The following is a 112,293-nucleotide window of genomic DNA, read 5'->3' as shown; positions in this document are numbered from 1 at the left end:
AATCTATACTTGTTGATTGGTGGTAAAAAATAATAATAAAACCAAATAAATAAAAAAAACAACATGCCAACATTTTACTGTAAAATTGCATTTTTTTAATTTACAGTAAAAAAAACTAATGTAAACAGTAAACAGTAAAATTCTGGCAACTGATCAGAATTTTTTTTTTTAACCATAAAAACAGCAGTAGAGTTTTTCCATTTACAGTAATATACACTACATTCTGAGGTGAAATTATTGCAACTTATCATATTTTTTTTTACATTTTAAAAAGGTATTTAGATTTCATGGTCCAGATTTAGATTTAGCTATGGATTGCACGGTCAAATTGTGAAATTTACTGTGGTTTTTACAGCATTTTTCTCTGAATGGAAAAAAAAAACAGTACTTCTTTTTTTACTGTAATAAACTGTGGTGTCGTTTTGGCCTTTACAGTAATAGACCCAAAATGTACACCTGTTGATTGGTGGTAAAAAAAATTAAAAAAAACAAAAAAAAAAACAGGCAGCTGAGGTGCCAACATTTTACTGTAAAATTACTTTTTTTTTAATTATTACTTTTTACTGTAATAAACTGTGTTGCCGTTTTGGCATTTACAGTAATATACCCAAAAATCTACACTTGTTATCCATCCATCCATCCATTTTCTACCGCTTATTCCCTTTCGGGGTCGCGGGGGGTGCTGGCGCCTATCCCAGCTACAATCGGGCGGAAGGCAGGGTACACCCTGGACAAGTCGCCCCCTCATCGCAGGGCCAACACAGATAACAGATACTCTCTCTCAAAAGATACACACACAGACAAAGACACACACACACACATGCAGATACATCCAAAAAGACACACACACACACACGCAAGTACATCCAAAAGGACACAAACATAACACACAGGTGGTAAAAAACAAACAAAAAAAACTGGCAGCTCAGGTGGCACAATTTTACTGTAAAATTGCAGTTTGTTTTAACTCACACTGAAAAAAATGTATGTACATTTTACAGAAAATTTTTGGCAACAGAGCTGCTTTTTTTTTTTTTTTTTTTTTTTTTTACCATGAAAACAGCAGTACTGTTTTCCCATTTACAGTAATATTACTGTAAAAAAAAAAAAAGCTAAAATTTCAACTCACCATGTAGTGTATATCACTACATGTTGAGTTGAAATTTTAGCGTTTTTTTTTTTTTTTTTTACACATTTTAGTTTTAAAAAAAATCTACTAATAAAATGCATAAACAAATGGTGTAATAATAGTAATCACTGTTAGAAGCGGCCCCCTGGGGCCAAACATAACTGTGATATGGCCCTCAGGGAAAACCACTTCGACACCTCTATTATAAGTGATCACTTCTATATATATATATATATATATATATATATATATATATATATATATATATATATATACATATATATATGTATATTTGTGTTGCATTTCCTTCAGGTTTCCCAGCATGCACTCTCATATTTGCAGATGTCATCTCGGGGCGTGCTCTCTTGCAACATCAAACCTGCACTGATTTTGTGCCTCTCACTTCCTCCTCCTGATGTCTGCAAATGGCAGGTTAATAATTGCACCAGAGTCAGTGTTGGCGTGGAAGGTAAGGGTTGGTAGTCCCGTGTTGTAATGTCAGACAACATTTGGGTGACAGTATTCCACTGTGAGGCTTGACAGTGCACATACTTGTCTTTCTCCCTTTTCTTTCCTTCGTCCCCCAATCCACCATTTATTTGATTGCGTGTTTCTGTTGATAATTGTAGTCGTTAATAATGAACGTATCGTTAAAAATATCAACCTGTGTGAAATTGGCCCCCTGCAAAACTCTGTTGAAATAGTCTCATTGTGCTGTGTTTGTGCTGCTTGCCAAGTAATTAAAGATTCTCTTACAGGTCAATCAAAGGTCACCCCCAACTTAATGAATACTTAGGTCAACTAAACTACTGTATTTAATGTTGTCATTATGGTGGTACTTAATGAATACTTAGGTCTACTACACTACTGTATTTAATGTTGTCATTATGGTGGTACTTAATGAATACTTAGGTCTAATACACTACTGTATTTTAATGTTGTCATTATGTGGTACTTAATGAATACTTAGGTCTACTACACTACTGTATTTAATGTTGTCATTATGGTGGTACTTAATGAATACTTAGGTCTACTACGCTACTGTATTTAATTTTGTCATCATGGTGGTACTTAATGAATACTTAGGTATACTACACTACTGTATTTAATGTTGTCATTGTGGTGGTACTTAATGAATACTTAGGTCTACTACACTACTGTATTTAATGTTGTCATTATGGTGGTACTTAATGAATACTTAGGTCTACTACACTACTGTATTTAATGTTGTCATTACGGTGGTACTTAATGAATACTTAGGTCTACTACACTACTGTATTTAATGTTGTCGTTATGGTGGTACTTAATGAATACTTAGGTCTACTACACTACTGTATTTAATGTTGTAATTATTGTGGTACTTAATGAATACTTAGGTCTACTACACTACTGTATTTAATGTTGTCATTATGGTGGTACTCAATGAATACTTAGGTCTACGACACTACTGTATTTTAATGTTGTCATTATGTGGTACTTAATGAATACCTAGGTCTACTAAACTACTGTATTTAATGTTGTCATTATGGTGTTACTTAATGAATACTTAGGTCTCCTACACTACTGTATTTTAATGTTGTCATTGTGTGGTACTTAATGAATACTTAGGTCTACTACACTACTGTATTTAATGTTGTCATTATTGTGGTACTTAATGAATACTTAGGTCTACTACACTACTGTATTTAATGTTGTCATTATGGTGGTACTTAATAAATACTTAGGTCTACTACACTACTGTATTTTAATGTTGTCATTATGGTGGTACTTAATGAATAGTTAGGTCTACTACACTACTGTATTTAATGTTGTCATTATGGTGGTACTTAAAGAATACTTAGGTCTACTACACTACTGTATTTAATGTTGTCATTATGGTGGTACTTAATAAATACTTAGGTCTACTACACTACTGTATTTTAATGTTGTCATTATGTGGTACTTAATGAATACTTAGGTCTACTACACTACTGTATTTAATGTTGTCATTATGGTGGTTCTTAATGAATACTTAGGTCTACTACAATACTGTATTTTAATGTTGTCATTATGTGGTACTTAACGAATACTTAGGTCTACTACACTACTGTATTTTAATGTTGTCATTATGGTGGTACTTAATGAATACTTAGGTCTACTACACTACTGTATTTAATGTTGTCATTATTGTGGTACTTAATGAATACTTAGGTCTACTACACTACTGTATTTAATGTTGTCATTATGGTGGTACTTAATGAATACTTAGGTCTACTACACTACTGTATTTTAATGTTATTATGGTGGTACTTAAAGAATACTTAGGTCTACTACACTACTGTATTTAATGTTGTCATTATGGTGGTACTTAATAAATACTTAGGTCTACTACACTACTGTATTTTAATGTTGTCATTATGGTGGTACTTAATGAATAGTTAGGTCTACTACACTACTGTATTTAATGTTGTCATTATGTGGTACTTAAAGAATACTTAGGTCTACTACACTACTGTATTTAATGTTGTCATTATGGTGGTACTTAATAAATACTTAGGTCTACTACACTACTGTATTTTAATGTTGTCATTATGGTGGTACTTAATGAATACTTAGGTCTACTACACTACTGTATTTAATGTTGTCATTATGGTGGTACTTAATGAATACTTAGGTCTACTACACTACTGTATTTAATGTTGTCATTATGGTGGTACTTAATGAATACTTAGGTCTACTACACTACTGTATTTTAATGTTATTATGGTGGTACTTAATGAATACATAGGTCTACTACACTACTGTATTTCATGTTGTCATTATGGTGGTACTTAATGAATACTTAGTTCTACTACACTACTCTATTTAATGTTGTCATGATGGTGGTACTTAATGAATACTTAGGTATACTACACTACTGTATTTAATGGTGTCATGATGGTGGTACTTAATGAATACTTAGGTCTACTACACTACTGTATTTAATGTTGTCATTATGGTGGTACTTAATGAATACTTAGGTCTACTACACTACTGCATTTAATATTGTCACTATGGTGGTACTTAATGAATACTTAGGTCTACTACACTACTGTTTTTTAATGTTGTCATTATGTGGTACTTAATGAATACTTAGGTCTACTACACTACTGTATTTAATGTTGTCATTATGGTGGTTCTTAATGAATACTTAGGTCTACTACACTACTGTATTTAATGTTGTCATTATGGTGGTACTTAATGAATACTTAGGTCTACTACACTACTGTATTTTAATGTTGTCATTATGTGGTACTTAATGAATACTTAGGTCTACTACGCTACTGTATTTAATTTTGTCATTATGGTGGTACTTAACGAATACTTAGGTCTACTACGCTACTGTATTTAATTTTGTCATTATGGTGGTACTTAATGAATACCTAGGTATACTACACTACTGTATTTAATGTTGTCATTGTGGTGGTACTTAATGAATACTTAGGTCTACTACACTACTGTATTTAATGTTGTCATTATGGTGGTACTTAAGGAATACTTAGGTCTACTACACTACTGTATTTTAATGTTATTATGGTGGTACTTAATGAATACTTAGGTCTACTACACTACTGTATTTCATGTTGTCATTATGGTGGTACTTAATGAATACTTAGGTCTACTACACTACTGTATTTAATGTTGTCACTATGGTGGTACTTAATGAATACTTAGGTCTACTACACTACTGTATTTAATGTTGTCATTATGGTGGTACTTAACGAATACTTAGGTCTACTACACTACTGTATTTAATGTTGTCATTATGGTGGTACTTAACGAATACTTAGGTCTACTACACTACTGTATTTAATGTTGTCATTATGGTGGTACTTAATGAATACTTAGGTCTACTAAACTACTGTATTTAATGTTGTCATTATGGTGGTACTTAATGAATACTTAGGTCTACTACACTACTGTATTTTAATGTTGTCATTATGGTGGTAAATCCTCAAAGATTTTGTTATTGTTATTTTCGTCATTCATTTTTTTTTCTCCATCTCTTTGCCATCACCAAGTGTTGTCATCGCATGCTGTTGCCATGGCTACCGCATCAAGACAAGAGCGTCTGCACACAAAAAGCCCTCTTTGGAGGCGCCGCATTGATCTCACAATATGCCCTTCATTGCCGCAATTGGACGTTCAAAAGGTTTCCACGTCCTCCAGGCTGGTGATGGAGGGCTTGAAAAACCCTTTTTTTAAATGCGAGTTACATAAAAAAAAAATGATGGAAGAAACATACTAAATATTGTCAAGCAATAACTCCACAAATTATCCTTGAGATATGCTAAAAGGGACGGAGTTGAACCTGCGATAAAAGGGGTGGAGTCTCTGTGGGCAGCGGAGTGGATGCCAGGTCCAGACACGTATAATGAAGCACTGACACTGTAGAGTCGTGCAGGGATATATTTCCAACACAGCAGGATGTGACATTAAAAGTAGGCGCACACACACACACACACACACACACGCAAACACACGCACACACACACACATTTTTGTTTTGTTTTACCTTCTTGAGACCTTTCGAAAAATGCCTTCCTCTTTAGGACCACTCTTTCTAGATATATCAAGATTTGTATTTACAACATTAATAATACATACATACTATGCAAATATAAAATAGGTAAGCTTTTAGTCATTTTTGTTGTTTTTTTGTAATTGTTTTTTAATCTTCATTATTTACTTCAAGTTATTACAGTATATCTCTATGTACATATTTTTTTTTATACATTTTGGCCAAAGGGGGCACATTTCAATTTCTTACACACACACACCTGTTATTACATATGTTGGCCAGAGGGGGGAGCACTTAATTTTTTTTACACACACTTGTTATTTCATATGTTGGCCAGAGGGGGGAACACTTAATTTTTTTTTACTCACATTTGTTATTTCATATGTTGGCCAGAGGGGGGAGCACTTAATTGTTTTTACACACACTTGTTATTTCATATGTTGGCCAGAGGGGGGAAACATCCATCCATCCATTTCCTACCGCTTATTCCCTTTTGCGGTCGCGGGGGGTGCTGGCGCCTATCTCAGCTACAATTGGGCGGAAGGCGGGTTACACCCTGGACAAGTCGCCACCTCATCACAGGGCCAACACAGATAGACAGACAACATTCAGACTCACATTCAAACACTAGGGCCAAATTTAGTGTTGCCAATCAACCTATCCCCAGGTGCATGTCTTTGGAAGTGGGAGGAAGCCGAACCCACGCATTCACGGGGAGAACATGCAAACTCCACACAGAAAGTTCCCGAGCCTGGATTTGAACCCAGGACTGCAGGAACTTCGTATTATGAGGCAGACGCACTAACCCCTCTGCCACAAGGGGGGAAACACTTAATTTTTTTTACACACACTTGTTATTTCATATGTTGGCCAGAGGGGGGAAACACTTAATTTTTTTAAACTCACATATGTTATTTCATATGTTGGCCAGAGGGGGAGCACTTAATTTTTTTTACACACACTTGTTATTTCATATGTTGGCCAGAGGGGGGAAACACTTAACTTTTTTTTAACTCACATTTGTTATTTCATATGTTGGCCAGAGGGGGGAGCACTTAATTTTTTTTTTACACACACTTGTTATTTCATATGTTGGCCAGAGGGGGGAACACTTAATTTTTTTTACACACTTTTGTTATTTCATATGTTGGCTAGAGGGGAGAGCACTTAATTTTTTTTACACACACTTGTTATTTCATATGTTGGCAATAGGGGGAGCACTTAATTTCTTTTTTACACACACTTGTCATTTCATATGTTGGCCAGAGGGGGGAACACTTAATTTTTTTTATACACACTTGTTATTTCATATGTTGGCCATAGGGGGTCGCACTTAAATTTTTCTTTACACACACTTGTCATTTCATATGATGGCCAGAGGGGGAGCACTTAATTTTTTTTACACACACTTGTTATTTCATATGTTGACCAGAAGGGGGAGTACTTTGCAAACCGACACACGATGCGGCTGAGATCGGCTCTAGCACAACCCGCGAAACACACACACATACACAATTTGCCATCCCACAGATACACTTTTGCATTTTGGATGAACATTAATTGAATTTTTTATCTTGAAAAATAAAAATCCATAAAAGGAAAACAGCACAAAATCAAATTGAATGGCAGTATTTGAATGAAAATCAACCCTTTTTTGTTTGTTTTCAAATCTGCCTAATAAAGCAAAAATGGAAAAACTAGCCTAACTTTGTCAGGACTGGAACCTGCAGTGCCTCAGACTGGAAGTCTCTCCAGAGAGTGTGGTGCAGACGGCAGACAAGATTATCAGGACTCCTCTTCCGCCTATCCAGGAGATGGCAAAAAGCCGCTGCCTGACCAGGGCTCAGAAAATCTGCAGAGACTCCTCCCACTCCCACCAAGGACTGTTTTCACTGCTGGACTCTAGAAAGAAGTTCCGCAGCCTCCGTAGCAGAACCTCCAGGTTCTGTAATAGCTTCTTCCCTCAGGCCATAAGACTCTTGAACGCATCATAATAATCCCCTCAATTCCCCCCAAATTTGTATGAAGTGGCTGGAACAGAAAGACAATATAACATACATCCATAAACCTGGATGCATTTGCAAAAGTGCAATATATTTATCTGTGAATGACATTAAACTAAAGTCTAAGTCTTTTCGATCTGCCTTTCAAAATTGGAAATAGAATGAACGGAATGTACAGTAAGTATGTCGTGTCATTGTTGTACCTTCTCGCCGAGCACTGCGCCTTTTTCAGATTTATTTTTTTAATGAATTTTTTGTATATATTACATTGTTTTATTCATTTTAGAAACCTTTATTTATGAATTGCAACATTTACAAACGATTGAGAGCTTCACGGTGGCAGAGGGGTTAGTGTGTCTGCCTCACAATACGAAGGTCCTGCAGTCGTGGGTTCCATCCCAGGCTCGGGATCTTTCTGTGTGGAGTTTGCATGTTCTCCCCGTGAATGCGTGGGTTCCCTCCGGGTACTCCGGCTTCCTCCCACTTCCAAAGACATGCACCTGGGGATAGGTTGATTGGCAACACTAAATGGTCCCTAGTGTGTGAATGTGAGTGTGAATGTTGTCTGTCTATCTGTGTTGGCCCTGCGATGAGGTGGCGACTTGTCCAGGGTGTACCCCGCTTTCCGCCCAACTGTAGCTGAGATAGGCGCCAGCGCCCCCCGCGATCCCAAAAGGGAATAAGTGGTAGGAAATGGATGGATGGACAAACAATTGAGAAATAATGATAATCAAAAATAAGTACAAAAACAGAAGAAAACAACACCAGGGGGTTGTACACTCAATAAAATAACTAAAATAGAATTACATATATATATATATATATATATATAATTATATTATATATATATACTTAGATTATATATATATAATATATATATATATATGTATATATATATATATATATATATATGTATATATATATATATATACATATATATACATATGGTTGTGCGTATATATGTGTGTGTATGTTATATATGTGTGTGTGTATTTATATAGATGTGTGTGTATGTATATATATATGTATATATATGTGTGTGTGTATATATATCTATATATATATATATATATATATATATATATATATATACATATATAAAGTGCAAATAATTCAAATTTAGAACACAGCATATTTTTGGGAATTTTATAAACCTTTATTTATAAATTGCAACATTTACAAACAATTGAGAAATGATAATAATCAAAATAAGTACAAAAACAGCGCCAGGGGGTTATAAATTCAAGAAAGTAACTAAAATAGAATTATATATATATATATATATATATATATATATATATATATATGTATATATATATATATATATATATATATATATATATCTGTGTATATATATATATATATACACATATATATCTATATGCATTTATATATACATATCTGTGTGTATATATATATATACACATATATATATGGACGGCGTGGCGCAGTGAGAGAGTGGCCGTGCGCAACCCGAGTGTCCCTGGTTCAAATCCCACCTCGTCATGTCTGTTGTGTCCTGAGCAAGACACTTCACCCTTGCTCCTGATGGGTGCTGGTTAGCGCCTTGCATGGCAGCTCCCTCCATCAGTGTGTGAATTTGCGTGCGAATGGGTAAATGTGGAAGTAGTGTCAAAGCGCTTTGAGTACCTTGAAGGTAGAAAAGCGCTATACAAGTACAACCCATTTATCATTTATATATATCTATATACATATATATATACATATATGTATATATATATACGTATGTGTGTATGTATACAGTATATATGTGTTTTGTGTATGTATATATATATATATATATATATATATATATATATATATATATATATATATATATATATATATGTATATATATATATATACATAAATATATGAACGTGAATGTTGTCCATCTGTGTTGGCCATGTGATGAGGTAGCGACTTGTCCAGAGTGTAACCCTCCTTCCGCCCGATTGTAGCTGAGAAAGGCACCAGTGCTCCCTGCGACCCCAAAGGGAATAAGCAGTAGAAAATGGTTGGATGGATATATATATATATATATATATATATATATATATATATATATATATATATATATATATATATATATATATATATATATATATATATATATATATATATACACACAGCTTGTTGGTTGTTAGAGGTAGAGAGTGTTTCAACGTAGAGTTCTAATTATTTTTTTAATGGCACAAAAAAACAGGTCGGGTATTGAGAAACTTACATTACCTCCCTACTTGGCACTACCTAGTACCAACCTCGTCACGTCCGTTGTGTCCTGAGCAAGACACTTCACCCTTGCTCCTGATGGGGGCTGGTTGGCGCCTTGCATGGCAGCTCCCTCCATCAGTGTGTGAATGTGTGTGTGAATGGGTAAATGTGGAAGTAGTGTCAAAGCGCTTTGAGTACCTTGAAGGTAGAAAAGCGCTATACAAGTACAACCCATTTATTTATTTATCACTCAGCATCAAGAGTTGGAATTGGGGGTTGAATCACCAAAAATGATTTCCGGGCTCGGCCACCGCTGTTGCTCACTGCTCCCCTCACCTCCCAGGGGGTGATCAAGCCAAGGATGGTGGGTCAAATGCAGAGAATAATTTCGCCACACCTAGTGTGTGTGTGTGTGTGTGTGTGTGTGTGTGTGTGTGTGTGAAAAAACATCACTTTTACTTAATTCATGAATATAAAACTTAGCCGAAGGCAAAATTGATTTTTACTTCTTATTTTTTTCCCCCAAGCACTGCGCCTTTAAGAAGTCTTCAGCGCTGGATGACGTCAGCGGAAGTGTGAGCACAAAAAGGAGGGGAACGAGGGGGGGTTGGTTTTGGCGCCAAATGCGAGCCTTCTAACAAGACAAGAAGACGAGCTGACGTCACTTTTCTCTTTTCAACGCAGCCGCCCTTTGTCAGGAGCACGTAGTATCGAGGTGGCAGCTTTGTCTTCATGTTTGAACACACGGCCGAACACTGTTTAACGGCGTGTTTCTTTTCAGCCGACATGGACGAGGCCAACCAGCTAATCGGCGCCGGGAAGAAGCACCTGGCGGCGGGGAAGGTGGTGGAGGCGGTCGGCGCCCTGCAGGAGGCCTGTGCCGTGTTGTGAGTGCCTCAACAACACACATTTATTCATATTTATGCACACAACAACACACACATAAATTCATATTTATGCACACAACAACACACATTTGCTAACATGTATGCACACACCGCTAATAGGAGCATGCTTAAGGCCCAAGCTGTTTGTTTACACGCGTTTTTAGGGACCGAATATCTCTTTGGGACAGAGGACCCTATTGTATTTCTAAAGTTTTATTATTATTATTATACCGCCGCCTCTTAGAGCTGTAATTTGACTGCCTTAACATGCTTCACCAATTTTTACACACACATCAGGACTGGCGAAAATTGCCATCTAATCAAAAAAACAACAACCCAGAACTCAAAATTGTGCTCTAGCGCCCCCTAGGAGAGAAACAGACAAAACTGTTTGTAACTTCCGTTAGGAATGTCGTAGAGACATGAAACAAAAACCTCTATATAAGTCTGACTTATAACTACATTTCATAAAATGACATCATTCAGCAAAAATCAACAGGAAGTTGGCAAACACCCCTTCAAAACAAAAGTTTCCTCACAAATGTCATTTTTTCCTCTTTAAGCTGTAATTTGACCCCCTTAACATGCTTCAAAACCCACCAAACTGGACACACACATCAGGACTGGTGAAAATTGCGATGTAAAAAAAAAAAAAAAATTAAAATTGCGCTCTAGCGCCACCTACGAATAAAACACAGACAAAACTGATTGTAACTTCTAGTAGGAATGTCATAGAGACATGAAACAAAAAACCTCTATGTAGGTCTGACTTAGACCTACATTTCATAAACTGACATCCTTCAGCAAAAATCAACAGGAAGTTGGCGAAACAACCCTTCAAAACAAAAGTTTCCTAAAAAATGTAATTTTTACCCCTTTGAGCTGTAATTTGACCCCCTTTAAAATGCTTCAAAACTCACCAAACTGGACACAAACATCAGGACTGGCAAAAATTGCGATCTAATGAAGAAAAAAAAAAACCTCAAAATTTCGCTCTAGCGCCCCCTATGAATAAAACACAGACAAAACTGCTCCTAGGATGAAAACACAGACAAAACTGATTGTAACTTCCGTTAGGAATGTCGTAGAGACATGAAACACAAACCTCTATGTAAGTCTGACTTATACCTACATTTCATAAAATGACATTAAGCAAAATCAACAGGAAGTTGGCAAACACCCCTTCAAAACAAAAGTTTCCTTACAAACGTAATTTTTTCCTCTTTAAGCTGTAATTTGACCCCATTAACATGCTTCAAAACTCACCAAACTGGACACACACATCAGGACTGGCGAACATTGCGATGTAATAAAAAAAAAAGAAATATCCCAAAACTTAAAATTGCGCTCTAGCGCCCCCTAGGAATAAAACTCAGACAAAACTGATTGTAACTTCTAGTAGGAATGTCATAGAGACATGAAACAAAAACCTCTATGTAGGTCTGGCTTAGACCTACATTTCATAAACTGACATCCTTCTGCAAAATCAACAGGAAGTAGGCAAACACCCCCTTCAAAACAAAAGTTTCCTAAAAAATGTAATTTTTGCCCTTTTGAGCTGTAATTTGACCCCCTTTAAAATGCTTCAAAACTCACCAAACTGGACACACACATCAGGACTGGCAAAAATTGCGATCTAAAAAAAAGCACAAAAAACTTAAAATTGCGCTCTAGCGCCCCCTAGGAATAAAACAGACAAAACTGCTCCTAGGAAGAAAACACAGACAAAACTGATTGTAACTTCTGGTAGGAATGTCGTAGAGACATGAAACAAAAACCTCTATATAAGTCTGACTTATACCTACATTTCATAAAATGACATCATTCAGAAGAAATCAACAGGAAGTTGGCAAACACCCCTTCAAAACAAAAGTTTCCTAAAAAAATGTAATTTTTTTCCTCTTTAAGCTGTAATTTGACCCCATTAACATGCTTCAAAACTCACCAAACTGGACACACACATCAGGACTGGCGAAAATTGCGATCTAATGAAAAAAAAAAAAAAAACTCAAAATTTCGCTCTAGCGCCCCCTATGAATAAAACACAGACAAAACTGCTCCTAGGAAGAAAACACAGACAAAACTGATTGTAACTTTCCGTTTGGAATGTCAGAGACATGAAACAAAAACATCTATATAAGTCTGACTTATACCTACATTTCATAAAATGACATCATTCAGCAAAAATCAACAGGAAGTTGGCAAACACCCCTTCAAAACAAAAGTTTCCTAAAAAAATTAATTTTTGCCCCTTTGAGCTGTAATTTGACCCCCTTTTAAAATGCTTCAAAACTCACCATTCTGGACACAAACATCAGGACTGGCAAAAATTGCGATCTAATGAAAAAAAAAAAACGCAAAATTTCACTCTATGAATAAAACAGACAAAACTGCTCCTAGGAAGAAAACACAGACAAAACTGATTGTAACTTCCGTTAGGAATGTCGTAGAGACATGAAACAAAAACCTCTATGTAAGTCTGACTTATACCTACATTTCATAAAATGACATCATTCAGCAAAAATCAACAGGAAGTTGGCAAACACCCCTTCAAAACAAAAGTTTCCTTACAAATGTCATTTTTTCCTCTTTAAGCTGTAATTCGACCCCCTTAACATGCTTCAAAACCCACCAAACTGGACACACACATCAGGACTGGCGAAAATTGCAATCTTATAAAAAAAACAAAAAAAAAACCCAAAACTTAAAATTGCGCTCTAGCGCCACCTAGGAATAAAACAGACAAAACTGTTTGTAACTTCTAGTAGGAATGTCACAGAGACATGAAACAAAAACCTCTATGTAGGTCTGACTTAGACCTACATTTCATAAATTGACATCCTTCAGCAGAATCAACAGGAAGTTGGCAAAAACCCCTTCAAAACAAAAGTTTCCTAAAAAATGTAATTTCTGCCCCTTTGAGCTGTAATTTGACCGCCTTTAAAATGCTTCAAAACTCACCAAACTGGACACACACATCAGGACTGGCGAAAATTGCGATCTAAAAAAAAAAGCACAAAAAACTTAAAATTGCGCTCTAGCGCCCCCCAGGAATAAAACAGACAAAACTGCTCCTAGGAAGAAAACACAGACAAAACTGATTGTAACTTTCCGGTAGGAATGTCGTAGAGACATGAAACAAAAACCTCTACTCAAACCTACATTTCATTAACTGACATCCTTCAGCAAAAATCAACAAGAAGTTTGCAATTACCCCTTCAAAACAAAAGCTTTGTAAAAACCAGTTACCTTTTTTCAAACTATCTCCTCTGAGCGCGTTTGTTGTGTCTGCTTCAAACTCGCACAGGAGAGAGATTGAACCCTTCTGATTAAAATTTGCGAAAAGAGTTTTTCTAACTGCTCCGGTTTTGATTTTACGAGCCTTCAAAGATCCGCTGCGCTGCTGCCGTCTCAAGATGGCCGCTTAAAAGCATGAAGCACCAGCGTGACCACACAATGCAGAGAAGGTAGGTACTGTACGGATAAAGATATGTTGACTGGGTGAAAGGAGGCACCAGTTTGACTCCAGGATACAGAGAAGGTAGGTAATGTGCAGGTAAAGATATGTTGACTGGGTGAAAGGAGGAGGCACCAGTTTGACTCCAGGATACGGAGAAGGTAGGTAATGTGCAGGTAAAGATATGTTGTCTGGGTGAAAGGAGGCACCAGTTTGACTCCAGGATACAGAGAAGGTAGGTAATGTGCAGGTAAAGATATGTTGTCTGGGTGATGGCAGGAAGCACCAGCATGTATGGGTGAAAGAAAGAAGCACCAGTGTGACCCCAGGATACAGGGAAGGTAGGTAATGTGCAGTTAAAGATATGTTGAATGGGTAAAGGCAGGAAATACCAGCAAAAGTCGGTCCCGTCCATCGCTGCTTGCCGCTTTAATTTGTATTTCTCTTTGCTATTTGGGCTTATTGGACCCTAATTAGAATGAAAACTAAGAATCATCTTTTGATGTGATGTACTTAGTCCAAGAGTACACAAATGTGTACTTCATGTTTAGCGACATGCAAATTATTTTTACACTTTTTTCCCCCCCCCCAAATTTCCATTGTATGTTATACTCTTCCGACACCACCAGATGGCAGTACAAGTATCCAGATAGGTCAGGGGTGTCCAAACTTTTTCCACTAAGGGCTGCACACTGAAAAATCAAAGCAAGCGGGGGCTATTTTCAGATTCTTTATTTTAAAAACCACTACAATATATGTATAAAAAATATACATTAAGGCCTCCACTCAGTTATGATCCCGGGGACCCCAAAGGGTTTTGGTAAAAAAAAAATATTAATTTGTCATTATTCGGTATTATTATTTTCATTTTTATTCAAGTTTTAAATTTCTAGATCAACATTAGGGGGAAAAAAAATGGAAAAAACACAAACTATGCAATATTTTCACCCAATAACTTTTTTAGGTAGATATATCTGTCAATTTTAAGTTTTATTGTTTGTTTTGTTTGTTTTAGGCCCTTCTTTAAAAAAAAAAACTCAGTTTTTTATATGGCAAAACACAAAATATGCAACATTTTCCCTAAAAAAATATCTCCAAGTGGAATATTTAATGTGAAGTAATTGAAGCCTTGAATGGGTCAATAATTCAAAATGACATTGATTTTGATTCATTATTATTTTTGTAAAGAAACACCCTGCATGGCAGCTTTATTAAAGCATTGCAACATTTTCTTGTTACATTTCACCCGTTTGCTCTTTTATATCACTTTTTATGTTTTAATTTTTTTCAATTGTATTCCTAAAATGTAATTTGGGGCCCTTTTAAAAATGACCTGCGGGCCGCACTTTGGACACCCCTGACATAGGTGGCCATATGACCCCAATTCAGTAGTGTACACAATTTTGGAAATAAGAGCTAAAAGGTGCTGTCCACACATGTGGCCACTTTAGAGCAGACCTGGGCAAATGAAGGCCCGGTTTAATCCCAACCTTCTGCCATCCTAGTCACGTCTGTTGTGTCCTGGAGCAAGACACTTCACCCTTGTTCCTGATTAGTGCTGGTTAGCGCCTTGCATGACAGCTCCCGCCATCAGTGTGTGAATGTGGAAATAGTGTCAAAGCGCTTGGAGTTCTTTGATTTAAAAAAAAAAAAAAAAAAAAAAAATATCATTGCTGCTCCCCCACATGCAGAGGAGCCAGATGAGGTGGTTCTGGCATCTGGTCAGGATGCCACCCGAACGTCTCCTTAGGGAGGGGTCTCAGGCACGTCCGACCGGTAGGAGGCCACGGAGAAGACCCAGGACACGTTGGGAAGACTATGTATCCCAGCTGGTCTGGGAACGCATCGGGATCCCCTGGGAAGAGCTGGACCAAGTGGCTGGAGAGAGGGAGGTCTGGGCTTCCCTGCTTAGGCTGCTGCCCCCGCAACCCCACCTCGGATAAGCAGAAAAAGCTGGATGGATGGATGGATGGAAGTTGACGTGTCAATCATAGTGCCCACCTTATTGACTGTGTGAGCAACTTTGATTGCTCCATTGACAATCATAAAAAAGTGTTGGTGTACCTGATTTTCTAGTACACTAATGTATTTGGAAAATCTGGAAATGTGTTTTTAGGGCAGTCAAAAGTTCCTGCGTTAACTCGTGTGATTAATCACAAAACCTTTTTGCATTTATGCAGGTGTGTCAAAGTGGTTTTCATTAGGGCCACATGGCAATTCTGGCCACAATCAGATTGGAACAGTGAATAATGTAGGAATTTGCTGTTGGAATTCATTATTCATTATATAAATTGTTTCACGTAGAGGGTCCATTTTACAGTAAAAACTTTACATTTAGGGTAAATGGAAAAACGGTACCACTGTTTTTTGTGTGTGTGTGGGGGGGGTGTTACGGAAAAATCTGGTAGCTTAGTTGCCAGAATTGTTGTTAAATTTACATTATTTTATTCATTCATTATATTGTTCATGGAAAAGCGGTAAAAGTTCTTTTTTTATTCCGGCAACTTGGCTGTCAGTTTTTCTACCGTAAAAACAAATGTACCGTCTTTCCATTTACAATAATACACCGTTAAAAATAACATTTAAAGGTTTAGCTCGGTTGGTAGAGTGGCCGTGCCAGCAACTTGAGGGTTGCAGGTTCGATTCCCGCTTCCGCCATCCTAGTCACTGCTGTTGTGTCCTTGGGCAAGACACTTTACCCACCTGCTCCCAGTGCCACCGACACTGGTTTGAATGTAACTTAGATATTGGGTTTCACTATGTAAAGCGCTTTGAGTCACTAGAGAAAAAGCGCTATATAAATAGAATTCACTTCACAATTCACATTTTATGGTCAAAAACTGGCAGCTCAGTCAACGCTATTTTAACACACTAAACGGTAGTGTTTTTTTTTTTTTTTTCAATTGCCAGTAATATGCTGTAAAGAGCAATGTAAAATGTATTGTCATTTTATTATTTGATGCTGTAAAGTTAAATATTTAGACAAACATGTTTGCAAAGTATGATACTGTAATATTTGTTGCAATATTGGATACTATTAACGTTTAAAAGGTGTCCAATTTCAAACTACATATATTTCAAAATGGCAAAAATCAATGATATTTAGTGAAAAATTATTAAGTACTTTATGGATATATATCATTTCCGGGTGTTTGCGGGCCAGATAAAATGATCTGGCCCCGGGGCCTTGAGTTTGACACCTGTGTGTTAATCAATGATCACAAAAAAATCAAATGCAAAAAATATTGTTGCAAATACCAAGGAAAAAAAACTTTCCAATGGTAATTGAAGCATTGTGATAAGCTAAATTATAGCTACAAAGTTTTGAAGTTAAAAAAATCAATCATTTTTTTGTTGTGGGTTGTTCAAAAACCATTTTAAAGAAAATTAAAGGCTTTCAATGCAGTTTAATTCGCGGTCCTGAGGCAGTTAAAAAAAATCATGCAGTTCCAGGCGTGAGCTGATAGTTAATGGAAGGATAAATGAAAAGCACCAACTTGGCGAGTCTGAATGAAAGAAATCAATTGTGAGCAAAACCTAAAATAAGTTTTTACTGAAGAGAACAATCACAAATCATTCTTTCAGCACATACCCGATGTTGACATCTATAGTTATATTTTGATAAACAATCATAATTAATCTTTCAGCACGTACACAATGTTTACATCTATAGTTATAATTTGATAAATACATGAATCTTTCCGCACATACACAATATTGACATCTATAGTTATATTTTGATAAACAATCATAAATGAATCTTTCAGCGCACACACAATGTTGACATCTAGTTATATTTTGATAAACAATCATAAATGGATCTTTCTGCACGTACACAATGTTGACATCTATAGTTATGTTTTGACCATAAATTAATCTTCCAGCACGTACACAATATTGACATCTATAGTTATATTTTGATAAACAATCATAAATTAATCTTTCAGCGCACACAGAATGTTGACATCTAGTTATATGTTGATAAACAATCATAAATGGATCTTTCAGCACGTACACAATGTTGACATCTATAGTTATATTTTGATAAACAATTATTATTAATCTTTCAGCACGTACACAATGTCGACATCTATAGTTATATTTTGATAAATCATACATGAATCTTTTAGCACATACACAATGTTGACATTTATACTTATATTTTGATAAACAATCATAAATGAATCTTTCTGCACGTACACAATGTTGACAACTATAGTTATATTTTGACAAATAATCAAAAATGAATGTTTCAGCACATATACAATGTTGACATATATAGTTATATTTTGATAAACAATCATAATTAGTCTTTCAGCACGTACACAATATTGACATCTATAGTTATATTTTCATAAACAATCATAAATTAATCTTTCAGCGCACACAGAATGTTGACATCTAGTTATATTTTGATAATCATAAATGGATCTTTCTGCACGTACACAATGTTGACATCTATAATTATATTTTGACCATAAATTAATCTTCCAGCACGTACACAATGTTGACATCTAGTTATATTTTGATAAAAAATAATTAATTAATCTTTCAGCGCACACAGAATGTTGACATCTAGTTATATTTTGATAAACAATCATAAATGGATCTTTCTGCACGTACACAATGTGGACATCTATAGTTATACTTTGATAAACAATTATTATTCATCTTTCAGCACGTACACAATGTGGACATCTATAGTTATATTTTGATAAATCATACATGAATCTTTCAGCACATACACAATGTCGACATTTATACTTATATTTTGATAAACAATCATAAATGGATCTTTCTGCACGTACACAATGTTGACATCTATAGTTATTTTTGACAAATAATCAAAAATGAATGTTTCAGCACATACACAATGTTGACATATAGTTATATTTTGATAAACAATCATACATGAATCTTTCAGCACATACACGATGTTGACATCCAGAGTTATATTTTGATAAACAAGACTGATTGTCCTGCTGCTTAAATAAAATGGCTAATATGTTGAAACTAATGTTTTCAGAGCTAAGAAATATGGAGATACAGCAGATGAGTGTGCAGAAGCGTTCTTCTGGTGTGGTAAAGCACTTTTGGATTTGGCAAGGTATATTCAAATCACATTTTTGAAATGAAAGATTATCCTGAAACCAAGCATATGAGCTGACTTGTCCGTGTTGCCACGCAGGATGGAGAACTCCGTACTCGGTAACGCTTTAGAAGGAGTCCCAGAGAACGACGACGAGGAAAACCCCAAGGACTCCAACGTTGAGGGCACAGAAAATGTTGACGGTGAGTGAGAAATAAGGAGATGAAGGGTTAGTAGGAAGTGCTGATGGTCTTCTTGCGTCATAACAGAGAAGACCAGGGATGAGCTGAGGGTTCAGGTGTATGAAGCCATGGCGGAGAAGTCTGCGGACGTGCAGAAGAACGAGGAAGGTGAGGGAAAAGGAAACTCATCGGAGGTAGGCGAGGGCAACAAGAAGGAAGCAGCAGACAAGATGGAAGAGGAGCCGTCTGACAAGGTGGAAGAAAAACCCGCAGAGAAGACTGTAGAAGAAGCTGATGAGGATGTACAAACACAAGACCAGAAGGAAGAACCACAAGACAAGCGGGTAGAAGATGATGAAGCAGACAAGATGGAGGAGGACGAAGCTAAAGTACAACCACAAGACAAACAGGCAGTAGAGAAGGTAGACAAGAAGGAAGAACCAGAGGACAAAGTAGACGATGCAGCAGACAAGATGGAGGAGGATGAAGCTAAAGTACAACCACAAGACCAGAAAGAGGAAGAGCCAGCTGACCGGAAGGAAGAACCAGAAGACAAGAAGGTAGAAGATCATGCCGCGGAAAAGAAGGAGCAGGAAGAAGCTAAAGTACAATCAGAAGATAAAAATGCAGATGAGAAGGTAGACAAGAAGGAAGAACCAGAAGACAAGGAGCAGGAAGAAGCTAAAGTACAATCAGAAGATAAAAATGCAGCAGAGAAGGAAGAACCAGAAGACAAGAAGGTAGAAGATGATGCCGCAGACAAAATGGAGCAGGAAGAAGCTAAAGTACAATCAGAAGATAAAAATGCAGCAGAGAAGGTAGACAAGAAGGAAGGACCAGAAGACAAGGAGCAGGAAGAAGCTAGAGTACAATCAGAAGATAAAAATGCAGCAGAGAAGGTAGACAAGAAGGAAGGACCAGTAGACAAGGAGCAGGAAGAATCTAAAATACAATCAGAAGATAAAAATGCAACAGAGAAGGAAGAACCAGAAGACAAGAAGGTAGAAGATGATGCCGCAGACAAGATGGAGCAGGAAGAAGCTAAAGTAAAATCAGAAGACAAAAAGGGAGCAGAGAAGGTAGACAAGAAGGAAGAACCAGAAGACAAAAAGGAGCAGGAAGAAGCTAAAGTACAATCAGAAGACAAAAATGCAGCAGAGAAGGTAGACAAGAAGGAAGAACCAGAAGACAAGAAGGTAGAAGATGACGCCGCAGACAAGATGGAGCAGGAAGAAGCTAAAGTACAATCACAAGACAAAAAGGCAGCAGAGAAGGTAGACAAGAAGGAACAACCAGAAGACAAGATGGAGGAGGAAGAAGCTGAGGAGGACATAGCGGAAGAAGCTGAAGGTAAGAGTCTTAGTCTTTGGCTTTCTGTCATCTAGAAGAGGGATGGGCAAGCTTAAACCAGCGGGCCATATATTACAAGAGAATTGAGCAAAGATCTGTTTTGAGTTTCAACACATATGATATGCTTAGTTTCAACACATATGATATGCTTAGTTTCAACACATATGATATGCTTTAATTTAGTTCCAACTAGGGATGTCCCGATTCAGAGTTTTGAACTTCCGATCCGATACTGATATTGTTTTTGCACTTCCGATTTGATACCGATACTGGCCTATCTGAGCATGTATTAAAGTTTAGTTATTTAGCCTACTTAGTTGTCAGATTCATGCTGAAAAGGATTTTAGTACTCTTGATAACAACTAGCCAGCTGATTTAGGTGAGTTTGAATAATACACAATAGTTTGTATTCAAGGATAAACACAAAATATCAAAAATTATACATGACAAACAGAAATGGCATCATTAAACAGTAAAAAAGTGAAGAGTATAAAGTGCAAATAATGCTGTAAACATTATTTTAAAAAAAGCAAAACACACAAACATGAGTGGGATAAAATGTGTATAACTCAGCATCAATACTTGCTCTTGAACAAATGTAAACTTAAAAAAAAAATAATAAATATATATATATATATATATATATATTTATTATTTTTTTTTAAGTTTATATATATATATATATATATATATATATATATACATACATACATACATACATACATACATACATACACACACACACTCCCTTCAATTGTTTGGCCCAGTCAGGGGGGGGGGGGGGGGGGGGAACAATTGAAGTCCCAAGCATAATGGGGAGATTCTTTCTAACAAAGACGAGCACTTCAAGATGCTCAGGTGTCAGCCTGCTCCTGTGTTCGTCTATGATGAGTGCAAAAAAGCCTCTCACTCGCAAGAGTCATTAAAATGTCTTACAACTTTACCACCACGCTTGACTTTATTGTGGCATGTTTTACACTCCACCTCTTCATCTTTTTCGTTTTGTAGGATAAAATAATCCCACACAGCTGACATTTTTACCGTAACTTTTAATTCACACGGCCGTCTGAACGGTTAGAACGCAGCCCTGTGGATGTTTTGAAGGTGTTCTGGAAAAGGCGGAACGGAGTTTAGGGAGCAGCAGAAGAGTGGAATGTATTATTTAAATCGGGGTGTTGGAAAACACGGACTGGAGTTTTTTTTTTTTAAACTGGATCTGGATCGGCGTTTTCCCATGCCTTGCTGATATGCATTTTTTGGCAAATATCGGCGGCCGATCCAATCCAAATATCAGATCGGGACAACCCTAGTTCCAACACATATATGCTTTGACTTTTTGGTCCAATACATATATGCTTTGACTCTTTAGTTCCAACACATATGATATGCTGTGACTCTTAGTTCCAACACATAATATGCTTTGACTATTGATGATGCAAGTTTATTTACAGCCTTTCTAGGATTTGGCTACAGTGTGCACATGTTTGGTGATAACTCCGCCCACTTGGTTGTGACTCTTCCCGTCTTCCAAATGTTGTTAGATGGTGGTGAAGAAGAAGAAACGCTGGATCTGGCTGAACACAGCAATGTTGCAGAAAAGGTAGAGGACAACTCTGGCGTTGGAGTCTGGGTCAGGTTTGATGTTTTTTCTGCTTTTACAGGAAAGTGAGGATGAAGAAGTGGGGAACCTTCAGCTGGCCTGGGAGATGCTGGAAATGGCTAAAGTCATCTACAACAGGTGAGTGCGCACAATGGCTGCCATCTGTATGTTGGCTTTGGAACTTTGTAAAAAATGACTTTTTTTTTTTTTTTTTTTTTTTTTTAATTCCTTCTTGACTTAGAAAAGAGACCAAAGAGGACCAGCTGATGGTAGCACAGACTTACTTGAAGCTGGGGGAAGTTTCTGCTGAGTCAGGTAGGTTGGAGGGAGTCGGGCGGGTTTGAGGGATGGGTTGAGTCGGGCGGGGGGGTTTGGAATGAGTCGGGGGGGTTTGAATGTGTTAGTGTTGTCACTGGCAAGTCGCAAGTAGAGAGACCTTCTGTACTTTGGGTGTGTGTGTCAGTCAGCGGTGAGACAGACTGTGAAGGAGTGAAAAGAGGGCTCACTGTGTTCAGTTATGGGGGGGACATCCTCCTGGAGGTTATTTAGCAGCAGTAATAGTCTTTTTAATGAGTTGTCACTATTCGTCATGTATTTATGATGATGTCACTCCACTATGAACTAGTCGTCATGTATTTATGGTGATGTCACTCCACTATGAACTAGTCATGTATTTATGATGATGTCACTCAACTATGAACTCGTCATGTATTTATGGTGATGTCATTTGTATATGAACTAGTCGTCATGAATTTGTGGTGATGTCACTCCACTATGAACTAGTCATGAATTTTTGGTGATGTCACTCAACTATTAACAAATCGTCATGTATTTGTAGTGATGTCACTCCACTATGGACTAGTTGTCATGTATTTATGGTGATGTCATTCGTATATGAACTAGTCGTCATGTATTTATGGTGATGTCACTCAACTTTGAACTAGTCGTCATGTATTTATGGTGATGTCACTCCACTATGAACTAGTTGTCATGAATTTGTGGTGATGTCACTCAACTATTAACAAATTGTCATGTATTTGTGGTGATGTCACTCCACTATGGACTAGTTGTCATGTAATTATGGTGATGTCACTCCACTATGAAATAGTCGTCATGTATTTATGGTGATGTCACTCAACTTTGAACTAGTCGTCATGTATTTATGGTGATGTCACTCAACTATGAACTAGTCATGAATTTGTGGTGATGTCACTGAACTATGAAGTAGCCATGAATTTTTGGTGATGTCACTCCACTATTAACAAATTGTCATGTATTTGTGGTGATGTCACTCCACTATGAACTAGTCATGAATTTTTGGTGATGTCACTCAACTATTAACAAATCGTCATGCATTTATGGTGATGTCAATCCACTATGAACTAGTTGTCATGTATTTATGGTGATGTCATTCGCATATGAACTAGTCGTCATGAATTTGTGGTGATGTCACTCAACTATTCACAAATCGTCATGTATTTGTGCTGATGTCACTCCACTATGGACTAGTCGTCATGTATTTATGGTGATGTCACTCAACTATGAACTAGTCATGTATTTGTGGTGATGTCACTCACCTATAAACTAGTCATGTATTTGTGGTGATGTCACTCACCTATAAACTAGTCATGTATTTGTTGTGAGGTCACTCAACTGAAAACTAGTCATGTATTTGTGGTGATGTGACTTTCCTTATTGAGTAGCAAAAAGCGTGTCACTGCCCACAGGGAACTACACACAAGCACTGGAGGACTTTGGGAAGTGTCTGAGCCTGCAGCTGAAGCACCTGGACCCTGACAGTCGCCTGCTGGCTGAGACCCACTACCAGATGGGTCTGAGCCTCACTTTCAACCTGCAGTACAAGGAAGCCGTGGAAGAACTCAAGCGCTCTGTGGCCGTCATCAAGAGCAGGCTGGGTGAGAGCTTCTTCTCGGCTTGTCGTCTTCAGGTGTGTTCTTACCAGTTGTCCTGCAGGGAACCTGGCGCAGGTGCTCCTCAAGGCTTCTGGCCCAGATCAGCTTGCCGAGGAGAGGAAGGAGATGGAGGAGCTGGAGGCTCTGCTGCCAGAGATCCAGGAGAAGGTGGAGGACGCCACCGATGGCATGAAGTCCATAGCGGCTGATGCTGAGGTGCAGGTAGGTTGGATCTCAATTGTTCAAAGCAGTGGGGGACTACTTTATTTTGGACCTTGCCTACAACCAGGAAGTAGTAAAACTACAACTGGACCAGACACAAATACTGTCCCAATCGCTCCAAACTTGGCAGTTTGTTTTCCAGAAGATGGACTTCTGCTTTTCATAACCAAAGTGGTATTTTCTTTTAGACTTCCATATAAAAATGCTAACTCGGCCTCCAACTGACCATGCTAGTAGTCCTTGTGCAGTTTGCGCTAACATGCGTGTCCACACCGTCTAACAGTACCTTCTCATTCTCTTCCAACCTACATACCCAAACTAATCAGTCATATTCACTGCTATATCGCCTGTCCCCCGTCTAAATCACGTGGTGACTTTGCTACTTTTATCAGCAGAGGAGCATGTTGGGCAGCGCACACACACAGAGTACTTACAAACAGACACAGTGAAAAAATAGAATGGACGCATTTTGGTGTAAAAAGTCAAGATAAAGGTGAGGTTATAACACTGAAACACCCTCAGGAAGAGCTGCTTTAAGACATGGCTGGCTAGCTAGTGTTTTTGCTACTTGTAAATCCCTAATCCTGGTCTCCATGGCAACAAAGTAAGTTTTTTTTACAAGTTCCATTATCACTGTATGGCGAGGAATAGCTAAACATGGCGTCACAACTGGCATCACAATGTAAACAAACGCCATGGGTGGCTCTACACCTGACATCCACTATAATAATACCAAGTACAAGTGCCTATCTAGTCGATACTACTATGATTACATTGATATTTTTTATCGTCACAAAATTTGTTTTTTCTTTTTTGAAAATGTATTCTGTTTATAAAGTCGGTAAATATGTCCCTGGACACATGAGGACTTTGAATATGACCAATGTATGATCCTGTAACTACTTGGTATCGGATCGATACCTAAATGTGTGGTATCATCCAAAACTGTCAGGTATCAAGGAGGAGATAAATAGGTGATTATTACATTTGAACAGAAGTGTAGATAGAACATGTTGCCACAGAAAACAGCGTGACACCTACCCTTTACATCAGTATTTCTTAACCACATTATTGATTTATCTGGTATTATATTTTATTGTATGATCCTGTAACTACTTGGTATCGGATCCATACCTAAATGAGTGGTATCATGCAAAACTGTCAAGTATCAAAGAAGAGTATAATAAGTGATTATTACATTTGAACAGAAGTGTAGATGGAACATGTTAAGACAGAAAATAAGCAGATATTAACAGTAAATGAACAAGTAGATGAATGATGCATTTTTTACAGTTTGTCCCTCATGATGTGTAGAAAATAGGTGTATAAATGACACAATATGTTACTGCAGACTAATTAGGAGTCTTAAGACAAGTTGTCCAATATGTTCAACATTTTATTGAAGGACTAAATGACAATAATAAACACATGTTTCATGTACACTAACATTGTTACAATAGAGACTAACGACATTTTTTGTGGTCCCCTTTATTTAGACAAGTATGGAAATACTTTTTTGGTAGCGGTACTAAAATATTGGTACGGGGACAACAGTAGTCCCAACAGGTGGACAGGTGCTCTCTAAAAAGCAAATGTTACATGACTTCATGTAACACTTGTTTAAATGTTACCTGACTTCATGTAACACTTGTTTAAATGTTACCTGACGTCATGTAACACTTGTTTAAATGTTACCTGACGTCATGTAACACTTGTTTAAATGTTACCTGACGTCATGTAACACTTGTTAAAATGTTACCTGACGTCATGTAACACTTGCTTAAATGTTACCTGACGTCATATAACACTTGTTTAAATGTTACCTGACGTCATGTAACACTTGTTTAAATGTTACCTGACGTCATGTAACACTTGTTTAAATGTTACCTGACGTCATGTAACACTTGTTTAAATGTTACCTGACGTCATGTAACACTTGTTTAAATGTTACCTGACGTCATGTAACACTTGTTAAAATGTTACCTGACGTCATGTAACACTTGCTTAAATGTTACCTGACGTCATATAACACTTGTTTAAATGTTACCTGACGTCATGTAACATTTGCTTAAATGTTACCTGACGTCATGTAACACTTGTTTAAATGTTACCTGACGTCATGTAACACTTGTTTAAATGTTACCTGACGTCATGTAACACTTGTTTAAATGTTACCTGACGTCATGCCCACCTTTTGTGCCCGTAAAAATCCAAGTTTGGCGTCGGAGGACCTTGGTGTCAGCGAGGGTTGATCCGGTAAAAGCGGGTGGGATCAATAAAGCACACGTCCGTGCAGACATTTCAAAACTAATAACACGACTTGACAGCGAATTTAAAACTGCTGTAATGTGTGCCTGGTCCTCCTTGGGTCAGTTTCTTGAAGAAGTAGTCCAAGTCTACACATGCAGGGTTTAAGGATGACACACCAGACCCACTTAAAGTATCTTCTCTCATAATTAGTGTAGAACTGTACTGAGCTGGTCAACATGTGTGAAAAGGAGCAGGAGGAAGCCCATCTGACTACAATGTTCTGTTAGATTGGCAATGTGGACTTTAAGACCACATCTGTACCTGATTTTGATGTTGTGTGATGTCAGGATGGAACCACCTCTTCCTCTTCCTCCGCACCTGCCGGCAGCACTCCTACCCCCTCACACGTGAGTATCATCATGCTGGCTGATACTGATATTGATGAGTCTCATACCATGTACGCACCAATAATTGTACCCCCTCACACGTGAGTATCATCAGTCTGATACTGATATTGATATTGATGAGTCTCATACCATGTACGCACCAATAATTGTACCCCCTCACACGTGAGTATCATCAGTCTGATACTGATATTGATATTGATGAGTCTCATACCATGTACGCACCAATAATTGTACCCCCTCACACGTGAGTATCATCATGCTGGCTGATACTGATATTGATGAGTCTGATACCATGTACGCACCAATAATTGTACCCCCTCACACGTGAGTATCATCAGTCTGATACTGATATTGATATTGATGAGTCTCATACCATGTACGCACCAATAATTGTACCCCCTCACACGTGAGTATCATCATGCTGGCTGATACTGATATTGATGAGTCTGATACCATGTACGCACCAATAATTGTACCCCCTCACACGTGAGGATCATCGTGCTGGCTGATACTGATATTGATGAGTCTCATACCATGTACGCACCAATAGTTGTACCCCCTCACATGTGAGTATCATCATGCTGGCTGATACTGATATTGATGAGTCTCATACCATGTCCACACCAATAATTGTACCCCCTCACACGTGAGTATCATCAGTCTGATACTGATATTGATATTGATGAGTCTCATACCATGTACGCACCAATAATTGTACCCCCTCACACGTGAGTATCATCATGCTGGCTGATACTGATATTGATGAGTCTGATACCATGTACGCACCAATTATTGTACCCCCTCACACGTGAGGATCATCGTGCTGGCTGATACTGATATTGATGAGTCTCATACCATGTACGCACCAATAGTTGTACCCCCTCACATGTTGGTATCATACTAGCTGATACTGATATTGAGTCTGATACCATGTAAGCAACAGTTATTGTACCCCCCTCACACGTGAGTATCATCATGCTGGCTGATACTGATATTGATGAGTCTCATACCATGTACGCACCAATAATTGTACCCCCTCACATTTGTGTATCATCATGCTGGCTGATACTGATATTGATGAGTCTCATACCATGTACGCACCAATAGTTGTACCCCCTCACATGTTGGTATCATACTGGCTGATACTGATATTGAGTCTGATACCATGTAAGCAACAGTTATTGTACCCCCCCTCACACGTGAGTATCATCATGCTGGCTGATACTGATATTGATGAGTCTCATACCATGTACGCAGCAATAATTGTACCCCCTCACATTTGTGTATCATCATGCTGGCTGATACTGATATTGATGAGTCTCATACCATGTACGCACCAATAATTGTACCCCCTCACACGTGAGTATCATCAGTCTGATACTGATATTGATATTGATGAGTCTCATACCATGTACGCACCAATAATTGTACCCCCTCACACGAGAGTATCATGCTGGCTGATACTGATATTGATGAGTCTGATACCATGTACGCACCAATAATTGTACCCCCTCACACGTGAGGATCATCGTGCTGGCTGATACTGATATTGATGAGTCTCATACCATGTACGCACCAATAGTTGTACCCCCTCACATGTTGGTATCATACTGGCTGATACTGATATTGAGTCTGATACCATGTAAGCAACAGTTATTGTACCCCCCCTCACACGTATCATCATGCTGGCTGATACTGATATTGATGAGTCTCATACCATGTACGCACCAATAATTGTACCCCCTCACATTTGTGTATCATCATGCTGGCTGATACTGAAATTGATGAATCTCATACCATGTATGCACCAATTATTGTACCTCCTCACACGTGAGTATCATCATGCCGGCTGATACTGATATTGATGAGTCTCATACCATGTATGCACCAATAATTGTACACCCTCACACGTGAGTATCATGCTGGCTGATACTGAATATGATGAGTCTCATACCATGTATGCACCAATAATTGTACCCCCTCACACGTGAGTATCATCATGCTGGCTGATACTGATATTGATGAGTCTCATACCATGTACGCACCAATAATTGTACCCCCTCACACGTGAGTATCATCATGCTGGCTGATACTGATATTGATGAGTCTGATACCATGTCCACACCAATAATTGTACCCCCTCACACGTTGGTATCATCATGCTGGCTGATACTGATATTGATGAGTCTGATACCATGTCCACACCAATAATTGTACCCCCTCACACGTTGGTATCATCATGCTGGCTGATACTGATATTGATGAGTCTGATACCATGTCCACACAGTGATTATGTTGGAATGTTGTCTCAGAACATAGTGACACATTTATGCTGGTCCAGGAGATGATTTGCTAGTTGGATGATGATGCGGACACCTTTGTTACTCAATACTTTTTCATACGCTTCTGTCTTGGAGACTTCATGTCTTCTATTTTAGTGGTCCCCAACCTTTTTGTATCCGCGGACCGGCGGAATCCTTTTATTTTTTTTTATTTATTTATTTTTTTTCTTTGTCATGAAAAAGGGAGGTTTTTGTGGTTGGTGCACTAATTGTAAGTGTATATTGTGTTTTTTTTAAAAAAATAAAAATTAATAAAAAATTCTTCTGCGGCCCGGTGGTTGGGGACCACTGTTCTATTTGATACTTGGTTGTATTGACAAATGTTACATTTCACTCTTCAATCATTACTACCTGTGTGCTAAGCTGTTGTGTAGCCGCAATATCTTTTTCTTAGCATTTGTCACCTTCTTGATCAAAGTGCTGGCAACTTTCTAGTGTTCCTCACCTTTTTCTTTGTGTTTCTCACCTTCTTTATCAAAGTGTTTCTCACCTTTTTCTTAGTGTTTCTCACCTTCTTTATCAAACTGCTGGCAACTTTCTAGTGTTTCTCACCTTCTTTTTCTTAATGTTGCTCACCTTTTTCTTAGTGTTTCTCACCTTCTTTATCAAAGTGCTGGCAACTTTTCTTAATGTTTCACTTTTATCAAAGTGCTGGCAGCTTTCTTAGTGTTTCTCACCTTTTTCTTAGTGTTTCTCACCTTCTTTTTCTTAATGTTTCTCACCTTTTTCTTAGTGTTTCTCACCTTCTTTATCAAAGTGCTGGCAACTTTTTCTTAGTGTTTCTCACCTTCTTTATCAAAGTGCTGGCAACTTTTTCTTAGTGTTTTTCACTTTTATCAAAGTGTTGGCAACTTCCTAGTGTTTCTCACCTTCTTTATCAAAGTGCTGGCAACTTCTTAGTGATTCTCACTTTGATTAAAGTGCTGGCAGATTCTTAGTGTTTCTCACCTTCTTTATCAAAGTGCTTTCAACTTTTTCTTAGTGTTTCTCACCTTCTTTATCAAAGTGTTGGCAACTTCTTAGTGGTTCTCACCTTCTTAATCAAAGTGCTTTCAACTTTTTCTTAGTGTTTCTCACCTTTATCAAAGTGTTGGCAACTTCTTAGTGGTTCTCACCTTCTTTATCAAAGTGCTTTCAACTTCTTAGTGGTTCTCACCTTCTTTATCAAAGTGCTTTCAACTTTTTCTTAGTGTTTCTCACCTTCTTGATTAAAGTGCGGGCAGATTCTTAGTGTTTCTTACCTTCTTTATCAAAGTGCTGGCGGCTTCTTAGTGGTTCTCACCTTCTTTATCAAAGTGCTTTCAACTTCTTAGTGGTTCTCACCTTCTTTATCAAAGTGCTTTCAACTTTTTCTTAGTGTTTTTCACCTTTATCAAAGTGCGGGCAACTTCTTAGTGATTCTCACCTTTTTGATTAAAGTGCTGGCAGCTTCTTAGTGTTTCTCACCTTCTTTATCAAAGTGCTGGCAACTTCTTAGTGTTTCTCACCTTCTTGATTAAAGTGCTGGCAGATTCTTAGTGTTTCTTACCTTCTTTATCAAAGTGCTGGTGGCTTCTTAGTGGTTCTCACCTTCTTTATCAAAGTGCTTTCAACTTTTTCTTAGTGTTTTTCACCTTTATCAAAGTGCGGGCAACTTCTTAGTGATTCTCACCTTCTTGATTAAAGTGCTGGCAGATTCTTAGTGTTTCTTACCTTCTTTATCAAAGTGCTGGTGGCTTCTTAGTGGTTCTCACCTTCTTTATCAAAGTGCTTTCAACTTTTTCTTAGTGTTTTTCACCTTTATCAAAGTGCGGGCAACTTCTTAGTGATTCTCACCTTCTTGATTAAAGTGCTGGCAGCTTCTTAGTGTTTCTCACCTTCTTTATCAAAGTGCTGGCAACTTCTTAGTGATTCTCACCTTCTTGATTAAAGTGCTGGCAGATTCTTAGTGTTTCTTACCTTCTTTATCAAAGTGCTGGCAGCTTCTTGGTGGTTCTCACCTTCTTTATCAAAGTGCTTTCAACTTTTTCTTAGTGTTTCTCACCTTCTTTATCAAAGTGCGGGCCGCTTCTTTGTGTTTCTCACCTTCTTTATCAAAGTGCTTTCAACTTTTTCTTAGTGTTTGTCACCTTCTTTATCAAAGTGTTGGGAACTTCCTAGTGTTTTTCACCTTCTTTATCAAAGTGCGGGCAACTTCTTAGTGATTCTCACCTTCTTGATTAAAGTGCTGGCAGATTCTTAGTGTTTCTTACCTTCTTTATCAAAGTGCTGGCAGCTTCTTGGTGGTTCTCACCTTCTTTATCAAAGTGCTTTCAACTTTTTCTTAGTGTTTCTCACCTTCTTTATCAAAGTGCTTTCAACTTTTTCTTAGTGTTTCTCACCTTCTTTATCAAAGTGATTTCAACTTTTTCTTAGTGTTTCTCACCTTCTTTATCAAAGTGCGGGCCGCTTCTTTGTGTTTCTCACCTTCTTTATCAAAGTGCTTTCAACTTTTTCTTAGTGTTTCTCACCTTCTTTATCAAAGTGCTTTCAACTTTTTCTTAGTGTTTCTCACCTTCTTTATCAAAGTGCTTTCAACTTTTTCTTAGTGTTTCTCACCTTCTTTATCAAAGTGCGGGCCGCTTCTTTGTGTTTCTCACCTTCTTTATCAAAGTGCTTTCAACTTTTTCTTAGTGTTTCTCACCTTCTTTATCAAAGTGCTTTCAACTTTTTCTTAGTGTTTCTCACCTTCTTTATCAAAGTGCGGGCCGCTTCTTTGTTTCTCACCTTCTTTATCAAAGTGCTGGCAACTTTCTTCATGTTTTATTTTGCAGCGAGATTCAATTAAAGGGAAACATATCACAATTTCAAAAGGGTTAAAAACAATAAAAATCAGTTCCCAGTAGCTTGTTGTATTTTTTTAAGTTTTTTTTCAAAATTTTACCCCTAAATAAAGCTTTAAAGTGCTTGATTTTCGCTATTTGCAATGTGATTGTCCATTTCCCTGTGACGTCATACAGGGCTGCTAATACAAACATGGCTGTTACCACAGCAAGATATAGCGACATTAGCTCGGATTCAGACTCGTATTTCAGCGATTCAACAGATTACGCATGTATTGAAACAGATGGTCGGAGTATGGAGGCAGATAGGGGAGAAGAAATTGAAGCTATTGACGCTATTCGGCCATAGCATGGGTGTACCTAATGAAGTGGCCCATAGCATGGCTGCCTTATTAGCATGTGCGGACCAAACGATCAGGACTTTCGCATCTTGTGACACTGGAGCAACTTAAATCCGTCGATTGGTAAGTGTTTGTTTCGCATTAAATGTGGGTATCTAGTTTCAAATGTACATACAGCTAGCGTAAATAGCATGTTAGTATTGATTAGCGTAGCATGTTAGCATCGATGAGCTGGCAGTCATGCCGTGACCAAATATGTCTGATTAGCACATAAGTCAACAACATCAACAAAACTCACCTTTCAATCAATCAATCAATCAATGTTTATTTATATAGCCCCAAATCACAAATGTCTCAAAGGACTGCACAAATCATTACGACTACAACATCCTCGGAAGAACCCACAAAAGGGCAAGGAAAACTCACACCCAGTGGGCAGGGAGAATTCACATCCAGTGGGACGCCAGTGACAATGCTGACTATGAGAAACCTTGGAGAGGACCTCAGATGTGGGCAACCCCCCCTCTCTAGGGGGCCGAAAGCAATGGAGGTCGAGCGGGTCTAACATGATACTGTGAAAGTATCCAACACAGCCGCGAGAGTTCAGTTCAAGCGGATCCAAGACAGCAGCGAGAGTCCCGTCCACAGGAAACCATCTCAAGCGGATCAGCAGCGTAGAGATGTCCCCAACCGATACAGGCGAGCGGTCCATCCTGGGTCCCGACGAGCGGTCCATCCTGGGTCTCGACTCTGGACAGCCAGTACTTCATCCATGGTCATCGGACCGGACCCCCTCCACAAGGGAGGGGGGGACATAGGAGAAAGAAAAGAAGCGGCAGATCAACTGGTCTAAAAAGGTCTATTTAAAGGCTAGAGTATACAGATGAGTTTTAAGGTGAGACTTAAATGCTTCTACTGAGGTAGCATCTCGAACTGTTACCGGGAGGGCATTCCAGAGTATTAGAGTCCGCACTTTGTGATTTAGTTGACTTAATGGTTGCAAATGCACCTGCAAGTTATCCATACATCTCTGTGCCATGTCTGTCTTAGCATCGCCGGTCAAATGTGGAGACACTCTGGTACATCCAATGGGGGTCTGGCGGCAGATTTCTTGCCAGTGGTGCAACTTGAATCCCTCCCTGTTAGTGTTGTTACACCCTCCGACAACACATGATGTCTCCAAGGTTCCAAAAAAACGGAAAATAACAGAGCTGAGACCCGGTGTTTGTAATGTGAAAATGAAAATGGCGGCTGTGTTACCGCGGTGACGTCATCGCTAAAAGAGCGATAAACGGAAAGGCGTTTAATTTGCCCAAATTCACCCATTTAGAGTTCGGAAATCGGTTAAAAAAACACATGGTCTTTTTTTCTGCAACATCAAGGTATATATTGACGCTTACATAGGTCTGGTGATAATGTTCCCCTTTAAAGCGCAGTCACTATCTGAACACCATTTGGCAAACACTGTGTTATCCTAGTGCACTTGAACGTAGCACGGACCTAATGATCTGACTCCGTGTGCACTCTGTGAACAATTCAAACATCCAGGATTGTGTGTGTAGACAAATAACTGGTGTGAAAACCGTGGTTGACTGTAAAGGTAAGACAAGGTTGTGATGCTAGCTGGGTCACATGACTTGTCTGGGCTAACGAGGTGCTAACAGAGGATTGTTGTTGATGTCCAAGCAGTCCAGCAGCGTGAGCGTCACTCCCGTGTCTGACATCAGCCACCTGGTCAGGAAGAAGGTGAGGGAACGCCAACCCGACTCGCCCGTATGGCGGGTGACCCCGTCTGACCCCGCTTGTGTGTTGCAGAGGAAGCCAGAGGAGAGTCCCGTGAAAGAAGGCGTGAAAAAGCTGAAGCAGGACAGCGCTCAGGAGACGCACGCTACCGGAGACGCTAACGGCGAGCACGCAGCTACCGGAGACGCTAAAGGCGAGCACGCAGCTAACGGCGAGCACGCAGCTAACGGTCACAGCAGCATGGAGGTGGAGAGGTGAGGCTGGACTTTGCATCTTTGAACACTCACAACTTGTTGACATTCTGAACATTGACTTTTTCCTCCTTACTTGCAGTCATTGAAGGCATCTTCAAGTCCAGCCATGACCTTCTGTCCAATGTTGTGATGTCATGTTCACTTTTATTGCACGTTTGACAGCTTTGAATATTACTTGAATACAGGTTTGAATACTGCTTGCATTGTACTTGAATACTACTTGAATACTGCTTTGAATACAACTTTACATACTACTTGCATTGTACTTTAATACAACTTTGTATACTACTTGAATACTGCTTGGAATACAACTTTGTATACTACTTGAATACAACTTTGAATACTGCTTGGAATACAACTTTGTATACTTTTTGGAATACAACTTTGAATACTGCTTGGAATACAACTTTGAATACTACTTGAATACAACTTTGTATACTGCTTGGAATACAACTTTGTATACTACTTGCATTGTACTTTAATACAACTTTGAATACTGCTTGGAATACAACTTTGTATACTATTTGCATTGTACTTGAATACTGCTTGGAATACAACTTTGTATACTACTTGAATACAACTTTGAATACTGCTTGGAATACAACTTTGTATACTTTTTGGAATACTACTTGAATACTACTCAAATACAACTTTGAATACTGCTTGGAATACAACTTTGAATACTACTTGAATACAACTTTGTATACTGCTTGGAATACAACTTTGTATACTACTTGCATTGTACTTTAATACAACTTTGAATACTGCTTGGAATACAACTTTGTATACTATTTGCATTGTACTTGAATACTGCTTGGAATACAACTTTGTATACTACTTGGAATACAACTTTGTATACTATTTGCATTGTACTTGAATACTGCTTGGAATACAACTTTGTATACTACTTGAATACAACTTTGTATACTACTTGAATACAACTTTGTATACTACTTGCATTGTACTTTAATACAACTTGGAATACAACTTTGAATACTGCTTGGAATACAACTTTGAATACTGCTTGGAATACAAATTTGAATACTGCTTGGAATACAACTTTGTATACTACTTGCATTGTACTTTAATGCAACTTTGAATACTACTTGGAATACAACTTTGAAAACTGCTTGGAATACAACTTTGTATACTACTTGCATTGTACTTTAATACAACTTTGAATACTACTTGGAATAGAACTTTGAATACTGCTTGGAATACAACTTTGTATACTACTTGCATTGTACTTTAATACAACCTTGAATACTGCTTGGAATACAACTTTGTATACTGCTTGGAATACAACTTTGTATGCTGTTTGCATTGTACTTGAATACTGCTTGGAATACAACTTTGAATACTGCTTGGAATACAACTTTGTATACTACTTGCATTGTACTTTAATACAACTTTGAATACTGCTTGGAATACAACTTTGTATACTACTTGCATTGTACTTTAATACAACTTTGAATACTACTTGGAATAGAACTTTGAATACTGCTTGGAATACAACTTTGTATACTACTTGCATTGTACTTTAATACAACCTTGAATACTGCTTGGAATACAACTTTGTATACTGCTTGGAATACAACTTTGTATGCTGTTTGCATTGTACTTGAATACTGCTTGGAATACAACTTTGAATACTGCTTGGAATACAACTTTGTATACTACTTGCATTGTACTTTAATACAACTTTGAATACTGCTTGGAATACAACTTTGTATACTACTTGCATTGTACTTTAATACAACTTTGAATACTACTTGGAATAGAACTTTGAATACTGCTTGGAATACAACTTTGTATACTACTTGCATTGTACTTTAATACAACCTTGAATACTGCTTGGAATACAACTTTGTATACTGCTTGGAATACAACTTTGTATGCTGTTTGCATTGTACTTGAATACAACTTTGAATACTACTTGCATTGTACTTTAATACTACTTGAATACTGCTTGGAATACAACTTTCTATACTACTTGAATACTGCTTGGAATACAACTTTCTATACTACTTGCATTGTACTTGAATACTTGAGTTATGTTGGCATTGTTCCTCCCCGCCATGATTGCAGTTTTTCCTCATCTTTGTTTTACATTCAACTTTGACCTAATAAAGATCATTTTTGCAAACTTTTTCTCCTCCTCCAACATTTGTGACAAAAATCATTATTGAATATACAATCCATAAACCAAGTGGCTTTTTTTCACTGAATGAATCATTTTTGATATTTCAGTTTAACATTGATAAATTGTCTTCACTTTTTTTTTTTTTTTTAACTTTTAAAACCCTTTTTATGTATTTCAACATCTACAAACTGTGAAGAAATAAAGTACAAAACAGTGCCGGGGGTTGTAAATTCAAAGTAACTAAAATACAATGCGGCAGCACGGTGGAAGAGGGGTTAGTGATACTAGGTCCTGGGTTCAATCCAGGCTCGGGGTCTTTCTGTGTAGAGTTTGCATGTTCTCCCCGTGACTCCGTGGGTTCCCTCTGAAACGATTTAGTAGAGAACATCCATGATAAAGTTCGCAACTTTTGGTCTCTAATAAAAAAAAAGCCTTGGCTGTACCAGAAGTAGCAGACGATGTGTGCGTGATGTCACGGGTTGTGGAGCTCCTCACATCTGAACATTGTTTACAATCATGGCCACCAGCAGCAAGAGCGATACGGACCGAGAAAGCGACAATTTCACAATTAATTTGAGCAAGGATGAAAGATTCATGGATGAGGAAAGTGAGAGTGAAGGACTAGAAGATAAAAAAGGCGAGGGCAGTGGGAGTGATTCAGATATTAGATACATATACTAGGATAATTCTGGAAAATTGCTTATATATGATAAATGGGTTGTACTTGTATAGCGCTTTTCTACCTTCAAGGTACTCAAAGCGCTTTGACACTACTTCCACATTCACACACTGATGGAGGGAGCTGCCATGCAAGGCACCAACCAGCACCCATGAGGAGCAAGGGTGAAGTGTCTAGCTCAGGACACAACGGACGTGACGAGGTTGGTTCTAGGTGGGATTTGAACCAGTGACCCTCGGGTTGCGCACGGCCACTGCGCCACGCCGTCCCGTTATCTGCTTATTGTGTTACTAGTGTTTTAGTAAGATTATAAAGTCATACCTGAAAGTCGGAGGGGTGTGTTGACCACCAGTATCTCTGATGGAAGCCATATGGAGGAGCCAAGAAAGTCACAGCTGCTGCAGGAGGACGCAACCTCCGCTCATGTCTCGGGTAAGAGCCGACTTATTACCACAATTTTCTCACCGAAACCTGCCGGTTGGCATGTGGTCGGGAAACATGTTCGCTTGACCGCTCTGTTCCATATTAAAGCTTCACAACAAACAAAAAAAACTCTGGTTGTGTTTGTGTTGCTAAAGGCAGCTGCAATCCACCAATGGCATTCTTCTTTGACGTCTCCATTATTAATTGAACAAATTGCAAAAGATTCAGCAACACAGATGTCCACAATACTGTGTAATTATGCCAGGAAAAGAGACGAACTTTAGCTGTAAGTGATGCTGGGCTATGTCCCCTCCAACCAATAACCTCACAGACACGTGTCAACATAAGCGTCATCATTCTGCCATGTTTTCCACAGGATACTTTGTGGGAAATTTAAAATTGTAAGGCCACGCCCCCTCCAGCTCCATGTGGATCGAGTGACGTGTCGACAGCCTGTTTTCACGTCCGCTTTTCCCACATTTTAAACAGAGCGTCTGCCCAATGATGTTATAACTGTAGAATGATCGAGGGCGAGTTCTTGGTTTCTTATGTGGTTTTGTTGTAAGGCAGTTTCATAAACGTCCTCCCAGTGCGGCAACAACACACAACAACAGCAGTCACGTTTCCGTCTACCGTAAAGCAATTTGTCTGCCGTAAACAGCAATGTTGTGACACTTTTAAACAGGACAATACTGCCATCTACTGTACATGCATATGTGACAATAACATCTATGGCTTTTATAGCAGTGGTTCTCAACCTTTTTTCAGTGATGTACTCCCTGTGAAAAATTTTTTTTAACCAGAGCAAAGCATTTTTGGTTAAAAAAAAAAAAAAAGCAGCACTATGTCATCAGTTTCTGATTTATTGAATTGTATAACAGTGCAAAATATTGCTCATTTGTAGAGGTCTTTCTTGAACTATTTGGAAAAAAATATATAAAAATTACTAAAAACTTGTTGAAAAATAAACAAGTGATTCAATTATAAAGATTTCTACACATACTGCGAAGAAGTGGCGACTTGTCCAGGGTGTACACCGCCTTCCGCCCAATTGTAGCTCCCGAAATCGGAGGTCTCAAGGTTGGTCAAGTAGGACCTTTGATGACATTTTCACCTTCAGGACTCTCACTTCCTGCACTCAGCAGGTGTTCTCATCAACATTCACTTCCCCTCAGCGGCCGATGGGGGCAAAAGTGGCGCACTAACACTGCATGAGAAATCAGCGCGAGCAACAGAAGAAGAAGAAGACATTGCAGCGACCAATCAAATGAGCTCCAGCGAGAAAAGGGCGTGGCCATAAACTCGCCAGTAGTATGACTTCTCAAATAGCAAACACGGTCTGATTAAGTTAAAGTTAAGGTGCTTCCATGGCCTGTAAGAGGAACTCTGAAGGAACGTCTATGCTTTTCGCGATTTTAAAGATTCATACAGCCGTAAACAACACAAGAATAAGGCATTTTTGCTTCGAGAAAGGCTGAATGGCGCTACTGGCCAATGGGAAGGGAGCATGCTTGAATCAATGGGCGGGGCATGAGGCGGATGTGACGTCATGCAGATCGCAGCAATTGTTGCCTGTCCTGAACGAGGTCGATGGAGAAGAAAATTATAACTCCTGTAGTTTAATAGCCGGAGTATTAAAATATTGTTTACGACCTGAATACATCACAAAAGACATTCTTTAATTTTATCAACTGCAACGTAAGGGACAAGCGGTAGAAAAATGGATGGATGGAACATTTACAAACCATCGAGAAATTATAATAATAATCAAAATAAGGACAAAAATAGTACAAAAACAGTACAAATCAGCGCCAGGGGGTTTTAAACTCAATAAAATAATTAAATATAATTTTATATATACACACACACACACATATATATATATATATATATATATATATATATATATATATATATATATATATATATATATATATATTCCATCCATCCATCCATCCATTTTCTACCGCTTATTCCCTTTCGGGGTTGCGGGGGGCGCTGGCGCCTATCTCAGCTACAATCGGGCGGAAGGCAGGGTACACCCTGGACAAGTCGCCACCTCATCGCAGGGCCAACACAGATAGACAGACAACATTCACACTCACATTCACACACTAGGGACCATTTAGTGTTGCCAATCAACCTATCCCCAGGTGCATGTCTTTGGAAGTGGGAGGAAGCCGGAGTACCCGGAGGGAACCCACGCATTCACGGGGAGAACATGCATACATACATATATATATATGTATATCCATCCATCCATTTTCTACCACTTATTCCCTTTTGGGGGCGCCTATCTCAGCTACAATCGGGCGTAAGGCGGGGTACACCCTGGACAAGTCGCCACCTCCTCACAGGGCCAACACAGATAGACAGACAACATTCACACACACACATACATATATATATATATAAACAAAGTGCAAAGCCATAGGGCAGGGGTCGGGAACCTTTTTGGCTGAGAGAGCCAAGAAGCCAAATATTTTAATATGTATTTACGTAAGAGCCATATAATATATTTTTAACACTGAACACAACTAAAAGTGTGCATTTTTAATTAAGACCAACATTTTTGGAGCATCATAGGTCTCTTATTCTTTGTAATAACGTTGTTATTCTGAAGCTAATTGAGGAGGGGGCGTGGCCCGCGGGTCTGCAGCGAAGCGGGGTGTTGCCAGGACCGGCCTCGAAATCAGCGACAGGTGTGTAAATGGCCCACCTGGGCCTTGTTGAACAACCCCCGAGAGGGCTAGCCCTACACTAACCAATAATAAATAAATCATTTCTTACCTTTAAGGCAACTTCTTGAACAGGTGCGGTAGAAAAAAAAGGATGGATGGATTCAAATGCATGAGCATTTTTATATCTTTAACGTTATTTTTAACACTGTGATTACAAGTGGAATTATTCATTACTTATTGTGTTTTGGAACACAGCATCATCGTTTTCACAGCTTTCTGCTTGTTAAAGGTAGAGAGTGTTTTAACGTAGAGTTCTAATTCTTTTTTAAAGGCACAAAAAAAACAGTTCGGGTATTGAGAAACTTACGTTTAGGCATAGAAAACTTAGCCAATAGTATAATGAGGATGCAAAGGTTAAAATTCCTTTTCATACAGTGTAAAATAACATTTTAGCACTCTTAAACCAATAAAGTCATGCAGCTTGAGGCTCAGCCAATCAGCGCTCACGATACTGCGGGGCGTTCATGATGGATCTGGTCTCATTTAATGGCCAAAACTACTGCGGCGTTTCGACTTTAACTGACAGCCGTGGTGGTGACAAATCGCGGTTGGTATTGGAGCAAAAGTGGCTTCCATGCTCTTGGTACCAGTTTTACTCAGTCGGTTCAAATCCATTACTTGGAATAGCTAGTTTTTTTGTTCCACCTATCATAGTTAAATGATTATATTTTTATATCAAGTAAAACCTTCAATCAATCAATCAATCAATGGTTAAGACTGCTGCCGCTCACCCTGTACTACTAGGTTCAAATCCATACCTTGTAATGTCTATTTTTTTGTTTCACCTCCATCATAGTTTAATGATTGCATTTGTATATGAGCCAAAATCATGTACATGGAGCCCAGGATACCTCAATGGTCAACACTGTGGGCTGCCAATACAGGGGTACTTGGTTTGATATGTAACTTAGGTTGAAAATTTTGCTCCACCTCAATCGTAGTTTACTGTGACGGATGTCATGATTCCATTAATGTATGAGCCGAACTACTCTTACAAATACACTCGGAATAGCTCTGTCAGTAAAACTGGGTTCTAATCCATAACTTGGAATACCTATTTTCTTTTTTCACCTATTAAAGTTTGTAGATTGCATTTGTCATGAGCGAAAATCTTGCAAAGATGGCACTCAAGATAGCTCAATTGTTCAGACTGCTGCCTTTCACTCTGTATTACTGGGTTCAAATCCATAACCTGATTTCACTCTTTCTTTGTTTCACCTATCATAATTCAATGATTGCATTTGTATATTATTAAAAATCATATCTCAACAAGTCCCAGGATAGCTCGGTGGTTAAGACTGCAGTCTGCCACACAGAACAACTGGGTTCAAATCCATAAGCAGGAAGACCTTGTTTTTTGTTTCGCCTCAATCATAGTTCACTGATTACATTTGTATACGACCGAAAACCAAACATTAATGGGACCCAGGATAGCTCAATGGTCAACACTGTGGGCTCTAAAACAGGGATACTGAGTTCAAATCCCATTCGGGGACTCAGTAATTAGTCTGTATGGCGTCAAAACGACATACATTGTGGGCTATTTCTTCTCCCCCACACAGAGTAATGTTATGTGCTAGTTGTTTGACTAACATATAGCTGAAAAAATAAGTAAACATATAAAAATAATAATAATCAAAAATAAATAGTCAATGATGACACCTCAGGGGTTACCTGTGGGGGTGAGTGTGTGTGTGTGTGAGTGTAATTCCTGAGGTGGGTGGGAATAGGAGTAAAAAGTAAATAAAGCGCGTTGACAGAGGAGCTCTCCTGGGTACAATTAAAATAAAATAGGTTAATTGGATTAAAAAAAAAGTTAATTAAATTATTATTTTAACATTAGATGGAAGAGGTGGCACAGTCACAATATATGTCACCTTGAAGCTTCTACTCAGTAAATTACATGCCAACCCAGCCAGGATTTGAACCCAACACCCTTCAATCTGAGTCGGCAGTCTTACCCACTGGACTATCCTGGATCTTGTGGACAGAAGATTTTTTTTCATATACAAATGTAATCGAGGACTCCTGGCTCAGTAAAGTATGATGAGGTAGGACAAAATTTGATCAACCAGAGTGGGGTTTGAACCCAGGACCTTTCATTCCCAGTCAGCAGTCTTAAACCCTGGTCTTTTCTGGGTTTTGTGAAGAGAAGATTTGGTTCCATACATAAATGCAATCGAGGACTCCTGGCTCAGTAAAGTATGATGAGGTAGGACAAAATTTGATCAACTAGAGTGGGGTTTGAACGCAGGACCTTTCATTCCAAGTCAGCATTCTTAAGCCCTGGTCTACCCTGGGTCTTGTGAGGAGAAGATTTTTTTCCATACATAAATGCAATCGAGGACTCCTGGCTCATTAAAGTATGATGAGGTAGGACAAAATTTGATCAACCAGAGTGGGGTTTGAACCCAGGACCTTTCATTCCCAGTCAGCAGTCTTAACTCCTGGTCTATTCTGGGTCTTATGAAGACAAGATTTGGTTCCATACATAAATGCAATCGAGGACTCCTGGCTCAGTAAAGTATGATGAGGTAGGACAAAATTTCATCGACCAGAGTGGGGTTTGAACCCAGGACCTTTCATTCGCAGTCAGCAGTCTTAACCCCTGGTCTATTCTGGGTCTTGTGAAGGGAAGATTTGTTTCCATACATAAATACAATCGAGGACTCCTGGCTCAGTAAAGTATGATGAGGTAGGACAAAATTTGATCAACCAGAGTGGGGTTTGAACCCAGGACCTTTCATTCCCAGTTAGCAGTCTTAACACATGGTCTATTGTGGGTCTTGTGAAGAGAAGATTTGGTTCCATACATAAACGCAATCGAGGACTCCTGGCTCAGTAAAGTATGATGAGGTAGGACAAAAGTTGACCAACTAGAGTGGGCTTTGAACCCAGGACCTTTCATTCCCAGTCAGCATTCTTAACCCCTGGTCTATTCTGGGTCTTGTGAGGAGAAGATTTTTTTCCATACATAAATGCAATCGAGGACTCCTGGCTCAATAAAGTATGATGAGGTAGGATAACATTTGACCAACCAGAGTGGGGTTTGAACCCAGGACCTTTCATTCCCAGTCAGCAGTCTTAAGCCCTGGTCTATTCTGGGTCTTGTGAAGATAAGATTTGGTTCCATACATAAATGCAATCGAGGACTCCTGGCTCAGTAAAGTATGATGAGGTAGGACAAAATTTGATCAACCAGAGTGGGGTTTGAACCTAGGACCTTTCATTCCCAGTAAGCAGTCTTAACCCCTGGTCTATTCTGGGTCTTGTGAAGAGACGATTTGGTTCCATACATAAATGCAATCGAGAACTCCTGGCTCAGTAAAGTACGATGAGGTCACGGTCATTCAATGTTGGTTTTCGGCCTTGCCGCTTACGTGGAGTGATTTCTCCAGATTCTCTGAACCTTTTTGATGATATTATGGAGCGTAGATGTTGAAATCCCTACATTTCTTGCAATTGCACTTTGAGAAACGTTGTTCTTAAACTGTTTGACTATTTGCTCACGCAGTTGTGGACAAAGGGGTGTACCTCGCCCCATCCTTTCTGAGCATTTTTTGGGAAGCTGTTTTTATACCCAATCATGGCACCCACCTGTTCCCAATTAGCCTGCACACCTGTGGGATGTTGCAAACAAGTGTTTGATGAGCATTCCTCAACTTTATCAGTATTCATTGCCACCTTCCCCAACTTCTTTGTCACGTGTTGCTGGCATCAAATTCTAAAGTTGCGAAAAAAATCATGTTTATGAGTTTGAACATCAAATATGTTGTCTTTGTAGCATATTCAACTGAATATGGGTTGAAAAGGATTTGCAAATCATTGTATTCTGTTTATATTTACATCTAAGTGAAGTGAATTACATTTATATAGCGCTTTTCTCTAGTGACTCAAAGCGCTTTACATAGTGAAACCCAATATCTAAGTTACATTTAAACCAGTGTGGGTGGCACTGGGAGCAGGTGGGTAAGGTGTCTTGCCCAAGGACACAACGGCAGTGACTAGGATGGCGGAAGCGGGAATTGAACCTGCAACCCTCAAGTTGCTGGCACGGCCGCTCTACCAACTCATATGGAAACGGGGTTTGTACAATTGGCCTTTTTTGGCCCATATTAAAGAATATGTGTGCATATATGTATGTATGTATATATATATATAGCTCACAGTAATTTATGATATAAAGAAGAGGTGGGATTAAATAAGTGTAAACTTCTTCTCACTCCTTTTTTAAATATGTAAGAAAAAAAATGAAGAAGAAAAAAAAAAGTAAAGTCCATTGCTAATTTTGTTTCTTCCCCCCCCCCCCCCCCGTTTTTTTTATTCTCCATTGTTTTAGGAAGTAAATGTACAATTTAATTCGGAATGAGAGGAAAGGTAACAAAGCTAAAGGCGAATAATAAAGTCCACAAACCTCTTCATTTAAATCCAAAGAGCCTTTTGAATGAACTCCGAGACATTCCTAGATTTGTCTGCGGGCTAGTTCGGGCTCCAGTACTCTGGAATGCCCTCCCGGTAAGACTTCGAGATGCTACCTCAAACTAATTAAGTGAACACGCAGTCACTGTTGACATTTAGAGTTATATTTTTTTAAAGAAGGGAAAAAAACAAAATAAACATGGCCCTAGACGAAGAGTTAAATCACGAAATACAAATTTACGAAATACAAACTTACCTGAGTCTAAACCGTACATATTTACCTAGTAGAGTCAATGTCCTTGACCCAGACTGACACTAAGACTTTGTACTTGACCCAGACTCACACTAAGAACTTGCACATGACCCAGACTCACACTAAGAACTTGCACTTGACCCAGACTCACACTAAGAACTTTTACTTGACCCAGACACACACTAAGAAGTTGTACTTGACCCAGACACACACTAAGAACTTGTACTTGACCCAGACTCACACTAAGAACTTGCACTTGACCCAGACTAACACTAAGAACTTTTACTTGACCCAGACTCACACTAAGAAGCTGTATTTGACCCAGACCCACACTAAGAAGTTGTACTTCACCCAGACTCACACTAAGAAGTTGTACTTGACCCAGACTCACACTAAGAAGTTGCACTTGACCCAGACTCACACTAAGAACTTTTACTTAACCCACTTACACTAAGAACTTGTACTTGACCCAGACTCACACTAAGAACTTTTACTTGACCCAGACTCACAGTAAGAACTTTTACTTGACCCAGATCCACACTAAGAAGTTGTACTTGACCCAGACTCACACTAAGAACTTGTACTTGACCCAGACTCACACTAAGAACTTGCACATGACTCAGACTCAGATTAAGAACTTTTACTTGACCCAGACACACACTAAGAACTTGTACTTGACCCAGACCCACACTAAGAACTTGTACTTGACCCAGACTCACACTAAGAACTTGCACTTGACCCAGACTAACACTAAGAACTTTTACTTGACCCAGACTCACTCTAAGAAGTTGTACTTGACCCAGACTCACACTAAGTTGTACCTTGAGCCAGACTCACACTAAGAAGTTGCACTTGACCCAGACTCACACAAATAACTTTTACTTAACCCAGACTTACACTAAGAACTTGCACTAGACCCAGACTCACACTAAGAAGTTGTACTTGACCCAGACTCAAACTAAAAACTTTTACCTGACACAGACTCACAGTAAGAACTTTTACTTGACCCAGACCCACACTAAGAAGTTGTACTTGACCCAGACTCACACTAAGAACTTTTACTTGACCCAGACCCACACTAAGAACTTGTACTTGACCCAGACTAACACTAAGAACCTTTACTTGACCCAGACTCACACTAAGAAGTTGTACTTGACCCAGACCCACACTAAGAAGTTGTACTTGACCCAGACTCACACTAAGAGCTTGTGCTTGACCCAGACTCACACTAAGAACTTGTGCTTGACCCAGTCTCACGCTAAGAAGTTGTACTTGACCCAGACACACACTAAGAACTTTTACTTGACCCAGACACACACTAAGTTGTACTTGACCCAGACCCACACTAAGAACTTGTACTTAACCCAGACTCATAGTAGGTTGTACTTGACCCAGACTCACACTAAGAACTTTTACTTGACCCAGACCCACACTAAGAAGTTGTACTTGACCCAGACCCACACTAAGAACTTGTACTTGACCCAGACTCACACTGAGGACTTTTACTTGACCCAGACTCACACTGAGGACTTTTACTTGACCCAGACTCACACTAAGAACTTGCACATGACCCAGACTCACACTAAGAACTTGCACTTGACCCAGACTCACACTAAGAACTTTTACTTGACCCAGACACACACTAAGAAGTTGTACTTGACCCAGACACACACTAAGAACTTGTACTTGACCCAGACTCACACTAAGAACTTGCACTTGACCCAGACTAACACTAAGAACTTTTACTTGACCCAGACTCACACTAAGAAGCTGTATTTGACCCAGACCCACACTAAGAAGTTGTACTTCACCCAGACTCACACTAAGAAGTTGTACTTGACCCAGACTCACACTAAGAAGTTGCACTTGACCCAGACTCACACTAAGAACTTTTACTTAACCCACTTACACTAAGAACTTGTACTTGACCCAGACTCACACTAAGAACTTTTACTTGACCCAGACTCACAGTAAGAACTTTTACTTGACCCAGATCCACACTAAGAACTTGTACTTGACCCAGACTCACACTAAGAACTTGTACTTGACCCAGACTCACACTAAGAACTTGCACATGACTCAAACTCAGTCTAAGAACTTTTACTTGACCCAGACACACACTAAGAACTTGTACTTGACCCAGACCCACACTAAGAACTTGTACTTGACCCAGACTCACACTAAGAACTTGCACTTGACCCAGACTAACACTAAGAACTTTTACTTGACCCAGACTCACTCTAAGAAGTTGTACTTGACCCAGACTCACACTAAGTTGTACCTTGACCCAGACTCACACTAAGAAGTTGCACTTGACCCAGACTCACACAAATAACTTTTACTTAACCCAGACTTACACTAAGAACTTGCACTAGACCCAGACTCACACTAAGAAGTTGTACTTGACCCAGACTTACACTAAGAACTTTTACTTGACCCAGATGGACACTAAGTTGTACTTGACCCAGACTCAAACTAAAAACTTTTACCTGACACAGACTCACAGTAAGAACTTTTACTTGACCCAGACCCACACTAAGAAGTTGTACTTGACCCAGACTCACACTAAGAACTTTTACTTGACCCAGACCCACACTAAGAACTTGTACTTGACCCAGACTAACACTAAGAACCTTTACTTGACCCAGACTCACACTAAGAAGTTGTACTTGACCCAGACCCACACTAAGAAGTTGTACTTGACCCAGACTCACACTAAGAGCTTGTGCTTGACCCAGACTCACACTAAGAACTTGTGCTTGACCCAGTCTCACGCTAAGAAGTTGTACTTGACCCAGACACACACTAAGAACTTTTACTTGACCCAGACACACACTAAGTTGTACTTGACCCAGACCCACACTAAGAACTTGTACTTAACCCAGACTCACAGTAGGTTGTACTTGACCCAGACTCACACTAAGAACTTTTACTTGACCCAGACCCACACTAAGAAGTTGTACTTGACCCAGACCCACACTAAGAACTTGTACTTGACCCAGACTCACACTGAGGACTTTTACTTGACCCAGACTCACACTGAGGACTTTTACTTGACCCAGACTCACACTAAGAACTTTTACTTGACCCAGATTCACACTAAGAACTTGTACTTGACCCAGACACACACTAAGAACTTGTACTTGACCCAGACTCACACTGTAAAGTCATACTTGACCCAGACTCATTAGTCGTACTTGACCCAGAATCACATTAAGAACTTGTACTTGACCCAGTCTCACGCTAAGAACTGCTTTCACAATAGTCGCATGTGTGTGGAAAGGCCACAAATGGTACTTGGATTATTCCAGCGCGTAGTTTGATTTATTGGCTTTTTGCAGGAAGATTGAAGTCTCTGTTGTACTCAGTTAGCTGGCCTAAACAGCCATCTTAGCGAGGTCGACCACCACTGCTGTCCACTTCCGGCAACAAGTCACATGACTACCAGCAATTAGTGGTAGTCCGAGGTTTACGGTCTTATTTTTTTTTTGAACAGTCAGCCTCCCAAGTCAACAAAGCATTTTAAAATTGTATTACTCTTTTTTTTGCCCTGATCTGCAGTGCACCACTAATAGTATGCCAAATATTCACTTAATTAGTGCTTTTGTTTCTAAATTCAAACACAGTGTTACCGTTCAAACCGGCCAAAAAGATTAAATATGTCAAATGAAACCGGCTGCCTTTATTCAAATGAATACTTAGGCCTGCTGTGCTACGTCTGAGGGCAAAAGATGTCCCGCTGCTGTAAAACTGCAGAATAACGCTTGGTGAAAAATGTGTCAGCTTGTCAGGAAGCAATTTTATTAATATCATTAATGTGTCATCAGCATCATCAATGAAATGAGTTAGTCTGTTTAAAGCAGAATCAGGTGTGCATTCTTCTTCTTGACGGGGTTCCACAAAGCGAGGCGGGAGGGGGAGGGGCAAACGCAGGGAAAAGAACGTCTCAGAAGGCTCCCCCCCCGCCGGGATATGATTGCTTTTCCCTTGTGCAAGACCAAGAACAAGAAAGAAAGTGTAGAGACGGAGATGAGCGCGGGAGGGCGTTGCTGAGATGTTTCTTCAGGGTTTGACGTCGTCGTCGTCCGAGGTCTGGCTGCTGCTACTGGTTTCCGACTCCGAGCACTCCTCCACGTGCGCCTCCGCCACGCTCCTCCAGGGGGTGAAGTGGAGCGTGACTCCCCGGGCCCTGGGCAGGACCCCGTTCCTCTGCGGGCCGCTCCTCTTCAGCTGCAACACACAGTCTGATCAGGCTAGGTTCCTTTGCTACAGGAGGGTTAGGGGGGTGGGGGTCATCACCTGCTCCGTCTTGGTCTGGAACTCTCTCAGCTCGTCCTCCGTCAGAGGCAGGAAGTTGTCTTCGTTCTCCGGGTACTCCTGCCAGCCCATGGCCTTCAGCAACCTGGACCACAGAGTTCCTCACAATGACTTCATGGACTTAACTGTGTTTTTTTTCCTCTTTATCCAAAGTGTGAGCACAAGACGTGAGTGTAGTTCGCACAATTATGTTTCATGTATCTTTATTTTGTACTTTTGACCACAGAACTTTCTCCTTATCTTTGTCCATGTGGTGTCAGATTGAACTAAAATGGAGCTGTTTGGCCTCAATAGTCAGCAATATGTTAGGAGGAGAAAAGGTGAGGCCCTTAATCCCATGAACACCATACCTACCGTCAAGCATGGTGGTTCCATTTTGCTGCCAATGGAACTGTTGCTTTACAGAGAGTAAATGGGACAATATAAAAGGAGAATTACCTCCAAATTCTTCAGGACAAGCTAAATTAACTGGAACTGTTGACATTTATAGTTAGATTTTTTTTAAGACAGGAAAAAACAAACAAACATGGTCGTAGACGTGAAGTTAAATCATGAAATACAAACTTACTCGAGTCTAAACCGTACATATTTACCTGGTAGAGATAATGTCCTTGACCCAGACTCACACTAAGAAGTTGCATTTGACCCAGACTCGCACTAAGAAGTGGCACTTGACCCAAACTCACACTAACAAGTTGCACTTGACCCAGACTCACACTAAGAACCTGTACTTGACCTAGACTCACACCAAGAAGTTGTACTTAACCCAGACTCACACTAAGAATTTGTACTTGACCCAGACCCACACTAAGAATTTGGACTCGACCCAGACCCACACTAAGAATTCTGACTTGACCCAGACTCACACTAAGAACTCGTACTTGACCCACAGTCACACTAAGAACTCGTACTTGACCCAGACTCACACTAAGAACTTTCACTTGACCCAGACTCACACTAAGAACTTGTACTTGACCCAGAATCACACTAAGAAGTCGTATTTGACCCAGACTCACACAAAGAGGTCGTACTTGACCCAGACTCACACCTAGAAGTTGTAATTGACCCAGACTCACACCTAGAAGTTGTACTTGACCCAGACTCACACAAATAAGTTGCACTTGACCCAGACTCACACTAAGAACCTGTACTTGACCTAGACTCACACCAAGAAGTTGTACTTAACCCAGACTCACACTAAGAATTTGTACTTGACCCAGACCCACACTAAGAATTTGGACTTGACCCAGACCCACACTAAGAATTCTGACTTGACCCAGACTCACACTAAGAACTCGTACTTGACCCACAGTCACACTAAGAACTCGTACTTGACCCAGACTCACACTAAGAACTTTCACTTGACCCAGACTCACACTAAGAACTTGTACTTGACCCAGAATCACACTAAGAAGTCGTATTTGACCCAGACTCACACAAAGAGGTCGTACTTGACCCAGACTCACACCTAGAAGTTGTAATTGACCCAGACTCACACCTAGAAGTTGTACTTGACCCAGACTCACACAAATAAGTTGTACTTGACCCAGACCCACACTAAGAATTTGTACTTGATCCAGACTCACACCAAGAAGTCGTACTTGACCCAGACTCACACTAAGAACTTGACCAAGACTCAAACTAAGAACTTGAACTTGACCCAGACTCACACTAAGAACTTGAACTTGACCCAGACTCACACTAAGAACTTGCAATTGACCCAGACTCACACTAAGAACTTGCACTTGACCCAGACTCACACTAAGAACTTGTACTTGACCCAGACTCACACTAAGAACTTGACCAAGACTCAAACTAAGAACTTGAACTTGACCCAGACTCACACTAAGAACTTGAACTTGACCCAGACTCACACTAAGAACTTGCAATTGACCCAGACTCACACTAAGAACTTGCACTTGACCCAGACTCACACTAAGAACTTGTACTTGACCCAGACTCACACTAAGAACTTGTACTTGACCCAGACTCACACTAAGAACTCGCACTTGACCCAGACTCACACTAAGAACTTTCACTTGACCCAGACTCACACTAAGAACTTTCACTTGACCCAGACTCACACTAAGAACTTTCACTTGACCCAGACTCACACTAAGAACTTGTACTTGACCCAGAATCACACTAAGAAGTCGTATTTGACCCAGACTCACACAAAGAAGTCGTACTTGACCCAGACTCACACCTAGAAGTTGTACTTGACCGAGACTCACACAAAGAAGTTGTACTTGACCCAGACTCACACTAAAAACTTGCACTTGACCCAGACTCACACTGAAAACTTGCACTTGACCCAGACTCACACTTAGAACTTGCACTTGACCCAGACACACACTAAGAAGTTGTACTTGACCCAGACTCACACTAAGAACTTGTACTTGACCCAGACTCACACTAAGAACTTGACCAAGACTCAAACTAAGAACTTGAACTTGACCCAGACTCACACTAAGAACTTGAACTTGACCCAGACTCACACTAAGAACTTGCAATTGACCCAGACTCACACTAAGAACTTGCACTTGACCCAGACTCACACTAAGAACTTGTACTTGACCCAGACTCACACTAAGAACTTGTACTTGACCCAGACTCACACTAAGAACTCGCACTTGACCCAGACTCACACTAAGAACTTTCACTTGACCCAGACTCACACTAAGAACTTTCACTTGACCCAGACTCACACTAAGAACTTGTACTTGACCCAGAATCACACTAAGAAGTCGTATTTGACCCAGACTCACACAAAGAAGTCGTACTTGACCCAGACTCACACCTAGAAGTTGTACTTGACCCAGACTCACACAAAGAAGTTGTACTTGACCCAGACTCACACTAAAAACTTGCACTTGACCCAGACTCACACTGAAAACTTGCACTTGACCCAGACTCACACTTAGAACTTGCACTTGACCCAGACACACACTAAGAAGTTGTACTTGACCCAGACTCACACTGAGAACTCGTACTTGACCCACAGTCACACTAAGAACTCGTACTTGACCCAGACTCACACTAAGAACTTGCACTTGACCCAGACTCACACTAAGAACTTGCACTTTACCCAGACACAGACTAAGAACTTTTACTTTACCCAGACACACACTAAGAAATTGTACTTGACCCAGACTCACACTGAGAACTTGTACTTGACCCAGACTCACACTAAGAACTTGCACTTGACCCAGACTCACACTAAGAACTTGCACTTGACCCAGACTCACACTAAGAACTTGCACTTGACCCAGACTCACACTAAGAACTTGCACTTGACCCAGACTCACACTAAGAACTTGCACTTGACCCAGACTCACACTAAGAACTTGCACTTGACCCAGACTCACACTTAGAACTTGCACTTGACCCAGACTCACACTTACAACTTTTACTTGACCCAGACTCACACTAAGAACTTTTACTTTACCCAGACACACACTAAGAAATTGTACTTGACCCAGACTCACACTAAGAAATTGTACTTGACCCAGACTCACACTGAGAACTTGTGCTTGACCCAGACTCACACTAAGAAGGTGCACTTGACCCAGATATGAACATTGCTGTATGTATACTTTTGACCCAGCACATTTGCTCACATTTTCAGTGGAGCCATTTAATCTTTCTTGAAAACAACAGTAATCTTTCAAATGTCATGTATCAGTAATGACTTGGTATGGCAGCTACACCCACGTGTGCAGTATCGGCCAAAAGTTGAAAGAGCAGAAGAAGTGGTGATTACATTTGTGTAAATAAAACATCTTCCAACAGGAAGTCAACAACGAACAAGTAGATTCATTTCATGAAGTCATATGTTACTGTTTATACGTCAGCAACTACATTAGGAGCCTTTGTAAGCATAATCATAATAATAATAATAATGATGTATATTGAATATACATTACAGGCCGTATCACCCATCCTTACATAAACCACTACAATATTAAATTAATAAAATTTATGACTTTTTAGCCTTTTATACACGACCACAACATAGTGTGAGGAGCAAGATATATGTTTGGTGTCTGCAAACGTCTTTTTTTTATTTAATTGTTGCAAAATAAAGCAAAGCTATTTTTAATGACATTAAAGAAGTGTGTGTGTGTGTGATCGTGTGCGTGTGTGTGTTGTCCCACCTGTGCTCGGCCTCAAGGGAACTGGACAGATGTTCCGTGTCGGAGTCACTGAGGGAGTAGGAGAGACCATTCTCATGGCAGACATCCTCACTGTAGACCTTGGGCTCAGGTGTGCTGCTTTCACCCTGAACACAATAATCATCAATTTTTATTTCACCCTGAACACAATAATCACTTTTTATTTCACCCTGAACACAATAATAATCACTTTTAGTTTCACCCTGAACACAATAATAATCACTTTTAGTTTCACCCTGAACACAATAATAATCACTTTTTATTTCACCCTGAACACAATAATCATCACTTTTTATTTCGCCCTGAACACAATAATCATCACTTTTTATTTCGCCCTGAACACAATAATAATCACTTTTTATTTCACCCTGAAGACAATAATAATCACTTTTAGTTTCACCCTGAACACAATAATAATCACTTTTTATTTCACCCTGAAGACAATAATAATCACTTTTAGTTTCACCCTGAACACAATCACTTTTTATTTCACCCTGAACACAATAATAATCACTTTTAGTTTCACCCTGAACACAATAATAATCACTTTTTATTTCACCCTGAAGACAATAATAATCACTTTTATAGTTTCACCCTGAACACAATAATAATCACTTTTAGTTTCACCCTGAACACAATAATAATCACTTTTTATTTCACCCTGAACACAAGAATCACTTTTTATTTCACCCTGAAGACAATAATAATCACTTTTTATTTCACCCTGAACACAATAATAATCACTTTTTATTTCACCCTGAAGACAATAATAATCACTTTTAGTTTCACCCTGAACACAATAATAATCACTTTTTATTTCACCCTGAAGACAATAATAATCACTTTTATAGTTTCACCCTGAACACAATAATAATCACTTTTAGTTTCACCCTGAACACAATAATAATCACTTTTTATTTCACCCTGAAGACAATAATAATCACTTTTATAGTTTCACCCTGAACACAATAATAATCACTTTTAGTTTCACCCTGAACACAATAATAATCACTTTTTATTTCACCCTGAAGACAATAATAATCACTTTTAGTTTCACCCTGAACACAATAATAATCACTTTTAGTTTCACCCTGAACACAATAATAATCACTTTTTATTTCACCCTGAAGACAATAATAATCACTTTTATAGTTTCACCCTGAACACAATAATAATCACTTTTAGTTTCACCCTGAACACAATAATAATCACTTTTTATTTCACCCTGAAGACAATAATAATCACTTTTAGTTTCACCCTGAACACAATAATAATCACTTTTAGTTTCACCCTGAACACAATAATAATCACTTTTAGTTTCACCCTGAACACAATAATAATCACTTTTTATTTCACCCTGAAGACAATAATAATCACTTTTATAGTTTCACCCTGAACACAATAATAATCACTTTTAGTTTCACCCTGAACACAATAATAATCACTTTTTATTTCACCCTGAAGACAATAATAATCACTTTTAGTTTCACCCTGAACACAATAATAATCACTTTTAGTTTCACCCTGAACACAATAATAATCACTTTTTATTTCACCCTGAAGACAATAATAATCACTTTTATAGTTTCACCCTGAACACAATAATAATCACTTTTAGTTTCACCCTGAACACAATAATAATCACTTTTTATTTCACCCTGAAGACAATAATAATCACTTTTAGTTTCACCCTGAACACAATAATAATCACTTTTAGTTTCACCCTGAACACAATAATAATCACTTTTTATTTCACCCTGAAGACAATAATAATCACTTTTTATTTCACCCTGAACACAAGAATCACTTTTTATTTCACCCTGAAGACAATAATAATCACTTTTTATTTCACCCTGAACACAATAATAATCACTTTTTATTTCACCCTGAAGACAATAATAATCACTTTTAGTTTCACCCTGAACACAATAATAATCACTTTTTATTTCACCCTGAAGACAATAATAATCACTTTTATAGTTTCACCCTGAACACAATAATAATCACTTTTAGTTTCACCCTGAACACAATAATAATCACTTTTTATTTCACCCTGAAGACAATAATAATCACTTTTAGTTTCACCCTGAACACAATAATAATCACTTTTAGTTTCACCCTGAACACAATAATAATCACTTTTTATTTCACCCTGAAGACAATAATAATCACTTTTATAGTTTCACCCTGAACACAATAATAATCACTTTTAGTTTCACCCTGAACACAATAATAATCACTTTTTATTTCACCCTGAAGACAATAATAATCACTTTTAGTTTCACCCTGAACACAATAATAATCACTTTTAGTTTCACCCTGAACACAATAATAATCACTTTTTATTTCACCCTGAAGACAATAATAATCACTTTTTATTTCACCCTGAACACAATAATAATCACTTTTAGTTTCACCCTGAACACAATAATAATCACTTTTTATTTCACCCTGAACACAATAATCATCACTTTTAGTTTCACCCTGAACACAATAATAATCACTTGTATTACTTTCTTCAGTGGCATTAATGTCTTCTCTACTTAGTGATGTAACGGCTAACGGTGTAATGATAAACCGCAATAAAAATTCCAGGCAGGTAAAATTTTTAATTACCGTCATTTATTAATGCATTTTAGGCAACACTGCTTACTTCCTGGAACTGAACTTGGCAGCGACTACACGGACCTTGCTTTAAAAATGTTCCCCCTGACTAAATGGTTCGTTTCACTTCAGTTTCATTGTGAACGTGCAACTAACATCCTTACATATCATTAATCTGAATTATTTTGTCCATAATTGGCAGCCTTATGTGTAAGACTTGATCTGATTTTATTATCTATATTGGGGGTCGGCAACCCGCGGCTCATTAGCGCCGCCCTAGTGGCTCGCTGGAGCTTTTTCAAAAATGTATGAAAAATGTAAATAAATGAGGGGAACAAATACATTTTTTGTTTTATTTGGTTTCTGCAGGAGGACAAACATGACACAAGCCTCCCTAATTGTTATAGAACACACTGTTTTTATTAAACATGCCTCACTGCTTTGAGTATTTGGCCAGCGCCGTTTTGTCCTACTTATTTTGGCGGTCCTTGAACTCACCATAGTTTGTTTACATGTATGACTTTCTCCGACTTTCTAAGACGTGTTTTATGCCACTTCTTTTTCTGTCTCATTTCGTCCACCAAACTTTTAATGTTGTGCGTGAATGCACAAAGGTGAATTTTGTTGATGTTATTGACTTGTGTGGAGTGCTAATCAGACATACCGTATTTCCTTGAATTGCCGCAGGGCATATAGTATGCGCCTACCTTGAATTACTTTCGGGTGAAACTCGCTTCCCAAAATAATTAGCGCATGCTTAGTATTACCGCCAGGTCAAACACGAGTGACACTTTCCCTGTCGTCATTTTCAAAATGGAGGAGGCTGATTTCAATAATGGTAATTTGAAATCGCATAAAGGGAAGAAGACCTATTCAGTAGGATTTAAGGTCCAAGCTTACACCACACTCAAATTTTTGCTGCATACCTTTGGTAAATGCCGGAGTGAGAAGAGGTTTTAAAATAATTAGCGCATGTTTACTTTTACCGCATGCCTTTGGTAAGCGCAGGAGTGAGAAGAGGTTTTGAATTAATTAGCGCCCAGGCGGCAATTCAAGGAAATACGGTATTTGGTCAGTGCATGACTGAAAGCTATTCAATGCTAACATGCTATTTAGGCTAGCTAAATGTACATATTGCATCATTATGCCTCATTTGTAGCTATATTTGAGCTCATTTAGTTTCCTTTAAGTCCTCTTAATTCAATTTATATCTCATGACACACTATCTTGAATGGGATTGTGCTGAAAATTTTAATTTTCCTGAAGGAACTCTCCTGACGGAATAAATAAAGTACTATCTATCTGTATGTAGAATGGCTTTTAATTTTTTGCGGCTCCTGACAGATTTGTTTTTGTATTTTTGGTCCAATATGGCTCTTTCAACATTTGGGGTTGCCGACCACTGATCTATATGGACAAAAAGTGCAGTAACGTCTTATGTCCACAAGGTGCCATCATGCAGAATGTTCACATTTACTTATAGTATTAATTTATTTCTGCCATATTACACTAATAATGCTTATGCTGCTTTCATATGAACATCTAATTTCTATGTGAGGTACATACCTACATTTAAAAGTGTTGTTGGTGTGTTTTTTGAAAATTGGGAGCACATTTAAAATGAGCAGGACAGTAATGATTACACCCTGATCATTTTGGTCACAATAACTGTGATAAGATATTTTCATACCGTGACATCCCTGTCTCTTTCCTGCTGCCCATCTGGTCAGAAACAAATCTGACTCTATTCGACACTCTTGTTATGGATTTACAAAAGCAGTGAAGTTGTCAGGTTGTGTAAATGGTAAATAAAAGGAGAATACAACAAATCCCTTTCAACTTATATTCAATTGGATAGACTGCAAAGACAAGATATTTCATGTTCACACCGAGAAACTGTTATATTTTGCAAGTATTAGCTCATTTGGAATTTGATGCCTGCAACATGGTTCAAAAAAGCTGGCACAAGTGTCAAAAAAGACAGAGGAAGTTGAGGAACACTCATCAAACACTTATTTGGAACGTCCCACAGGTGAACGGGCTAATTGGGAACAGGTGGGTGCCATGATTGGCTATAAAACCACCTTACATGAAATGCTCAGTCGTTCACAAACAAAGACGGGGCGAAGGTCACCACTTTGTCAACAAAGTGGTGACGAAGTGTTTAAGAACAACATTTCTCAACGACCTATGACAAGGAATTTAGGGATTTCACCATCTATGCTCCGTAATCTCATCAAAAGGTTCAGAGAATCTGGAGAAATCACTGCACGTAAGTCAGGATATTACGCACCTTGGATCCCTCAGGTGGTACTGCATCAAAAAGCGACATAAGTGTGTAAAGGATATCACCACATGGGCTCAGGAACACTTCAGAAAACCACTGTCACACTACATCTCTAAGTGCAAGTTAAAACTCTACTATGCAAAGCCACAGCCATTTATCAACAACACCCAGAAACGCCGCCGGCTTCGTTGAACCCGAGCTCATCTAAGATGGACTGATGCAAAGTGGAAAAGTGTTTTTGTGGTCTGACGAGTCCACATTTCAAATTGTTTTTGGAAACTGTGGACGTGGTGTCGGGCTTTACGGTGGCAGAGGGGTTAGTGCGTCTGCCTCACAATACGAAGTTCCTGCAGTCCTGGGTTCAAATCCAGGCTCGGGATCTTTCTGTGTGGAGTTTGCATGTTCTCCCCGTGAATGCGTGGGTTCCCTCCGGGTACTCCGGCTTCCTACCTCCAAAGACATGCACCTGGGGATAGGTTGATTGGCAACACTAAATTGGCCCTAGTGTGTGAATGTGAGTGTGAATGTTGTCTGTCTATCTGTGTTGGCCCTGCGATGAGGTGGCGACTTGTCCAGGGTGTACCCCGCCTTACGCCCGATTGTAGCTGAGATAGGCGCCGGCGCCCCCCGCAACCCCGAAAGGGAATAAGCGGTAGAAAATGGATGGATGGTTTGATGGATCCCTCAGGTGGTACTGCATCAAAAAGCGACATCAGTGTGTAAAGGATATCACCACATGGGCTCAGGAACACTTCAGAAAACCACTGTCACACTACATCTCTAAGTGCAAGTTAAAACTCTACTATGCAAAGCCACAGCCATTTATCAACAACACCCAGAAACGCCGCCGGCTTCGTTGAACCCGAGCTCATCTAAGATGGACTGATGCAAAGTGGAAAAGTGTTTTTGTGGTCTGACGAGTCCACATTTCAAATTGTTTTTGGAAACTGTGGACGTGGTGTCGGGCTTCACGGTGGCAGAGGGGTTAGTGCGTCTGCCTCACAATACAAAGTTCCTGCAGTCCTGGGTTCAAATCCAGGCTCGGGATCTTTCTGTGTGGAGTTTGCATGTTCTCCCCGTGAATGCGTGGGTTCCCTCCGGGTACTCCGGCTTCCCCCCACCTCCAAAGACATGCACCTGGGGATAGGTTGATTGGCAACACTAAATTGGCCCTAGTGTGTGAATGTGAGTGTGAATGTTGTCTGTCTATCTGTGTTGGCCCTGCGATGAGGTGGTGACTTGTCCAGGGTGTACCCCGCCTTACGCCCGATTGTAGCTGAGATAGGCGCCGGCGCCCCCCGCGACCCCAAAAGGGAATAAGCGGTAGAAAATGGATGGATGGATGGATGGACGTGGTGTCCTCTGGAACAAAGAGGATAAGAACCATCCGGACTGTTCTAGGCGCAAAGTTGAAAAGGCAGCATCTGTGATGGTGTGGGGGTGTGTTAGCGACCCCGAAAGGGACAAGCGGTAGGAAATGGATGAATGGATGCATTCTGATTGACACAACGTGCCAACTTCACTGCTTTTGTACTTGAGGAGCAAAAGGAGAATGAAAGGGTTGCCACACAGAGAGTGCTATGATCTATTTAGAGTTGCGAATACGAGCACATTTGTTGCAGCGTGCAGCTTGAGTCTAGCGCTTCATTCTTCAGTGATTATTTACAGTCAAAGATAGGTTGCATTTTAAAGAGAGATGTTTACATTTCATATAGTTATTTTCAAGGGGCCATTGAAAGATCAATAAAGGCGCAGAAGAAAGCCAATATGGAAGCATCTCTCGGACAAACCTCTCCCGATGTTCCCGGGCTGCTGCTGGTGGTCAGCTCCCCGGTGCCCTCGTCCTTCAGAGCGCGCAAGAACTCGCTCTTTCTGTCGGGACCGCGGCGCATCAGCTTGAGCCTGGACGGGGCAATGTCGATGGGAGGAGTGGTGCTGGAAGGGTGCTACAGGAGAAGAGGCTGCTTCATTAGTTTTCTCCTCACTATTGCACTTTGTCAACTTGGCAGCAGGGCCATTATAATAGGGAGGGTCTCACCTCTTTAGGGGTGTTGTGGGGTGGGGCACTGGCCGGGGTGCTGGGTTTGGTAGCTGAGGGGTTGGTGAAGACGGAATCCCGGCTGGACTTTGCAATCTCTCGACCGCCACTTTTCCACTGGTTGCTCTTTAAAACAGGAGGAAGAAAACATTCCATCTTTGACTATGAAATGACTATAAAGACATCTAGGGACATGAACTCAAGTCTACATTGCCATATACAGTGCCATAAAGATATCATTATTGTGTGAATGCTCCAAACATTCACACATAAGGTTTTCTACTCCAAAAGTCATGTATTTATTATCATTATTGTGTGAATGCTACAAACATTCACACATATGGTTTTCTATTCCAAAAGTCATGTATTCATTATTATTACTGTGTGAATGCTCCAAACATTCACACATATGGTTTTCTACTCCAAAAGTCATTTATTTATTATTAGTGTGAATGCTCCAAACATTCACACATTTGGTTTTCTACTCAAAAAGTAGTGTATTTATTATTCTTATTGTGTGAATGCTCCAAACATTCACACATATGGTTTTCTACTCCAAAAGTCATTTATTTATTACTATCTTTATTGTGTGAATTCTCCAGTCACACATATGTTTTTCTACACCAAAATTAATCTATTTATTATGTGAATGCTCCAAACATCCACACATATGGGTTTCTACACCAAAAGTCATCTATTTATTATTATTATTATTGTTGTGTGAATGTTCCAAACATTCTCACTAATGGTTTTCTACACCAAAATTAATCTATTTATTATTATTGTGTGAATGTTCCAAACATTAAAACAAGTGAATTATATATTTATATAGCGCTTTTCTCTAGTGACTCAAAGCGCTTTACATAGTGAAACCCAATATCTAAGTTACATTTTAAACCAGTGTGGGTGGCACTGGGAGCAGGTGGGTAAAGTGTCTTGCCCAATGACACAACGGCAGTGACTAGGATGGCAGAAGCGGGAATCGAACCTGCAACCCTCAAGTTACTGGCACGGCCACTCTACCAACCGAGCTATGCCGCCCACAAATAGGTTTCTACACCAAAAGTCATCTACTTATTATTATTGTGTGAATGCTCCAAACATTCACACATAAGGTTTTCTACTCCAAAAGTCATGTATTTATTATCATCATTGTGTGAATGGTCCAAACATTCACACATGGTTTTCGACACCAAAAGTCATGTATTTATTATCATTATTGTGTGAATGCTCCAAACATTCACACATATGGTTTTCTACTCCAAAAGTAATGTATTCATTATTATTACTGTGTGAATGCTCCAAACATTCACACATATGGTTTTCTACTCCAAAAGTCATCTATTTATTACTATCTTTATTGTGTGAATGCTCCTGTCACACATATGTTTTTCTACACCAAAATTAATCTATTTATTATGTGAATGCTCCAGACATCCACACATATGGGTTTCTACACCAAAAGTCATCTATTTATTATCATTATTATTGTTGTTGTGTGAATGTTCCAAACATTCTCACTAATGGTTTTCTACACCAAAATTAATCTATTTATTATTATTGTGTGAATGTTCCAAACATTAATACAAATAGGTTTCTACACCAAAAGTCATCTATTTATTATTATTATTGTGTGAATGTTTTAAACATTCGCACATATGGGTTTCTACACCAAAAGTCATCTATTTATTATTATTGTGTGAATGCTCCAAACATTCACACACAAGGTTTTCTACTCCAAAAGTCATGTATTTATTATTATCATTGTGTGAATGGTCCAAACATTCACACAAATGGTTTTCTACTCCAAAAGTCATGCATTTATTATTATTGTTGTGTGAATACTCTAAACATTCACACATATGGTTTTCTACTCAAAAAGTAGTGTATTTATTATTCTTATTATTGTGTGAATGCTCCCAAAATTCACATATATGTTTTTTTACTCCAAAAGTCATCTATTTATTACTATCATTATTGTGTGAATGCTCCAAACAGTCACACATATGTTTTTCTACACCAAAATTAATCTATTTATTATGTGAATGCTCCAAACATCCACACATATGGGTTTCTACACCAAAAGTCATTTATTTATTATTATTATTGTTGTGTGAATGTTCCAAACATTCTCACTAATGGTTTTCTACACCAAAATTCATCTATTTATTATTATTGTGTGAATGTTCCAAACATTAAAACATATGGGTTTCTACACCAAAAGTCATCTATTTATAATTGTTATTGGGTGAATGATTTAAACATTCACACATATGGGTTTCTACACAAAAAAGTCATCTATTTATTATTATTATGTGAATGTTTTAAACATTCACACATATGGGTTTCTACACCAAAAGTCATCTATTTATTATTATTGTGTGAATGCTCCAAACATTCACACATAAGGTTTTCTACTCCAAAAGTCATGTATTTATTATTATTATTGTGTGAATGCTCCAAAAATTCACACATATGCTTTTCTACTCCAAAAGTCTATCTTTATAGTGTGAATGCTCCAGTCACACATATGTTTTTCTACACCAAAATTAATATATTTATTAAGTGAATGCTCCAAACATCCACACATATGGGTTTCTACACCAAAAGTCATCTATTTATTATTATTATTGTTGTGTGAATGTTCCAAACATTCTCACTAATGGTTTTCTACACCAAAATTAATCTATTTATTATTATTGTGTGAATGTTCCAAACATTAAAACAAATAGGTTTCTACACCAAAAGTCATCTATTTATTATTATTATTGTGTGAATGTTTTGAATATTCGCACATATGGGTTTCTACACCAAAAGTCATCTATTTATTATTATTGTGTGAATGCTCCAAACATTCACACATAAGGTTTTCTACTCCAAAAGTCATGAATTTATTATTATCATTGTGTGAATGGTCCAAACATTCACACATGGTTTTCGACACCAAAAGTCATGTATTTATTATTATTATTGTGTGAATGCTCCAAACATTCACACATAAGGTTTTCTACTCCAAAAGTCATCTATTTATTATTATTGTGTGAATGCTCCAAATATTCACACAAATGGTTTTCTACTCCAAAAATCATGTATTTATTATTATTTTCCACAGTCCAGCGGGGGGTGAGACCCGGCCAAACCAAAAATAATTAAATAAATTGTTTTTATAGTTTGGCCAAGTCTCACCCCCCGGCAAAACTACAAAAAAAAACGCGACTTATAGTCCGAAAAATACGGTATTGTGTGAATGCTCCAAACATTCACACATATGCCACTCCTTGGTCTCGTTTTGTCCACCAAACCTTTTATTCTGAGCGTGAATGCACAAAGGTGAGCTTTGTTGCGTGTAGTGCCAAAAATCAACGCTAACGTGCTATTTATGCTAGCTGTACATACATATTGCATCATTATGCCTCATTTGAGCTCATTTAATTTGCTGTACTTATGTCCTCTGTGTATGTCTCATGACACATTATCTGTGTGTAATATTGGCTGCATTTCTCATTGTGGGCCATGTTTTCACTGCTGGACTCTAGAAAGAGGTTCCACAGCCTCCGTAGCAGAACATCCAGGTTCTGTAACAGCTTCTTCCCCCAGGCCGTAGTAAGACTCTTGAACGTATCATAATAGATAGATGGATAGTACTTTATTGATTCCTTCAGGAAAATTAAAAAATAATAATAATAAATTATAATCCCTTCAATTCCCCCCAAAATGGATTAATTGGCTGGCATATATAGACAACATACATCTGTAAACCTGGATGCATATGCATTTATCTGTACAGTAATCTATTTATTTATATCTGCACCTTGTTTTTTTATCCTGCACTACAATGAGCTAATGCAACAAAATTTTGTTCTTATCTGTACTGTAAAGTTCAAATTTGAATGACGACGAAAAGGACGTCTAAGTCTAAATGTTGTTCCAGACCACAGCAAATGTTAGCCAGCTTCCAAAGACGGTAATAAATCCATTTTAATTTACTGACAATTCTTTTAACTTGGGCACACTCATCTTTACCTTTGGTAGTGTTGAGGCAGTCATTTAGGTATCTTAATGTGTTGCATTCATTATGCTTTTTTACTTTTTGCGGCCCCAGACTGATTAGTTTTTTGTATTTTTGGTCCAATATGGCTCTTTCAACATGTGTTGCCGACCCCTGGGTTAGCATGTCCTTCCACAGTGTGTTGTGTAGCATGTTTATGTCGTCCAGTGACAATGTTACTTGTAAGAAACTTAGTTTATTTGCCACTGGGGAGGTGAGGATTGTGGACTTAGATGTGGATTTGCACTGTGGAGGGACATTAGCCACTAGCGAGAATGCTATAGCGCGTTTAGGACGCTATCGTCCCAGCTAAAAGGTGTCATCAACATGGTAATTAAAAGCTCTATCATTAGCCAAAATGATACTGTGTATGGTCTGCTTTAAGCCGAGAGTGCTCCCTACTTTGGTGGGGGCCACAGCAGGCTTTGGGACCAGGTTCTTGTAGACGCTGGAGCCGATGATGGGAGCCTTAGCGCCGTTGGCAGACAAGGCGCCGGCACTGGCGAAGCCCGCGGAGAAGGCGGTGCCGGGGTCCTCCTTTGAAACCTTCTTGATGACTAACATTTTGGACACCATCTGCTTGCCACTCGGGGGATTTTCTAGGCAGAAAAAAAAATGACCAAAACAGGACAGATGTTAATGAATTCAGCGCATGTGCAGAACGAGAACTGAAGAGCATTTCAAGGACTAAAGATGAGCTCTTACCCCACACTCCAGCCCGGGGGGCAACTGCTCTCATCTGACTTGCAGGCTTTCCAGTTGTTTCAGGGTTGAGGGAAGGCTACAATGTACAAGGAAGAAGAATGTTAAATTGTCCTTTCTCTGAAAATTTGATTTAATCCAGCAGACAAATTTTTCCAGCATGTGTTACTATGACAACGTGCCAAAGGAAGAAATGGTTCTAAAATAAAAAATATATTTTTTCCTCTGAAACTCTACAATTTTGATTTTTTTTAGTAAAAACTAAAGACAGCAGAGAAGTGGCCTACTCTCATGACTATTTGTTCTATTTTCCCTAACGTCTTTATTGTTTATTAGGAACAGAAAGTCCCTTTAGGACAGAGGACCCTATTGTATTTCTAAGGTTTTATTATTCTTTATTATTATTCTGCCACCTCTTTCAGCTGTAATTTGACCCCCTTAACATGCTTTAAAACTCACCAAATTTGACACACACATCAGGACAGGCGAAAATTGCGATATAATCAAAAAACCAAACCCCAAAACTCAAAATTGCGCTTTAGCACCCCCTAGGAAAAAACCCAGACAAAACTGCTTGTAACTTCCGTTAGGAATTTCGTAGAGACATTAAACAAAAACCTCTACTGACTTAGACCTAGATTTCATACAGTGACCTCCTTCAGCAAAAATCCATAGAAAGTTGGCAAAAACCCCTTCAAAACAAAAGTTTCCTAAAAAATGTCATTTTTGCCTCTTTGAGCTGTAATTTGACCCCCTTAAAATGCTTCAAAACTCACCAAACTGGACACACACATCAGGACTGGCGAAAATTGCGATCTAATCAAAAAAACAGACCCCAAAACTAAAAAATTGCGCTCTACCGCCCCCTAGGGATAAAACACAGACAAAACTGCTCCTAGAAAGAAAACATACAAAACTGCTTGTAACTCCCGTCACCTTTTTTTCAAACATTATCTTCTCTGAGCGCGTTTGTTGTGTCGGCTTCAAACTCGCACAGGAAAGAGATTGAACCCTTCTGATTAAAAGTTGCGCAAAGAGTTTTTCTAACTGCTCCGGTTTTGATTTTACGAGCCTTCAAAGCACCACTGCGCTGATGCTGCTGCCGTCTCAAGATGGCCGCTTAAAAGCAGGAAGCACCAGCGTGACCACAGAATGCAGAGAAGGTAGCTACTGTGCGGGTAAAGATATGTTGACTTGGTTAAAAAAAAAGGGGGCACCAGTTTGACACCAGGATACAGAGAAGGTAGGAAGTGTGCAGGTAAAGATATGTTGTCTGGGTGATGGCAGGAAGCACCAGCGTGTATGGGTGAAAGAAAGAAGCACCAGTGTGACCCCAGGATGCAGGGAAGGTAGGTAATGTGCAGGTAAAGATATGTTGAATGGGTAAAGGAAGGAAACACCAGCAAAAGTCATTCCCGTCCATCGCTGCTTGCAGTTTTGATTTTATTTGTACTTTGGAAAATACAGCTTCATTAAAAAGCTGTGTTCCATAAACGGCTCCCAGGTCACACAGTATTCACAGCGTTTCACTTTTCCCACATTTTGTTATGTTGTAGCCTTATTCCAAAATGGAATTCATTTTTCCCCTCAACATTCTACATGCAGTAAGTTTGCCAATGTATTAAAAATCCCACGTACATAAGTATTTGCAGTCTTTGCTCAATACTTTGTCGATGCAAGTCTTTTTGAATACGATGCCACAAGCTCGGCCCACCCATCTTTGGGCACTTTCTCTCGGTCCTCTTTGCAGCACCTCTCAAGCTCCATCAGGTTGGATGGGAAAGTTTTCGTCCAGTATGTCTCTGTACATTGCTGCATTCATCTCAGTCTAGTCCAGTGTTTCTTAACCTGGGTTCGATCAAAACACACCCGACTCGTCGTGTAAATACAAACTTCTCCCTATCGGCGTATTACGGATACGGCAACAGCTGACTGATTTGCAGGTGTGTCATTTGTTGGGAGTTTATGCACTGTGTTGGTTTTGTTCTTTGAACAAAGTGATGTTCAAGCACGGTTCATTTTGTGCACGAGTAAAAAATACATGGTAACACTTCAGTATGGGGAACATATTCACCATTAATTAGTTGCTTATTAACATGCAAATTAGTAACATATTGGCTATTAAGTAGTCATTATTAAGCACTTATTAGGCATGGCATTATTATAACCCTAATCCTCTAACCTTGACCCTAACCAAATAACTCTAAATTAAGTCTTTATGACATATATGTTCGCCTAGTGTCCAAATAACTCTAAATTAAGTCTTTGTTACTTAGAATATGTTCCCCATACTAAAGTGTTACCAAAAACATATAACTTGGTCTTGAATTTGAAAAAAATATATATCTTTTATTGTTCACTAAAAAAGGGTTCGGTGAATGCGCATATGAAACTGGTGGGGTTCGGTACCTCAAACAAGGTTAAGAACCACTGGTTTAGTCAGGGAGGTGACCAAGACCATGGTCACTAGGTCAGGGCTATAGTTGAGTTTCAGTTTATTTGGAACATGCATACGATACAATGTGACGCATCACACACTTCCAGTTGTTTCATTACAGCACGTCCAAAAATGTGTATGGAAGAAGTGGACTGGACGTTGGGCCAAGAGCTCGCTTGCTTTGTTGCGTCTGTCTCTGGCTGTGATACCCCCAGCAGACGATGGCGGTGTGTGGGTGTTGAAATTGTGTTTTTGTTTTCTTTCTTTATGCGTGGTGCAATCATATGTATTATTTATTGCTAATTTTATAATTTTTATTTGTGTAGCTGCATGTAGAAATGGCTGCTGATCGCATCAGCTCTGTGCTCTTTTAATGTCTTTAATGTTTCCCTTTTGTTTTAATGTGTCTTTACCTTATTTTATGTGGCTTTTTGTATCTGCACTGCATTACCCTGTTGTGGGATGGATAGCTAGATGGATAGTACTTTATTGATTCCTTCAGGAGAGTTCCTTCAGGAAAATTAAAATTCCAGCAGCAGTGTACATAGTTGAGATCAATTTAAAAAGTAAAAAGTAAATAATGGGGGTTTAGATGGAAACAAAATAGAAAAATATAAAAATAAGAAGAAAAATAAAAAGCAACAATGGGAATAACAATAACAATGGGAATGGACTTGGAGAAGGCATTCGACCGTGTCCCTCGGGAAGTCCTGTGGGGAGTGCTCAGAGAGTATGGGGTATCGGACTGTCTTATTGTGGCGGTCCTGTATGATCAGTGCCAGAGCTTGGTCCGCATTGCCGGCAGTAAGTCGAACACATTTCCAGTGAGGGTTGGACTCCGCCAAGGCTGTCCTTTGTCACCGATTCTGTTCATAACATTTATGGACAGAATTTCTAGGTGCAGTCAAGGCGTTGAGGGGTTCCGGTTTGGTAACCGCAGGATTAGGTCTCTGCTTTTTGCAGATGATGTGGTCCTGATGGCTTCATCTGACCGGGATCTTCAGCTCTCGCTGGATTGGTTCGCAGCCGAGTGTGAAGCGACCGGAATGAGAATCAGCACCTCCAAGTCCGAGTCCATGGTTCTCGCCCGGAAAAGGGTGGAATGCCATCTCCGGGTTGGGGAGGAGACCCTGCCCCAAGTGGAGGAGTTCAAGTACCTAGGAGTCTTGTCCACGAGTGGGGGAAGAGTGGATCGTGAGATCGACAGGCGGATCGGTGCGGCGTCTTCAGTAATGCGGACGTTGTACCGATCTGTTGTGGTGAAGAAGGAGCTGAGCCGGAAGGAAAAGCTCTCAATTTACCGGTCGATCTACGTTCCCATCCTCACCTATGGTCATGAGCTTTGGGTCATGACCGAAAGGATAAGATCACGGGTACAAGCGGCCGAATGAGTTTCCTCCGCCGGGTGGCGGGGCTCTCCCTTAGAGATAGGGTGAGAAGCTCTGCCATCCGGGAGGAACTCAAAGTAAAGCCGCTGCTCCTCCACATCGAGAGGAGCCAGATGAGGTGGTTCGGCCATCTGGTCAGGATGCCACCCGAACGCCTCCCTAGGGAGGTGTTTAGGGCACGTCCAACCGGTAGGAGGCCACGGGGAAGACCCAGGACACGTTGGGAAGACTATGTCTCCCGGCTGGCCTGGGAACGCCTCGGGATCCCCCGGGAAGAGCTAGACGAAGTGGCTGGGGAGAGGGAAGTCTGGGTTTCCCTGCTTAGGCTGTTGCCCCCGCGACCCGACCTCGGATAAGCGGAAGATGATGGATGGATGGATGGGAATAAAAATATAACAGTAAAAAAAGAATATAACAAGAGAAACTAGGCAGTAGTGAGCATGTTATGAAAACGTATTGCACTGTTATTGTTTTGCATCCCCCGTCATCTTAGTACCCCTCTCCCCCCGCCCCAGAGAGGAGTTGTACAGTCTAATGGTGTGTGAGACAAAGGAGTTTTTGAGTCTATTAGTCCTGCACTTGGGATGAAGCAGTCTAGCACTGAACAGGCTCTTCTGGCTACGTTATGCAGAGGGTGACTGGCATCATCCAGGATGCTCACTAGTTTGTCCACAGTCCTCTTTTCTGCCACCGTCACCAGTGAGTCCAGTTTCATTCCCATTGTAGAACCAGCCCGCCTGATCAGTTTGTCCAGTCTGGAGCTGTCCTTCTTAAATGTACTGCCCCCCCAGCACACTACCATGTAGAACAGAACACTGGCAACCACAGACTGGTAGTCCATCCACAGGAGTTTTCTACAATAAGTCCAGCTTATTATCCACCCAAACCCCGAGGTACTTGAATGAGTCCCCGGTCTGTACCTCAACTCCCTCGATCACAATAGGTTGTGACCGTGAACTCCACCTCCCAAAGTCATTGCCCAGCTCTCTGGTCTTTGACGGGTTGAGTTGCAAGAGGTTGGCGTGGCACCAGACAGCAAAGTCCCTCACCAGGCTCCGAAACTCCTCCTCTCTGCCGTCCCTGATGCAGCTGACGATGAACCAAGTCTTGCCTAGCCTGCCCTACATTCAGCGTCAAAAGTTGATAAATTGGCACCACGTAACCCTTCTTCTTCTCTGGCAAAGCACCCGCGTTGTGAAGCCCATTCACGGTGCGTCCGCCACACTTTCGCGTACTTTATTTGGAGCCACAAATAAAGGGCGTACACATACGTGTGAGGAAGGAGGAGCCTAGCTTGGAGGTGCAACACATGATAGAGCAAACATGTCAAACTCAAGGCCCGGGGGCCAGATATAGCCCAACTCGTCATTTTTTGTGGCCCGAGAAAGCTTGCGAATAATGTGCATACCTCATCTTTCTTACTAAATGTTTTCATTATTTCCATGCATGTAATACAGGAAATGTCATAGGTTTTCAACTTTGATACTACCTGCTGATGCAACAAATATTCAAATGTTATTGGTGTGAATCTTTGGGGAGCTCGTCATTAGATTCCCATTCTCGGGGTGAGAATTTGATTCATAATCGATTCTTGATTCAACAAACTGATTTTTGCGAAGGATTTTATGGTTAAATAATAATAATAACACCTTAACAAAACAGCTTACAAATCCTCCTTTTGTTTGCTGACGTGTGACACATACGTGCACCAAGTAAGCATAGACATGTCCTAAAATTTTATTTTATTTTTTTAAATAATTTGTCCCAAAAAAAATACAATTTTTAATCAATTATATATTGAGATAAATAAAAACCAGGATTCAGATGTGATATACATTCTTTAGCACCCCTAATTATTATATATCGCATTATAGTTTGTAAAAATAACAATAGATATAACTATATAACGATAATATGATATATCAGTATATATTATATACTGTATATAGAATATGTAAATATTACATATATGCTATATTTTATATTGCTACTATGGCACATCTTTAAGTCCATTTTATACCTTTTGTTTTCCTCCTCTTTTTGTGCCCTTGTGTGCATTCTCCTTTCCATCCTTTGTAACTGAGCTACTGTGTGGAACAATTTCCCTTGTGGATCATTAAGTCTAAATCTAAATATCTGCTGGTCACCTTGACTTAGGATTTCAAAGAAAGCTATCAATCATTTTGTACGTAGACAAAACAAGGCGATTATACTTTTATATTCTTACATTCACTGTTACAAGGGACCCTAAAAAGGGCAGCCATGACTGCCACGTGACCCACCATGAAAACAAGTTGGACACCACTGTGATAGAAGAACATCGACTTAACGACTGTATTTTTCAGACCACTAAGCGCATTTAAAATCGTTACATTTTTTCCAAAAAGTCGACAGTGCGCCTTATAATCTGGGGTGCCTAATTTACGGAATAATCCTGGTTGTCTCTTGGGACTTCGAAGCAATTTTATTTGGCACATGGTGAAAAGATAAGTGTGACCAGTAGATGGCAGTCACACATAAGAGACATACACCAGTAAATTACACATGGCGCTCAAAAATCTGTCAAAATGTTTTTAGTACGACTTCGTTAAGCCATGAAGCCACACCGGCGCAGGAAACATACAGTTTTACTATGGTGCGTGTATAAATACCGTAAAATGGCACCCATTAGCAGACATTATCTGGCGTTTTGTTTCGCAATATTATGCAAAAGCAACTTTTCTTAACTTCTAGTACCTGCTGATGTGTATTTGGGATCTGCATAAGTCCTGAAAAGGTGTGTGGGTCCACCAGTGTAGTCCATGACGACACCGTAGTCATAAGCTCCTTATTTTTCTCTATCTTCTTGTTATGTGACATTCATCCTCTGCTGTTGCCATTTCTAATATAAAGTAGTGTAAAGTTATTACTTATATCTGTCTGTAAACTGGCCATGAAAGCACTAAAACATACCGGTGTAGTGAGTTTACATTATTCACCCATGGAACTTTTTTATTAGAGAGTTCCGGTTGGACGGTTTTTTACGGGTGTTGTTGAGGAGGAGATGCTGCTACGTTATTGATTGAAGTGTGAATGATATAAAAACAGTTCGCTCCATCTTTTGACACTTCCTCCACTCCCGTCCTTGCACGCTACACCATAGGTGACGGGGAGAAGACGCTGTTGAAGTGGAGGCACGTAAATAAGAATGCCCACAAAACAGTGCATCCTGAAGCGACTGTCAGAAAGCGACTTGAAGATGGTCTGTAAAACATCATCTATGCAACATTTTGAGCAAAGCACCACCATTACATGTTATGTAGAGCAGTGTTTTTCAACCTTTTTTTTTCTATTAAAAAATACCAGCAGAAAAGGTTAAAAAATGAAACTCCACCAGGTTGTCGTGCCTTATTTTGAGTTTGTTGTTTCCTTTGTGTATTGCTTTAGTTCCTGTCTTGCGCTGTTATTTTGGTGACCCTTCCTGTTTTGTTGATGTTCTCCTGTCGCAGCTTCACGCCTTCCTTTGAGCGCTATTGCCCGCACCTGCTTTGTTTTCACAATCAAGACTATTAAAGTTGTGCGTATGCTACCCTTCTTTGTGGGGACATAGTTGATTGTTATGTCATGTACGTGAGGTGCTTTGTGGACGGCGTCCTTGCTCCACACGCTGTAAGTTTTTGCTGTCGTCCATCATTCTGTTTTTGTTGACTTTGTAGCCAGTTCAGTTTTACTTTTGATGTACAAAGCCATCCCTATGCTTCAGTGCCTTTTCCTAGCGGGACTTGCCTTTTGTTCATTTTTGGTTTAAGCGTTACATACATTTTTACCTGCACGCTGCCTCCCGCTGTGCTCTGCTTATTGGGATCACGACAAACCATCCTTGACGCGTTCCGACTTCTACAAAGCAATGAACTACCTGCTGATATGGAGTATTACAAGATTGTCCTGCCAAGCTCTACACGGAACAGGCACGATACAACGGCACATTATTATGATTGATTTGCAAAGAATATTTTTTGGACAAGTTAGGTGAAGTTGCATAATTTCCCGCGGCACTGCACAGTGGCTGAAAAATCACTGATGTAGACCACAAGGAAGTCTTTTACTTTTAGAAAAAAACGATACGGCCCCTTTAATGCGCTTTATAATCCGGTGCACCTTTTGTATGAATATACCGTATTTCCTTGAATTGCCGCCGGGGCGCTAATTAATTTAAAACCTCTTCTCACTCCGGCGCTTACTAAAGGCATGCAGTAAATTTAGGCCTGCGCTTATAAATTTGAGTGTGATGTAAGGATACCAACATGAAAAGCACATTTAATAAAAAAAAAAACTTTATTATAGTCTTACCTTTACTTATAAATAAAGTCCATGCGCAGCTCCTTCTGATCAAAAGCATCCATAACTTGTTTATAGAAGTCTTCCTTATCTTTATTCAGTTTTAAAAGCCTCTCTGTCTCGATGGAGATCTTCCTTTATTACCTCCTGCTTCGATTGGAAGTACAGTTCAGAAAACTGTTTTATTTTAGATATGTAATCCTCCATGTTAAAAGCGCGAGCGAGAGGAAAAAATAAACGATCGCTGCTCACTCTTGCTGCTTGTTGTCACTTCTTCTGCAGCCGAGTAATCGCAAGAAGGATCACTAGCGGCCTCTACCAAAAGGAGGCAGGAGCCATTTAATGACTCATATTTGACACACGCAGCTACGGTATATTAATAAAACACAGCTGCTTACTGTTCTTTTTAGCATATTCAATAGCTTGGACCTTAAATCCTACTGAATAGCTCTTAAACATCTTTCCTTTATGCGATTTCAAATTTTTGAAATCAGCCTCCTCCATTTTGAAAATGATGACAAGTGTCACTCGTGACGAGTTTGACCCGGCGTAAATTCTAGACATGCACTAATAAAAAGAATATTTTGCATAACGAGTTTGACCCGGGCGTTAATCCTGAGCCGGTGGTAATGCTAAGCATGCGCTAATTATTTTGCCAAACGAGTTTGACCCGGCAGTAATTCTATATACCAGGCGGCAATTCAAGGAAATACGGTAGACCTGAATAGACCAGCTCATCGGCAGTGCACCTTTTAATCCGGAGCGCTCTGTGGTCCGAAAAATGCGGTATGTTCTTTTTATTAACCTCGTCCATTAAATAATGGAACTGTGCAACTCCAAGTTGATTCGTTGTTTTTTTAAAGTCTAGCATAACACTTTTACTCCCAGAATTGAGTGTGTTTTGTTTTGAATGCAAACTGTAACAATTCATTGGTTACTCACAAAGTCCTCTTCCACAAACTTCAGCTTGTCGTCCTTGCTGTCTTTGCGTTCTTCATTTGGAAACTTGTCCTGGTACGAGGTGCCCTTGCGGGGATGGTAGTTACCATTGCGCTGCCGGTGCCCTCCCTGCCTGTCCCTGTCGCCCCCTCCCCGCTTGGTGTGGCGCCCCTGGTGGTGGTGGCTGTCCTGGGCCCCCCGCAGACTTCCATGCCAGCTGGGTGTGTCCTTCCAGCAAGACCCCCCTGCCAGCCCACTGTGCCCTCCTTTGGCCACCCCCGAGTCCACAGAGTCGTGTCTCAAAAGCAATGAGGGCTGCTGCCACCCGTCACCTTCAAAAGAGAACAAGCACACAGGTTCAGTGACAAATAAGCTTTTCGAAGACAAGTGCGCTCATTTTGCCGTGCTTAATTTCTCTTTACTTGACAGTGGCATCTAAAAATATTGACAATGACAAATCTTCAAAGATTTTAAAGTGAATGACATTTTTATAAGATGTTAAAAAAAACATCTTAGACTTTCCTTCCATCTGTGCCATCGGACTTTTTGAAACTCATCTCGGCTTTTTTGGACAACTATATTAAACAAGTTTATGCTTACAAAACCAAATAAAAAAAAATCACACTTTCATAGATCAAAGTGTAGCATGTACATGTGACTTCAAATAAGATCTTTTTTCCATATTTGAAAGACAGCTACAAACATTGTCATTCAGACACAAATGTCCGTTGGAGCTAAAATCCCAATTTCAAGTGACACAGATCAGTCTAAACCGGACGTGGGCAAAATGCGGTACATTAACATTTTCAATCCAGCCTGCCGGACGTTCTACATCAGTTTTATTAGACCGATTACATAAAAAGTGTAGCTGCCATTATGATGTGCAGTGCTGTTTTTAAATGACCACAACTATTCTAAGTATTTCACCGAGGGCTGGGCAATATGGCCTTTTAGTCATATCTCAATATTTTTAGGCCGTGTCAGGATACATTATATATATGTGGATATTTTGCCTTAGCCTTAAATGAACACTTGATGCATATAATCACAGCAGTATGATGATTCTATGTGTCTACATTCATTCTTCTTCATACTGCATTTATATATGCTACTTTTAAACTTTCATGCAAGTCAATTTATTACAGTTATTAAGCTGTGGCACAAACATTCATCTCATTTCCAAAACAGAAAGTGCAAGATTGTCAGAGACATTTAAAAAAAAAAGCTATGAGTGCACTTTTGTGCATGATGTCACTAAGATGACATAACAAATCAAAAACAACACTAAATTTAAGTGCACTTTTTGTACGGATCGCCACTACAATACTTTAAAACAAATAAAGTGAACTTTTGTGCATGATGTCACTAAGATGACATATCAAAACAACACTAAATTAAAGTGCACTTTTTGTACAGAACGCCACTACAAGAGTTTAAAATAAAGTGCACTTTTGGTCGTGACGTCACTAAGATGACATATCAAAACAACACTAAATCAAACTGCACTTTTTGTACAGAACGCCACTACAAGAGTTTAAAACAAATAAAGTGCACTTTTGTGCATGATGTCACTAAGATTACGTATCAAAACAACACTAAGTTAAAGCGCACTTTTTGTACAGAACGCCACTACAATAGTTTAAAACAAATAAAGTGGACTTTTGTGCATGATGTCACACAAGATATTTCAATAAGTGCCAAATAATAATGAGCTGCATAATAGGAGATCAAATAGCGTATGTCCTTCGCTATGTGGTAGCTTCCTGTAGACGTCATCTCCTTCTGTTGTTGATTTTTTTTTTATACGGTGTTGATGTGGAAATAGTTGCTTTGGCATTTTGTGGACGTGGCATTGGCCAGAGAGGTTGACATGTGGAGTTTCAAACACTCTTCATTCCCTAGTGGGTGACTTTTCAAATGATGCTACAATTTAGCAGTAATGCTACTTTTTGTAGCAAGGCTTTTGCCCCACACCTGACATACTACGGTTGTTTGTTCAACATCTTCCCGCTTGAAGCCAAACCACCGCCAGACGATGGACCCCCCCGCTGTTTTTCTTTGGAATTAATTATTCTTCCTTCATTTGTTGGCACCTTCTTTCTCTCGTATTACCACTTGCACCGCACCACTCGCATCACAGCTAACGTTAACCATTCCCCTACCTGTCTGTTCCGTGAGGGCGTATACGTATGTGACCTATGTAAGAAGGTGTGCTTGTTTTATGTTTCTGTGAAAAGCAGAGTCAAGACAGAGTGGGAAGAGCCTGTAGTGTAATGCCCGCAGCTAAAAGCAACTGCGTGAGAACGTATACTCCAATATCAACATATAGTCATTTTCTCTATTGCACAGAGACAAACCCATGATATATCCAGTATATTCCATATATCGCCCAGCCCTAATTTCAATGGGTGAAATCTGCGTTTACGGTAATCTACGAGGAACAAAGCAGAGTGGGCGGGGTTTGTTTTCAGAGCAGCCAGCCCGAAACGCGTGTGTCAGGAACTGATGCGGGAGCAAATTTGCACAACAAATGTGTGCACACAAGTGATAATATATCATATTGTAGGTGTTTATTAATCTTGTTTGTTTGTTACACTTTTGTTGTGTTTTGCTTGATTGTAAAAGATACACAACTATGCAGGAGCTGGTCTGAGAAGTAAAAGATGTTCAAATGTTGGTAATATTCAGTGTTTTATTGTTCATAGGTAATAATGTAAATCCCACTTTGTTTATTTTCATGTACGTTTTGGGTGTCCCATTCAGCAAAAAAAACTGTGAAATTCCATTCCGTTTTTTGAGGTGGTCTGTCATAACTTTTTAAGAACTCTATATCGGACAATGTGACTTTAAATATTAGTGTTCCTGCAAAAAAGGGACCCTAACACACATTTTGTACAGCACACTTTTACAGATGAATGTGTACATAACATTTATACTATCAGACTCATTTTTTCTCTCAATGTGGGCCCCGAGTCAAAATATTTGCCCAGCTCTGGTCTAAACGCTCCAAAGTGCTTCAAGTCTGATCATTTGGCACCAGATTTGGGACCAGCTGGGCTCCATCTAGTGGTAAACCAAAGAATAGCTTAATTCAGGGGTCACCCAACTACAGCGAGCGGAATGCTCTAAGTTTATTTGTAAAATATGACTTGAGAGATATTATAATTAATTATGCCAACCAATGGGTGAGGTCCAGAGCGATTGTTATTGACCACATGCATCACAGTAGTACATCTTGCACATGAAATCCCTAAAATCCATGCAATAGCTGGTTGAGAAATGTTCTTTTTTACAACAGTTCTTAAACTGTTCAACAATTTACTTGCGCATTTGCAGACAATGGGGTGACCCTCGCCCCATTCTTATTTGTGAATGAGTGAACATTTCATGGAAGCTGCTTTTATAGCCAATCATGGCACCCACCTCTTCCCAATTAGCCTGTTCACCTGTGGGATGTTACAAATAAGTGTTTGATGAGCATTCCTCAACTTTCTCACTCTTTTTTGCCACTTGTGTTTTTTTGAAACATGTTGAAGGCATCACATTCCAAAAATTACCAGTTTGAATGTTAGATATTTTGTATTTGCAGTCCATTCGATTTAATATAAGGATTTGCAAATGATTGTATTCCTTTTTAATTTACCATTTACACAATGTGACAACTTCACTGCTTTTGGCTTTTGTAGTTTGAGGTCTCTAAAAATACACCACTTACTCTGAATAAAGAGACTGTAGTGTACAATAAATAGTAGGAGTGAGTGTAGGGGTGTAACAATATAAAAAATGTCATATCATGGCTATTGTCCCCAGAAGTATCATGTTATTTTTACATGTATTAAAAAAGTAGTACTAGACACTTAAAACCACGTTTTATATATATAAAAATATATACAATAAATAAAAATACACAGTATAATTTACTTTCTTGGCAGAAAAAATATGTTGTATAATATTTCAACTACTTAAAAACCATGTTATTTTTATTTGCGTGTCTAAATGGGTTTATTTTCTGTTTTAATTTGCAAAAGTCTTTGGGTTTTTTATTTAAAACAAAACAAAAAAAACAAACGTGTTGATGTGATGTCATGCAAATTTATTTCCTGTTGTCATATTTCTGAGTAAAGCTGTTGGTTTAATTAATGTGCACCATTGACTATCTTGGTTGTCCAGACAGTCATGTGTTTGTACTACTTTACATTGGAGATGTCATTTTTTAATGGAGAAAGGACATTAAGGTCTCTTGTTTTCATGCTAGCAATTCAGCTAGCTTGCTTCTCTTGCAAATGTGCGGTGCCACCAATCTGTGAGTTTATCAAAGTGTATCAATCACAGTTTTACAATGATTTTCATTTAAAATGGTGATACTAACTCTGGGAAGTTATACAGCGACTTATCATTACATCTCCATAAGAGTGCAATACTTATGGGATTATTTATTGGACATTTTTGAGAAGCATTTCGGCCAAATCATTATAATTGAGTAAACGTATTTAAATACATTATGCTTGCGCAAGGTACTTTTCTTTACATCCATGATGTCGTTCACAACAACACAACAGATGACATGTGTTGTGTGTGTATGATTGTTTGTACATTGATGTTACATCCATGATGTCGTTCACAACAACAAAACAGATGTGTTGTGTGTGTATGATTGTTTGTACATTGATGTTACATCCATGATGTCGTTCACAACAACACAACAGATGATATGTGTTGTGTGTGTATGATTGTTTGTACATTGATGTTACCTCCATGATGTCGTTCACAACAACACAACAGATGACATGTGTTGTGTGTGTATGATTGTTTGTACATTGATGTTACATCCATGATGTCGTTCACAACAACACAACAGATATGTGTTGTGTGTATGATTGTTTGTATATTGATGTTACATCCATGATGTCGTTCACAACAACACAACAGATGATATGTGTTGTGTGTGTATGATTGTTTGTACATTGATGTTACATCCATGATGTCGTTCACAACAACACAACAGATGACATGTGTTGTGTGTGTATGATTGTTTGTACATTGATGTTACCTCCATGATGTCGTTCACAACAACACAACAGATGACATGTGTTGTGTGTGTGTATATGATTGTTTGCACATTGAAGTTACATCCATGATGTCGTTCACAACAACACAACAGATGACATGTGTTGTGTGTGTATGATTGTTTGTACATTGATGTTACATCCATGATGTCGTTCACAACAACACAACAGATGACATGTGTTTTGTGTGTATGATTGTTTGTACATTGAAGTTACATCCATGATGTCGTTCACAACAACACAACAGATGACATGTGTTGTGTGTGTATAATGGTTTGTACATTGACGTTACCTCCATGATGTCGTTCACAACAACACAACAGATGACATGTGTTGTGTGTGTGTATGATTGTTTGTACATTGAAGTTACATCCATGATGTCGTTCACAACAACAAAACAGATATGTGTTGTGTGTGTATGATTGTTTGTACATTGATGTTACATCCATGATGTCGTTCACAACAACACAACAGATATGTGTTGTGTGTATGATTGTTTGTACATTGATGTTACATCCATGATGTCGTTCACAAAAACACAACAGATGACATGTGTTGTGTGTATGATTGTTTGTACATTGATGTTACATCCATGATGTCGTTCACAACAACACAACAGATACGTGTTGTGTGTATGATTGTTTGTACATTGATGTTACATCCATGATGTCGTTCACAACAACACAACAGATATGTGTTGTGTGTATGATTGTTTGTATATTGATGTTACATCCATGATGTCGTTCAGCCTTAATGGCAGCACAGCCACTCTGCTACATGCATCTTTGGTATTTGGACTACAATTATTCAGTGAGGTCATAAATATTCCAGTGTGACTGTTGACCCGTAAGGAGAGTTTGTTTAACAGCCGTCACGACCGGTACCTGTTGGAGCACGCAGGGAGCCATTGTTGAAGAAGCCATCAGAGGAGTTGTGGCGCCGGCGGCTCACAGTGTTTCTGCCCTCTCTGTGGAGGTGAGCTTCACCTTGTCTATCAAGGGCGGCTGCATGGGACTGTGGGAGGGGGCATGAAATAGATCAGGTTAGTGACAGATGACAACAAATCACAATGGATGGATCAAAATCTTGTAATCCAACTTAGATAAGGCTCTTGCCTACTGGGGTTGTCCTGACACCAATATTTTGGTACCCGTTCTAAAATTATTATTGTCTTTATTGTGACAAAAAATGTTAGTGTACATGAAACATATGTTTATTGCTGTCATTTAGTCCTTAAATAGACAACTTGTCTTTTAGTAGTAAGTAAACAAAGACTCCTAATTAGTCTGCAGTAGGGTTGTCCCGATCCGATATTTGGATCGGATCGGCCGCCGATATTTGCCAAAAAATGCGTATCGGCAAGGCATGGGAAAATGCTGATTTAGATCCACTTTTTTAAAAAACTCCGGTCCGTGTTTTCCAACACACCAATTTAAATAATACATTCCACTCTTCTGCTGCTCCCTAAACGCCGTTCCATATTTTCCAAAACACCTTCAAAACATCCACAGGTCTGCGTTCTAACCATTCAGACAGCCGTCTGAATTAAGAGTTAAGGTAAAAATATCAGCTGTGTGGGATTATTTTATCCTACAAAACGAAAAAGATGAAGAGGTGGAGTGCAAAACATGCCACGATAAAGTCAAGCGTAGTGGTAAAGTTGTAAGACATTTTAATGACTCTTGCGAGTGAGAGGCTTTTTAGCACTCATCATAGATGAAGACAGGGGCAGGCTGACACCTGAGTATCTTGAGGTGCTCGTCTTTCTTAGAAAGAATCTCCCCATTATGCTCGGACTTCAATTCTTGGCCCCCCTGACTGGGGCAAACAATTGAAGGGAGTGTGTAGAGATATATATATATATATATATATATATATATATATATATATATATATATATATATATATATATATATATATATATATATATTTTTTTTTTTTTTTTTAAGTTTACACTTGTTCAAGAGCAAGTATTGATGCTGAGTTAGACATTTTATCCCACTCAGGTTGCGTGTTTTGCTTTTTTTAATAATGTTTACAGCATTATTTGCACTTTATACTGTTCACTGTTTTACTGTTTAATGATGCCATTTCTGTTTGTCATGTATAATTTTTGACATTTTGTGTTTATCCTTGAATACCAACTATTGTGTGCTATTCAAACTCACCTAATCCAGCTGGCTAGTTGTTATCAAGAGTACTAAAATAATTTTCAGCATGAATCTGACAACTAAGTAGGCTAAATAACTTTAAACTTTAATACATGTTCGGATAGGCCAGTATCGGTATCGGATCGGAAGTGCAAAAACAATATCGGTATCGGATCGGAAGTATAAAAACCTGGATCGGGACATCCCTACTCTGCAGTAACATATTGTATCATTTATCTACCTACTATTTGGAACACATTATGAGGGACAAACTGTAAAAATAGATGATTCATCTACTTGTTCATTAACTGTTAATATCTGCTTATTTTCTGTTTTAACATATTCTATCGACACTTCTGTTCAAATGTAATAATCACTTATTCTTCTTTCTTTGATGCCTTACGTTAGTTTATGATGATACCACACATTTCGGTATGGATCCGATAGCAAGTAGTTACAGGATCATACAATAAAATATAACACCAAATAAACCAATAATAACATTGTTCAGAAATACTGATGTAAAGGGTAGGTGTCGCGCTGTTTTCTGTTTCAACATGTTCTATCTACACTTCTGTTAAAATGTAATAATCACTTATTCTTCTCTTCTTTGATACCTTACGTTAGTTTTGGATGACACCACACATTTAGGTATCGGTCCGATACAAAGTAGTTACAGGATCATACATTCGTCATATTCAAAGTCCTCTTGTGTCCAGGGACGTGTTTACTGACTTTATAAACGTAATTAAAATTGAAAAAAAATTGGGACGGCGTGGCGCAGTTGGGAGAGTGGCCGTGCCAGCAACCTGAGGGTTCCTGGTTCAATCCCCACCTTCTACTAACCTCGTCACGCCTGTTGTGTCCTTGAGTAAGACACTTCACCCTTGCTCCTGATGGTTCGTGGTTAGGGCCTTGCATGGCAGCTCCCGCCATCAGTGTGTGAATGTGTGTGTGTAAATAGTGTCAAAGCGCTTTGAGTACCTTGAAGGTAGAAAAGCGCTATACAAGTATAACCCATTTACCATTTACCATAAAAAAAAAAAAAAAGATTTCGTGACGATAAAAAATATCGATGTAATCATAGTAGTATCGACTAGATACGCTCTTGTACTTGGTATCATTACAGTGGATGTCAGGTGTAGATCCACCCATGGCGTGTTTACATTGTGATGGCGGTGAGCTATTGTATCCTCCTACGCTGTGTAGTAAAGCATGTTTAGCTCTTCCTCCAGTGATAATGATACGTGTAAGAAACTTTATCTGTCGTCATGAAGACCAGGATTAGTGATTTAGAAGTAGCTAAAACACTGTGGATGGATGTTAGTCATGTCTTAAAGCAGCTCTTCCTGAGGGTGTTTCAGTGTTATAACTTCACCTTTATCTTGACTTTTTACACCAAAATGCGTCCGTTCTCCCTTTTCTGTCTACACACTGTGTCTGCTTGTAAGTACTCTGTGTGTGCGCGCTGCCCAACATGCTCCTCTGCTCCTAAAAGCAGCAATGTCACGTGACGACACGCCTTCATGCTTGTTGAGAACCGGTACTTTTCAAACAGAGTATAGATTTTGATTCATTAGTACCGCGACACTATACTAGTACCGTACAACCCTATTGCCTACTATAAACACCTGGGAATTGTAAACACCGCAAGGTTAGGTACAAACAAATATGAATCTGTTCCATCTCTTTGACATATGCGGTTTAAAGGCCAGATGATCAGTGCAAGAATCACACAGCAGACAATTAGTTCCAATAGCACGGCATTAGCATTGTGGTCTCGACAGTGAACAAACGCGGCACTGTGGACCAGACAGTGACCTTCTTCTTGTTTGTCAGTCGGACTGGATTTTACGGCTGGGAAACTTGACTCACGGCATATTATCCACAAAGACTGGACAATCAAACAAGTCATTTCCGTGAGGCAACACAACAACATTCTGCACTCAACATCTGTTCAACGCCATCTAAAACCAACCCGGTTGACCGTGTCAGTCATTAGTGTAAACAGCCACGATGTATTCCACTGGGGATCGTCGAGATCAGTGTTTTTTAACCACTGTGCCGTGGGAGATTATCTAATTGCACCAATTTGGGTTAAAAATATTTTTTGCAAACCAGTAATAATAGTCTACAAATGATGTGTTGTTGGTTGGCAGAGTAACCGTGTAATACTCTTCCATATCAGTAGGTGGCAGCCGGTAGCTAAATGCTTTGGAGATGTCGGAAACAGCGGGAGGCAGTGTGCATGTAAAAAGGTGTCTAATGCTTAAACCAAAAATTAGGGATGCACCGAAATGAAAATTTGTGGCCGAAGCCGAATAAAATTTAAACGCTTGGCCGAAGACCGAATAATGAATGCAGTTTTTCACAATTTTTTTAATGTTGCATAAATAGCCTAGAATAAATATTTAGACATGTTTTTCAAATAAAGTAATTTTTTATTGAATATTGACATTTTTTTAATATTCCAGTAGTCTTTGCTTTTCAAAAAAAGCAGTTTTTCATTTATATTAGGCCAGGGGCGCTCACATTTTTTCTGCAGGCGAGCTACTTTTCAATTGACCAAGTCGAGGAGATCTACCTCATTCCTATGTATAATTTATATTTATTTATTTATGAAAGAGACATTTTTGTTAACAAGTTAATGGTGTTTAATGATAATACAAGCATGTTTAACACACATAGATTCCTTTCTTTCATGAAGACAAGAATATAAGTTGGTGTATTACCTGATTCTGATGACTTGCATTGATTGGAATTAGACAGTGGTGCTGATAACGTCCGCATTTTCAAATGGAGGAAAAAAAAAGTCCTCCTTTCTGTCCAGTACCACATAAAAGTGGTTGGATTTGCCATCTCATTTGTCCAACTTGCATACTCGTTTTTAAACACTTTTTTATGAGAGTAGCATATGTGTGTGGCCCTTTAATGTCTGGCAGCAGGTGAGTGACGTCAGTGAGAGTGCGGGTGGGCAAGCAAGTGAGAAAGCGGTCGCGGAGGGTGGGGGAGAAATACATTGGCATCAAACTCCGTAGCTTGCTAGCTTGTGCACGCTAGCTTTCTGAGACTCTTATTTTGTTAGCACAGGCAGGATGAAACAGGTCTTTTATGGTGAAGACAGGAACTGTGCAGTCGGTCTTTAGAGTTTTGACAGTAGGTACGGAGTCTCTAGAAATAAAATGTGTTTCTCTGCGTCCGCCCTGTTAGTGATTTTTTTCTTAAATATGAGCTCGCAGCAGCCAGCGTCATCTCACAAGATCCTCAGGTGCCGAGAATGTCAAACAACTGACGAAAGTGAAGTCTTGGTATGATTGATGATTGCTCATTTTTATGGATATTTTTTAATGCCTGGCTTGAGATCGACTGACACACCCTCCGAGATCGACGTAATGGGCACCCCTGTATTAGGCCTTCGAACAAAACATGCATTCCAAAAAAAAATAAAGTGCATTAAAGTGCATGAACCCACAACAAATGAATTATTGTCCTTTTGGCAAAAGTCTGCTTAGCCACAGTAGATATGCTAATAATGTAAACAGAAGGCTTAAGTAAATCTCAATTAAGTGTGTGCTTGTAACCTCTTACACTTATACAGGTAGCCTACACAACAGGCTAATAATGTAAACAGACGCCCCACTAAATCTCAATAAGTGTGTGCTTGTAACCTCATACACTATACAGGTTCACAACATATCACAACGTCACCACATCACTGCACGTTGGTTGATTGCGTCACCGCGTCAAAAAATTGCGTCACACGCCACTATTCGGCCTTGTTTTTAACTCATTCCACTGAAGGCCAAATGTGGCTTTTTTTGCCATATTCGGCCGAATATATTCGGTTACCGATTAATCGGTGCATCCCTACCAAAAATAAACAAAAGCTGAGTGCCCCTAAGAAAAGGCATTAAAGCTTAAGGAAGGCTATGCAGAGCGAAACTAAAACTGAACTGGCTACAAAGTAAACAAAAACAGAATGCTGGACAACAGCAAAGACTTACTGTGGAGCAAAGACCACATACACCCGAACATGACATGACAACCAACAATGTCCCCACAAAGAAAGATAAAAAACTGAAATATTCTTGATTGCTAAAACAAAGTAGATGCAGGAAAGCAAAGCAAAGGTGATCAAAAAGGTCAACCAAAGAACGAGCTTCCTCTACAGAATCTCCTCTCTGGTCAACAAAAGCACCTTGAGGATTCTAGCGGGAACTCTCATTCAACCCTTCTTCGATTACGCTTGCACCTCCTGGTAACCCAGCACCTCCAAAACCCTCAAATCTAGACTCCAAACATCCCAGAATAAGCTAATCCGGTTACTTTTAGACCTCCACCCCAGATCACACCTCAATCCAACCCACTTCTCCAAAGTGGGCTGGCTCAGGGTGGAGGACAGAGTAAAACAACTTGCACTGAGCCTAGTCTATAAAATCCGCTACACCTCCTTGATACCGAAGTACATGTCAAATTACTTCCTTAATGTAAATGACCGCCATAACCACAACACCAGGGGGAGCTCCACAAACCACGTTAAACCCAGATTCCGATCTAACAAAGGTCTTAACTCATTCTCCTTCTATGCCACATCAATGTGGAATGCACTCCCAACAGGTATAAAAGTAAGTGCATCTCTATATTCCTTCAAAACCGCTCTAAAACAACACCTCCAGGCAACATCAACACTTTACTAATACCCTCCTCCATTCACATCCCATCTCCCCGGATTATAAACAACTCAAATGTACTTCTAATGTATATACTTGTTCTTATGCTATCTGAACTCACTATGTTCTCTGCTGGCTGTACATATCCTACTAAGTAAGACCTACACTGTTTCAATGTCCACATTTCTCTGTTGATGCAATTGTTGATGACTGAAGTTCTGATATCAACCAAAGCTCCTCATCCCACCCCCCGGATTGTAAATAATGTAAATAATTCAATGTACATACTATGATGATTAACTTGTGTGATGACTGTATTATGTAGATAGTATATATTTGTACCATGAATTGATTAACGTGGACCCCGACTTAAACAAGTTGAAAAACTTATTCGGGTGTTACCATTTAGTGGTCAATTGTACGGAATATGTACTGTACTGTGCAATCTACTAATAAAAGTATCAATCAATCAATCAATCAAAGCACAATTGGCCAGCGGGCCGCAGTTTTAAAGTGTTTTGTGTTTGACCGGATGAGTTGGATTTACATTCGTTTTTCTGATTTCGACCCTTTAGAGGGGACTTCCTGATGAAAACGGAGGTACCTCGCTGTGCATGCAGCTACGAACCTTGGCAGGCTGGGGCGTGGAGAAGTTAAGCCAGGCAGGGACAAAGTCATGCTGCGCCATTTAGGTCCAGTGTTTCTGGTCAGTGGATCGAGGCATCAAACCTCATGGCCAGGATCTGACAAAAGGAGATGGACATCAGGAATGCCATTTTTTATGTTTCAAGTACAAACCCCACAAGCTGTGACGTTGTTATCACGTGTAAATGGTAAATAAAAAGAGAAAACAACAAATCCTTTTCAACTTATATTCAGTTGAATAGACTGCAAAGACAATATATTTCATCTTCACACTGAGAAACTTTGGTCATTTTTGCAAATAATCATGACGTTAGAATTTAATGGAAGGAACAGATGGCAAAAAAAGGCATTTTTTAAAGTGTGTTACATGGCCTTTCCTTTTAACAACACTCAGTAAAGGTTTGGGAACTGAGGAGACACATTTTTGAAGTGGAATTCTTTCCCATTCTTGCTTGATGTACAGCTTAAGTTGTTCAACAGTCCATCCATCCATCCATCTTCTTCCGCATATCCAAGGTCAGGACACAGGGGAAAACAGCCTAAGCAGACTTCTTTTTCCCCAGCCACTTCGTCCACCTCTTCCCGGGGGATCCCGAGGCGTTCCAAGGCCAGCCGGGAGACATAGTCTACCTTCATATTGCACCACACATTTTCAATGGGAGGCAGCTCTGGACTACAGGCAGGCCAGTCTAGTACACGCACTCTTTTACTATTACACTGTTGTAACAGGTGGCTTGGCATTGTCTTGCTGAAATAAGCAGGGGCGTCTAATATAACGTTGCTTGTATGGCAACATATGTTGCTCCAAAAGCTGTATGTACCTTTCAGCATTAATGGTGCCTTCACAGATGTGTAAGTTACCCATGCCTTGGCCACTAAAACACCCCCATACCATCACGCATGCTGGCTTTTACACTTTGCGCCTAGAACAGTCCGGATGGTTCTTTTCCTCTTGGTCCGGAGAACACGACGTCCACAGTTTCCAAAAACAATTTGAAATGTGGACTCGTCAGACCACAGAACACTTTTCCACTTTGCATCAGTCCATCTTAGATGCACTCGGGCCCAACAAAGCCTTTCCGGGTGTTGTTGATAAATGGCTTTTAATAGTAGAGTTTTAACTTGCACTTACAGATGTAGCGACCAACTGTAGTTACTGACAGTGGTTTTCTGAAGTGTTCCTGAGCCCACGCAGTGATATCCTTTACACACTGATGTTTTTTTTTTTGATGTAGCACCGCCTGAGGGATGCAAGGTGCGTAATATCCTGGCATACGTGCAGTGATTTCTCCAGATTGTCTAAACCTTTAGATGATATTAGGGAGTGTAGCTGGTGAAATCCCTAAATTCCTTGCAATAGCTGCTTGAGAAATGTTGTTCTTAAACAATTTGCGCAGGCATTTGTTGACAAAGTGATGACCCTCGCCCCGTCCTTGTTTGTGAACGACTGAGCATTTCATGGAAGCTGCTTTTATACCCAATCATGGCACCCGCCTGTTCCCAATTAGCCTGTTCACCTGTGGGATGTTCCCAATAAGTCTTTTATGAGCATTACTCAACTTTCTCACTCTTTTTTGCCACTTGTGCCAGCTTTTTTGAAAGATGCTGCAGGCATCACATTCTAAATGAGCTAATATTTGCAAAAAATTATGTTTTCCAGTGTGAACATGAAATATCTTGTCTTTGCAGTCTATTCAACTGAATATAGGTTGAAAAGGATTCGTTGTATTCTCTTTTTATTTAGCATTTACACAACCTGACAACTTCACTGCTTTTGAGCTTTGTAATAATAGAAAAATGGGGTTATTCTGGAAGCACTGGTTGAAATGGGAACCAGTTGTTGTACAGATCTATACGGGGCATTAATAACCGTACAATATTCATAAACAGTTGTGAGTACATTTGCAATAATTACCCCAGAGTCGGTGGCTCTGAAGTCCTCGGCCTCCTCCCTCAGTCCGTCTGGGCTTGGTTCCTAAGGCCCGTCGGCGCTGACAGACAGGGAGCGGCACAGGGACTAGCGTCTCTAAACTTCTGCCAGGACAGGAGGAGGACCCCTATTCCCCCGCAGGCAGATCCCTTCGTCCAGGGTGGCGCACCGGGAGGACGGGGAACTGTGATCTAGAAAACTGGCCAGGAAGCAGATGGCTTTCCAGAAGTCACAAGAACCCCTGGGTGAATCTTGTCCCGAGAGCTTCCGCTTATAGTCCCGTTCTCTTCACTGATCTAGTGGGGTCATTTCCTCTGTTGCCAGGCGCGAGACAGAAACTGTATTTTTAAGAGGTGTACTGATCAGTTTAGTTGGTGGAGCGAGGGGAGAAGCAGGCGTTATCCTGCCACACCGTGGGCCAGTAGGTTTCGGCGTCCGCTCCACGTTTACCCAGTCATTTTACAATCTGTGGGAATACACGCAGAAAAGAAAACGAGTCCCGGGGACAGTCTTTTGGAGGCAATGGAGGTGCCGCCGCTCACCTCATCCACGGGCTGAAAAGACTGGCGAGAGTTTGGAGGAAAGCGATTCAAAGTCACATGACAATGAAGGAAATAGGACCGGTGTTACATTGCTGTCATGTTCATTTGTGGTTAGTGAAACAGAAAGCGTGCCGGCTGATGCATTATCGTGATGTCTGTCTTCTTTTCACATTGGGAAACACGCCCATTGAACTAGGTGCGGGTGTCTGGGTGAAGGAGGAGGAGTCTGGTTTCATAGGTAGGTCAGGTCAGAAACCAAGAACAAGGCTGCCATATGTGGAGCACTTGGTCAATCTTATTCTCTTGGAGGATGACGCTGAAAATGTGTCCAAACTAATTTTCTTTGAGGATAAGCTTTCCCGCACAGAACACTATTCTGATGACTTCCTGGTGTCGCGCCAGTATCTGCACCTGCAAACAAACAAAACGTCTCGTTAGAAATGATCAATTCTAGAAAATGTGGCAGTAAAAAACAAAAAGAGGCACATTAAATCAAAAGTAAACTTAGCAGAACAGTTTTTGGTAATAAAACTGTAGCGCTAACGGCAGTTTCAGCAATAAAACCGTAGCGCTAACGCAGCATTTTCTAGCACATTGCAGCTCGTTGCCCCAGGGGTTAGGAATACAACGTCCACAGGACACCTTCTCATCAATCCAAGCCAAAAATGACAGATTCTTTTAAACACGTTTAAAAATATCTCTCTCTGTACTGTATACCTTATACCAGGGGTAGGGAACTTATGGCTCTAGAGCAGGGGTGCCCATTACGTCATTCGCGATCGACTGGTCGATCTCGGAGGGTGTGTCAGTCGATCTCAAGCCAGGCATTAAAAAATAGACATAAAAATGAGCAATCATCAATCATACCAAGACTTCACTTTCGTCAGTTGTTTGACATTCTCGGCACCCGAGGATCTTGTGAGATGACGCTGGCTGCTGCGAGCTCATATTTAAGAAAAAAATCACTAACAGGGCGGAAGCAGAGAAACACATTTTATTTCTAGAGACTCCGTACCTACTGTCAAAATTCTAAAGACCGAACGCACAGTTCCTGTCTTCACCATAAAAGACCTGTTTCATCCTGCCTGTGCTAACAAAATAAGAGTCTCAGAAAGCTAGCGTGCACAAGCTAGCAAACTACGGAGTTTGATGCCAATGTATTTCTCCCCCGCCCTCAGCGACCGCTTTCTCACTTGCTTGCCCACCCGCACAGTCACTGACGTCACTCACCTGCTGCCAGACATTAAAGGGCCACACACATATGCTACTCTCATAACAAAGTCTTTAAAAACGAGTATGCAAGTTGGACAAATGAGATGCCAAATCCAACCACTTTCATGTGGTATTGGACAGAAAGGAGGACTTTTTTTTTCCTCCATTTGAAAATGCGGACGTTATCAGCACCACTGTCTAATTCCAATCAATGCAAGTCATCAGAATCAGGTAATACACCAACTTATATTCTTGTCTTCATGAAAGAAAGGAATCTATGTGTGTTAAACATGCTTGTATTATCATTAAACACCATTAACTTGTTAACAAAAATGTCTCTTTCATAAATAAATAAATATAAATTATAAATAGGAATGAGGTAGATCTCCTCGACTTGGTCAATTGAAAAGTAGCTCGCCTGCAGAAAAAGTGTGAGCGCCCCTGCTCTAGAGCCAGATGTGGCTCTTTTGATGACTGCAGCTGGCTCTCAGATTAATCTTATCTTACATTGCTTAACACAATAAGTAATGAATAATTCCACGGGTAATCAGTGTTAAAAATAACGTAAAAAATGTGAAAAATTCTCATGCATTTTTATCCCTCCATCCGTTTTCTACCGCAGTGTTTTTCAACCTTTTTTTGAGCCAAGCCACATTTTTTGCGTTTAAAAAACATGGAGGCATACCACCAGCAGAAATGTATTAAAAACGAAACTCAGTTGATAATAAAAAGTCGTTGTTACAATTGTTGGATACGACTTCAAAGCATAACCAAGCATGCATCAATATAGCTCTTGTCTCAAAGTAGATGTACTGTCACCACCTGTCACATCACGCCATCACTTATTTTGAGTTGTTTGCGGTTTTCTTGTGTGTAGTGTTTTAGTTCTTGTCTTGTGCTCCTATTTTGGTTGCTTTTTCTATTTTTTTGGCATTTTCCTGTAGCAGTTTCATGTCTTCCTTTGAGCGCTACTTCCCGCATCTACTTTGTTTTAGCAATCAAGAATATGTCAGTCGTTTTTATCCTCCTTTGTGGGGACATTGTCGATTGACATGTGATGTTCGGATGTACATTGTCTTTGTTCCACAGTAAGTCTTTGCTGTCGTCCAGCATTCTGTTTTTTTGTTTACTTTGTAGCCAGTTCACTTTTAGTTTTGCTCTGCATAGCCTTCCCCAAGCGTTAATGCCTTTTCTTAGGGGCACTCACCTTTTGTTTATTTATGTTTTAAGCATTAGACACCTTTTTTCTTTTACCTGCACACTGCCTCCCGCTGTTTCCGACATCTACAAAGCAATTAGCTCTAGACAGCACCGACAACTCAACAACACCACAAAATTTTCAGACTGTAATTACTGGTTTGCAAAAAATATTTTTAACCAATATAGGTGGAATTAGATAATCCCCCACGGCACACCAGACTGTATCTCACGGCACAGTGGTTGAAAAAGACTGTTCTACCGCACCTGTTCAAGAAGTCAAGAATGGTAAGAAGTATTTTATTCATTATTAGTTAGCTTCAGAATGAAAATGTTATTAAAAAGAATAACATACGTGTTATACCCTAATGTTGGTTTTACATAAAAATGCACACATTTAGTTGTATTCAATGTTTAAAAAACATTATATGGCTCTCACAGAAATACATTTTAAAATATTTGACTTCCATGGCTCTCTTAGCCAAAAAGGTTCCCGACCCCTGCCTTATACACTACAGGCTAAAGGTCTGGACACACCTTCTCCTCATTCAATGGCTTTTCTTTAATTTCATGACTATTTACATTGTAGATTGTCACATCAAAACTATGAATGAACACATGTGGAGTTATGTACTCAACAAAAAAACGTTAAAATAGTGTCGTTTTGGCATTTACAGTAATTCATTGAAAAATCTACAGCTACTGATTTGCAGTAAAATAAAACTAACACACTGGCAGCTCAGGTGCAAACATTTTACTGTAAAATTTAATTTTTTATTTTTAATTATACAGTAAAATTCTGGCAACTGAGCTGCCTTTTTCTTTTTTTTATACCATAAAACGGCAGTAGTGTGTTTTGATTTACAGTACTACATTACATTCTGAGGTGAAATTATTGCATTTTTTTTTTACAGTTAAAAAAATCTGCTAATGGAATGCATTAAAAAAAATGGTGTAATAATAATATTTACTGTTAGAAGCGACCCTCTGGGGCCAAACTAACCGCGATGTGGCCCTCCGTGAAAACAAATGTGGTCTAGATCAGTGGTTCTCCACCTTTTTTCAGTGATGTACCCCCTGTGAACATTTTTTTAATTCAAGTACCCCCTAATCAGAGCAAAGCATTTTTGGTTGAAAAAAAGAGATAAAGAAGTAAAATACAGCACTATGTCATCACTTTCTGATTTATTAAATTGTATAACAGTGCAAAATATTGCTCATTTGTAGTGGTCTTTCTTGAACTATTTGGAAAAGTAGATATAAAAATAATTTAAAAAATGTTGAAAAATAAACAAGTGCTTTAATTATGAATAAAGATTTCTCCACATAGAAGTAATCATCAACTTAAAGTACCCTCTGTGGGGATTGTAATAGAGATCCATCAACTTCATTCTAAACATTTCTTCACAAAAGAAATCTTTAACATCAATATTTATGGAATATGTCCACAAAAAATCAATAAACACTGAATATTGCTTTGTTGCATTTCTTTTCACAGTTTATTAACCTACATTCATATTTTGTTGAAGTATTATTCAATAAATCTATTTATAAAGGATTTTTGAATTGTTACTATTTTTAGAATATTTAAAAAAAATGTCACGTCACATACTGTCACGTCACATGCCACGTACTGTCACGTCACATACTGTCACGTCACATACTGTCACGTCACATGCCACGTACTGTCACGTCACATACTGTCACGTCACATACTGTCACGTCACATACTGTCACGTCACATACTGTCACGTCACATGCCACGTACTGTCACGTCACATACTGTCACGTCACATACTGTCACGTCACATACTGTCACGTCACATGCCACGTACTGTCACGTCACATACTGTCACGTCACATACTGTCACGTCACATACTGTCACGTCACATGCCACGTACTGTCACGTCACATACTGTCACCTCATACGTCACATACAGTCACCTCATACGTCACATACTGTCACCTCATACGTCACATACTGTCACCTCATACGTCACATACTGTCACCTCATACGTCACATACTGTCACCTCATACGTCACATACTGTCACCTCATATGTCACATACTGTCACCTCATACGTCACATACTGTCACCTCATACCTCACATACTGTCACCTCATATGTCACAAAATGTCACGTCACATACTGTCACGTCATATGTCACATACTGTCACGTCATATGTCACATACTGTCACCTCATACATCACATACTGTCACGTCACATCACACACTGTCACGTCACATACTGTCACCTCATACGTCACATACTATCACCTCATACGTCACATACTGTCACCTCATACGTCACATACTGTCACGTCATATGTCGCATACTGTCACGTCATATGTCACATACTGTCACCTCATACATCACATACTGTCACGTCACATACTGTCACCTCATACGTCACATACTGTCACCTCACATACTGTCACATCATACGTCACATACTGTCACGTCATACGTCACATACTGTCACCTCATACATCACATACTGTCACGTCACATACTGTCACCTCATACGTCACATACTGTCACCTCACATACTGTCACATCATACGTCACATACTGTCACCTCATACGTCACATACTGTCACCTCATACGTCACATACTGTCACCTCATACGTCACATACTGTCACCTCATATGTCACATACTGTCACCTCATATGTCACATACTGTCACCTCATACGTCACATACTGTCACGTCACATACTGTCACGTCATACTTCACATACTGTCACGTCATACGTCACATACTGTCACATCACATACTGTCACGTCATAGGTCACATACTGTCACGTCATACTTCACATACTGTCACGTCATACGTCACATACTGTCACGTCATACGTCACATACTGTCACATCACATACTGTAACGTCATAGGTCACATACTGTCACGTCATACGTCACATACTGTCACGTCATACGTCACATACTGTCACATCACATACTGTCATGTCATAGGTCACATACTGTCACGTCATACTTCACATACTGTCACGTCACATACTGTCACATCATACGTCACATACTGTCACCTCACACGTCACATAAGTATACGCCCTCGCGGAGCAGAGAGGTAGCAGCATGGGTAACGTTAGCTGTGATGCTAGCAGAGCCGTGCGAGTGGTAATACGAGAGAAAGAAGGTGCAAATGAAGGATGAATTAATTAAAAACAGCAGGAGGTCCATTGTCTGGCGGTGGTTTGGCTTCAAAAGCATTGGTACAAAAAGTAGCATTACTGCTAATATGTAGCATCATTTTAAAAGTCACCTGCTACAGAATACAGAGTGCTTACCCCGCATGTCAACATCTCCGTTCGGTACCACACGCTTACACCATCAAAATGCTGAGTCAAACATTTCCAGATCAACACTGTACGCAAAAAATAGTCAACCACAGAATTTAATAACGTCCGTAGTAACCTACCACATAGCGAAGGACGAACACTATTTGATTTCCTATTATGCAGCTCATTTTTATTTGACACTTAAAATGTCTCTTGGAAATGACATGAACGTTTGTGCCACTGCTAAATAATTGTGTTAATAAATACACTTTTGGTCAATTGACTTAGTTGTGATTTCCTTCTCTGCATGAAAGTTTAAAAGTAGCACATATGAATGCAGTATGAAGAAGAATGTTTGAATGTAGACACATAGAATCATCATACTGCTGTCATTATATGCATCAAGTGCTCATTCAAGGCCAAGGCAAAATATCCACATAAATATCGTGTATCGCGATATGGCTTAAAAAATATTGATATTAAAAAAAGGCCATATCGCCCAGCCCTAGTGTAATGTTATACTTCTTGTCTTGCGCTCCTATTTTGGTGACTTTTTCTCTTTTTTTTGGTATTTTCCTGTGGCAGTTTCATGTCTTCCTTTGAGCAATATTCCCCACATCTTTGTTTTAGCAATCAAGAATACATCAGTTGTTTTTATCCTTTTTTGTGGGGACATTGTTAATTGTCATGTCATGTCCGGGTGTACATTGTCTTTGCTCCACAGTAAGTCTTTGCCGTCATCCAGCATTCTGTTTTCGTTCACTTTGGAGCAAGTTCAGTTTTAGTTTTGTTCTGCATAGCCTTCCTTAAACTTCAATGCCTTTTCTTAGGGACACTCACCTTGTGTTTACTTTTAGTTTAAGCATTAGATACCATTTTACCTGCACCCTGCCTCCCGCTGTTTCCAACATCTACAAAGCAAATAGCTACCGGATGCAACCTACCGATATGGAAGAGTATTACACGGTTACTCTGCCGCGATCTAAACAGCACCGACACTCAACAACAACACATTATTTGCAGACTAGAATTACTGGTTTGCAAAAAATATTTTTAACCCAAATAGGCAAAATTAGATCATCTCCCATGGCACACCAGACTGTATCACACGCGGCACAGTGGTTGAAAAACACTGCACCATACTGTATCACACGCGGCACAGTGCTTGAAAAACACAGCACCATACTGTTTCACACGCGGCACAGTGGTTAAAAAACACTGGTGTACATAATGGCGGTTGAATTAACTTTCGGTTTCATTCCACACAACGCAGCTTAACATCAAAGTAAAACAGACTGTCTCAACCGCCGTTGCACTCCCGCTGAACTGTGACGTAACAGCCTGCATCAATGAGCTGCTACAACTACACACAGCAGCGGGACCGTACCTTTGGAAAACAAGACCGACAAATTGTCTCCTACCATTTGCGACGTGACCAAAAAAAAAAAAAAAAAAAAGCGAAAAGCATGCGTCTGTAGCCAAACACGTTTCAATCAACACCCAAGTTGACATATGTTCAAAAGGTGCAATTCCCGCCAAGACCAACTCCGACATTGAAACTTTCCAAAGTGAATGGATGACGAGAGTGTGCTAGAACAGTGGTTCTCAACCTTTTTTGAGTGATGTACACCCTGTGAACAGTTTTTTTTAATTCAAGAACCCCCTAATCAGAGCAAAGCATTTTTGGTTGAAAAAAAGAGATAAAGAAGTAAAATTCAGCACTATGTCATCACTTTCTGATTTATTAAATTGTATAACAGTGCAAAATATTGCTCATTTGTAGTGTTTTTTCTTGAACTATTTGGAAAAAAAGATATTAAAATAACTCAAAACTTGTTGAAAAATAAGTGATTCAATTATAAATTAAAGCTGCAAGCAGCGATGGACGGGACCGAGTATTTAAACATGTACATACAAAAAATTATTAAAACTCTTTCATCAGCTTTTAATCAGAAGGGTTCAATCTCTCTCCTGTGCTTATTTGAAGCCGACAGGACAAACACGCTCAGAGGAGATGATGTTGAAAAAGGCTGACTGTTTTTACACAAATTTTGTTTTGAAGGTGAAATTGCTAACTTCCTGTTGATTTTTGCTCGGGGTTGTCAGTTTAGGAAATACAGGTCTAAGTGAGACCTACATAGAGGTCTGTGTTTCATGTGTCTACTATATTCCTACTGGGAATTGGAGGCAGTTTTGTCTGTGTTTTCTTCCTAGGGGGCGCTTAAGCGCAATTTTGAGTTTTGGGGATTGGGTTTTTGATTATATCGCAATTTTCGCCAGTCCTGATGTGTGTATCCAATTTGGTGACTTTTGAAGCATGTTAAGGGGGTCAAATTACAGCTCAAAGAGGCGGCGGTATAATAATAAAGAATAAAGAATAATAATAATGAAACGCTAGGAATTCAATAGGTTCCTCTGTCCCTTTGGAACATCGGTCCCTAATAAAGATTTCTACATTTAGAAGTAATTATCAGCTTAAAGTGCCCTCTTTGGGGATTGTAATAGAGATCCATCTGGATTCATCAACTTCATTCTAAACATTTCTTCACAAAAAAAGAAATCCTTAAAGGCCTACTGAAAGCCACTACTTTGACCACGCAGTTTATATATCAATGATGAAATATTAACATTGCAACACGTGCCAATACGGCCGGTTTAGTTTACCAAATTACAATTTTAAATTTCCCGCGGAGTTTACTGTTGAAAACGTCACGGAATGATGACGTGTGTTTGTGTTGTTATTGGTTGGAGGGGACATATTAGCCCAGCACAACACACGGCTAAAAGTTGTCTCTTTTCATCGCGCAATTACACAGTATTTTGGACATCTGTGTTGCTGAATCTTTTGCAATTTGTTCAATTGATAATGGAGACGTCAAAGAAGAATGCTGTTGGTGGAAAGCAGTGGATTGCAGCTGCCTTTAGTACCGAAACACAGCCGGTGTTTCTTTGTTGTGAAGCTTTAACACAGAGCCGTCAAGCGAACATGTTTCTCTACGTCAACCATCAAGTTTTTGGATGGGAACATTGTGATATTAAGTCGGCTCTTAGTGGAATATGCGACCTCCTCCTGCAGCTCAAAAAGGCAGCTGTGATCTTGGCTTCTCTCAGAGACACTGGCGTTCACCGCAGCCATCCGACTTTCAGGTAATACTTTATAATCTCACTACAGTACTATTAACACAATAAGCCAGGGGTCGGGAACTTTTTTGGCTGAGAGAGCCATGAAAGCCAAATATTTTAAAATGTATTTCCGTGAAAGCCATATAATGTTTTTTTAACACTGAACACAATACAACTAAATGCGTGCATTTTTAACAAAGACCAACATGTTTAGAGTATGATAAGTCTCTTATTCTTTTAAATAACATTGTTATTCTGAAGATGACCAATAATAAATAAAATGCCTCTTACCATTAATGCGACTTATGGTGCTGCGTGGTTTTGCTGATGTATTTGTATACTTGATACGGGGTTATTTTTAACACTGTGATTACCAGCGTAATTATTCATGACTTATCCTGTTAAGCAATGTCAGCTGAGATTTATCTGAGAGCCGGATGCAGTCATCAAAAGAGACACATCTGGCTCTAGAGCCATAGGTTCCCTACCGCTGCAATAAGCAGATAAGGGATTTTCCAGAATTATCCTAGTAAATGTGTCTAATTACATATGAAACTCTCACACTGCCGCCGCCTTTTATTTTTCTCTCCTTTTTTGTTTCTTGCTTCACTCTAACTTTCCTCATCCACGAATCTTTCATCCTCGCTCAAATTGCTCTTACTGCTGGTGGCTTACATTATAAACAATCTCATTTCAGTGGGCCGTTAAAGGCCTACTGAAACCCAACACTAGCGACCACACAGTTTGATAGTTTATATATCAATGATGAAATATTAACATTGCAACACATGCCAATACGGCCTTTTTAGTTTACTAAATTGCAATTTAAAATTTCCCGGGACTTTTTTCTTGAAAATGTCGCGTAATGACGTGTACGCGTGACGTCACGGGCTGTTATGAATATGAGCGCTGCGCACACACACAGCTAAAAGTCGTCTGCTTTAATGTCATAATTACACAATATTTTGAAAATCTGTGTTGCTGAATCCTTTGCAATTTGTTCAATTAATATTGGAGAAGTCAAAGTAGAAAGACGGGAGTTGGGAAGCTTTAGCCTTTGGCCACACAAACCCACGGGGATTCTTTGTTTAAAATTCACGGAGTTGAAACTTTACTATGGATCAGAGCGGACATGTCAACCAGCAGGTTTCGGTGAGAAAATTGTGGTTAAAAAAATCGCCTCTTAGCGGATATCAGCTGAGCTTCTGCCTCCCATACAGCTGCCGTCGACACCCGGCCGTGGACGTACACTTTCGACTCACTAAAACACTAGCAACACAATAGAAAGATAAGGGATGTCCCAGATTTATCCTAGTAAATGTCTCTAAAAACATATTTCATTTCATTTTTATTTATCTCATTCATTGATGTGCATTTAGAACGATAAATAATTATATCACAATTATACAATTTAAATTCACACAATTCCTGAGAAGGAGCAGGATGAAGAAAATCTTATAATTTCCTGCCCCCTTTGACATAATACATTATCTTACTTCATGAATATCATTTAAGCCGACACATATATCCAAATGTGATGAAACAATCAAAAACAAAAAACACAAGAAAAACACAAGTGCAAAACTTCATAAAGTATAAACCAAACCAAGAAAATAATAGTAATAATATAATATACACCTCACGGAATGATACAGAGCAAATACAAAACCAGACAAAAAATAAGTAAAATAATAAATAAAAAACAAAATGTAAACACTTATGGCTGTCCATATGATCTTATCGTTCTATCTTTATATATTTTTTTCAATTGGAATATATTTTTACAGTTTTTTATCTCGTTGTAAAGAGAATTCCACAATTTTACCCCCACCACTGATGTACACATTTGTTTTAAAGTTGTCCTTGAATATTGTTGTTTGAATATTGTTATATGAATCCGTCAATCACGTTTTTTTTTTCTCTAGTCCGTTGCTATTAATATCTTCAAACACGAATCTTTCATCCTCGCTCAAATTAATGGGGAAATCGTGGTTTTCTCAGTCGAAATAGCTGTTTTAGTTGGAAGCTCCCATTAAAATCAATGTGAATATATGAGGAGCCATCAACATGTGACGTCATCTTCTGCAACTTCCGGTAGAGGCAGGGCTTTTCTCCAGTTGCAAACTTTATCGTGGATGTTCTCTACTAAATCCTTTCAGCAAAAATAGGGCAATATCGCGAAATGATCAAGTATGACACATAGAACGGACCTGCTATCAACGTTTGAACAAGAACATCTCATTTCAGTAGGCCTTTAACATCAATATTTACGGAACATGTCCACATTGAATATTGCATTTCTTTTTCACAGTTTATGAACTTACGTTCATATTTTGTTGAAGTATTACTCAATAAATATATTTATAAAGGATTTTTGATTTGTAGCCCTAGTTAACCTTGAAGTACCCCACTTGAGAAGCACTGCGCTCGAACATTCGCAGTCTTGCTAAATTATCGATGTGCTTACCTTACGTTAGCGTTAGCATGTGCTAGCTCCCAGCTAGCCTTACCTAGCCTGCTAACTGAACCCTCAAGCGGCGAGGTGCGCTCACACGGGCCGCCAGTCTCGCCCCAAAGCCCGGTCTTCCGCCCGTAGAAGCGTGTATATTCCCCGGGTGGTCGGCGGCGTGAGTAGAGAAAGCTGGCATCGTTGCAACAACACCGTTTCAAAATGGCTACCTTAGCAGCATGCTAGCGTGCTAACTTGCAATGTTGTGTGACAAAACCACCTACTTTCTCCGGAGCCCGGCCGGGCTTTTCTCGCCAACTGGAGGGCACAAGGAGTCCTCCCGCGAGGATGAGACGACGCCGCGGTGCGAGTAGAATGTCTCCGGCTGTTTGTTTGGCTTTTGTGTGCGCTCACCGCTGGCTGCTGCCACCTTAGGGGTTCGAACGGACTCGATGATGCTGCGTTCAAGACGTCACGTCATTATGCAACTCGGGACGGTTCGGTTGTGTGAGCTAAACGGACAAATCGTTAAAAATGAGATTTTTTTGTACCACCGGCCAGTATGATTTAAATTATTCGATCTTGTAACACCTATGATTGTGGCAAAAGTTTTAATTTGAACACTTTATGGATAGAGTAGGGATATTAAACAACGTGAACATGCGTACTCTTGAATGCAGCTTTTTTTCTACGCCACGGCCAGGCTCTACCATGGACATCTTCTAAGGCAGGGGTCGGCAACCTACAATGTTGAAAGAGCCATATTGGACCAAAAATACAACAACAAATCTGTCTTGAGCCGCCAAAAAATAAAAGCCATATTACATACAGATAGTGCGTCATGAGATATAAATTTAATTATGAGGGACTTAAAGCATACTTGCCAACCTTGAGACCTCCGATTTCGGGAGGTGGGGGGTGTGGGTTGTGGGTGAAGCGGAGGGCGTGGTTGGGGGCGTGGTTAAGAGTCAAATATTTAATATATATATATTAAATATGACCCGCGTTCCCAAAAAGCGAATAAGCAGTAGAAAATGGATGGATATATATAATACTTGACTTTCAGTGAATTTCATATAAATATATATATATATATATATATCTGCGATGAGGTGGCGACTCGTCCAGGGTGTACCCCGCCTTCCGCCCGATTGTAGCTGAGATAGGCGCCAGCGCCCCCCGCGACCCCGAAAGGGAATGAGCGGTAGAAAAAGGATGGATGGATGGATATTAAATATGACCCGCGATCCCAAAAAGCGAATAAGCAGTAGAAAATGGATGGATGGATGGATATTAAATATGACCCGCGATCCCAAAAAGCGAATAAGCAGTAGAAAATGGAAGGATATATATAATACTTGACTTTCAGTGAATTATATTAAAAAAAAATATATATATATATATATCTGCAATGAGGTGGCGACTTGTCCAGGGTGTACCCCGCCTTCCGCCCGATTGTAGCTGAGATAGGCGCCAGCGCCCCCCGCGACCCCGAAAGGGAATAAGCGGTAGAAAAAGGATGGATGGATGGATATTAAATATGACCCGCGATCCCAAAAAGCGAATAAGCAGTAGAAAATGGATGGATATATATAATACTTGACTTTCAGTGAATTATATTTAAAAAAAATATATATATATATATATATATATATATATATATATATATATATATATATATATATATCTGCAATGAGGTGCCGACTTGTCCAGGGTGTACCCCGCCTTCCGCCCGATTGTAGCTGAGATAGGCGCCAGCGCCCCCCGCCACCCCAAAAGGGAATAAGCGGTAGAAAATGGAAAAAAAAAAAATATATATATATATATATATATATATATATATATATATCTTGATTGGATTATCCAGAGAATAGTGCTCGATACCGTGGTAGAGCGCAATATGTAGGTGTGGGAAAAATCACAAGACTACTTCATCTCTACAGAACTGTTTCATGAGGGGTTCCCTCAAAATCTCCTGATGATTGAGGGAACCCCTCATGAAACAGTTCTGTAGAGATGAAGTAGTCTTGTGATTTTTCCCACACCTACATATATATATATATATATATATATCTGCAATGAGGTGGCGACTTGTCCAGGGTGTACCTTGCCTTCCGGCCGATTGTAGCTGAGATAGGCGCCAGCGCCCCCCGCGACCCCGAAAGGGAATAAGCGGTAGAAAATGGATGGATGGATGGATAGATATATATATATAGTGGGGCAAAAAAGTATTTAGTCAGCCAGCGATTGTGCAAGTTCTCCCACTTAAAATGATGACAGAGGTCTGTAATTTTCATCAATGGTTTGATTGATTGATTGATTAAATGATTGATACTTTTATTAGTAGATTGCACAGTCCATTACATATTCCGTACAATTGACCCGAATAAGTTTTTCAACTTGTTTAAGTCGGGGTCCACGTTAATCAATTCATGGTACTTCAACTGTGAGAGACAGAATGTGGAAAAAAAAATCCAGGAATTCACATTGTAGGAATTTTAAAGAATTTATTTGTAATTTATGGTGGAAAATAAGTATTCGGTCAACCATTCAAAGCTCTCACTGATGAAAGGAGGTTTTGGCTCAAAATCTCACGATACATGGCCCCATTCATTCTTTCCTTAACACGGATCAATCGTCCTGTCCCCTTAGCAGAAAAACAGCCCCAAAGCATGATGTTTCCACCCCCATGCTTCACAGTAGGTATGGTGTTCTTGGGATGCAACTCAGTATTCTTTTTCCTCCCAACACCACGAGTTGAGTTTATACCAAAATGGATACAAGGATGATACAGCAGAGGATTGGGAGAATGTCATGTGGTCAGATGAAAATAAAATAGATAATAAAGGTTGAAATGTCCATCTTTGTTCTATTCTCTGTCACTATTTTTCTTACCACTCTCTGGCAGAGAAGAAGTCTAGCAAAACTCCTAGCCATTATGGACAACACCTCCCACCCACTACACTCGGACCTTGTGGAGAGAATGAGCCCGTTCAGTGGAAGGCTCAGACTCCCAAAATGTAACACGGAACGACACAGCAGGTCCTTCATACCGACAGCCATCAGACTGTATAATGCATAAGTTCCTTGACTGCACTTAAATGTAGAATATATGTAGAATATATTTATATAGTATATATTATATATATGATATATTATATATATTATATTATTTATTATTATCATTGTTAATTGTGTGCGAACTGTGGTGTTGAATTAAATAAAGTACATTCTATTCTACATTCTATTTTTATTTTATGTACAGTAGATGGCAGTATTGTCCTGTTTAAGAGTGCCACAAGTTCACAACATTGGAGTTTACGGCAGACAAACTGCTTTACGGTAGACAAAAATGTGACTGCTGTTGTTGTGTGTTAGAAAATTTGTCCCGGGAGGTTTTCGGGAGGGGCGCTAAATTTCGGGAGTCTCCCGGAAAATCCGGGAGGGTTGGCAAGTATGACTTAAAGGAAACTAAATGACCTCAAATATACCAAATATACAAACCACGTTAAACCCAGATTCCGATCTAACAAAGGTCTTGACTCATTCTCCTTCTATGCCACATCAATGTGGGATGCACTCCCAACAGGTGTAAAGTAAGTACATCTCTATATTCCTTTAAAAGCGCTCTAAAACAACACCTCCAGGCAACTTCAACCCTTTACTCATACCCTCCAAATAATGTAAATAACTCAATGTATATACTATGATGATTAACTTGTGTGATGACTGTATTATGCTGATATTTGTACCATGAATTGATTAACGTGGACCCCGACTTAAACAAGTTGAAAAACTTATTCGGGTGTTACCATTTAGTGGTCAATTGTACGGAATATGTACTGAACTTTGTCAAGTATCAATTAATCAATAAAAAATACCTACAAATGAGACATAATGATCCAATATGTACATACAGCTAGCCTAAATAGCGTGTTAGCATCGATTAGCTTGCAGTCATGCAGGGACCAAATATGTCTGATTAGCACTCCACACAAGTCAATAACATCAACAAAACTCACCTTTGTGCATGTTTCATGCGCAGCGTTAAAAGTTTGGTGGACAAAATGAGACAGAAAACGAAGTGACACAAAACACGTCTTAGAAAGTCGGAGAAAGTTATACATGTAAACAAACTAGGGTGAGTTCAAGGACCGCCAAGAGTAGGACAAAACGGCGCTGGCCAAATACTCGAATCAGTGGAGCATTTTTAATAAAAACAGTGTGTTTTATAACAATTAGGGAGGTTTGTGTCATGTTTGTCTTCCTGCAGAAACCACATTAAAACAAAGAATATATTTTTTATATTTTTTTCCCTCATATTTTTCCATTTTTCATACATTTTTGAAAAAGCTCCAGAGACCCACTAGGGCGGCGCTAAAGAGCCGCATGCGGATTCCCGTTCTAAGGGTACGGAGCATAGAGCGCTACTGCCTACTGTCGCTGACGAGACGCAGGGCCGCCATCTTGGAGTGGTGATCATTTGGCAGGAGCAAAGAACTCTCAGCGCATTTCGTTCATCTTACTTCACTGAATACCACTCATTTTCATGCGCGTTTTTGTCATACGTGTAGTTATGATAAAGGACACATGTTTTATTATTCATAGTTTGCTTAACAGTAATATAATATTCTTATATGCTATAAATCAGGGGTGCCCATTACGTCGATCGCGAGCTACCAGTCGACCGCGGGGGGTGTGTCAGTCGATCTCCAGCCAGGCTTTTAAAAAAATAGACCTAAAAATTAGTGATCATCAATCTTCACCAAGACGTCACTTAAATGACATTCACGGTACCGGAGGGTCTTGTGAGATGACGCTGGCTGCTGCAAGATCATTATTATGAAAATATGACCGAGAGGAAGGCGAGAAACACTTTTTATTTCAACAGACTCTCGCGCCGTACCTTCCGTCAAAACTCTAAAGGCCGACTGCACATTTCCTATCTTCACAATAAAAGCCCTGCTTCATGCTGCCTGCGCTAACTAAATACAGAGTCTCGGAAAACTGGCGTGCACAAGCGATCCCTCAGATAGCTGGCGTGCACATCACCTGTGCACGCCAGCTTTCCGAGACTCTTATTTTGTTAGCGCAGGCAGCATGAAGCAGGGCTTTTATTGTGAAGATAGGAAATGTGCAGTCGGCCTTTAGAGTTTTGATGGAAGGGACGGCGCGAAAGTCTGTTGAAATAAAAAGTGTTTCTCGCCTTCCTCTCCGTCATTTTTTCATAATAATGAACTGGCAGCAGCCAGCGTCATCTCACAAGACCCTCGGGTGCCGTGAATGTCAATCAAGCAAGCTACGGAATTTGCCGCCAATGTTTTTCTTGTAAAGTGTATGGAAGCTGGATGAATTAGATGCCAAAAACCAACCACTTTCATGTGGTATTGTACAGAAAGGACAACTTTTTTTCTCCTCCATTTGAAAATGTGGGCGTTATCATCATTACTGTCTGATTCCAATCAATGCAAGTCATCAGAATCAGGTATTACACCAACTTATATTCTTGTCTTTGTGAAAGAAAGACATCTATATGTGTTACACATGCTTGTATTATCATTAAACACATTTAACTTGTTTACAAAAATGTCTCTTTCATAAATAAATAAATATAAATAATATATAAATGAGGTAGATCCCCTCGAGTTGGTCAATTGAAAAGTAGCTCGCCTGCAGAAAAAGTGTGGGCACCCCTGCTATAAATGAATGGACCAGGGGTAGGGAACCTATGTCTCTAGAGCAGTGGTCTCAGACACGTGGCCCATCGGCCAATTGCGGCCAGCGAGACGTTATTTTGCGGCCCCCACCTTAATATGAAAGTTTAATATTAGTTTTATATGAATGGCGCTTGACAGCGTTGTGTGCGGAGCTGAAGGAATCTACCAATCACGGTGTGGTATGTGGCTCTCGAGGGCCGAAAATTGACGTAACTTGCGTGATCCGAGCAGAGAAACGTTTTGCCCCCCCCCCTCGACGATTTTTTTTTTTTTTGGGTCCAAAATGGCTCTTTCAACATTCTGGGTTGCCTACCCCTGCATTAGTGGAAAAGCGACAAATGAGTGAAACGTTGCCATGGAGACGAGGGTTTTCTTACGGGCCTGGCTGCAGTCGTACCGCGACACCTGTCCTTCCGTAATAACAATCCCAGATAACCTGGACCTATTCAAACCGTTATTTGTTTTTTATTATTATTTAATTTGCATTGCCTCACATTACTTAATTCTCATTGTGTTCATTTATATTTTGGTTTTATTTTGTGTTGAAAACAAAAATAAAGATATTTAAAAATATTTTTTTCAATAATTTTTTCTTGCGGCCCCTGCCTCACCCAGACTCTGCATCCAGTGGCCCCCAGGTAAATTGAGTTTGAGACCCCTGCTTTACAGTCATACCCAACTATTGTGACCAGGGGCCCCGAAAGGGGGGGTAAAGGAGACGGATTCTAGGGGCCCATGATGGAGGGGGGCCCAGAGAGGCCCGTAATGATGATGAAAACATAATAATGAAAAAATAATGACACTAACTTGGGGGCCCTTGTAAAGATTATTTTCATGGGGCCCAAAATCCCTAGCGGCGCCCCTGATTGTGACAACGACTTTTTACTATCAACTGAGTTTCATTTTTTAAGGATTTCTGCTGGTGGTGTGCCTCTGGACTTTTTCAATGAAAACAATGTGCCTCGGCTTAAAAAAGGTTAAAAAACACTGCTATAAGCTGCTCGCCGGATCCTCATCACCACTTCAAGATGGCGGCCCAAATTCTCGCGTCACATCAGCCAATGCTGCGTCTACTTCTAACATGTCTATGGACAAAACAATCGATAGCGGAACTTGTCGTGTTTAGTTTGAGGGGAAAGCATGTGAGATTTGATGTTGAGTGAGGTTGTGAAATGATCAGGTTTACCTTTAATGCACCGAGGAAGGCGAACATGTCACTTTGAAGCGTTTGAGAGGACCGATTTACAGCTCAGGCATTTAATCGAAGGCCGATTAAATGAGCAAGATGGCGACCATGTCACTTTGAAGTGTTTGAGAGGACCGATTTACAGCTCAGGCATTTAATCGAAGGCCGATTAAATGAGCAAGATGGCGACCAACGACCCCCGATAAAGCCAGAGAACGTCAACATTGAAGTGTTTTTAAGCGTCAGCGCGGAATTTGACACGCTTTGGAAGACAAAAAGAAGGTACTTTTTCATCTATGCGGGTGAATGTGGACATTAATGAACGCTTGCTCGATACTGCGTCACGTTTCGGGCTTAGTTAGCTCGCTGAAGCAGGAGTGAGTACGAGTAAAGGCCCGACGAAATACAAAATAAAAGCACGACATTTTTGTACAAAACAATACTACAAACTAATGAAGTCACCCTCCATGCGGATAGTTCATTTGACTGGATAAGACACCCTACGTTTAGATGAATATATCTTGAAATGAACAGGACTTTATAAAATGAGAAATGAGTATTTTATTCTGAAAACGAACATTATTCAACTTGCAACGCTTAAATTAAACATGCAAAACTAACTTTTCTAACGTGACAATAGACCGTGGAGGAATTGCAGATACATTTGGGCATACTTGCCAAACTGAGTGTGGCCACCGCTGCTGCCCACTGCTCCCCTCACCTCTCGGGGAGTAAACAAGGGTGATGGGTCAAATGCAGAGAATACGTTTGCCACACCTCGTGTGCATACAAATTCAGCGCCTCTCCCGAAAACCTCCTGGGACAAATTTTCTCCTGAAAATCTCCCGAAATTCAGGCGGACCGAGTGACGTGTCGACAGCCTGCTTTCACGTCCGCTTTCCCACAATATAAACAGAGTGCCTGCCCAATGACGTTATAACTGTAGAATGATCGAGGGCGAGTTCTTGGTTTCTTATGTGGGTTTATTGTTAGGCAACAACACACAACAACAGCAGTCACGTTTTCGTCGACCGTAAAACAGTTTGTCTGCCGTAAATAGCAATGTTGTGACACTTTTAAACAGGACAATACTGCCATCTACTGTACATGCATATGTGACAATAACATCTACGGCTTTGAGAGCAGTGGTTCTCAACCTTTTTTCAGAGATGTACCCCCTGTGAACATTTTTTTAATTCAAGTACCCCCTAATCAGAGCAAAGCATTTTTGGTTAAAAAGATAAAGAAGTAAAATACAGCACTATGTCATCAGTTTCTGATTTATTAAATTGTATAACAGTGCAAAATATTGCTCATTTGTAGTGGTCTTTCTTGAACTATTTAGAAAAAAAAGATATAAAAATAACAAAAAAATTGTTGAAAAATAAACAAGTGATTCAATTATAAATAAAGATTTCTACACATACTGCGATGAGGTGGTGACTTGTCCAGGGTGTACTTCGCTTTACGCCTGATTGTAGCTGAGATAGGCACCAGCGACCCCAAAGGGAATAAGCAGGTGGATGGATAGCTGTAAATCTACTCCTCCCCTCTAAGCCACGCCCCCAGCCCCCACCTCCCGAAATCGGAGGTCTCAAGGTTGGCAAGTATGTATTTGGGTGAATGCTTCAAAGAATATGTTTTTATCCATTCATCCATCCATTTTCTACCGCTTGTCCTTTTTAGGGTTGCGGGGGGTGCTGGAAGGCGGGATACACCCTTATTTATTATTATTATTGTTGTTATTATTTTCCACATTTTCGCGGGCTCTACCTTCAATTTTTCACCTGATTCAAAGCGTTCCAACTTCAAACAGTTCAGTCTATTCAGGAACTGCAGGCTTTCCATTCACAAATTCCCAGATTTCCAGGTTTTCTGGGACATTTTTCCCATTTAAAATGAATTGGCCATTTTTCAAGCTTCCACCATTTCCACATTTTTCGTCCTATTCAACACATTCCACCCATCCTGGACATTCAAACTATTATTTTTCCAAGTTCAAGAAAATTCCAGGAATTCAATTTTTTTTAAAACCCTTTTTCTGTTGACTACTCCTTCCACATTTTTCAACCCACTTCAACTGTTCCACCGACCAAACATTCCTCTTAATCAGGACTAAAACAAAGATGTTTTGTGAACTGGAAAAAATTCCCCGTTTTCCCGAAATTCCTGGAATCCCTTAATAGAATTTCTCAATGAAAAATGTTACTACTTAAACATTTTTTGACCAATTAGAAAATTCCAACACCAACTCATTCAGAACATTTAAGCCCTCTACCATTTTCCCAAAAAATTCCCGGTTTTCCCGAAATTCCTTAATAGAATTTTTCAATGAAAATGTTACTACTTCAACATTTCTCGACCAATTAGAAAAAAATCCAACACCGACTCATTCAGAACATTTAAGCCTTTCACAATTTTCCTCAAAAAATCCCGCTTTTCCAGAAATTTCCGTTGAAATGAAAGGAACATTCTTAATTGTTCCACAACTCCCACATTTTTTATCCGTTTCAAACCGTTCCAACTTCCAAAATATTCCGGAATTGTGTGCTCTCCTTTAACAATTAAGAAAAAAATTCCCAGATTTCCGAGAATTCACAGTTTTGCGGGACATTTTTTCCATTTAAAATGAATTATCCATTTTTCTAACTTCCATTTGCACATTTTTCAACCTATTCAAAGCATTCCACCTTCAACACATTCCACTCATCCTGGACATTCAAGTGATTATTTTTCCAAGTTCCAAAAATTCCAGGAATTCCATTTTTTTTTAAACCCTTTTTCTGTTGACTACTCCTTCCACATTTTTCAACCCACTTCAACTGTTCCACCGTCCAAACATTCCTCTTAATCAGGACAAAAACAAAGATGTTTTGTGAACTGGAAAAAAATTCCCGGTTTTCCTGAAATTCCTTAATAGAATTTCTCAATTAAAAATGTTACTATTTCAACATTTCTTGACCAATTAGAAAATTCCAAAACCAACTCATTCAGAACATTTAATTAAGCCTTCTACCATTTTCCCAAAAAATTCCCGGTTTTCCCGAAATTCCTTATTACCATTTCTATATTAAAAGTGTTACTATTTCAACATTTCTTGACTAATTTTAAAAAATGCCAACACTAACCATTTCAACTCATTCAGAACATTTTCCCCCAAATTCCCGCTTTTCTCAAAATTGCCATTGAAATGAACTTCTTCAAAGTTCCACAACTCCCACATTTTTTATTCGTTTCAAACCATTCCAACTTCACAATATTCAGGAAGTGTGTGATCTCCTTCAACAATTACATTTTTTTCCCCAGGATTTCCAAAAATTCACAGTGTTCAGCGACATTTTCCCCATTCAAAATGAATTATCAATTTTTTAAACTTCCACATTTTTCAACCCACTCCACCATCGACACATCCAGCTAACACTTTCCCAATTTCCCAAACCAATTTCCGTTTTTCCTGGAAATTCGAACTCTTCCACCATTCATGCCACATTCTATCAGCATTTCACTTCAACTTCATTCAACGGGATGAGGAATTGCCTCATCTAGTCACGTACGGCTCCTTTAAATTGAGTGTCAAGAAATGAAGGCCACCGTGTGAGTCTCATGAAATATGTTCTTTCTTCAGATCAGACATGTTGGGACTTGCAGCTGGCAGATATCTGATTGCTGGGGTGAGTCCAGGAGAAAAGTGTGTGTGTGATTACCTGCGAGGTGTGATGAGAACCCGGGTGCTGTGTTTGCAGCGTCCAATATGGAGATGCCTTCAAGCTGCAGCTCTGCAGACCCGTGCTCCGGTGTGGTCTGCACCCCGACCCGTCAGCTGGGCCGCCTCACGTCTCTGCCATTCAGACACCAAGGGTTCCGGTTTGAGAACCATCACGCGGGCCCCAAAACCCGCCCTGTACCTTGGTTTCTCCGGGCTGCTGCCCTTCGTGGCTGCCCCCGTCCTCATGGCGACGACGCAGTCCTTCTACCCGGAGGTGGCGTACGCCCAACTGGTGTACGGCGCCTGCATCGTTTCCTTCCTGGGGGGCGCCCGCTGGGGTTTCGCCATACCGGACGGAAGTCCCGCTCGGCCGGACTGGAAGAACCTAGGCAACAGCTTTGTTCCGTCGCTGTTGGCCTGGCTGGCGCTGCTCTGCGGGCACAATGTGGCGGAGGGGGTCCTGGTCCTTCTCCTGGGCTTAGGTCTGTGTCTGCACTATGACCTGAGACTGCTCCCCGGCTACCCGCCCTGGTTCAAAACCATGAGGTGTGTCCTCACGCTGGTGGCCGCCTGCTCGCTGGTGGCCACCTTGATGCTGAAGAAGTTCTGCCCTGAGAAAAAGCTCCTAAGTTCGTGAGTCACTTCGACTTAATAAAATGTACAATAAGTCCTCTGGATCCGCCTTTTTATTTATTCATTCATTTGATAGGGAAATCATAATACAGGTACTGAAAAAAAAAAATTAAAGCTGCGAGCAGCG

The 112,293-nt window shown here is 39.6% G+C and overlaps 3 protein-coding genes across 5 annotated transcripts; 2 read left to right on the top strand and 1 right to left on the bottom strand.

The window, feature by feature from the left end:
* Window positions 1-10,444: 10,444 nt before the first annotated feature.
* LOC133550834 (nuclear autoantigenic sperm protein-like) lies at window positions 10,445-36,875 on the top strand. 2 transcript variants are annotated; one of them, XM_061896902.1, is made up of 14 exons: window positions 10,445-10,601; window positions 10,668-10,773; window positions 19,257-19,337; window positions 19,419-19,522; window positions 19,589-20,851; window positions 22,393-22,451; window positions 22,513-22,589; window positions 22,693-22,766; window positions 24,179-24,367; window positions 24,426-24,586; window positions 27,184-27,243; window positions 34,417-34,473; window positions 34,543-34,724; window positions 34,804-36,875. In XM_061896902.1, exons 2-14 carry the CDS (start codon window positions 10,673-10,675, stop codon window positions 34,808-34,810), a joined length of 2,415 nt encoding a protein of 804 aa, XP_061752886.1. In that variant the 5' UTR covers window positions 10,445-10,601; window positions 10,668-10,672; the 3' UTR covers window positions 34,811-36,875. The 2 variants fall into 2 exon arrangements, with proteins under 2 accessions (XP_061752886.1, XP_061752887.1); XM_061896903.1 differs by lacking the exon at window positions 27,184-27,243.
* A 12,286-nt stretch (window positions 36,876-49,161) lies between these two features.
* On the bottom strand, window positions 49,162-101,390 carry gpbp1l1 (GC-rich promoter binding protein 1-like 1). Of its 2 annotated transcripts, XM_061896901.1 has the most exons (13): window positions 101,209-101,390; window positions 100,943-101,116; window positions 89,081-90,048; window positions 87,149-87,263; window positions 80,585-80,714; window positions 74,638-74,966; window positions 65,557-65,632; window positions 65,254-65,450; window positions 60,804-60,929; window positions 60,556-60,711; window positions 53,857-53,981; window positions 49,682-49,784; window positions 49,162-49,612 (listed from the first exon to the last, which is right to left on the bottom strand). In XM_061896901.1, exons 4-13 carry the CDS (start codon window positions 87,206-87,208, stop codon window positions 49,445-49,447), a joined length of 1,470 nt encoding a protein of 489 aa, XP_061752885.1. In that variant the 5' UTR covers window positions 87,209-87,263; window positions 89,081-90,048; window positions 100,943-101,116; window positions 101,209-101,390; the 3' UTR covers window positions 49,162-49,444. The 2 variants fall into 2 exon arrangements, with proteins under 2 accessions (XP_061752885.1, XP_061752884.1); XM_061896900.1 differs by lacking the exon at window positions 100,943-101,116.
* Window positions 101,391-107,869: 6,479 nt separating this feature from the next.
* LOC133550832 (transmembrane protein 69-like) lies at window positions 107,870-112,208 on the top strand. Its single transcript, XM_061896899.1, has 3 exons — window positions 107,870-108,109; window positions 111,453-111,498; window positions 111,571-112,208. Exons 2-3 carry the CDS (start codon window positions 111,460-111,462, stop codon window positions 112,168-112,170), a joined length of 639 nt encoding a protein of 212 aa, XP_061752883.1. The 5' UTR covers window positions 107,870-108,109; window positions 111,453-111,459; the 3' UTR covers window positions 112,171-112,208.
* Window positions 112,209-112,293: the final 85 nt, after the last annotated feature.

This window comes from Nerophis ophidion, linkage group LG04 (genome assembly GCF_033978795.1).
Source record: "Nerophis ophidion isolate RoL-2023_Sa linkage group LG04, RoL_Noph_v1.0, whole genome shotgun sequence".
Lineage (NCBI taxonomy): Eukaryota > Metazoa > Chordata > Actinopteri > Syngnathiformes > Syngnathidae > Nerophis > Nerophis ophidion.
This window is presented reverse-complemented; position numbering and strand designations above follow the sequence as displayed.

What these genes read in the sequence shown, in the direction of transcription:
- LOC133550834 (XM_061896902.1), top strand. Translation starts at nt 10,673, where the DNA reads ATGGACGAGGCCAACCAGCTAATCGGCGCCGGGAAGAAGCACCTGGCG. An exon ending in CGGCTGATGCTGAGGTGCAG is followed by an intron (nt 24,587 to 27,183) that starts GTAGGTTGGATC and finishes GTGTGATGTCAG; the next exon opens with GATGGAACCACCTCTTCCTC. An exon ending in GCACTCCTACCCCCTCACAC is followed by an intron (nt 27,244 to 34,416) that starts GTGAGTATCATC and finishes ATGTCCAAGCAG; the next exon opens with TCCAGCAGCGTGAGCGTCAC.
- gpbp1l1 (XM_061896901.1), bottom strand. Translation starts at nt 87,208, where the DNA reads ATGGCGCAGCATGACTTTGTCCCTGCCTGGCTTAACTTCTCCACGCCC. An exon ending in CTCCCTGCGTGCTCCAACAG is followed by an intron (nt 74,967 to 80,584) that starts GTACCGGTCGTG and finishes TCTCTTTTGAAG; the next exon opens with GTGACGGGTGGCAGCAGCCC. An exon ending in CCCCCGGGCTGGAGTGTGGG is followed by an intron (nt 65,451 to 65,556) that starts GTAAGAGCTCAT and finishes TTTTCTGCCTAG; the next exon opens with AAAATCCCCCGAGTGGCAAG.
- LOC133550832 (XM_061896899.1), top strand. Translation starts at nt 111,460, where the DNA reads ATGTTGGGACTTGCAGCTGGCAGATATCTGATTGCTGGG. An exon ending in GCAGATATCTGATTGCTGGG is followed by an intron (nt 111,499 to 111,570) that starts GTGAGTCCAGGA and finishes CTGTGTTTGCAG; the next exon opens with CGTCCAATATGGAGATGCCT.